At 59.4% G+C, this 128,994-nt stretch overlaps 3 protein-coding genes across 9 annotated transcripts; all 3 read left to right on the forward strand.

The window, feature by feature from the left end:
• The first annotated feature begins 12,278 nt into the window (after positions 1 to 12,278).
• Positions 12,279 to 16,811, forward strand: CIRBP (cold inducible RNA binding protein). 5 transcript variants are annotated; one of them, XM_013956168.2, is made up of 7 exons: positions 12,279 to 12,376; positions 13,264 to 13,372; positions 13,457 to 13,563; positions 13,919 to 14,057; positions 14,142 to 14,226; positions 14,358 to 14,425; positions 16,775 to 16,811. In XM_013956168.2, exons 2-7 carry the CDS (start codon positions 13,270 to 13,272, stop codon positions 16,777 to 16,779), a joined length of 507 nt encoding a protein of 168 aa, XP_013811622.1. In that variant the 5' UTR covers positions 12,279 to 12,376; positions 13,264 to 13,269; the 3' UTR covers positions 16,780 to 16,811. The 5 variants fall into 5 exon arrangements, with proteins under 5 accessions (XP_013811622.1, XP_067168697.1, XP_013811619.1 ...); XM_067312596.1 differs by having other exon boundaries at positions 14,361 to 14,425; XM_013956165.2 differs by lacking the exon at positions 16,775 to 16,811 and adding an exon at positions 14,848 to 15,592.
• Positions 16,812 to 22,133: 5,322 nt separating this feature from the next.
• On the forward strand, positions 22,134 to 27,758 carry FAM174C (family with sequence similarity 174 member C). 3 transcript variants are annotated; one of them, XM_067312876.1, is made up of 3 exons: positions 22,134 to 22,452; positions 22,812 to 22,973; positions 23,575 to 27,758. In XM_067312876.1, the coding sequence occupies exons 1-3, from the start codon at positions 22,169 to 22,171 to the stop codon at positions 23,576 to 23,578; spliced, it is 450 nt and encodes a 149-aa protein (XP_067168977.1). In that variant the 5' UTR covers positions 22,134 to 22,168; the 3' UTR covers positions 23,579 to 27,758. The 3 variants fall into 3 exon arrangements, with proteins under 3 accessions (XP_067168977.1, XP_067168978.1, XP_067168979.1); XM_067312877.1 differs by having other exon boundaries at positions 22,818 to 22,973; XM_067312878.1 differs by having other exon boundaries at positions 22,857 to 22,973.
• Positions 27,759 to 54,371: 26,613 nt separating this feature from the next.
• EFNA2 (ephrin A2) lies at positions 54,372 to 106,772 on the forward strand. The gene is made up of 4 exons (XM_067312678.1): positions 54,372 to 54,602; positions 99,551 to 99,843; positions 102,899 to 102,964; positions 104,358 to 106,772. The coding sequence occupies exons 1-4, from the start codon at positions 54,481 to 54,483 to the stop codon at positions 104,477 to 104,479; spliced, it is 603 nt and encodes a 200-aa protein (XP_067168779.1). The 5' UTR covers positions 54,372 to 54,480; the 3' UTR covers positions 104,480 to 106,772.
• The last annotated feature ends 22,222 nt before the right edge of the window (positions 106,773 to 128,994 follow it).

Raw genomic sequence — 128,994 nt, forward strand, 5'->3', positions numbered from 1 at the left:
GACGCGCGCGCGAGGCCTCCCGCGTGGTCCGACATGTGCGCCCCGAGCGCGGCGCCCAGCAGCCCTGGAGCCGTGGCAGGGGACGCCGGGGCGCCCCGTTTGCTCCCGGCCGGGGGGGGGGTGGGGGCTGTGCCCGATGCACCGCAGCGTGCAGCGCTGTCGTTGCAGCTCCCGTCGCAGGCTGCGAGCGCGCAGGGCAGCGTCGGGCTGCAGCGCTGCGCTGAGCCCGGCCTCGCTCCTCCCGCGGGGCTGCGAGGGCTCCGGGAGCCCGGCCCCGGGGCGCAGCGGGCAGACACGGCCCCGGGGCTCTCTGGCTTCTCTGCTGCGCTGTGCAACAGTGCCTGGGGCCACCAGCCCCAGTGGGGAAACTGAGGCACGGAGAAGGCGTGTGATTCATCCTGGAGCAGACAGTCACCTGGGGACAGGGACGAGAGCTTGCACTGCCGGTGCCGCTGCCTGGCTGCGCATCCTGCCGGCAGCACTGCGAGCGCGTGGCTCTGTGTGCGCTTGCACATGTGTGTGCGCTTGCACACGCGGGTGCATGCTGGAGGCTGGGGGAGGGGGGCTCCCCTGGGGTTGCACCGCGTGCGCCTGCGCGTGCGTTTCCGCGCGGGTCCCCGTCGGCCTCGCTGCAGTCCCGATGCTCCGCTGCGTGTGCGCCTGCGCGTGTGCACAGGCACATGTGCGATCCCGTGCACGTGTGTGCATGTGTGTTCACATGTGCGGGTGGCCCTGTGCGTGTGCATGCTCACATGTGCGTGTCACACGCACCCCCAGCTCCCCGCGCGGGTGACGCCAGTCCCTCCAGCCTGCCCCCGCGGGTGCTGGGCTCCGGGGTGCTCCAGAGGGGCCAGGCGCCGCTTCCCGGGCCGGCGGCTGCCACCAGCTCCCAAAGCCCCGAGCCGTCCTGCCGGAGGGGTGCTGGGTTCCCAGGCAGGATCAGCCCCAGCCGGGAGCCGGCAGCTCGGGACAAGCCCCCCCGGCTGCAGGGCAGGACCTCGCCGGGCGCCGGCACAGCCCTGGGGGCCCGAGGCCGGGTGATGGGCACGGCGCGGGGCACACGCGTGGGCGCCGGCTGGCAGGATCCGTGCCGTGCGTGAAGCATGGCTGCCCTCTGCTGCCACCGCCACGGCAGTGCTCAGCACCCTCCGGCGCCGCCGGACACCCGCGGGCGCACGGCCCTGCGTGGCCGCTGGACGGACAGACGGACGCCCGGCCGGCGGAGGGAGGGGGGCAGGACAGGGCGGCTGGTGACGGTGACAGTCGGGAGCAGCAAGGAGACACGGCGGGGGGGGACACGGGAGGCTGGCGTGTGCCCCCACGCAGGAGCAGCGGTGTCCCCACGTGCCCCCACGCGGGGGGCGGCCGGCGGCAGGGGCCCCCACGCAGCGGGTCCCCGGGGAGCGGCGCGGGGGCCAGGCCGTGGAGAGGCCCTGGCCGCCCGGCGCGGGGGGGGGCGGCGTGCCGGCGCCGTGGGCGTTGGAACAGGAACCGCGGCCCCCGCTTCCCGGAGCTCGCTTTTTTTTTTGTTTTTTCCAAAACATGAACTATGCAGGAGGGGAAGGAGGGGGCGGCGGGAGGGCGGCGCAGGGCCCCGGCCCCCTCCAGCCCCCTCCGGCCCCCGGGCGCCCGTGCGGGGGGCGGCGGGGCCGAGCAGCCGTTTGTCCTGCAGCCGCTCGTCCCGCGTCTGAGCAGACCGTCCCCGCGCCGGGCGCCTTCCCGCACGCCCCGTGCCGCGATGCTGCTGGGCTTCCCGCAGTGCCCCAAGGGTCCCAAGGGCCTGGCGCGAGGGACGGACGGCGGGACGGGTGCGGGGGCCACCAGGGGACGAGCAGCCCACCCGGACGTGCCGGCCCCGGTGCCCCGGCCGAGTCTGCCGCCTCCTCGGGGTCGCCCTGGGGAGGCCGTTGCAGACCTGCGGGGGGACCCGTGGGTGGCCCAGGGAAGGGGGGGCTCCCCGAAGCCCCCCGGGGTGCACGCGCCAGCCGAGGGCCTGTGCCCGGCTCCCAGCTCGGCCCTGCGGTGCCCGAGGCCCGGCGCCACTCATCACACGAGTGCTATTTACCGTCCTCTCCTGCCTGACCTATATTTCCCAGGCTGCTCCGAGCTCTCTGCTCGTGCCCGCAGCCGCTCGCGTCTGCATCAACCAGCTCGGCCCCGGCCTTTCCTGATGCCTCTCCCAGCCCTAAATCCCTCCGTGCCTGGCCCTGCCGGCGCAGCCCCGGCTCTCCCGCCCTGCTCGGACCTTTCGGTGCTCCGCCGTGCCGTGCCGTGCCATGCCGTGCACGCGGGGCTGGCGCTGCCGTGCCGGCACGGATGTGGCCGAGGGAGGAGAGCGCCTGCCTCTCCCGGGGCTCCGTGCGACTCCGGCACAAGGGCAGGCGCCTTCCTGGCTGCGCCACGCACCGAAATGGGGCCCTGGGATGGGGAAGCGCCTGGGCCGGGGGGGGCTGGGGGGGCAGCGAGGGAGAGGCCAGAGCCAGATACCCATTTACCCAGCCGTACCCCCTATTCCCAGCTGTATCCCCTATTCCCAGCCGTACCCCCTATTCCCAGCCATACACCCTATTCCCAGCCGTAGCCCCATATTCCCAGGCATGTACCTCCCTTATTCCCAGCTATACCCCCTATTCCCAGCCATACACCCTATTCCCAGCCGTAGCCCCGAATTCCCAGGCATGTACCTCCCTTATTCCCAGCTATGTTCTCCTTTTCACAGCCATGTACCCCTATTCCCAGCCGTAGCCCCATATTCCCAGGCATGTACCTCCCTTATTCCCAGCTATGTTCTCCTTTTCACAGCCATGTACCCCTATTCCTAGCCGTAGCCCCATATTCCCAGGCATGTACCTCCCTTATTCCCAGCTATGTTCTCCTTTTCACAGCCATGTACCCCTATTCCCAGCCGTAGCACCATATTCCCAGGCATGCCCAGCCATAGCCCTGAATTCCCAGGCATGTACCTCCCTTATTCCCAGCTACATTCTCCTTTTCACAGCCATGTACCCCTATTCCCAGCCATGTATCCCTATTCCCAGCTGAACCCCCCTATTCCCAGCTGCACGTGCCCCGCGCGCAGTCCCGCAGCATTTCTCGGAGACGGATGGGTTGGGATCTGCCCCGTCCTGCCGGGGGGGGGGGTTGCATTCGGTGGGGCGCCCGGTGCCCCCCCGTGTGCCGGCAGATGTGCGCTCCTCCCTGCGGCCCCTTCCCCTCGTTCCCATTCCCCTCACGCTCCCGCGCGCCTCCCGGGGCGACAGAGCCCCTCTTTGTCTGCGGAGCCGAACAATAGCGGCCCCTTGGCTGCCGCCCCGGCCCGCGCGGCCGCCGGGGATGTGGAGCGCGGCAGGCCGCCCGCGCCAGCCCCTGCTCCGGCTCCGGCTCCGCGCCGCGGCCCGCCTGCCCGCTCCCAGCCTTATACGGGCAACTGCGCCCCGCGAGCCGCCGCGGGGCTGCGGGGGGGGGGGGGGGGGAGAGCAAGCGACAGGGCTGCAAAAATGCTTTCAGAAAAATGAAATGCATGCGGGCACCCTGCCCCCCGCCCGCTCCCGCTTGCAGCTGGAAGCAGATTACCAGCAGCTGGAAAGGGATTCAGCAGCATCACTTGGGCTCGTCTGCGCGGCTTTAAAAGCAGCCTGGGGGGGGGGGGGGGGGCTGGTCTCCCTGCTCTGCCAGCCCGGCCCCAGGCTCCGGATGGCCAGTCCTGGTCCCGGTCCTGGGGCCGCTGGGGTCCGGGGGTCATTCCCATCCTCCCCACGGCGCTGCGGTCGCGGGCGATCGGGAAGCAGGTCACGTCCAGCTCCGAGCGCAGCCCCTGCACAGCAGCGATGCTGGGGGCAGCTCGGGTCTCCGGGACAGCGCCAGCCGCTGCAACGAGCCGCCCGGCCGCGGCTTTCCAGCGCTTTGGGGGGCTCTGGCGCCAGGGGCTCGGCTTGGGCGGGCGAGGGGCTGCCCTGCAGCTCGCTGAAGCCTGTTTTTGGGGCCCTCAGACCCGGCGGCACAAGCTTGGGGCGAAGCAGCATCGGGCTTTGAGCGCACAGACCGGGGATGCTGGGGTTCGCCCCGCACGCCGCCGCCTCGAGCGGGGAGCACCGGGGTCCCCGGGGGCTCGCGCCCACCCCGGCGCCAGCGCTTGCCCCGCTCTGCCACGGGTTTACGCCAGCCTGTGCCGTGCCAGAATCCGGCCTTTCCCTGCAAACCCGCAGCTCCCCGGCAGGCACGAAGCTGCCGGAGGCAGAGACATCGTCTCTACCTGCCTTCCTCCATATAGCTCGTGGGGGCGAGGGGGAACTTTCCTAACTCGTTTCCCTGCCTTAAGGGGGGGGGGGGGGGCAAAAAAAAGGAGTCGCATAACTGAAAGCTGCAGGCAGGGCCAAGAGGCAGCGCGGGGAGAAAGGGACCCAGACAGCCGGGAATCTGATCCGCTGCCGTTTCCAATTCCTCCCCTGCAGCAAGGCGAGCGTGGAGGGCCGGCTGCGAGGTCGGGTTACAGCCTGGCTCCTATTGCCGGCGAAGCTGGGAGGCTCGGGAAGGGGGCCGGCGCGGGATGAGCTCCCGCCGCAGCGCGGGAACGTTCTGGGCGCTCGGAAACGTCGATGCTGCAGTTCGGGGTTTGCTGCAGTCGTGGCGGCTCCTGCAGAGCCCCGGCTAGGCTCGCCGCGCTGCGCCGCTCCTTGTGCCATAGCAGCGAGCCCTCCCGGGGGAGGCTGCGCCGAGCTCGGGGTGATTTACGCTCTCCTTCCCCTCCGCATGCAGGGAAATGCAAGCGCCTGGTGGCCCCCAGCAGCGAACGGGGCGGCCGCAGCGCGAGGCCACCACGCACCAGCCTGGGAGGACGAGAGACGGCCGGTCCCACCGCCCAGCGTCGCGCAAAACTGCCCTGGCCGGAGCAGCCGCGCAGTGCCGGGGCTTGGAAAAACCGTTTTCCCCCTGCGTCCGGACTGGCCCACCGCAGCGCGTAGTTCAGCTCCCTGGTGTTTCCAGGTAGAGAAACTGTTCCTGGCAGTTTTTTCCCCTACAGAGCAGAGATTAAAATCTTGCTCCGTCCCCACCCCTCTGCCCTGCAAGGTCACGCGGTGTTTTCACAGTGGAAGTTTGTTTCTGGTGTCCTTGGGCAGCATCTCCTGACCTTAAGAACTACTGTGCTGCAAATATGCTTAGATGATGATTAATGAGAGCTTATATAAGTGAGATGAGTGTTTAATGCAGCTGGTAGGTTGACAGGAGCGAAGGTGGGGGAGAGAAATGCACGTCTCAGCCAGCCTGCTGCTCTTTCCACGCCGCAAGCAGCTGCATTTTGCGCTGGTGACCCCGACGCCCCCCCTTAAGAAGCGGCTCGGGGAGGGGGGAGATGGGGCTGCAGGGAGGGGGCCGGGGGCGAGACCCCCCTGCAGCTGGAGGCGAGCAGCGGCTGCAGCATCGGCAGCCGAGGGCTGCAGCTTGGTGAGGCCAAAAGGAGGCGGCACGGCTCCCGCGCGCGCCGGACCGTGAGCCATGCCATGCCGCGCCATGCCGTGCCGCGCCGCGGGGCTCTCGCCAGGGCTGCTGCGTGCCGTGGAGCGCCCGGGCTCCGGCGCGGCGGGCGGCCTGGCGAGGAAGGCAGGGTGCGGCGCGCTCGCCGCAACGCAGAGAGCACCTGACGCTGCAGAAAGCCTGGAGCCTTGCAGATGTTCCCGAGGCTCCTAAAGGGGATTTGGAAACTGCAGTCGCTGCACAAACGAATGACAAAGCCGGTGCACTTCGGCCTCTGGAAGCCTGGGGACACAGCTACGAGGGGCTGAGCTGCGCTTTCTGCAAGGCCCCGGGGCGGTGGCTGGTCCGGGGCTGTTCCTGCTGCTGCGTGCAGCACGTAAAGGAGTGAGGTTTGCTCTGGGCTAGGATGGGGGAGGAAAACTGCTCCGACCTCCGTGCAAATCCCTGCCGCGGCGGTGGTCGTCAGACCCAGTGCCGGTGTGCTTTGCAGCCTGGAAATGTCCCAAATGTGCATCTTGGGAGAACGGGAAGGCTGGGGGCGAGTGGGGATGGTCTGGACTATGTTGGGCAGCGCGCTGTGGGCCACAGGGCACGGCCAGCTTCCCCTCGCCACGCTGCACCCCAAAAGGGGTCTGGAAACGCTGCAGGTGCGACACAGCACCTTTGCTCAGCCGCTTCTGGATTTCTGCTCTGTCTGGGCAGATCTTGGTGGTGTGACAGTAAGGGATTTAATTTTCCATAATTTGGCTGAGAAGCGCAGCATCTGTTCCTAATAAAAACCGCTTCCCGGAGCCAAGCACGTTGCCTTGGTTACCACGCGCTATTTTTGCCGTCGCCCCAGCCTCGGTCTGGGTGCAGGGGCACCCTAGCCCCGAATCCCGCCGCTGGCGGCTCGGGGTGCTGCGCGGCGGCTGCGTCCCAGCCCCGGCTGATCCGCGGTGCGCTCCGGCTGCGCCCCGGCCTCTGCGCTGCCAGTCTCGCCGTCCTCGCGAGAGGGGGGCGAGAAGACGGGAAAATGCACAGGGCAGGGAGAAGCCAGAAGCGGCACAAGCTGCGGTATCTCCAGGGTGCATCGCGACATGCACGCGTTTCCTGATACTCAGGTTTGGGCATCCCCTACGCTGCCGTTAAAAAAACCCTCCCTTCTTGCCTTATGGCAATATGTGCCAGCCCGGATTCCTCGCAGCTTTTCGCAAGCCTTGCTGTGGATCCGATCCCTCCATTCGCTGTTGCTTTGTCCTACGACTCAGTAAACCCCAGTCACGGTAAATCACAGAGGAAAATGCAGCAGCAACGTTTCTTGCCATGGCAACAGTACGATTGCGTCAGGGTTTTTCAAACTGCAAAGCTGGATAAGCAACTCCCTTAGGGAAAGCAGTAAGAGCAAAGGGAATGTTTTGCCTGCGGGCGTAGGGATGGCTGGTTCCAGGATCCAGAACCGGCTCGATATGTCACTGGGGGGGGGGGGGGCCTGGATCCTGGGTCCAGGGCTGGCGATGGGATCGTGGGTGGCCGTGCAGGGGGGGCAGGTCGGGGGAGAGATCCTCCGTGCAGCGGAGGGCTCTGCGGGCTTTCCCTGCCGAAATCCCAGCTGCGAGCCAGCCTTCAGCAAGCGAAGGTCAGGAAGGACTTTTCCCCAGTATGCAAAAGATTATTCTGCCAGCGGCTTTGGTGAGGGATGGGACGAAGGCCCAGGGGGACCCCGGGTTCAATGCAGCCTCGCGTTCCCTCCTTCCCCACAATCCCAGGGAAAAACAAAGAGAGCAGGAGGCTCCTCGGCGGCGGCCGGGCGCGTAGCAGCCGTGCGCGCCACCTCCGCCCCTCCAGCTGCGCCCCTGCAGCCAGGGTGGTCCCCGGCGCCGCGGGAGGAGCGCCGTGCCGGAGCGCAGCGCGGACCCGGCACCGGGGATGGTTTTGTTCCCTCTCCAGTCCTGCAGGCACAGGGCTTGTGCGAGAGCCCAGCCTGTTTTGGTGCCCCTGGTCCTTCCCGCATCCTTCCCGGGAGCCCCTTTCCCTGCCCTCGCCCGGGGCTGGGGCCGGCAGCCCCCGCAGGAGCTCGGGTCTGCTCGCTCCGGTTTGGAAACCTGATCGCGGCGGTGCCGGGGGCAGATGCTTCTCCCGCTCTGCCCTCGGCTCTGCGCGGGCGACGGGGCTGCCGAGCAAGTTCCTGCTCGGTTGCTGTGTGGCTCTGGGCAAGTGCCAAACTGCTCTATCCCGTGGAAAATGGCTCTGATTACAGGGTGAGGCCAACCTTAAAGGACTGGAGAAAGGCCCCTGCGAAGCCGAGCAATAAACGTTGCCCGGTGGGGATCCCTCCGAGACGTCGGCAGAGCTGCAAGAAGCGCTGCGTGCACGCGTCCTGCAAAGGTCCCTCGGAGGCAGCGGGGGCTTAGCACTAGATTTGGAAACCGTGACCGAGACGAGGATGTTGCAGTGGGCTTTTTAGCACTCCTTTACCAGTGCTCCCTGTATATACCTCAATATGGCACTAAAAGCTGCTGGAAGGAGACTTTTTTTAGGAAGTAAGTATTATCATTTTGTACGCTACAATAACCTCTGTCAGTGAAGGTTTTAAAGAAATGGGCGAGACAAACATCTGGCAGGAATGGGGTTGCCTGAGCCAGCAGACAAGATGGTCCCTGAGCTCCCTCCAGCTTCTTGTGATTTATGATTTAACAGTTATCCCCCACTGAAGTCCAGAGTCCAGAGGAGCACAGCACTCCGCCAAGAGCCACGCGAGCACAAGGAGAGATGGCCTCTGCTTTGGAGAGCATATCGCTCCAGACAGGTATTCGGAGTCGCTGAAGATGCAACAGTGCTTCCACTGCATTAGGTCAGTGTAGCTACAGTCCCTTCTCACCAGGGGACTAAAAGTGGTTTGAAAATGTGCCTCAGCTGGATGAAATAAATGAACGCATGCTCTGTCCTAAAATCTGTGCAGGGGCTACTGGAGCATCTAAGCCACAGGCAGAAACAGTGCCAAAGCTGATGCTGCACGCTATTTTCTCAGTTTACCTTGCTGAGCGTTTTGGGCTCCTCAGATCAGGAGCTGTGCAAATGCCAGCCATTGCCGCAGAAAGGTTTGCTCTGGTGGCATGTATCACCCACGTTGTGCTTCGTTGCCTAATTACTGCCATAACAGCGTGTGAAATCAGCCAGGATGGTTATCGACTGGTATTTGCTGGCAGCACTGGTTTCAGCTGTGGTTTTGTGGTGTGTTTCTGGTATGTCAAGAGATTTTCCTGTGCCGAATGCCTCCGGAGCCCATCGTGCAGGACACAAGCTCATGACAGTGCCCAGCAGGTGAAAGCTTGGGCCACGTGGCTGCTGCAGCCCACTTGTTTACCAGCTAAAGTGACACATGCTGCTTCTAATGCCCTGGATCAGACAGGGAGGAATAAGCAGATCTGGAGCACATGAAACCTCCCAAGAGCGCCAGAACTGGGACAAGGGAGTGGAGGCAGTACAGGAGATCTTGATTTGATCTGGTTCTCACCTTGTTTAATCGTGTAACTTCACTGGTTTCAAAGGAAAAGCATGAATGCACCCAAGTGAGACCGGAACTGGGTCTTCGGCTTTTGGGGACCAATCCAGCTTTTGCAGAAGAGAGCTGGGATCTCCCCATTTACTATCAGAGGAGCTAAATCAGGCCCTGAGGGCCAATGCTCAGCTGCGAACGGAGCTACGCTGCTCTGCACAAGCCTTTGGTCCTGGTAGGACTAAAATTCCATTGAACTGCACATAAAAGATTAACAGTACTATTTTAAAAACAACGTGCACTGACTTTGCACGAGGAGTAAAAAGTACGATTAAAAATAACCGTGTTTGTCCCTTGACGTTTGCAGTATTGACGGCCTTAGGCATATGCAAGCAGCTACAGCGCTGCCTCCTCCCCTTCAGCATCCCCAGGGTAGCGGTGTCGCTCCGCGTCTCCCCTTGTAAAATGGCTCCATGCGTCAAGGTCACTTTCCCCGCCCTCATCATGAACCAGGAATGCTTATGTTAATACGTTTCCACTTTAATCAAAATGCCATCCTGGGGATTCAAGCTCAGGGCTGAACCGTCTTTTTCCCTCTTGAAGGGCAAAAATTGATCTGCAATCCCAGATGGCACCCAAGTCCTCCCTCCTTGCCTCTCCCGGCCTCTGACACGACCGGTGCACTGATGGACCACAGTGTGATGCAATATTAGGTAGAATTAAAAAATAAACCAGGCTTATTCAACAATTTAAACCCAGAGTTTAAAATTAAAATACTTACTTCAAATCAGGAAACAAATTATTTATTTGTACAAAATATTGCAATATCTTATCCTATTATTCACAGCTTCATCCTGTTTTTAATGACTGCACTCGTATTTTGAGTGCTGAACCTTTTCTTTTCCTTTTACTGCAGAGCATCTCAGATACACATAAGTACCAACAGATTATATAAAAATGTATTATATAATAATAATTATTATTTTTATTATTAGTGCTGTGAATTTGTTCTCCGTACTGGAAAATTAACTCATTTCTTCATAGTTTTACCAGTAAGAAGGTCAAACTACTAATAGATTGGTGTCTCATCGATATATATATATTTTTAACGTGCTTACGAGTACTTTCGCTGCAGCCAGTAATGCATGGTTGTGCAGTGTGCTATTGTACCCTGCTGGTGCTGTATGTTTGGCAAAACGACCGATGCCTTAGTACCGTAACGTAAAATCCGCAGACAATGTTCCATTATGAAAGCTGTGCTGAGGAGTAATGAAACAGCTATTTTTGTGTGTACAGCAGTACAGATTAGGGCAGAGTGCAATACTGAGATTCTTCTGTATTTCATAATTACTATACCTGCTTGTGTACAAAACAAACAGTCTTTTCCCTGTAGATCCCAAAATGCATAATATCAAATCAGGGAGGAAAAGTCCAATTTCCTTGCTCGGAGCGGCAGAGCACTCCCTGCTTTTACATAACAATAGCAGGCAGAAGACTTCTTTGCATTTCACTATGGCTCTTTTTACTCTTCCTGTTTTGGGTGATTTTCAGTTAGGAAATCAATCACATTATTTGGGAAAAACCAGCCCTGGTTTAAACACCGCTGGTGTTTCTCTGTACTCGGCGGTTCTGAGCAAGGCTGCTTTGGACTTTGGGAACAGGGAGGCGATGGGAGGGAAGCGGGGAGGCAGGGGGTGCGTGTGCACGCACCCTCTTCTCCTGGTGCAAACCGCAGGCGAAATTACTCTTTCTTTCGCAGTGCAATCCCCACCTCATTTCACGGACAGAGTTTACGTCGAGCTGATCCTGCCTCCGAGCAGAAGGGTAGATGAGGCGACCTCCGGAGACCTGTCCTAGCCCTGTCTTCTTCCAGCTCTTGTCCCTACGCCGCTGTTTTTCCTCCTCTCTTCTTCTCAGCGGTTTTAAATACTGTCCTACATCACGGCATAGTTGAGCCAAGACCACAGCTTTTGCAGGAAAAGCTGGATAATTCAGCTGTGCTTTTCAGTGCATTTTAAACCAATGTAGTCCCTTGCAGAAATGTGTATCTGTGCCAGAGAGCTTCCTGTTTGAATAGGGAAGTTTTTAATGCTAAAGATAGGCTTACCTTAGAAAAATTCCAGGGTGGGCTTTTAGACATTTCAATGGAAAATGGGCTGAGCAGAATCTTTTTTTTTTTTTTTTTCTCCTTCACAAAACCATTTATGCTTGGGAACCGGTGATGGGGTGGCTTTTTAAATTAATTGCGCCATGCTGTCACAAGCAGGTGTGGGGGTGTCGAGCACCACGCTTCAAAGGAGGAGGCTGCTTTGCCGGAGCGGTTATTCACCGCCGCAAGAGCTGGACGGGGCAGGCAGCGTTGCTGCGTGACGCTGGGGCAGGGAGCGCTGGTGGCGGGCGCCCGGGGGCGACCAGGACGCGGCCCGGGGCTGCGTTACCCGCCGGCCCCTTCCTCAGCCGCGCGGCAGAGCGGGCGGCCTCTGCAGCTCAGGGCATCCGAGCGTTGGCCTGGTCGCTCTGCCGCGACGGGCCCTGCTGCCCCGCCGCAGAGCCATGCTCCTGCGGCTGGTGCGGGGCCCGCAGCGCCAACGGGCCGAGGCTCTGCGGGCGCTGCGGCCATGCCGCTGCAAGGGAAGCAGGCTGGGGGGGGGGGGGGCAGGCTGTCGGCTAAGCCCTCCCTCAGGGAAGGGGAGAGGGAACACCGGAGGGCCCTGAGGCGGGGGCACACAGGCACGGCCAGGCTGCCCGCGGAGGGCACGCAGCGGTGCAGGCGGCACACGGCAAGCGGGCCCCGGAAGGGGGAGGAGAGGACGGCGCGCGGCGCGGGGCCGAGCCCCGCCGGGAGGCAGCGCCGGCAGCAGCGCTCGCTATCCAAGATGGCGGCCGCCCCCTCAAGCGGCCCCTTTGTCTGCAGCAGCGGCGGCCGCCGCATTGCTGAGAAGGGCGCGAAACTGGGGCAGCGCGGCCACGCCCCCTCCCCGTGCGGGCCGCGAGGGGGTGTGGCGGGGGAATGCGGCGGGGGCGGCCTCCAGCCAATCAGCTGCCTCCACTTCGTTTCTTCTCACAGGGGCTCTCCTGTACAACGTTCTCCGAGCTCCCAACCAATCAGAGACGCCCTCCACGCCCCACCCCCACGTGGGAGTAAGGGAAGGGGGGGAATGCAGCGTTTTTGTTTTCTCTCCCTCCTCCCCCTCTCCCCCTCTCGGGTCTCATGAATATTAATAAGCTCCAGCCCAATCAGGTGGCGGAGCGGCGGCAGCGCTTTGGTCCCGTCACTTGTCCCGCCTTGCGGCGGGGCTCATTTGAATATTCATAAGAGGGGCGTGGCTCAGCGCAGGGGTTTATAAGCCGCTGCCCCGCCAGCCTCAGCGTACATCGCGCTGAGACTTTGAAGTGCTGTGTGGACCCTACAGCTTCAGACTACTGGTAAGGAGTCCGCTGGGGTGGTCGTGTTGCAGCCGGACCGGGCTTGGGAGGCTTGGAGCGCCTCAGCCAAGGGGAATGCGTCCTAGAAACAGCGGGTTTGCTATCTGGGAGGGGCCTGGAGCGGGGCGCCCGTCCCGCGGCCCCGTTGTCTTTCGAGGTTGCGTTGTGAGCCTAGCAGAGGCGTTTTGGTTGACTGCTCTGTGTGTGTGGTGTGTGGGGGAGCCAGGGGGAGGGGTGAAATGCGCTCTCGGAAACAAAATGGCGACTCGCCTCGACGGTGCAAAATGGCGGCAGGTAGGAGGAGGGGCGTCGTAGCGCGCTTGCGCCAAGTGGGCGGTGCGCGGGGGGAGGAGCGGCGTCTCCGGGGGCGGGGGGCTGCGCCTGAGCCCGGCGGGGGGCGCGGGCCTCCAGGACGCGCATGCGCGCTGCGCCCGGCGGGGCGGGCGGCTACCGCCGTCGCCACTCGCAGCCCGAGCGGGGCCGGTGCCGCCAGCCCGGGGGAGCCCGCGCCGCGGAGCCGGCCGTGCTGGGAGTCCCCACCGGCCTGCTAGGCGGGCGAGGGGAGCAGGGCGGTTCCTCTGCGCGCCTCCGGGGACGTGGCTTTGGCCCTGGGTGAGGGTGGTGGCGGGCGGGTGTGAGGCTGCGGGTAGCTGTGCTGTCGCAGCTCACGGCTCCCGTCACTATCTGCCTGTGGCTCGGCTTTCCAAGAGAAAACACTTCAAGTGGAGCCATCCGTCTGGGTGCTCCTCTGTATTTTAAAGCAGTGGCTCACTGTGAGTGTGCATTGCTTAGGAGTGCTAGACTGCTGATGGTAATGCAACAAATTCAATGTCTTAGACCTTGTGGAAATATTTTTTGGTTTAATGGTGGGTGTGTTGACTTTACAGGACAAAATGGCATCCGATGAGGGAAAGCTCTTCGTTGGCGGTCTGAGTTTTGACACTAATGAGCAGTCATTGGAACAGGTCTTCTCTAAATACGGACAGATCTCTGAAGGTAAGATCATAATAACTAGCCATGATGATTTCCATAAATTTTGTAGATTTCATAGGTGCTGATGTAATTTTTTCTTCTTTATAGTCGTTGTGGTGAAAGACAGAGAGACTCAAAGATCCAGAGGTTTTGGCTTTGTTACTTTTGAAAACATAGACGATGCTAAAGATGCAATGATGGCTATGAATGGAAAGGTAAGGAGGCTTTGGAATGGCTTTCCTGATCCCTCAAGGAATAAGAGAAGTCAGCAAAATGTGTTCCTGTTCAGTGAAATAACGGGGAAAAGAATTTTTTTTAAGTTGCTGAAGTTCCATGAAGTCATTATAAAAACAGCGAAACTCAGAGGAAGCACATATATACTGTTTGAAAACTAATTTACTTGTGTAGTAAGCTATACCTTAGTTGTGACATTGAATAAAAGCCTTGTTTGTTCAAACTAGTAAATTTTGGTACTGCCTAGCTGAGAATGAAAGTGTATAATTCCTTGTTTGTTTGCTTTACTGTTGAACATTGAAATACCAAGTTGGCTTATTTTTCTTCCGACTTTAGTCTGTAGATGGACGTCAGATCAGAGTTGATCAGGCTGGAAAATCATCAGAGAACAGATCTCGTGGATACAGAGGGGGGTCTTCTGGGGGCAGAGGCTTTTTCCGTGGAGGCAGAGGTCGGGGCCGTGGCTTCTCTAGAGGTGAGCGTATATAAAAGATTGGTACTTATTGATAGGATAATGGTAGTTCTCAACATGCTAAAAGAAACTTCTTGTCTGTTGGAGGAGGTGGAGACAGAGGCTATGGCGGAAGCAGATTTGATTCCAGAAGTGGAGGATATAATGGCTCCAGAGACTACTATAATAGCAGGTAAAGTCATTGCAAAGAGTCAGGTGTTTTTTTGCAAAGCACTTGGAAGTCCGTTGCCTGTTTGACACAAATGTCAATGGGCTCCAAGAGCAGATGAACAAATATAATGCATATGAATGTGTTCTTAACAGCAGGAGTCAAGGTGGTTACGGTGACAGGTCTTCAGGAGGATCCTACAGAGACAGCTATGACAGTTACGGTAAGTCTTAGTTCAAATGGGAATGACGAGTACGTTGCTGTAGGAACTCTCTAAACCTTCTGACCCTATCCTGAAGTCTGGAAATACTGTAAGGCTCAGTTGAACTGTACCACTATTTTTGTTCTTGCCCGTAAGAACCAATCTATCAAGCCTCGGACGTGGTTGTGCCATTTAAATTTCTAATTTGTAATGCATGTGTAGGAGTTGCTTGGATCTAAGGTAAAGCAAGTTTTTAACTACATTCCTCAAGCTTGAGACTAAGACAAAACTCAGATGCCCTAACAAACTTTAATCAAGGGTGGGGGAGTTCTCTTAAGCCATAGCGAACTAGCATTAGCTTCTGAAATAATGCAAGGGAGTAAAATGCTGGAACTTGTCTATGCTTCAGTGCCTTTACAATTGTGCCTGCTTCTTGTCCTCAGCTACACACAACGAGTAAAAATCCTTCCTGACTCAAGATCGTCCTTCCAATGGCTGTATTTATAAAGATTTTTGGAGCTTCGCTGAAATCGTTATTGTGTAGTACATCTACTTGTATTTTCACTTTTGTAGTATTATCAGTTCTAATCTTGTCAAACACAGCCTGACAGCTTCTGATATAAGATGGTCTAATTAGACTTTTCTTTAAGAAAGCTCTGCTTTCAAGTGTTTTTAATCTTTTTTGAAAGCACTTCAGATTTTATTTTATCTTTCATGATGAGCCAAGGTGTTTTTTTAAAGTTGTGAAGTTGGGGCCCCAATTCAGTTTCTTTTGAGATAGAAAGGACCTTTAATTCAATGTTCACTGGAAGCTGAACAAGCTGTGGACTTTTTTTTTTTTTAAGTGCATTACCTTCGTCTTTTGTAACATTCCTTTAGTGTAGCAAGGTAGGAATGCAGCCTGGGTACAAATTGGAAGGCAAACCACCTTGATATATCTAAAGAGAAACTTGCTTGTATGTTCAACTTGCATAACGGTATTTTTACTGTTGTAATGATGTAAATTACCCAGAAATAGACTTGCAAACTTACCATAAAAGAGGTTCTTGAAAATGTTTATTTATATTGTCCTTTTTTACTGGAAGAAATATGCATATTCCATTGATATTGTATTTGAAGTGGTAAAGGATTCTTGTATACAGTTTTCTTTGGCTTTACGAAGCCTATTAAAAGACCGTCTGAAATGAACTCTGCTCCTGACATTTACATTTCATTGCACAACACAATCCTTGAAGATGAAGAACAGACTAAGTAATAGAGGATGCCAGAGGAGAAGATTAGTGATAGTATTAGAGCAAACCAGATTTATTGACCAGTTGCTAGAATTTAATCTTAACCGGTCTTGAAATGTGAATACCTTCAGCATACTTTCACATAAGAATAGTCAAACTTGTCTAGAGGCAGACTATTGAAAGTATATACCTTAGGGTATTCTAATATTCAAAGCCTAAGTCAGCAAAGGTCAAGGGAATGCTAGCTGGCCAGTTAGGATAATCAATGTTTCCTTAAAATAAAGCAGACATTGAAAAGCTGTAGTAAAGAATCAGTCCTTTGGTAACTGGACTAGTTACTAGCTTGACACGGTGTTCAATGGTAGGTAAATTGCCGTAATTAGCTAGCTTTGTCATTGCCTTACAAGTTCTAAGAATTCTTTGCTAGCATATGGAAACTGCAGTGTCCTTGGAGAAAAGAAGTGTTGTGCCTCCAACAGAAACCTCTGAGACGAAAGCTGCTCTCTTGGCTAGTTCATATGTGGAAATAGTCCTGTAATTCGAGGTAACTCCTTTTGCTCATGTCCGCATCCTTCCTCTTGTTGAGAGCTCATTTGAAAGTCTAATGTACCTGTGAAATATTCCTTTGACAATTTTGGTCAACTGATGGAAAAATTTTAACCCATGCCTTATGCAATCTTTGGCTTGTGGCACAACTTCAGTTCCACAGATCAGAGTTGGGCATGCAGTCATGTCTTGCTAGTAGGTATGGAAGCAAGATGGGAAACAGAATTCCCTGACTTGATATGTGTTCATCTATTGAGAATCTTCCTAGACTTCATTAAGTTGCTCACTTAATTGTAGCTTTCTTTGCCATCCTACTTGTTGCCATTAACTTTTTCCCATAGCCCACACTTCCTAAGCAGCCATGTCAAAGTGGTTAACTCTCTGCTTAGGGATCAAATGATACATTGGCTGGCATATCAAAGGCATCAGCCAGCCCTGGAACAGTTTTCCCAGACTGTGCTTCTGTGATGTGATGGGTTCAGCGAATGGCTTGTGAAACCCTCGTATATGATGTGACTTGTGTTGGGGGGAGGTGGGTGGCAATGTAAATTCTCTGCTTGATATTATTATTAATGCATATTTGCTTTGGCAGGCTGAAGAGATGTTCATTCAACACTGAAGCTGAACGGGAATTCTGAGAAAGGAGTGCATTCATTCTGAGAAAGCTGAATCAAGACTTGAGTTCACCAAGCAGGTAACATCTTTGTTCAGTCTGTCCCTCACCCCAGTAATTTTTCCTGAACCATAAGGTTTGGCTATCTACTGCTGTTGTAACAGTACTACTTTGCAAGTGTCTTCAGTATTTCCTAGATGAGAATTTTGCAAATTCTTTCTCTAAATTCACTGTCTTAATTTTATTTCAGCAGTGAATTGCATCGGAGAAGACCAAGAAGGACAGCTACTGATTGGAGTGGAGAAGAAGAATTTTGAGCAATGTTGTTACTGATTTTTTTTTTATATATAGATCAATTGAACAAACAAGTAAAGATAGAATAAAATACTGGAATATGGAAAAAAAATCTGAATCTTTGTAGTACTTTTGTGGGAAAACACAAGAATAGTAGATTGTGGCCAAGGTTTACAATAGAAATCTAGTTATTTGGTGTGTTGCCTAGGTTTAAAAAAAAAATTAAATGCTGCTCTGGTTGGGGAGGTGGCTAGAAAGGGTAACCTGTCTTTATGAGCAAGTTTTGAGGAAGAATTTACATCCTTGTAACCTTGAATTAAGTGGCCTAGTTGCATTGGTTTTTGCATCTGCAAAACTAGTCAAGTACATCTGTAAAGAACTGTTAGATGAGCAATTACCTAAACATGGAATCAGTATTGTTTGTTCAGAAGTAAGCTGCTTTTGCCAGTTGAAATAGTAACAAAACTTAAAAGTTTAATTTGCATTTGAATGCCCAAGCTGTTTTGAACTTGGATAATGAATTTCTTTTCATACACATTAGTATAATTAAAATTAATGTGTTTTGCTGATGAAAATGAAATGTGATGTTCCTGCAACTCATTACAGTGGTTATATATTCCCAAACACCATTATACATTTCAGTTCTCAGGTGGCACATAGGATTGGTCTGTCCTGCAGTGAGTATTTTCTGCATATTTAAGCACTTGCCTCAATATAAAGTTGGCCTAAGGGTCCAATTATATTAAGTTGTTACTTGTAACTCAACAGCAAACTTCACGCTTCTAGGATAACTTATGTTAAAAATAAGTTTCACTGACTCCAGTTTGAAAAGTAACAATCTGGTATTAGCAAATCCAATTCTGGTCTTTTCCATGGTCTGGAATTCTCTAGTGGGATAACTTAATCAGGTGAAAACTAATAGGTGTTGAGAGATGAGAAGTGAAGCAAGCCAGGTGTTGAAGCAGTACTGAGCCACGCAGCTCTTGAGTACTGCAATTGGATGTTTCAGATGGATGACTGAAGCATTCAGACAACAAAAGCTGAGTAGAAATCCTGCCGCTGCAGAGACAGTCAGTGATTGCCTTAGGCATTGTTATGAGGAAAACAGTGTCAGTTGAGTATGGAATAGTACAAAATTATTTGGTTTGACTCTTAATGAAAAGGTACATAATAAATCACCTTTTGGAAATGGGGAAAACTAGCAAATAAGTTCTTGCAAGTTTTGGGGGTGCACTAGTGGTTGCACAGTCTTGCCAGAAGTGGGGTTGGGTGTTTGTAGGTAACAAGATAGTAGTTTCACTCATTTCAGGAAGATGCCTTGTGTAGAGTGGAGTGGGGGAAGTACAAAGCTGCCTGAAGGAGAGTTAGGAATAGAGCAGCCCAGATCCTAGCAGTTGGCAAGTTTTAAAACCTCAGCATATTTGTGTGTGTAGCTAATACACTCAAGATGTTTGCCTGTGACTGTAAAGAAGAGCTGTGTAGTTGGAACAAATCTTCCTAGTAATGTAAATACAAAATTTGATCTCAGATTGAATGTGCATAAGCCACCATTTGGAAAAATTTGAATTTTGTACTTGCTCCATTTGATTTTATGGAATAGAATGGCTAATAAAAGACTTCTTGTCATCTTTCCTAACTAGGAGATATTGCCTTTTTTTCTCCACAATGTCTGTTGTATTCCTTGGAGACTAGTTTTGCAGGAGCAAAAGCACTTTGGCTGTGTGTGTTTAAGGTTCCTTATCAGTACTATTGTTCTGTTAACTTGCAATTTTGGTTACTCTAGCCTGGATTCAAACCAATTCTTACTTTGTGGCTCTTATCCTACCTGACTGTGGCTCACAGTTCATGCATTGTGCTGCTGGAGAGGAAAAATGGTGGTCTTTCCCTTGCCCTGTAGAGGGGCAGGTAAGGGACAGAGCAAGGGAATTCAAATTTCCTTGCAGGAAGTTTGCACTCTGGTGTTGATGAAATATTTAACTTTTTTCTGGTCTATTAATCTTTAGTAAACTGAAAAGTTAAATGGTGTATGCCATATTTAACATTTGTATTTAAAGATCAAACTTTCTAACCAATGTTCTGTTGAACTGTTTTTTTTTTCCTGCCTAATTTTAAGTTCTGTCTTCAAAATGAACCATCAAAAAGGTAAACTGGCAAGACAGATTGCCCTTTTCTTCCTCTTCTGTATGTGAAGAATATTTGTTCTTAATTTTTTATCCACTTGCCACCAAATCCCTGTATTGCTGACTGTAATGAAGTCAGATGAGAGCTGGTTGCCACTGAATTCCTCCAGTTGGTCCTCGACTCCATCTCTTGCTGGCCTCACATTACAAGAACTCTTCCCTACATTAGGGTGCATGTTTTCCAGTACATCATGCTGTAATTCAAACTGTCCTTAAAAGTCTTTGCCCTTGAGGCTGTCATCTTTGATATGCTATACCTGTGTCTTGTCATGCTATACCGAAGAGTGGAAGCTGCTTAAATTACTTTCATTTCCACTACCTGGTCTGACTGATCACTAGCATCTGTGCTCCAAAATGAATGCTCCATTCCCGAGACCCTTACTGCCATTGTAACCGCACTCACTAGTCTCAAATTGATTTGATGCAGGCATCTGAGGCTCATGAAAAATGAGGTCTCATTTCTCCTTGGTTAAATCCTCAAAATGTGCCAGCTCAACAAGAAGGATTTATACGGATGTGGGGGCTGGCATTTGTGAAGTATATTTCTGGTAGCTTTGAGGAAAATGGGGCAGGATTTTGTGTGCAACAAGAGAAAGTGGTAAGAGGTGGGTTCTGATGGTCTTTGCTACTGTCCTGCCTGCACTCTTCATGTTGAAAGAAGAACACATTTGATTGCTTTATCCTGTTTATTTTGTGTGCTAACCTTGCCCAGTTATGCATGGCTGTTGTTACATTAAATCCCACTTGAAGCACAGCGTTTTAAGAACAGCGTATTACATGAAAAAGTCTGCTCACGTAGCATAAATGTCTTTGAAGAGATTACATAATTGTGGGTATTGTGCCTGGTAACAATTACTGTTGCAGTGTTTGAAGGGCAGAATTGATTGCGTATTCTCTAGTCCACAATGGAAAGCCTGGTTATTAAGGAAAGTTGTGGTGGCTTATCAACACATGGACCTACTGAGGCAGAGCTACTGCTCTTTGCATTCATATTCTGTTGTCACTTGAATTATTTTTCCAGAGCAAACAGGTGTGATGGAGACCATACACTTAGCTGGTGTCAATGACCTAAATTAATGAGTTAATGCTAGCTTTAAAGAGTGCTCTTAGGAAGAAATGTCTTCTCTTGCTGAGGAGTCCCAGGTACAAAAGAATTCAGTAATCTAGCAAGCAGGACATCTGCTCTTGGGCTCCTGAGGGTTTGCTGCCCAGCTATGGACAAGTCTCATCACAACTCTTCCTTGCAGTGATAAGAAAGCCTACGAGAACCCTGGGGGCACCTCTGTGCATGCAGAATAGGAAAGATTATGAAGCCTACCTTTTCCTTAAACCTTTGTCAAATTATCCAGGAGTGCTGAAAATTTAAAAAAAAAAAAAAAACTGTCTTTTTTTGCTGTATTTAGCAATTCACCAGTGAGGCTTTTGAATGTTAATGAAGGATGACATAAAACATAGGGCTAGACCTTTACTGATAAAATGTAGTCAGGTGAAGTTTAAACCAATTCAAACAGTAAATACTTACAAAGCACTATTTGAAAGAACTTACCTTCCTAAATGGGGTGCCTCGATGCTTAAATGCAGGCAGAAATAATTACAGGGTCAAAAATAGAGGCCTAGTTCGAGGTGCTGTTATTTTGGCATTGCTAATTACAGCACTGGATTAATGGTTTGTTGCTGGGATAGGCTTAGCCTGAGCCGGGGAATAGCTAGCTGCAGGGGCTGAGTGCGAAGGAGTCACCAAGCTCAGGAGGTGCTGTGGCAGTGTGGGACCGATGTGACACCTAGTGGCGTGAGCTGGCGGGGGCGACGACCCATTTCCAGGCTGAAATGCTGCTTTCTCGAAGTCTGATCTGTGTGGACGCCTGGTCTGTAATGCCCTTCCCCAGGAGGAGATGGTACAAGGGGGACACAGAGCAGCACTGCAGATTTAGAAACCACCTGGAGCACCAGCCTGGTTTAGCTGGGGTACCTGTCTCAGCCTTGGGCTCCTGTGGAGAAACATGGTAGGCGTTTTGAGTGCTCACCGTTGCGAGTCTGCCTGTGGGGTTTTGGAAGAAAGCTGCCTCTGGGGCACTCGCTGTCCAGGCCAAGTGCAGCCGCCGCGACCGGGGCTCCCACCGAGGCCAAGGGGCTGGTCAGCAGCGTCCTCGGGTTGAGGCGAAGGATGAGGGTGGCCTCGCATCTCCTGCATGCACTGGGGAGCGATGGGTCTCGTCGCGGCGAGGGGCAGGGGGGGCCACAGCCTCTTTGAGGGGAAAGATGTGTCGTGAGGGGGGAATGGGGGCCCTGAGGGGGGAAGTTGTGTTGTGAAGGGGAAATCACTGCTATGAGGGGGGAAATGGCAGCCCTGAGGGGAGAAGGTGTGTGTGAGGGGGGGAAATGGCGGCCCTGAGGGGAGAAGGGTGTGTGTGTGTGGGGGGGGAATGGCGGCCCTGAGGGGAGAAGGTGTGTGTGTGGGGGGGAAATGGCGGCCCTGAGGGGAGAAGGGTGTGTGTGTGTGAGGGGGGGAAATGGCGGCCCTGAGGGGAGAAGGTGTGTGTGAGGGGGGGGAAATGGCGGCCCTGAGGGGAGAAGGGTGTGTGTGAGCGGGGGGGGGGAAATGGTGGCCCTGACGGAGGCGTCATGCTGCGAAGGGGAGACCGCTGCCCTGGGTGGGGGGGGGCCGTGAGGGGCCGGGGGGCTCGCGGCCCCCGCCGCAGCAGCAGCAGCAGCCCGAGGCCGGGCTGCCCCTCGCCTTCCCCGCCGGGCAGGGGGGGGCGGGCCCGGAACGCCGCTGCCCCGGAACGCCGCGCGCGGGCTCCGGCGGGCCCGGGCGGGCCTTGCGCCGCGCGGCACCGGCCCGCAGCCTTCCTGCGCCGCCGCCTCCGAGGCGCCGCTTGCCGCTGCGCCCGGCCCGGCCATGCTCCGACTGGAGCCCCTCTGCCGCCTCCTCCTCCTCCTCTTCCTCCTTCTCCTCCTCCTGCGCGGCGGCTGGGCCGAGTCCCCCGCTCCTCCGACCGCCCCGAGCCCGCTCAACGGCACGGGGCCGCCGCGGGCCGCCGCGGGTAACGGGACGCGGCCGGGGCCGCCGCGGGGCCCGGGGCTGCCGCAGGGCCCGGTGCTGCCGGTGCTGAAGCGGGCCGTGTACGTGCTCAGCGCCCTCTCCGCGCTGGCCGCGGTCTACTTCCTCCTGCGGGCGCTGCGGTGAGTGCGGGGGGCCCCGGCCCGGCGCCTGCTCCCCCCGGATCCCCCCCCTGCCCCGGCCCGGGGGCTGGTTCCCCCCGGCCCGGATCCCCCCCCTGCCCCAGCCTGAGGGCTGGTCCCTGGCCCAGATCCCCCCCTTGGCCCTGTAGCTGTTTTCCCTATTTGGCCCGGGTGGCTTCTGCTGGCGGAGAACCGCCACTGTAAATTGACGCCGTTATCGATTGCCCTAAATACTCCCGTGACAAAAGTCCCCTGGTTCCGTGCGTTTTGCCCTTTGACTAAGGAAGGCCGTGTCTCCTTGCAAACCGGTCGTGTTGCGTGTGAAAGAGCGCTTACCCTGCCGTCTTTGTGTACCTAAGTTCTAGATCAGAGCGACCCAGAAACGAACTCAAAACTAATTTCAGGTTGAAGAAACCTCAGCGGAAGAAATATGGTCTTCTTTCAAACTACGATGAAAACATAGAGATGGCTTCCTTTGACAGTGATGAGGACACAGTGTTTGAGACAAGAAATCTGAAGCGGTAAGTGGATATTTTGCAATTTTTTTCCTCAAAGTGGCTAAGGGTCTCCTTTTCTAAAGATGTGTAAGCTTTGGGACAGATCCCATAATCAGATCTGCATGAATTAAACTTTTCTGTGTGTTGTCTTTCTGTATTAGCACACAGATTTATCTCACTTCTTTTCGGTTTCTGACCAACCACATTGAAAGGGACCTACCCAGCGTTACAGACCGTTGGTGCTTGAAGCACCACTCTCATGCTTAACAAGCCAGTAGGAGGGACAGGCATCCTACGTGTCCCAGGCTAAGGCTGCCTGCATTAGGGAGGAAAACAAAAACTTCTCTGTTTCTCCAGTGGAGGAATAACTCACAAGTCAAATCGCAGCTAGAACCCATGGTCCCTTTGGGGCATATATTGATGCTGTCATGGTGATGTGCTATTGGTTTGTGGATCATGCAAGTCTGATTTCTTTGGAGGGTCTTTTTTTTAAGGCCGAGGAGAAATGTATACCTAGGCATAGCTCACTTGCTGGCCTCTCAGCTCCCTCAGCTGTTTTGAGGTTGGTAGTGGTCTGTCAAGTTGTACATGCTCATTCTGGTGCTGGGTGTCTTCTGTTTTCCAGATGATTTGGGGTCGACCAGTGGCTTCAGCTGCATAGACTGACCAAGAGGTGCAAGTCCACCGGTGGAATCACCTTACCAATCCTCGGGTTTTATTTGTTCTAATTGCTTATAATGAGTACTAATTAACAGCACAAAAACTTCTGTAGCTGGGGCAGGGGGAAGGGGACCAAACCTATTTCCTTCACACATTTTGTTGGGAAAGGTGGAGTTGCAAACTAAATGATGCTGCACTGAGTGTTGTTAACTGCACAGGGAGATGCTTGCTAATGAAAATGTGACTCCTGGATGAGTACTCAGCATTTGAAAACTTCTGGCTCTGGACTCAAGTATTGCAACTATGTCTGCTGGCCTATGACTCTTATCAGTATTTTATATGTACTCATATCTCTCCACTGACTGCCGCAGTCAGCTTAAAGTATCAGGCAAGTGGATTCCTTTTGGAGGCGGATCTTGTTTCCTTCATGCCGTATCGGGTTACTTCTTTAGTAAATGTCTCTGTAATCAACTCAGCATCTGATGAGTTGGGAGAGCTCTTGTTATCTGTTATGAGCGGTGGATGTGGATAGTGTTGCCTTAGTTCAGGCAGACAGAATAGCTTGGGGAAGGAGCAGTGAGTTAAATGCATCAAAGTTCTTGTAGTTACAGGGTTAGTAGTTACACATGATGATAATACAGGTCACTAGTTGGGCTTAGAAAGCACAGATGTGTTTACAAGTGAAAGGTGCCAGTGGGCCCAAAGGAACGGGAGTATCAGTTTGTTTAGACTGGGGTTGCGAGTGTTCAGACTGTTCTTCCCAGTTGCAAGCCAGAGTGCCTGCAATGGCACATTCACTAGAGAAATATGTGCCGTCTACCAGGCTTCTGGATTTTGAACTGCTGGCTCTGTCTGAGATCACCTGAGATCGCCAGACTGCTGTGGCGGTCTGAGTTGGCAAATCTTGCTTCTGGTGTGATGAATGACTTTTCTTTGAACGACTGTCAACTGGAAAAGGAGGACCAGAGAAAGCATTGATGCCAGACCCTTATGGACTGTGATTCTAAAACTGAGACATCCCTGGCTCAGAAATAATCTCTTCATGAAGGGGCCTGGAGTTTCACTCTATTTTCTGGTGCTCGAATTATGTCTCATTGTCAGCCCAGCAAACTGGGAGGTTCCTTAGCTGGATGTTTGGGTTGATATTCGGGTTCCTACAGTGTAGAACCAAATGTGAATGGGTGCAGAAAATCTCTTTCCTAATGTCATTGTTAGGTATGGACCTACTGCTAAGATGGTAGAAACTGCTTGCAAAGTGCTCCTGTTTACAGCACATTTCAGCCATGAAAGGAGGGCCGTTCCTTGAAAGCTACAGGCACTGCAAACCTGTATCCTTAAGTCCCACTTCACCCCAAATTGGTAGTGCCTTTGTTGTGAGAACCCAAGGGAAGTTACCCTGCAGGCCAGGAAGTTCCCTGTTGAAGAGGTGCAGCTTTAAGGCTATGGACCTTTTCTTTAAAATTAAGGTTGGGAATATCTTTAGAGTAATGGTTCTTTTCTTTTGGTTAACATCCTCTCTAGATAAGGGGCAAAACTGGCACTTAACAAAAAGAGCGTTGCGGGGGTGAAAGGGATATTCCTGTCAAGTAGCAATGACAAATGGATTTGCAGCCGGTCACCTGTGAGCTCAGGGTCTAGCTGCTGCTCTGAAATCCCCCGTGAGGCAGGAAACGGAGTGCTGTGTTCCTGGTGCTCACCCGTGCAAGGGGCAGCATTTCTCAATGCAGAGTTGGTGAGGTTTCCTGGCGAGATGTCACCCCAGATGCTGTGAGCTCTTTGGCTTGCTCATGTGCAGAAGATTTTTTTAAAAAATATATATTTTTAGTAATGTTGTCATGTGAACACATCACTTGAATGTGCCCTAATTTCATATCATTTTTGTCCTTTCATGCCTACTTTAGATACTTTCTGCTCGTTTAGCTGATGCAGAGATGAAAAGATTTGCTGCATTCCTCTGTGAGGATAGCAGTAATGGCTAAATCTGGCTGTTGCTGCCCTTTGGGCGATGAGAGAGCTGATTTGTTTGATTCAGTGGTGTCTAGCCTCCTTGCAGGTGCAGGTCATGTGCACATGCTGATACTTTTCTTAGCTCTTCAACTCCCTTTGCAAAATTGATTCTCTAAAGGATTGTACACAAGCCAGGTAAATCTGACTGTATTTCAGTCCACTTATATGCTCTGGCTCAGCGTTTCGACTGACACATTCATTGGCTTTTCTTTAGTTGAGGTGATTTACTTTATTATTCTTCAGGCATTTCTCTTCGTTGGACGGATGGGTTTTGCAGTCTTTAAGTTTCTTCACCTTGCAGGAATGAATGGTTCCAAAAACATTTTTAATATTAACAGTTGAATGATTTTGATCAAAGAGGGGACATCAAGCTGTAGGTCTTGTCACAAAAATAATTTAGACGGAACCTGATTTTGCTATAGTAGGTGCTTAGAATTTGAGAAGGGAAAAACGTGGATATAGCTAGAACCTGTAACAAGGCCCCTATTCTGGTACTAAGTAGGGAAAAGCTAATTAATTTGAAGGCCTCAGATTACCCCAGAGTGTGCCAGCCCAATATCTATGCACCACATACATGTTTTTAGAGGTCTTTGTGCTGGCCCTCTTTAAAGGAGTGAATTTCATCCTATGGAGAATAAATTGATGATACTGAGGCTGTAATGTAGTATTGCTGTCACTTTTAATCTGATTCTGTTTTGTCTAGAGACAGGTTTGAGCTGTAGTCAATGACCCCTTTTTCCCCTGAACCATCCTGCGTATTGGAAGGAATCTGTAGTCTGCATTAGCTCTTTGTAGATCAAGACTTGACATTCCTGCTCTTTTGGACTTCTGGTTATTCTAAATCATTGTTAATGCATTTTGTGAGAGGAGAAAACAAAAATGCTAGTAACAGAGATCTGAGACTCCTTCAAGTACAAATCTATTGCTCAGTACACCTTTTACCGATCTCATTTCTCCTGGAAGAAGAATGTAAATTGAAACTATAGCAGCAGCCTGTCCTCAAAGAGGTGGAGCATTGTACCCGTGGGCAATCAGCATGAGGCCAGTATTGGCTTTTGTGGGAGAATCTTGCTAATAATAGCGGCTTTTAAAGCCTTGCATTGTATTTTCCTAATAAGAGAGCAGTTCAGTAGGCTATTTCAGTTACAGTTTTTGTTACTTCAAGTGTATTTGGTTTCCATGTTGATAGCCTAGTAGGTCTCTTCTCAACAGTTAGAACTTTTAGTAGTTTTTTAGAATATTCATAGATGCACATGAGCCCTGAGCCAGCGCCTATGAGACAGCTCTGGTCTGGAAGCTGCACAGCTGCACTGATGCAGTGCTGCGCTTGTATGAATACGTGCTGCTCGGAGGAACATGTGTCTGCATCTGCACGGGCTTACGCCTCACGAGCTACTGCTGCACTTTCTTTTTCTGGAATGAATCAGGGTGTTAGGAGGAGGCACTGTGGACTCTGGCTGCTGCCTTGTACTGCTCGCAGTGCTTCTGCCAGTCCTTGCCAAAAGCCTGACTTGGCCAAAGGCTGGCAGAGCTGCTGAGAGCAAGGGGTGCTGAGGACCAAGACTGGAGTACGCAGTTCTCTATGATGCTGCACAGTCACCAACCTGTGTGCGTCACAAGTGACTGCTACAGAATCTGCTTGAAACAATCATTATTGTTTAAGCCAAAGCCTAACTTTAAAAGTTTACATAATTGCCTCTCTGATCTTGGAGGGCTGTATCGAATCCTCCACTGTTGATATTGAACTACTAGGCAAATCGACTGGACCGTGTGCTGAGGTTAATGAGACTGACGGAGAGCGATATGAGCATCGGCTCTCTATTGTTAATAACGTACTTCTGTTTTGTTTCATTTGTACATGTGACTTGAATGGGAGCTGCAGCATTAAAGTGCTGGGAGATGGACTTGTGGTCTGAACAGATTGCCAAGAAGTCAATAAAACAGCACTTGAGTGCACTGTGTTATTGTCTGTGCTTTCCGAAATGGAGGAGCTAGTCTTTCGCCCTCCTGCTTGAATTGTTGATTTATTTTTAAATAGCAACCAGTCTTGTATTGATTGATTGTTTTACTTTCCTTTTGTTTACAGCATCCACCTCCATTGTATCTTCAAACAAATAAAATAAAACATTCCATTTCACCAGACTCCTCTATTGTAATGAACCTGGCAGCCGGCGTTTGGGATTATTCTGTGGAGTTGCCTCACATGCTGATCTGGTCTGGATGGTGCCTTCTTGGAGCCTTTCTTTGCTCAGCTGCGCTAACAGAGCATTCTCTTGCTTTCTGCTTGGCAATAACTTATGCCATCAGCCCTTTTCATTTATTGGATCCTCCACACTTTTCTCCTTACACGTTTGCCTAGTGCTCCCCTTCATTGATCATCTCCCTGTTTGTTCCAAGTTTCTAAAGTCTCCCCTTCCTTGTTCCCTCTTCTTACCTTAACCCCTTTCCCATATTAGCATAGGAACACAGGTCTGCGAGGGACCTTGTGGGTCACCGGTTTGTCTCCGTCAGACAGCCACGTCATACTTTTCTTTCTGAATGTATTGAGCACAAAAGTAGCTACAGAGAGACAACCTTACTGCTAGGGAAGGTTGCTCCAGAGCCACGCGCTTTTCGTGGCCAGGAGCTGGCTTCCGACTTCCAGCGTTGCTTCCTCTTCCCTCCTGGGCTTTTGTGCATCCCGGTGCCCTTTGTCTCTGCCCTCTTACAACCTTTCGTGGACGTGAGGTTTCCCCGATCTTCATCTCCCCCAAGAGTAAGGCAGCTAAATTCTCTGACAGCCTTTATTTTGGAGGTGGGTTACAGCTTGTTCCTGATCATTCCTTGTTACAGAAGACTAAGTAAAATCCCAGGAGGGCTGATTCCTGCCTCTCCAGAACAAATAACTTGAGTTCTGTGTTGCTTATTGCTTGGGGAGATAGCAGGAAGGGACTGTCCCATGGAAGGGGATGTTTAACAGTGATGCCCTAGCTCTCAGTGCAAAGAATTAAAACTGCAGTAAAATTAAGGGAGTTCCCTGGTATTAACATCTTTTCATCCATCTAACAAAGGAGGGTGGTTGTACAGATTTCGGTCGTGTAGATTAGTGGCACTGAAGAAAAGAGAAGCCAAGTTCTCAGTGTCCTGCTCTGCTGCCCTGTGCTGTTGGTCGTGTCCCCTGCTGTGCTGCAAGCAGGTGGCCGTGCTGGAGCCCTGGTGCATGGTGCAGCTGAGGTGGGAAGGGGCTTGCTTTTGCTCCATGCTTTAACCTCGCTCGTTATTCGTTGCTAGGACCTTCCGAGCTGCCTGCAGCATGTGGTAAGGGCGGTTGGTGTGAAGCCTGAGAGCGCGGCTCCTGAGCGGGGTAACCCTGTAGATGGCACTAACAGACCAGACATGCCTGCTGATGGGGCCCTGGCAGGAGCCTGCTGCGTGCTGGTGAAGCTGAAAATAAATCCCGGTGCCTTAAAAAAGCAAGCCTTCCTTCAAACAGCTTTCTGGATCTCCGATGGGAGCGCTCTCTCGGGGGGGCGTCCCTCGGCTTTGCGGGGGGAGAGCGCTCGGTTTCAGGCCCCGTTTTGCGAGCTGTGAGCCGGCAGAAAGCAGCTTCTGCCAGCTGTGGGTGGTGCTCTAGCCCCGGGCTCGATCTCAGCTGGATTTCATGGAGCTGTGTTAGTACTTGTTTGCGAGGGCTTTTTATGATTCTGGGACAGACAAACTTTTAAGATGCCCTAATTTGCTTGAATTAAGCTGTAGGCTCCTTGCTTGCACGGGAGCTTACTACCGCAAGGGAAAGGCTTGTCTGTGCAGGACGCGGAGTTGTCTTGGGCTGGTCCAAGGCTTGGCATAAACCCCAGCAGGACTAAAGCCCATCCCCGAATTTGCTCCCTTCCACTCCAGGTTACGTTTCCCAGTTAGCGTGCCTCCAGTAAGAGCAGCGCAGCGTAGCGCAGGCACGTAAAACCCAGCGGAGCCCTTGGCGCGCACGTGGCTTTCCCCGAGGAGCATGCTGTGCTGAAATTAGCTGCGGTGCTTAATGAGCTAATGGAGAGCGTTTACTGTGGCAGTGTATGGGCATCGTGCTTTTAAACCCTGCCCTACGCTGGCTGCTGGGGAATGATGACCTAGAATGGGATGGAATCCCAATGCTCGTTCTTTTTTCAGGCTCGGGGGCCAGGAACCCCACTCAGCGCCAATGGCTACGGCCTGCGTGCTCCGGACGAGCTGCAGGTGTGTTGTCTTCCATGCCGTGTTCTGGCCCTGATCTGCGCCTGCTGCTGTGCTGCAAGCCTGAGCTATCGCCTTGGCTGAGGAGAGGCTCTCGTTGCGCTCCCTGTCTGGGGAGAAGTTTGGGTTGACTGTGGCTAGGATTCCAGTCACAAACACAAGTTGGCGGCATGTATCTGCTCTGAATTTATTTTAAACTCAAGTTAAAACGCTCTTGATGCTTTGGATGCAAATTTCTTTCCTTGAAATGGGAACTGCAGGCCATTTGCTGAATGGTGGTAAGCTCTTTTGATTTCGCTAGTCTGTTTGCTGCTGAAATGTAACTTACAGCCGTGCTACGTGGAGTGCAAAATAACCTTTGCAGCAGCATTCTGTGGAAGGAACTGCTCAGCTTTCTGTTGGCATAGAAAAGCACTTTTCTTGCTATTTGGAACTCAGACCTGTTTTTTTTTTTTTTTTTTCCCCCCCCCCGATGGTTCACTTGTAAGGTCGGGTTTGCCAAGGTGAAAGTATGGACAGTAGTTTGTGCATGAGTTTTTTCCATCCGCTGTATAGAAGAACAAATGTTGTATGTTCCTCCAGTCACCTGGGGAGGAAAAAAGAGACATAATATTTGACTGTGTACACAGGATGTTTCTATCATGGATTTCAGAGCCCTTCATCAAGGCGGTAAATACATCTAGTATCATGAAGAAACTTAATTGTAATAGGTGAAATGATCTGTGTTGGCAGATCTCTGTTTTCTAGGCTATGAACCTTCCAGTGCACTGTCTGTTAGAGCCTTACCCTGAACATACTGGGCTCTTGGTCCCTTTTTGTGAAGGGAAACAATATGGATTTAATGTTGTATTCTGCTACTTAATGCTCAAGTGGCTTTAGATAGATTGCTTATGCTTTAGATTTCACATTTGTAAAATAAATAGAAAATGAGGATTCTTCTTCAAGGCTGATTTGCAAAGTGTTTGAAATATTGAACTGAAAGTGCTGAGGGATTAGCAGGATTCAGTGTTAAGCAACAAGAGGCAGCCCTTAAAAATGAACAGGAAATGAGTGTATTCGTGTTAAGATGTTACAAGCATTTTGTTCAATTTATTGCTGATACGCTTGCTTTATGCTGAATAGCTCTAGTAACTCTTAAGATGACCAATGCTTCCTGGAAGTGGAACTTTCACACTAAAAAATGTTAACTGCAGTCACAATTTTGCTTCTGTAGGTTTTTCAAGCAGCTATTAGCATCCCCCTAGCAGGCTTCGGAGGCGTTTTGCAGGGACCATTTGGGGTAGTTTTACCCACCGAATGCTACAAACAACATGGTAGACTTCTCTTGCAATGTACTGTGGGTGCTGAAGCTACTCTGAAATTGTGTCTCTGTGTTTATCTTATCACCCCGACTGCACATTGTGAAGATATATCTGCTGGAAGTATTTGAAAACCTGCTGTAGATTCTCCTCTGATGTCTCTTCTGTTCCACTCAGCAAAGCTCTTCTATGCAACTAGCAAGATTCTTCCGTATAAAAAAATTAGCTTTACTTAGTTGGCTTTTTGTCTAAATCCTCCTTCTGATCTTTATTTTTTCCCTTACATGATGGAAAGGTGAATGGAAGTGGCACTTCATCCACAAAAGACTTTCCTTTAGAAATGTTGGTTGTTTTTGTTTTAAAAATTTTTTTTAAAGGGGGCTTTGCAGGGGAGAGTGGAGAAGTGTTTTCTTTTAAGTTGCACTGGGGAATAAAAGTATAAAGGAAAGAAATCATAACTGTACTGGCAACTGAACTATATATATATATATATATTTTTTTTTTTTTTTTGAGTACCAGAGCTAATTGAAGAAGGAATTCACACAACAATTTTTGCAATCTAAGGATGAGTAAACATTAAAGGGGATACTGTACTTCTGATGCATGCTAATACGTGTGCACACATAGTAGGGAGAAAATGTCCCTAAAATTAAATTTGAGATGAATGTCTCAGATGTTACACTTCAGTATTTTCTTCCTTACATTGCCAGATCAAAGACAGTAGCTAAAGCCCACGTCCAAGAATACCTGTTGAGAGGATAAAACTTCAATGCACCTACTAGGTGAAATCACTACGAAACGGGGATGTGGGCTCCGGTTTGGTGGAAGTACTTCCATGGGCTTCGGGATGCCTGGGGGTCTGCATGGCTCTCGCTTGCTTCATCAGGGTTTCTTACGGGTTCCGGGAGCCCTCTGCCCACACCGAGGCTCTTGCAGAGGATTACCAGTAGTTTTGATTAGTATCGTTTTCCAAGGGTTTGGGCACGGAAACAAATTAGGAGGGTGACACGCGGGAGCACCTCACCTGATTCCCAGTAAGCGCGTGTTCACCCTCCGGCTCCTGCGGGTGAGGTAGTTTCTGTCGTCACTTCCAGCGCCAGCAAACTGAACCCGAACGGCGTCAAACTTGCATGTGAACAGCGATCGCACATCAGCTGAGGTCTCCTAGCTCACTCGCCTGCCTGAACCTTCTGCTGGTTTCATTACATTTCCGTGCTGGACATGCTTCATAAGCCAGCCGCAAACCAAAGTGACTATTGTTGTTGGCACTTAAGCATTCTTTTGCTCTCTTTGCAATCAGAATAACCCAGCCGTCTGCCGGTTAATAACAGCCAGGAAATGGAAGTGTCTAGATTTGCAGGTTTTGCGGCTAGAAGAGACCATTTATGTTCATCTTGTTCAACCTCCCACCGAGCACCGGCTGGTGTGTCTTTTTTCTGTGGTGAAACTAGAACGTTGTTGCTTTTTTTTTTTTTAGAAAGACTGCCAGCCTTCGCTTAAAACAATTAAGGGATGGAGCGTTTACTGCATTCCTGATATGTCCCTAATATGTTCTGGTGGTTAATTACTCTCACTGTTTTAAAGAAAATAACCTCCGTAGTTAAAATGAGCCTAAATGTTTCATTGCTCAAACTGAGCTGAGTGCACACTACCCCCTCTCTTTAGCAAAACGTGGTGTAAATACCACTTTTTACTGTGAATAACCTGATGAGCATTAATGCCACGACTGAGCAGTTGGAATTGCTGAGCCTTTGTGGAAGGGCCATGGTGATGCTTTACCTCCAAAATCCCAGGCAGGACTGCGAAGTGATTTTTAGCTTGGCGGTATCTGACAGTAGCGACTCCTCCAAGGACATCCAAGCTGTGCTTGACTTTTCCAGCAGACGCAGTTTTCAGCGTTCCCTGCCTGGTGTTTGCTCAGCCCAGCGGAATCATGCTCGCTTCCAGCAGGTGGCTTTATTGGGAGGGGGCAAAAGCAGCCTCTGGAAACGAGCGCTGACCATCGGCGATACGGGGCATTTCCCAAAGCGGTTACCGCAGGCCCTTGTGCCTCTGCAGCCAGTGAAGGGCAACACTGCACGGTGGTCTTCATTTCTGCGTTCAGCTTCTGCGTGGGTCAAATTTAAAGCTTTTGCCTTCGTTCCTTGCCGTGTGCGAGTCCCCTTGCCAGAATGCATCGTGGAGGGGCAGCGTGAGCGGCAGGCCCACCTCCTCATGGACTCCATGCAGTCTCCAGCTCTTGCAGCAGAGGAATTCCCTGGGGAGGAAGTTCCAGCAGGATGGAGGGTTCTGGGGGGTTTCCCGTGGTGCCCAGCAAAACGAGCCTTCGGGATCCTCATAATGTAATAGGAATGCTCAAAAAAAAAAAAAAAAAGCCTGAAATATAGCAAGAGGCAGAAGCCATTGCATTTGTTTGAAGGCACAGTAGGAATCGGGAATCTGCTGGTTCAAATTCCTGGTACCAGGGTATATTGTGATGTCTTTCTTGCCAGTGTTATTTTAATCTGCTTTTCTCTCACATCAAACTCCCTCTTTCTAAAGAATGCAGAGAGGTATTAGGTTTGTGCCCTTTGTGATACGTAGCAAAGGTTTGAGATGTTCCTTTTTTTCTTCTAAAAGCAGAGGTTTTTATCCACATTGTAACTTCAGCTTGTCCGCAGTCATCACCTTGGCTTCTCAGCTGGCTTGGATAAGTGCACTGGAAATGTTTTCTGCGTTTATTAGAGGAAGGGAGGACTGTGCGTTCTGAATCAAGGTACCCCTTCCCTCCACCCATGCCCGTGCGGGTGTTGACTGGTCGTCCAGGCCGTGTTAGTGAAAGCGCTGTTCTTCCTCCATCCGAAGCTGGCAGGAACGTCTCCATTGCCTTATCGGACTTCAGATCAAGGTGCTTGTTATGCACCAGTCCCATTTCGGGTTGTCATGTTTTTAGTGGCACTTGGAGCCCCCAAGAGAAGCCTGTTTGGGCTGGGGGCCGTGCAGGCACACGCTGAGACAAGCCTTTCCCTCCAAACGTATGTTTGCTACATAGAAAATCGTGCAAGGGGGGAACTTTTTTCTTTTTTTAAATGAGGGAGGGATTAGGGCACAGTGAGAAGAATTGATTTGCCAGTGGGCATCCGGGGAAATGGTGGCAGATCGGAGAAGTGCAACTAGATCCTTGACTCTCCGCCAGGGCCTGGCTCACCACCATGCTTCTTCTTGGCTCTTTGGTTGCCCACAGTGTCTTATGGGACAACCAGGGCTTGAATTCCTATCCTCATCTGAGAGGCAGTTTGAGGAGGTTTCTGGGCAGCGAGACTCTGAGCATGCTCGTCATCCACCTCTCCTTCCCCTCCGTTTTTTCAGGTCACCTTTCACACAGCTGAAAACATTTTTCACCCCCTTTCTCCATCCACGCGCACTCTTTTTAAAGGCACTTTGCTCTCCTCGCTTTCCCACAGCTCAGAGCCATTCTCCTGGCTTCAAAAGGTTTACTAATTACCCTAATGAGGTCAGGAGAGACCAAATGCTTCTGTCACTTAAAACAGGGGTAGGAGGGATTTGGAAGGGAGGAAATATCTTTACTTTGTGCCTATACTGATATGCCTGTAGGAAGACAGTGTCTCGCTATCTCCACTCCTTCTCCCCCACCTTCCAATCTCTAGCAGAAAAAAGAAAATGTGGACAGAAGGTCTCAAATGTATCAAACAGCTTTTAAAAAGAAATTCCTTTTGCCTGTCAAAAGAACAAACAGATACACCAAAAACTGTCAGAATTAGTGTTGGAGTAATTGCAGAAGCTCTCCAAGGTTAATGCTCCATTAGCGAACAGCTCTCACACAGCTAAAAGCCAGGACGAGACAGGTTGTCAAAGGCTTGCTGGAGATTAAAGAGCTGCGTTCCTAGTCTAAACTCTCTTGTGTATGTTGTTTTTTTTTGGGGGGGGGGTATTTGTAGGATGAAGATAACGCCAGCTTTGGTTTGTGCTGCGGTGGCATCGGCGGTAAGGTATGAGACCGCGAGCTGGAGGAAGGGATTTCAGACCGCTGGTAAGGTCCCTGCTCTCTGGGTCATAGGATTTCAGAAGCTTTGTTTTCATTAAAATGTTCCAAAAAGATCTTTGGCCCACGTGGATGCAAGGTTTAAAAGCATATCCTTAGGGCAGTGTGAGTCCTGAGTCTGCAGACAGCCTGAAATGGTAGCTCGGAGAAGGGCGAGCTCTCCTGGTTTATTTTAATTTAGAGATGTTCTGACTCCCCAGAGGGGAGCAGGGCTAGAGAGGGAGCAGGGTGCTGGGGGCCTTGCAATTCATGAATTAATTCTGCCTGAGTATCAGTTAGCATAGTGGGATTTTTATTGAGCAGGGCATCAGTTTTAAATTGGATTGGGGCCTGATTCATCTCCCAGGCCAGTGTAAGGCTCATTTAAATAGAATTGACCTTGATTTTCTTTTGTGTAAGAGAGGAATATTGTTCCTCACTTCCAATAACACAGCACCCTCTGCGCCACAAATATTGTTCCGGGGTGTTGATTTAATAGGCGCTCGGAAGACACAATAGCAGCTACTGCATTACCCTTTTGTGTAGACCTGGGTTTTCACCATCTTCCAACAAGGTAATGACCTTTCTTAATGCGCGTTGGTCTGAGCTTAGACTTTTAGTTGTATGAAACAGAGCTTTGTCTGGGAGCATTTTACCCACGGAGCAGATGCATTTAGGTTGTCGAAAGAGGCAGTTAAACTCGCGCAGCCTTGGAAGTGCGATGCCGAAGACCAGCCCTAGCCATTTTCCTTGCAACTTCCCTGGGTGTAAACAAATACACACTCGAAAGAAGCCAGCAGGGTCTCGCCGCTGCTCTTGATCTGAACGTGGACAAGCTTGGGGTGACTGTGTTCTTTGTCAGCGCTGTCGCTGCCTTAAAGCTATTATGATTGTGTTATGATAGTGCCTGAGATCCCCGCCAGGATCAGGGCTTTGTTGTGCCGGATGCTCCGCGCCCGGATGCTGCGAGCCGGTCGCCGTGCCTCCACGCGGCAGCCTCTGCTGAAAAGGCAGGCGAGGCAATGGGAAGGGGGAAATCGTGAGCGGGGACGGACTCGCCCGAGCAGCTAGCGGGAGACCGGGCTGCTCCCGCGGCTCCCCGGTGCCAGGCCTGGCCTGGGCGATGGCTATCTCCTGCTGCTGCCTTGGCTTCGGAGAGGACGGGAGAGCCGTCTGGGCAGCACGTGAGCGCGACGTCCCCTCCTACCTGCAGGAGCAGCTGGGTCCCTTGCGGCGGGAGAGCGGCGTCCGGAGGCTGGGAACGGGCTCCCCGGCACGGGAGTACCCGTGGGACGGGCAGGGTTCGGGTAGCGGATGTCTGGAAGTTAACTTGAGGAAAGCGAGTTTTGAACTACTTTCAGAGGGCCAGCGTGAGAAGCCTCTTTAAAAGAACAGACACAAGCAGGGGAAATGAGCAATGTCATAATTAGAAAATTAAACCTTTCCTGTTCTTTTCTTTTTCTATCTTGATATAATTTGTAATGATTAGACCTAGGGTGCAGCAGAGCCAGACAATGCAAGTCTTCCATACGAGAGCAAAACAAGACTCCTGCACAGACCCTGTCTCTTTATTAAGTTGATTTGCATTCATAATCTTCATTTGCCGTTATTATTTTTCCCCCTTGTGCTTAGTGAGTGATATTAGCATAAAGTCCCTTTTTTCTTGTTTTCTATTCACGCTCAAGGTCAGAGACTTAGTGAGACACTAACGAAAACAATCTCTTCCTCACCCTCTTTTAATTCTTTGCAGAAACATGTCCTGGGGATTTTAACATAACAATTGTTGGAAAAGAGGAGGGGGGGAAGACCTGAACAGAGAGCCCTTTCTGTGCTGGAAATAGGAGCTGCCCAAAAGAGAGATGCAAATCCGCAAGAAGAAGGGAGAGGAGAAATAGATCTCAGAGCAACAACAGTCCTGTCTTATTCCTCGCAAATGGGTGAGCTAATCCAGCAGTGATGAAGGCAGGTCTCCCAGGGCCGCGTTTGGCCCAGACCGCGCTGGGAGGAGGCGGGCAGGTTTCTCCGCAGGCGACTCCGACGCACCTCGGAGCCGAGCTGGATCCCTCTCGCTGCCCTGGACCTGGGCTCCCTGGTGACGGCTCTGCCCAGTGCCCCTCGAAGCCGAGCTGCAGGCACGTCGCCGCTCCCTGCGCGCTTCCACCCCTGCTCCGTGCGTGAGAACGCGGTGCTCCCGGTTGCCTTCGCAGGGGAACGATGCTTTGCCGTGGTTAGTTCTCCAGCTTATCCTTTTTCACGTTCCCAAACTCTGCGATTGGGGGCATCTCCCGCGTGAGAGACACTACAGGGTGTCCCAGGTCATTGCCGGGTCCTCAGCCTTTATAGCAATATCAGGAGCGGTTAGCGCCCAGCCGGGGCTCCTGTGGCCTGTTTCCGACCTTGGGAAGGGACAGGGGTCTACCAGCGAAGGCCACGGATCCTCACGTTCCTATCAAGCCTGTGTCAGTTTGCTCTGAGAAGCCAACCCGCCTTCTCGGCTTCTGTGGTTTGTGTTCCTCATCAGTCAGATTAGGAGAAAACTTACATCGCTGGGGTCACAGGTGTCAGCCCGGAGCCGGGAGCTGTTGGGACAAGGAACAGAACAGCTGAGCTGGAGAGAGTCAGATTTCACCGCGGTTCTCAAGATTAGAGAAGAGACGGGGGGGGGGGGGGGGAGGAAAAAAAGGACAGAGATTTCCAAGCCCAGCCAGTGAATGAGGGACTTGCATGGGGCAAACTTCTCCCGTGCAGTCCCCGGGTAGCAGGACACGTGCTGGCTCTCGTGGGATCTGCGCGTCACGCTGACGCCCTTTCCCTCCCTGGCGCGGAGCGGAGCGTTCTGGCACCGGCTGCTTCTCAGGCTGATTTCCAGCTCTGACACTGCAGCTGCTTCGGGGGCTGACAACAGGTTTAATGTTGTGTTCAGAGCATGGCATATGCATATTTAAAGGGATAAAAAGGGCACGCACTTTCTGCCCTCTGCAAGCCGTATTTCTTGTGAATTCTTAGTCAGACTGTGTAGGATCAATGAAATAGGGCACAGAGGGAAAGTTTTATTTTTTTATTTTTTTTAGGGCCCAAGGTATTTGCGGTTTACTGTCACTTCTAGCAGGGAAGGAGGGTAAGATATTGATTCCTCTTTGTGCGCTTAATCTGTGATGACTTTAACAAGTACAATACTATTCGAATCTCCGGTCTTGGGCATGAACTCTTCTAGGCAGGCAATTTTCTCTGGAATCTGACGTGGGGGTTGGATCTTGGCAGATGGCAGTTGCTTCCGCTAATGGCCCAAATGCTCCTGAGCGACCTGTCCATGGGAGCGTTGAGGGATTGACTTCAGGAACCATTAAACGTCTGATGGCTGGACGGGAAGCGGGGATGGAAATGTTGGCAATATCTGGGATATCGGGTGTTGTCGGTGCCGCAAACAGGTTTGCTGCGTATAGAATTATGTTTTGCAGAGTTGAACGATGGCTTTTTTTTTTAAGGATGCTTCAGGGCTTTTGGTGCTCAGATGCAGTGTGTTTTCATGCCTCTTTAATGCTTCGCTAAGCAGTCTGAGATGCTGCCTCTTAATGCCCCAGTAAAGCACAGAATGCTCCAGAGCGGAAAGAGCACGCAAGGGGAAGGACGGCGATGGAGAAAGGATGAGAGAAGAAAAGGGACTGCGAGGAAAGGCAAAACCAAGGAGAAATCATCTTTCCCCTTTCTCCCTCTGCAAATAACCAGTCCGCTCTGTTGTGGCGGCAGCTGGATGCTGAGGGTCGCTTCCTGGCTTCTGCCCCTCCGTCAGGGAAGAGCTGTGCTTGGTTCAGCGTCTCTCAGCCCCTTCCGTGCCGGGTCCTACGACAGATGGACACGTCGTACAGGATGGTGCCGAGCCCCGGGAGCCAGTCCCTGGCCGTAGGAGCAGGGCACAGGCTCCCGGCTCCGTTTCGGGCTCTGGGAGGGGTCGGATGCCCGGCTTCCCCACGCCGAGCTCTGTCCCGGTCTGATGGCACAGCAGGGCTGGCTTCCCCGGCTAATGCAGTCGGATAAGCACTTGCACGGACGGCGCTGTGGATCCTGGCTATCGGGCCCGAGAGCCCTCTCTCCTTGGCGTGACTCCTGGCGCGTGCGTGCTTTCTGAACAGGCGCTAGAACGAGTCAGGGGAAAAACGTGATGCAAAGTTTTAACCTAACATGGCAAAGTTTGTGTCTCTCCCCGACCAGCGCCGAGGGGAGTCGCCAGCTCTTGTGTTGTTAATTCAAGTCATTAAATTTCCTGCACTCTGTGTATTTCTCCCCAGCACCGCTTGCCCTGGCTGTTTGATCTGTAAGTACCAAAAGTACCGCCTAGGGCTGCAACATCGGCATCCTCGCGGTCGCCATAGGAACGGGAGTCTCCGGCTCCCCTGCGCTCCCGTCTCTCGTGGCCCAGCTCCTGGGGCTGCGCTGTAATGAGCGTGTGAAGTTTAGCTTATAAAGGCCTGGCTACAAGGCCCCCAAGGCCTGCGTGCTCCGCAGTAGGCTGCTGCTAACCTGAAAGATAGAGTTTTTGTCTGAGCTGAGAAGCACAAAGGCAAAGGTTATTAGTGTCAAAGAACTTGCAGATTGAGAGGCTAAACTGCTATTACATTTTTCTTAGCAGAGGGGAGTTCAAAACCAGGAGCAGAGAGGGTGAGAGCTTGGCGGGGAAGGCAGAGGCTTGGAGCGAGAGCCAATTACTGCAGGGCTGGGCAGGGTGGGAGGAAGAGGATGGAGATGGAGCTATCTGTAATAGGAAGGGCAGGTGGGGAAGGTGGCGGGCTGAGGCTCCGGGCTCGATTCGTGGCTCCGCTGCTGGTGCGTCGTACGATCCCGGCTGCTGCTCCTGCTTTCCCACCTGTGAAATGGGGCAGTAGTCGCTGCGTTCCTCCTAAACCCTTCCGCCAGCCCTATCCGTTTCAGATGTGAACCCTCTGGGGGGAATGCATCCGTGTGTCTCTGTACACTTACCTTACTGCTGGTTTTCCCGAAGATACGTAGGGAAGGTAAGCGCCCGTCTCCATGAGAGTTTGCGTCCGACTCCCTTTAAATGTCCTCGCAAGCTTCGGCTGGTTGGTTTTGGAGGAGCTTTCGGGGGATCCAGCGAAATCGGGGTTCCCCATCGCGGGTTTCGTGGAGCCGCAGCTGCCTGGGCCGGGTGCGGATGGCGTCGCCGCCGCGTGCGGGAGGCGATCACCCCGCACCTGGAGCAGCAACCCGCCCCGCTTCCAGGAGAGCGCGGTGGGGAGCGCTCGCCTGGGCGGACGAGGCGGTCCCGGCGAGGGACGGGGACGAGCGGTGGCACAGCCAGGTCCCGAGCAAGGGCGCTCGTAACACGGCTTTGGGGCGCGCAGCCTTTGCCCGCGCCGCCGCCAGCCCGCGAGCAGCACTATTAGCGGCGGGGAAGAGCGCGCCCCTCCTGCGATACGAGCGGCTCCGGGCAGCTTTAAACCCCGTGACTGCCAGCGGGGCCCCGGGCAAGGCGCAGCCCCGAGGCAGCTCTGCGCCCTCCCCGGGGCTGGCGGCGGGGCCGGGTCGCTCGCCGCCGCGCTCCGCCTGATTGACGCGCCGGAGCCAGCCTGGCTTCCCTCCGCGAACACCTACACTTTCTAATTGCTGACAGTTATTTACTGTAAAGACAGGAGCGCACGCACCACCAACTTTGACAACTCATGTCAAAACCCCGCAAGAAACTATATATCTTTATACGTCTTTATTTATTTCCCCTCTTTTTCTAAACAGGTCTATTTTCTCTCCCGTCTCCCTGCTGCTTTCCCGCTGGCAGGTGAGTGGTGCCTCTGAGCTGCCCGTGCCCAGCCCCATCCCGGGGAAGGCGGAAGGGGAGAGGGGGCATGCTGCCTCCGCGCTCCCCCCCCCCGTTTTCCCCGGTCCATGCCTGGCTAGTCGCTGACGGACGGGTGCAAACCTACGTACAGTGGATTCCGCTGCACGCCTGCTTGTTTATTTGCTGTCTCTCAGCCCCTCCGCGTTCGAACATAATTGGTTCTGCTCGGAGCAGTAAACACTGATGTGCAATGCACCAGTGAGCCCTAAAGAGCACCTACATGCAATTAAAATAATTGGGCACATACCTAAGTCTGAATCCCCCCCTGCTTCCACGCTGCTTTTCGCTCTCCATCTCCTTTTTCTCGGGCTTTCGTTGCGCCTTGGCAGCACATCACGCGAAGGCACACCTACCCCGCCGTGTTCCCCTCTCGCCCTCCGGAGCGGGCGCAAGCACCGGTGGGTGCGCAAGGAGCTGCCCCGCAGACCGCGGCGCGCTGGGGGTGGTGGTCGGAGGTTATTCGGCTTGGCCTTGACACAAGTGCAAAATGAGTTCTCGAGCGCGTGAGTGAGAGATGATATTCCAGCCCAGGCCCATGAAATATAATGAAGGCCCAAGGGACTGTACCAGCTCCTTGGTTAAAAATGATGCTGTTATATTTAGACAAGGTAACTAGAGGCCCCTCTGGACAGAGAGGAGTACAATTTTTTGTTTAATGATTCCATAATCTGATATAATATCGGGCCTGTAAGACATAATGAAGACCTGGGGGAGTTTACATCTTTGCAGCATTAAAGGGCCTGTGCTCGGGGACAGAGACAGGTGGAGGTTTGAACTTTGATGCAGTCAAACATGTTTTTCTCTGGATTTGTTTGACATGATTGAGAGGGAATCCAGCAGCCGTAGGGAGAGGAGAAAATGGTTGCAGACACAGCAATGCTTAAAACGAACCCAGGCAGCTGGCTTGCTGTCACATCCTGGCGCGGAGGGCGGGTGCCCGGAGCGCTCCGGACCCCATCCTGCCTGCCGGCTGGGATCTGCACGGGCTGGAGATCCGAGTACGGTGCAGTGGGCTGGGGCCGCGTGGACGCGGGCAAGGGACCTTGCGAGAGGGGCGGCTGTCACCCTTTTCCGACTGCGCCCAGCAGCGCAGGGAGATGAAAGGTGCAGCGTTGTTTGGAGAGAAAGGATGTTCCTACCTCGAGTAAACGCATGTTTTCACAAACATCTGACGTGGAGTTTTAAGTGGTTTAAGCAGGGAATTGCCACACCTGGTAACAGTTTATGGTAGTTTGTTCTTGCTCGCATAGAAACAGCTGCCCGGTTCCCGGAGATACCACGTCTTGGCAGAGCTGCAGGAACGTCCTAAGGTCTTGCAACCCCAGCGCGACAGTTTGTCTGGCTGCACCACGCTCCCAAACGCACCGGCGAGCCCAGGTGACCCCGGCCGTCCCCTAGCCCGGCTCCTGTGCGTGGTGATCACTCGAACCGCGTGGGAGCGCAGTGTCCAGGTGCTTCGCCGACGGGAACCGAGCCGCGCGGCCCGGGCTTGCAGCAAAGCCTGCGCCGTGCTTTTCTGAGCTGGGTGATAACAGGCCAAGGCTTTTTAGAGGGACGCGGCTAGGGATGCTGGGCAGCAGAGAGGATGTTTGTCTGAGCTGCAGGGGGAAACTGAAGCGTGTCCGGGACCAGCATCCTCAGTAAATATCTCTTCCGAGTTCACTTTGAAGCTGATAATCATGTGGAGGACCTGCCCCTGTGCAAGGCAAAGCTTCCTTGGGTTTTAACGCACCCTGGTTAGGAAGAAATTCCTCCCTCCCAGGCTGTGCCCAGCTCCGCTGCTTCTGGTGAGAATCTCCATGGATGCAGGAGCTGGATGCGCTAGGACCTTTCCAGGTTTGCGCGCGTCTCGGGTTTCAGTGCCTAGAAGATAACCTAATCCCATTTAGGCTAGGAGAGAGCTTGCCGATTCCTCCCCTGGGAATAAGCCGGGCGGTGGGGGGTGGTCTGTAATGAATTCCTATCATTCCAGCACAAAGGTAGCTTACAGGAGTGCTTTCTGCAGAAAATATTAGGGTCGCTGCCCTATCATCCCTCGGAGACATCAGTCGTACATCAGTGATTCCCGCCTTCTGACAGGCAGGCGGCCCTGAGAGGGCAGAGCTGGCCTTATTCGCCGGCTCTTTTGCCTTCCTGGAAAGCGCGTTTTCTCCCAAACGAAGGTTTTTAGCTCTGGTCAGTGCTGCGTTCGCCTCCGTGCCTGCGGTACCTGCGGTACCTGCTCTGTTGCGGTCCGCGCTGCCGTTTATCCGTGTGCCAGCCGCTCCGCGGGGGTCCCCCCGCTCTCAGCGGGGCGAGGGGGTAAAGAGCCGCCGCCGATTCCTGCGGGATGTTGGGAGCTGGCGAAAAGCTGGGCCTCGTGGGGCAGCCCAAACCGCGGGAGCAGAGCTTCAAGAAAACGCTCTCGTCGTCTTGGGGTCAGTTCTAACGGTTACGGGCAAACTTGCCCGCTCCCTTCTGGGGGGGCTGAGCGGAGGGGAATCGCCCGAACCTTGGGGTCGGTCTGCGAGGATTTGGGAAGGGAGCAGGCGTGCTTCCCCCAGCCCCGTGCCCGTTGCCAAGCACGATCCCTTTGGCTGGCCAAGCTGCAAGGGACGGAGCTCGGCCTCCGGGAGACGTGCCCCCCGCCGGGGTTAGTTCCAGCTCTCTGCTCTTCCTCCCCGCTCGCCTTTATTTATTTAATTTCTCTTCCTATGTGGAAAATGAAATAATGAAACCTGCACCCCCTCCGCCCCGCCAAAGATGCACTTTAATATGGCTCCGTGTCTCGGGCCTGGATGTTTCACCTCGGGAGCTGCCAATCCATCTCCGTCAAGCTGTCAGCCGCAACGTGCCTGCGTGTTGGCTGCCGCCACGTTGCAATTCAAAGCGGATTAACTCTTTGGGCTGCTCTTCCCTCCCCTTCCCATTCCACTCGGGTGGGTTCTGCCCAGACGGAGCGCGGTTTTTTCCCCTGCCCTTTCCATATTCAGGAGCTCTCGGAGCACGGTCGGCCGCCTGCGGGGCCGGCTCCGCTCTCGCCGGCGGAAGCGGGGGCGATGGGCGACGCGGCGGCCTCGGCATCCCGCCGCGTCCCCCCTCGGCCCCTTGTCACCTCCCCGCGCGGCGGCCCCGACGGCTTAGGGTGAAGCGGGGAGACTGTCCGAGCTTAAAAAACAGTGTTGCCCCTCCTGGTAGCGCCCGGCGGGGATGCCGAGCGAGCTCCCGATAGCCGGCGGGGTCTCGGAGCTTGTCCGGTTTGCAGCGTTGCTCCTGCCGGCGGAGGTCAACGACAGCCCTGCGGAAGGGACCCGGGAGCGCCGGCTCCTTCCCTGCGGCCGTGCCGTCAGCGCAGCGCTCCGGCAACAGGCTGCTGTGGCAACACGCCTTGTCGCTAAATCCGTGCGTGATATCCGTGTAATGCCAGTTAATTGAGCGCTGCTGGGAAAGGCTTGCGCTGGCCTGGGCGCGCTTCCCTGCGAGCGCGGACCTGCCTCGGCAATCTCCTATCGATCCGCGGCGGGGAGGAGGGCGAAGGGCCGCGCGCCTCAACCTGCCGCTGGAAGAGGAAAACTTCCCCCGGGCCGTTTAGCGCAGCTATCGCCGCTCGTTCGGACCAAGCTGCGAAGCAGACAGCTGACTCGCGGGGTTTTTTTTTTTTTTTTTCCCATTATAAATTTTTCTCCCTAAACTCTCCGTCTCGGTTTCCATAGCAAACAAACAAAATGCGGGCGCGCTCACGCTCCGCGCTCCGTGGGCGGTTTGCTGCGGACGCGCTCGGCGAGGGGGCCGAGCCCTGCGCCCCGAAGCGCGGCGGGGCGGTGGGCGCCCGTGGCCGGGGGGCGCCGGGGGGCGCCGGGGCCGGCGGCCGCCGTGGGGCACCGGCACTAGGGGGAAGTGTCGGCTAAGCTATGAGGCAGCGCGCCGCTTCCGCCGCGGCCGAGCCGGCAGGCGCGCTCGGGGTTTAGCCGGAGCTCCGGGTTAGACCCGCAAAACGCTTCGGCCATGCGGGTCGGGGGGTTTCTCCCTGGGGAGCGTTTGGACGCTGGAGCAGCTCGGCGCACATGGTTCGGCCGTGCCTGCCTCTCCCGAGGGAGACGGTCGTGCGGGTGCCCACCCCACGGCATGCCGGCCCCGCGGCGCTCTGTAAAACGTGCAATGCTTAAATTTGTTCCCAGCCTCTGCCTGGTAAAATATGGAGGCTTTATAATCCCTTTTTATAGAACTTCCTATGAAAAACCTGACTTTCAAACCCTCCACGCAACTTTTGCTCTACAGAAATGCACTGTTGCACGGAGCAGAGTTTTGCATCTAATAAAACACCTTTACCGTCCACCCTACTCATAATATGTTGTTTTATCTCCTGTGAAAATCAAGCTCAGATTGCTCACGGCATCCGCTGGCAGGAAACCTTTGGATTCGGAGCTGGCGTGGGCTGGGAGGAGACTCGCGCGCCATCGGGCCGGAGCTGAGCGCACGTCGGCGGGAATAGCCATAACGCAGCCCGCACTGGCTTTGCTTGTGCGGCGGTAGCGTTTCCAGAGAGGCGGGTTTTGTTCCCGGTGGGAAAGCTGGGCCTAGGGATAGTCAATGGGATGTTTTTCCACAAAGAGCCATTATTTCCCTTTCCATAATCAGCCAGAATTATGGCACTTTGGGTGCCTTGGAAACCTTGTCTTGGCTCCTCTGGAAACTTGAGGCAGACCAGCCTTGGTGTTTGGAAAGACCGTGCGTCCCACGGCTCTTCTTCCCCGTGGCCCCGATTTCCCCGGCGTGGGTGACATTTATCCTACCGCGGTGCAGCCGGACGGCCAGGAGCAGGAATGCAGGGCGGCCGGGGCAGCGCTCCCGGGAAGCGGGGGGGGAGGACCTTGTCCCAGGCCTGGCGCGGGCGAGCGCGTCGGCGCTTGAGCGATGCGGAGCTGTGAGTCAGGGCGCCCGGGCTCTGCCCCCTCCCGCCGCGCAACCCTGAGACGTGCCGCTGCGTGCCTCCGTTTCCCCTTCTGCAGCGGGGGCGATTAGTCGCTGAGCCGGTTTTAGAGGTGTCGGCCGCCTCGGCATCCGGGTAACGTTTCTGCAGTAATTTCCCACCCCCCTTGGTGAAGGGGCTGTGGTTTAATTAATGTTTGCAAATTGCTTTGAGGACTGCCGCTGTGCGAGGACGCGAGCTGTGCCGGCGTCGCTGCCAGGCGAAGCGCTCGGCTCTCGCGGGGGGCCGCGGCCGGCGCAAATCGGCACCGCGCCCCCGCGGGCGTCAGTGGCCGGGGGACGGTGTTCTTTGCAGCCGCGTTCCGGGGCTGGCGCTTTAGCGAGCGTCGGGTGAGGCTGCAAAACGTTCCTGGTGCTGCGCGGGGGGAAGGTGCGTCCCCGGGAGAGGCCATGCCGAGGCCCGGGGCTGCGTTCCCACGTGCTTTGGGGGTGTCCCGCGCTCGCTAAAGCCAGCGGCACCCCCGCCGCCGGGCTTTGCAGCCAGGCTGCTCGAAGCCAGAAGGACGCGATATTCCCCCGTGCGGGGCAGCCTCCCCTGCGATTCAGCCGTGAGGCTTTTCCTCGTCATCCCTCGTATCGAGCCCGGGAGCTTGGCCGAGGCCGGCCCGTCTCCCAGCAAGGCTTCTTAGTTCCTTGCTCCGGAGACGCGGGAGCCGCCGCTCGCCTTGGCAGCTCGCCGCAGCGGCTAATTGCCCTCGCTGTCGAGCTGCGTGCCTGGTTGCCGCTCGCCGGGCGGAGGCGAGGAGAGTGGCCCGGTGCCAGCGCGTCCCCGCCGGCCGGGCAGAGCGGCCGTCGCCTCGCGTGCGGCCCCGCGCGGAGCCAGGGCTGCCGGGTTCAGGAGCTTTGCCGTCGGTGCCTGGCGCGGCTCAGGGGAGTGGAGCGGCCCGAGCTGACAGCGGACGCTAATGAGCCGGCAGTAATGCGCTCGCGGCTGTTCATTACTTTGGGGTTTCTGACATTTGGGTCAGTTAATGGATTTGTCTCTCTCTCCCTCTCCGCGGCCTCCCCCTCCCCTGTCAGTGGCAGCCCAGGACTGGTTGTAAATTAGCCCTTAATTTCTCACATGTGTCTCCACTAAAATAGCAAACTTGCTAAATGGCAAGCTCCTCCGTGCCCTCGCGCCCCGGCCTCTCCGACGCGTTCGGGGAGCTTTGCCTTCGCAGCAGCGGTTGCCTGATAGCGCTGTCCCTGTGCCAGGTCCGGCGCGGGCGGATGCCGGGGCTCTTCCTCCTCTTCCTCCACCCCGAGCCTTCCTCCGTCGCGCCACCGGCGGCTCAGCCCCGGCCCAGCCGATGAGCCTCCTCCGGGCGCGATGGATCCGCACCGAGCGGCAAACGGGACTCGGCTTCCTCCTCCTCTCCGCTCCTCGGTCCCGGCTTGCGCGGGGCGAAGCCGCTGGCGGTGCCTCAAACCTGCAGCCGCTTCACGGTGCGGACGGCCCCTCCGCCGGCTGGCCGGCCGGGATCCCCGCGCTCAGGCTTGCTGCCTCTGCGGAAGGACCTGAGTTCAGGTTTGGAAAGCTCCTGGTGGCTCCTCTGGGCCCCTTTTCCTGTAGAAACTAAATCGTAACCATCCATCCTAATAAGGAGGCAGAGCTGCTTCTGCACCACCTTTGCTGGCGTTTGAATTGTGAATCCTCCTCAAGGATTTTTGCTGTAACTCTTTACCTTTTAAGCAGGAAATTTTTCTTTCAGTAGTAAATATTTTCTGTAATTTCCAGTCGGATACAACTAAAGCTCTAGAAATTGGGTGTAAATTATACCTCCCTGCAACCAGCCTGCCCCCCTAGAGTAGCAGAGGGCTGGAAACATGTGAATCTGCAATGATTAAGGCAAATAGTTGTTTGTGTTTGTTAAGAAAAACAAGCCGGTGCTGTTAGAAAGAAGGCAAGGAAAACTATACAAAATGTTTTCTTTCCATTTAGCGAGAACTGGGGAAGAAAAAGTCATGACAGGAGAAGTTGGTGCCGGGCTTTGGGCCTGGCAGGGACGTGTAGAAACTAAACCAGAACCTCACTGCAAAGTAAACACATGTCTCCGTCGGGGGAGACTGCTAACAGGGAGCGGGAACGGGAGCGAAGATTAACGGGGCTATTTGCTTGTGTTCTTGGTGCTTTTCCCCTTACCAGCCGTTTTCCAGTAAATTTGATCCGTGACTTCCCCGCACCCCTGGCAGAGCGGGAGCCCCTCCTGTGCCGAGCGTGAACCGCCGGCTTCCCAGGCTCGCGTCGCCCGAGGGTCGGAGAAGAGCATCGGAAGAGAGCGCTGGGGCGGGTTTGGGGACGCGGGAAGGTGTCGACGGACAGGGGAACGGCGGCCAGGAGCTGGGACGCGGCGCTGGGAGGACCAGGGGATTGGGAAGGGATCACATGAACGTGGTCGCCTCGAGACAGCGCGGAGCAAGCGGGCGAAGCAGCGGGACTCCCCGGTGCTGCCCCAAACCCTCCGTGGTCTCTCCACGTGGCTCTGGGCACCTCGTGTTCTCCTGCGTTGTGAAAAACGGCCGTGGACTTTGAACGCCCTGGTGCCAGGGTGTTGAGCGGCACCCAAAAATGGGGCCAACCAAAACCAGTAGCCTCTGCTGAAGGCAGTAGGATCTTCGTCTTAACGTCTCGGTTCCTCAATCCTCAAAATAACTGTGGAATTGATTAGTCTCGAGGGATGCGGTGAAGCTTGATTAATTTAGTAATTATTATTTCAAGGTTTTTCCCTCTACGAGGGCCGATCCAAAGCCCTTTGGAAGTCCTTGTAGGGCCTCCGAGCGGCTCTGAGCCCTTCGCTGTTAATGCCTCTCCAGCGGCGGTGGGCGGCGCGGCGGCACGGGCTCATTTGGGGGACCAGGGCTCCTGGGTTCTGGCCCTGGCTCTGCCATAAACCTCCGGTGAATCCATCTGCCTCTCTGTCCCCTTTTTTCCCATGTGCAAAAAGGGGGTTAAGGCCACCCACCTTCTGGAGATGCTCTGAGCGTCTTCAGCGTGGATTCGTTGCTCTGAGCGTGTGCGAATGCCGTGCAAGTGCTGAGTATTATTATATTATATTTGATGCCTGGGAATTGCCCATCGAGCAGGAAGCACGAGCTGCTCTGCTGGGATTTTGCAGAGCCCGGTTATTCTCCGGAGGCCAAAGCTGGGAGCGTTCGCTCGGGCTGGGCTGGAGCGTGCTGCTGTCGACCGCGGGCCAGCGGCGCTTGCAGCACATTAGTGCCGGCCTGGGAGAGGAGGCCCTGGACGGCGCGAGGAGCACCGGGACGGAGGCAGCGCCAGGGGCGTGCGTGTCCGCTGGTCTTGCCCCTGCGCCTCCACCGCCCGTCCGCCCCGCGACGGGATGCGCGATGTGCCGAGAGGGCGAGATAAACTCGTACTCCAGGGAAAACGATTCCCCAAGCTCCAGCACTGTTGCCCGCTCTTTTGCCTGGGAAGGGCAGATAAACTGAGCTCAGCGCAATTTCCCGGCGCGGAGACCTGAAAAACATTTCATGTGCTCAAAAGCTTGTCTGTTTTCTCCAGCTGTATTAGTTGGTCTAATAAAAGGCATTACCTCTTCCTGCAAACCTGGCCTCAGATGCTATCGGCGGGGCTGGGACCGGAGCCTGCTATTAAGAGTACTTGGTGTTTTAAGGTGCTCATAACGTTGCTATTTGGGCAGTATTTTTCAGTGTAAGCTTCTTTTTAATTTCAGCCAAATTCATTTAGCCATTTCCAAGAGTGAGGCTTGGGGAAAAAGACACTATTTTTAATTCCGTTAAAATATTCTAGTGACCTTTTCTTTGGAAGGCTTGAATGCCTGCTGCCTCGCAGAAGGTAGGTGAAATTCGGCGAGGAGGGGCCGCGTAGCAGCTATGTGCCGTCTGCCATCCTTTGGTCCAGCTAGAAGCCAAAACCAAACAAAAGTCTTTGCGGTTGGTGCAGGCGCGGCAGCGGCTTCGTGCAGGGTAGCACAGTGCCCTGGAGACTGCGTTCATGTCGCCTGGCCTCATCCGGAGATGAGCAGCCCTGTGCCCAGGATCGCCGGAGGAGGAGAGACCATCCGGAGCAGCCTGGGACGAGACAAGGGCTTATTTTGACAGTGGCTTTGGGCTGAATATCCCAACGACTGGGAAGGCTGCGAGAACCCAGCCCTGGGGCTTTTCTTGCGCTTCTGCAGGAGAAAAACATCAGCTTGTCCCCTAATCCAGAGCTCGGAGCTATCCGACCTGGCAGTGTTGGAAATCCAGCTCGGCACCTCAATGCCGTGGCCTGAGCCGGCGTCCGCAGCCCGCTGCGGGTGTGGGAAGGGGAAAGGTGTTGCAGAAATGAACGCTATCATTAACGATGATGATTAAATTCCTGGGTGTCTCAGACGCATGAAGAGCAGCTGGTAAATCTAAAGCTGCCAGAGCCTGGAATTTCTCTTCTCACGCTGACAAAAGGTTCCCGCCTGACCCCGGCTCGGCGCTGCCTCGCAAGGGCGAGAGGACATGGGAGGAGGCCCAGACCTCAAGCGGAGGAGAAACGTCCTTCAGCAGAAGCTCCGAGGCAGCAGTTTGGCCTGCTTTGCCGTGCTCCCGGCTCTCTCCCCTGAAGCTGCTTCGGTTCCGTCTTCGGCACCCCTGAGCCAGGAAGGACGCGGCCGAGCCGGAGCGGCCGTGAGAGCCGCTGGGTGCCGCGGAGGGATCCCAGCTCCTCCCAAGCCCTCGCTGGGCAGCAGGACCCTCCTAGGCTCAGGAGCGTGTGTCACTTCATGATATTGTGCTTATTTTTCAAAAAAGCCTGGCGAGGAGGGGGTACCGCGGCTGGGAAGCGGACGCGTATTTAGGGCTATCGCATCATTCCTGGCTCTTGCGTGGCGGAGAAATGCATCCTTTCTGCTGTTCAGCTTGCTCAATTACGTTTGAAGTTTAAACTTTTTGATCTTAATTGGCATTTGTGAGTCTCCTGCTGGCAGCTACCATCCTGCCGAGCAGTAAGACGGCTGGGCAGCTTAGTGTCGGAGTGGGAACCAGTTCCCGAGCGGCTTTCACACTGGTTTGGCAGTGGGAGGAAGCATGTTTTCCTGTTGGCGGTCCTGCTCACGCTCCCAGGAGGGCATTTCCCTACTGCTCGGATGCCTCTGATTTCAGACATCCGTAGGCCACCTCCTTGTGCTGCTGCCAACAGCCTGAGATAGCTGCTCCTCGGTGCCCCGGCATCCCCAAGACGAAGGCTCCACGGCCTACCGGAGGGAGCTCGGGTATCAAAGAGCATCTCCGGCAGCATAGTTTCTCTGCTTGCTGCCTGTTATTAGGAAGTTTATCCTGGGTTATTCCTTTAGGGATGTTTTGCCTTCGGTGTTGAGGGCAGCTGGAGTCACTGGACGGGTTTGGGTGAAATCTCATCTCCCTTCCCCGTTATCGAGCCAGATGCAATCGCAAGTCGCAGGAAGCCCGTTGTGGATGGTCTAGGTCAAAGCCAACCTCTTCCAGGCGCATCAGCTCCGGGGAAGCTTCTTGCAAAAACCTTCCCCCAGGGCGAGGTACTGGAAGTGGCCACAGCAGTGTCCTGGTGGCCCAAGTTCAGGTGCTCTGAAGTCCTGAAAAATCCCCGTCCTGGGCCGGGTGGTGACAGCTCTGGTGTTCACCAAGCTCCCGCTTCCCGCAGGGTCCCTGGAGCTCGCGCCGGGGTGGTGCTGTTGGGACAGGGCTCGTTCGGGCACTGTCTCACCTCTGCCCCCGCGACGCTCCCCGGCTGCGGCGCAAGACCCGGCCGGCTCGTGCCACGCGCTGTCCCCCGAGCCCAGCGTCCGGGCTCCGGCGGGGGGCCGCCGCCTGGCCCTGTCAGCGCGGGGGAAAAGGCTTTTAGTGCCTTGGCTTGATAAATGAAAACAAATAAAGTTGATAGACAAGTGGACAGCTTTATGATAGCTTCACACTGACAGCAAGAAAGATTGGTTGTCGGTGGCTTGATAGAGAAATATCTCGATGGGAGTCAGATAAAGAGATGTATAACCTTGATGACAGAGCATGAGGAGGTGGCTGCGCAGGAGGATGCTCTGGCAGTGTTATTCAAAATAATCCTGCTTTTATTTGTTTTACTTTTTCGGGGGGGGGGGGGGGAGGGATGCAAAACACCCCAGCTCATTGAGTTTTCCAAAATAGGTTTGCTAAATAAATAATGACAATGATCCATATTTTATTTATATCCCACCTATCTACATGGAGCATTCAAGGTGTTTTACAGTGGACCGCTTTCTCCCTCTTAAAGCTAACAAACCCAAAACTAAGAGCACATTAGACTGAGACAGATTTACAGGGATATTTAGATGCTGAAGCATAAAGACAGCATAAAGACGGAAGTGCCGCGGCCACTAACTCTCATTGATTTTAATGGGTACCTTGTTGCTATTGTGAATCCAACTGGATGTGGATTTGCATCTCGAGGCATCCGAGGCGCTTTGGGAAGCCGCTCCCGCACCGCAGTAGACGGCTTCGGAGGACGGCGCCGCGGCCTCGGTGCCGGCTACGGACCAGCCAGAATCCCTCGAGGGGCAGGTTCAAAGCCCACCAGCGCCTGCTCCTCCGTTTGCAGCAGCAGCGCTCCACGCTCAGAGTTTTCCGAACTTGCAGGGCATCTGGGGAGCCGAGCACCTCCCGCCCTCGGCCAGCGCCAGCCTTTCCCCGGGGACCTGCCGAGATCGGCCTCCTCCCCGGGGTGACATGGCCCCGCTGGCCGGCACACCTGGAACGTGAAATCCCGAGCGGTTTGCGTGGGTTTTCTGGCGCTCTGCGGCCCCCCGAGCCGGCACAGCACGGCACGGCACGGCACAGCACAGCACGGCGCGGCGCGGGGGGCCGGAGCGGCGGCGCGCGCTGGGCCTGGCCTGCGAGCGCGCAAGGACAAAGGGGCTGGCGTGGCCGTCAGCGAGGGCACGTTCTGGTCGAGGGGGCTGCGGAGGCGCCGCGTTAGTAACATCAGCGTTTTCCGCCAGCTCCGCAAAGGAAAGGGATACGTTAATGCAAATTATTGTTTAATTTTATCCCTGGATCGGAGGTGAAAAAAATGTATATGCATGCTCGATAGGAGCGTTTCTGCTCTTGCATTCATGTCTGTTCGTCTCTCCCACCCGTCCGTCCTCGGGAGGAGGTGTCTGTCTGTCTCTGTCCCTGCCCTTGCAGTGTGCTGTCGCTCTCAGCAGCTTGCAGGAATATATCCATTTCTACCCCTGCTTTTGTAGAGTGTAACCCCCCCCCCCCCGCAGCGTGACCCCCCCACCTTCCCTTTTGCAAAGCAGGGCTCTCGCACGGCGAAACCCCAAGCCTCCGCCTTTGTGCTGCCAACCCTGCGCCCCTCTGCAGAGCAACCCCCAACCTCCCCACCGCACTGGGAGTCTGCCCCCATCGCAAAGCGCCCCCCAAAGCTCCCCCATCACAAAGTGCCCCCCAAAGCTCCCCCATCGCAAAGTGCCCCCCAAAGCTCCCCCATCGCAAAGCGCCCCCCAAAGCTCCCCCTTTGCAAAGCGCCCCCCAAAGCTCCCCTGTAAACCTGCCCCCCAATTGCAAAGCCCCCCAAACCTCCCCCATTGCAAAGCAGCCCCCCCGAACCTCCTCCTTTGCAAAGCCCCCCCCCAACCTCCCCCGTTGCACTGCGAACCTCCTGCAATTGCGAACCAACCCCCCCCCCCGAGCCTCCCCTTTAGCGAAGCCCCCCCGAACCTCCCCCGTTGCACAGCGAACCTCCCCCCAGTTGCAAACCAACCCCCCCAACCCTCCCCCGTTGCAAAGCCCCCCGCAAACCTCCCCCTTCGCAGCCCCCCCCCCGCCGCACCGCAAGCAAATCGCCCCCCGCAGTGACCCCGACCCCCCCCCCGGGGCCGCCCCGGCGGCGCTCCCTCCCTCCCTCCCCCCCCCCGCAGAGGTGGGGCCAGGCGGCGGCGGCGGCGGCGGCGGCGGCGGCGGCGGGGGGAGGCGGCGGCGGGGGGAGGCGGCGCGCGGGGCCCCGCCCCGGGACCGGGCCGGGCGCGCGCCGCGGCCGCCGCTGGCAACAATGTGTCAGAGGCGGTAGCGGCGGCGGCGGCGGGCGCGGGGCGCCGCGCGGGGCGGAGCGGGGAGCGGAGCGGAGCGGGGAGCGGAGCGGCGGGGCGCAGCATGGCGCGGCGGCGCTGAGCGGCCTCGCGGCCTTTGTCTCCCCGGTGCCCCGGAGCCAGCGCGGCGGCGGAGAAGAGGGGGCCGCGCCCGCGCCCCGCCGGCCCCGCTCCCGCAGGTGCGGGCAGCGGAGCAACTTGCCGAAGTTTGTTTTTTTTTTTAATTTATTTATTATTATTTTTTTTTCTCCGTGCTACCGGCGGCGGGGGGGGGGGAGCGGAGCCGGCGGCGCGGCGCGGCATGCGGCTGCCCCGGGGCCGCCGCGCAGCGGCCCCCCGCGCCCGCCCGGCGATGCTGAGCGCCGCCGCCGCCGCCCGGCCTCGCGGCTCCGGAGCCGGCGGCCGCCGCCGCGCCGCCCGCTGAAGCTGCCGCCGCCTCCCGCCCGCCCCTGGCCGCGGAGCCCCGCGGAGGCAGCGCACACGCGGTACCATGCTGCATTGGGAGGTGGCCGCGCTCCTCGCCGCCCTCGTCGGCGTCTGCGTCTGGACCGACGAGACCGGGAAAGTTATCTCGGACCGCTACGCCGTGTACTGGAACCGCAGCAACCCCAGGTGAGCGCCGCCCGCGCGTCTGCCTCCTCACCGCCTATTTCTTGCTATCCTTTATTATTTTTTAACAAGAAAACGGCTGCCGCCGCCAGCCCGACCCGGAGTCCGGATGGAAAAATAGCAGCGGCGGCCGCTATCGTTTGTTTTATTCGTTGCGGCGAGTTTTCGGGGCTTTCCGGGAGTTTTACTTTTTAAATCCGCGTCGAAGATGCAAACCCGAGAGGTGCAGATCCGTATCTTGATGTATACAGGATATACCTTTTTTTTTTTTTTTTTAATGACTCCTATTTTCGGCTTCTGGCACCCAGCCCGCGTTCGCCCGGGAGCCCCCCCGGGCCGAGGGGAACCGCGCCGCCCCCGCGCGCCCCGGCCCCGGCCCGGGGGAGCCGCTCCGCCGCCCCCCGGTGGCTCCGGTGGCTCCCAGCCGGGCGCGTTTTTCGCCATCCCCCCTCCCCCCGGGGACAGCAGCCCCCGAGGCCCCGGCCTGGCCCTGCAGACCCTTTCGCGGTGTCCGTCCCGCACCGCGGGTCGCTCCTCGGTTCGGTAAATCCCCGCTGCAGGATGCTCAAAGTTCCTCCCCGCTGAGCGGCCCTGCTCGGCGATGAACTTCGGCAAAGTTCAAGTTTTTCTTCTCCGTGCGGAGTCCTCAGCTGGCAGCGGCCGGGGCTGCCTGCGGGCAGAGCAGGGCTTCCCCGCTTGTCCCTAAAGGAGACCCAAACTGCGGGAAATGCGGGCGAGGGAGGCACGAAAGCGGCTGCAAGAACCCCAAACCTAACAAAAGGCAGCTTGTGCTGCCGGGTATCACCACGGGATTATTTAAAGCGTGCTGCCGTGGTGGTTTCGGTGGAGAAAGGAGAAAAGGGGCCGTCTGCGCTCAGAGGCTCCGAACGGCTTTTGGGAAACGCCGCTCGGGCTCCGTGTCCGACGGGCAGGCCGCGAAGCCGGGGCTGCATGTGGGGCTCAAACCTTGGGGCAGCGCGGCAGCGTTTCCCCGTTGCTGCAGACGGGGGAAAAGTAAGTTGCTTATATTCTCCTCTCGGAAAAAATTGCTGTTCAATCGTTTTAGTTTCCCAGGTCTGCATTTGCGTTTAATTCTTGTCTTTCGAGCATTGTTTTTAAAAATAAGTGTTTTGTTTCTGCTGTATTTCTTTAAGTTTGCAATCGTGAGAAAACAAAAATTGTCAAAGAGTTTGAAATGAAGATGAATTTTGCCTTCTGTTCCTTGCTTAGGTGACTGAGACCACAAGGATTTCTCTCCCCCTCGCACCTTGTTCCACACAGATTCAAACAAAATTGTTTTAAATGGGACAATTTGTGGATGTTTTTGTTAAAAACAAAAAAAAACAAAAAAAAACAAAAAAAAACAAAAAAAAACAGAAAGAACCTCCCACTAATCCCACTACTTTTTTTTTTTTTTTTTTTTTAATTGATAAAAGTTAATCCAGCCACGGAAATCTTCCTTTTGCTGAACTAAGTGGAGTGATCACCGGACTGGTAGGAATAGTAGCAACGCTGGTGTTATTCGTTAGGTGGTTATAGCCGTGTCTGTTGCCTTTAGATCTTGGCTTTTCCGTTCTTTGGGTAAAATAGATATTTCTTTGTCTATCTGCTGTACCTGCAGAGAGAGAAACCCGTGCAGGTATGCGAATGTGACCCTTATCTCCTCCTTACGGAAGGACCTGTGCCCCTGGGTAGCAGGCGGCGAGCAGACGAACGGGCAGCAAAATAGGCACGAAACGTTGCTGCTGACACGGGGAGTCCTTTCCCCGCTATTTTCCCCCCTCTTGCTGCGGGAAAGCTCGGAGGGGAACCTTTAATAGAGAACAACTTATTTTCCAGCCCGCTTCCTGGCAGCACCAATGGGCTCCTCGGTCCGGAGCACATCTCCGTGAATTTCTGACATTTTATTAAGGTTCCCAACGGCGTTTCGGCGAGTACGGCGGGAGCGCGGCGCGGTGCACGGTGCGCTGGGCCGCTCGTGCACGCGTCTGCGGCGCCGGGCGGCTCCTCTCACCCAGGTCTCCCGCCTGGGGCCACCTACGGACCGCTGGGCGGCTGAGGGGACGTTAAAACCCTTCCTGCCGGCTGTATTTATCCAGGCGTCGCATCCGCTCTCGGCGGAGCCAGCGGGGTTTGAGACGGCCGGGCTCGCTGGGGGCTGCGTGCGTGCCGCTCGCCCCGGTTCGGCAGTCCCGTCCCTTTGTGCCTGCGTCGCCGCGCTGCCTGCTCCGCGGCTCGGCTGCGTCGCATATGGATTTTATTATCTCCCTCGCATTTTTGTGGGGGGTTGTAAGAGGGAGGGCTTTTTTTCTTTTTTTTTTTTTTTTTTTCCCCATTGCTAAGTTTTTGGTTACAGTTTCTGTTCCTTCCCAGCTTCCACAGTTTGGGCTCTTTTCTTTTGTTCTCTTAAATGCCAAACATGTGCATGGGCCCTCGCCTGGGCGGAAAGGACGAGGCTTTAACCGACGGTCTGCAGCTGAGCAAACTCCAGCGTCGAGGCTGCTGGAGATGGGGACGGTACCGTGGGGCGTCTGGGGCCAGCGCGTGTCGTTTGGCGCCCAAGGATTCCTGCAGCCGTGCCGAGAGCCAAAAACGCTCCCTGGTGCTTCAGTGCCGTGTAAGAGGAATCCCTGGAATAGCGCTCGCTGCCGGCCGCGGACTCGTGTCCCGGCTCCCGGCCTCGGACAGCCCCGCTCTCTGCCGTGGGGTCTGGGTGCAGCGCTGGGGTGGACAGCGCTGCGGAGGGAACGGAGAATTTATCCTCTAAAATAGGTGGGATTCCCCCCCGCCATCTGACATTGACAAGGGAAATATTTTTGAGGGAAAAAAACAGGGCAAAGGGAGTAAAAAATGATGCAAGGAAAGAGCAGACACTAGTGAGTGGGTTTTAGCAGGCCCCTCAGCAGCATTTGGGTCTGGGATATGACCCACATTTTTCCTGGTGTGGTCGCATCCCGCGTCGTGATCCGCTCCGTGTGCGCGTTCAGGTCTCGGAATTCAAGGCGATTTACTGGACGTTACAAAGGCAGAAATTGCCCTTGAGTTTCCTGCTATTTTTCCTTTTAAACCTGTCAGTATTCTTATTTATTTACCTCTGGAGTTGCTAGAAGACTGTTTCATTCTTAAAAAAGAACAACCGCCTATGTATGCCTTTCCTGGTCCCTTGTTTTCCTTCGTAATTTTTTTCCCCATCACCTCATTTAAAAAAATGGTCTATGCTTGTTTAAACCTGCGTACCTGATCTGGCGAGAAATATTTCTTCAGTTTTATATTGCAGTGTATATTCTATAAAAGACAGTAATAAATCTCATGGTGAATATGATTTGTCCAGATTAGAATAATTCTGTTCCTGATAACCGAGTCCAAATTAGAAATAAGTGGTGCACTGGGACGCTGAGCTTGGCCTGGTCTGTGGAGAGATATAGCTGCTCACTAGAGCTTTAGAGAATTTTTTTAATGGTTTCGTAAACACGCGTTTGGAAAAGGTTACGTGGGTTTTGTTCAGTGCAACTCGCGGAGTCGCCTAGAAATAGCTGAAGCAGAGAGAACATGCATTTATATAATGCTCTGCCTCGATATCTATGTATAACCGTGCAGATATCTGATATACATGCACGCGCTCTAATAGCCTTCCTGTGCCTGCGCGCGGGGGACGCTGGCTGCAGCCGGATGCCGGAGCCGGGCCGCGTCCTGGGGTGCTGGCGGGGCCGCGGCGGCAGGGCCGGGCCGGGCGCTTTCCCGTCCCCGGCGGTCGGGTTTCCTCGCGCAGCGCCCGCAATGGCGCCGCGTGCGTTTTGCAAAACGTTTCGCTACCTAGCGTGGGAACCGCTCGCTGGCGGCTTCCTCGGGCCGGTTTACGGCTGCGGAAGGAAAGGTGCGGCGAGCGGAGCAGCGGGCCGAGCCGGACCCCCGCGGGCGGACCCCCACGGCCGCCTGGCCCTGGCTCCCTCCCGCCCCCCGCGAGCGTTAGGGTTTGCCACGAACATCTCGGCGGCATCGCCGTGCGTCGCGCGATGAGAAACCGGGGAGCAGGAAACCCCGCGAGAGGGGAGAAGGGGGTCGGTGGGAGGAGAGCTGCCGCCGGCCCCAAGCCCCTCCGCGCCGCGCTCGAGCACCCCGAAAACCTCGCGACGGCGAAGGAAGAATGGGGGGGTTCGGCTTGTTTTCATTCCCCCTCTACCTGCAGCTATGTAGTAGGCGGGTTAGAGTAATTCCGGAATGACAGTTTTCCTGCAGCCAAATGCGATTCCTCCATATGCAGCTGTGTATTCAGATGTCAATATGGAGAGAAATGTGCAAAGTGCTAGGTACTTTCCTCTCTCTATTTACAGTACAGATACAAATGCTGTAAATGGTCTAGATTTTACCCGTGGCCTATATTTAACTGTGAAGTCATTTCTGTGCCTTGGAAGGCTTATTTTCTGATTATTTTTTTTCTTTCTTTCTGGTTTTGTGAGCACATCTGGGATTTCTGTTCTGCTCCTCTGCACTCCCCGATTCGGGGATGGGGAAGCCAGAGAAATAGCCTCTAGCGGGGGGTTTGCCGAGGCGGCTCTGCTGGCCGGGAGCAGGGAGCCTCGGAGCAGCCGGTCGAGGCGCGGGCGACGCTGCGGGACGGCGGAGCCCAACTTTCGGGGGGTCGTTCTGCGCCTCCGTCCCTGCCGTGCGGGAACGGGCTGGCGAGACCGGGGTGCCGGGGGCCGCGATCCCGTTGCGGGGTCCAAACCGCGCCGCGTCTCAGTGGGGGTTTTGCGCATGGTTTCTCCCGCGTCTCTGCCTGCCGACGCAGGAGCCCGCAGCCGGAGGCGCCTCGGAAAAGCGCGGCTCTGCGCGGCGGCGGCTGGCCGGGGCGGCCAGCACTTCATCCACGAGCGCGGCGCGGTGGCCGGCGTGGAGATCCTCGGCCGAACCCGACCGACGGGCGATTTGGGGTGTCCGGGCTGGGGACGCGCGGTGCTTTAACCTCCGGAGCCTCCGCAAGCTCGGCCGCGGCGGAGTTGCAGCAGGGAGGATCCCGCGCCAGCTCCCCTTGGCGGGGGCGAAGGGAAGACGGAGCTGTTTCTCCAGGGGGACTTTGGTGCCGGAGAGGGAAGACGGAGCGGGAGGGTGAAACGCGCGTTACGTGCGCCCACCCCCGTGTCCCCCGCGGGGCGGCTTCGAGGCCACCTCCCAGCCGCCTCTCCCTAGCCGCGTCCGTCGCGGCCCGCCGCTGGGAACGGGCCTTTCGGATCGCGTCTCCAGATCCTTCCTGCTCTCTCCCTCCCGCAGCTTTCGGTTAAGCCTCGCGCTGGGGTTTTGCACCAGCTGCTCCAAGAAACGCCCCCGGTTCGACGCACGGAGCCGTGTTAACGTGGACCTTGGCGCTGGCAGAGCCGCGTTACCCGCTTCCCGGGGCGCCCGACCCGACCCGCGCCGTGCCGCGCCGGCCCCCTCTGCTCAGTTAGTTCCCTTTAGTTTCCGTTGGCGTTATTTCCCCTTTGCGCCGAGGTGCTTTGCAGCCCTCCCCACCCCTCTTCTGCAGAGCGCGAGGCCGCTCGTCACTCGCCACGGTCTGCAGCCAGCGCGGTTAATGAACACCAGATACGGCCGGGTCCGGGGGCTCCGGCAGCGCTTCCTTCCTCTCCCTGCCTCTCCTCGCTCCCTCTTTCCTTCTGGGGCCTGCAGTTACCGCCCCCCCCGCCCCCCCCCGGGCCGCGCGTTGGGTATCCGAATGCCGGCGGTGCCGGGGCTCCTGCCGCGCGGAGGGGGCTGCGGGATGCAGCCCGGCTGCTCGCCTCCCTGCCCCGACGGCCCCGCAAGCGGAGGGCTGCAAAGGGGCCGGGGAGCGAGCCGCCTCCGGTTGCCGCCGGCAAGCCGTGGAAGCGCTCTCCTTTCTGCAAGTCGTACACGCGCGCATAAATACACACACATGCACAAACACTCCTGCTCCCACCCACGCGGAGGGTCTCCGTGCGTGGGAAGAGCACATGGCTGCAGCCATCTGCGTGTTGCGCACACACGTAGTAACCTACCTGTAGACTGCGGGATATAAATAGATTTGCTTGTGCGTATCTATAGACACGGATCTCGATATCCAGGTACAGTCGTGCACATCCCTCTGTGCGTCTCCGTCAATACACATATACATGTAAAATACCCGGGCGCTGGGAGCTATGGCTATTTGTGTCAATACGTGCATAAATTTGACACAGTTCATCTGCCGTGTTGTCTACAAAATTGCAGCAATTGTTCTTTAAATAGCTCTTCATTTCTCATAGCGAGAATTTCAGTTCTTTCTGTTAGATATTAATCATGATTTTCAGGGGCTTTATTTTTATCCTAGATGCTTTTCCCCACTTGGGGCAGAGATCTTGCCCTGCTCCATTGGATTTAATGGGATTTGCGAAGGCAATCGGATCTTAGCGTTGTTACCTTCAGCCCCTAATAGGAGTGTAGGTTTTTTTTCCCTTTGCCACGAGCCATCCAAGACCGATACTTTCTCAACCCAAAGTCCTGATGTTTCCGTGCGCTTAGAGCGTAGTTATAAAAACAAGACAAAACCCTAAGCCGAATAACCTGACCATTTTTGCTTCTGTTGGTGAAAGGTGCTTCCAAAAACGCAAACCCTTGGGGTCATCGTTGCGTCTCGCCATGCCGTCGGGTGCTGCAGCTTGGGATGAAGGTGTCTTAAAAATGGAAAGCGCGAGTGTGAGCAGCCCGCTCCTGCGGCCACGGACACGTGGGTGTTTGCCAGATGAATTCAGGTGTCTCCGAAACCAGTGACGGTCTCGAAATCGGGCTTGTGTTTGGCGCGGCGGGCAGGTGCGTGTGTTTGCGTGCGTGGATGCAAACTCTGCCGGCGCCTTTCTCGGCAGCGCGGCGTGGAAAGCTGGTGTCCGGCCGGTGCGGTGCACGCAACAGAGCTTGGCGCTCCCTGAAACCGGCAAGGAAAAGCTCGGCACGGAGGAGCAGCGGCACGGGGCCGTGCCGTTGCCGGTGCAGGGCTCCCAGCCCGCTCCACTCCTGGGCGGTCGCCGCCGCCGTGTCATTTATTTATTTATTTCCGCTCTCCTGCTCTCCCCCCTTTGCTTGTTGATGCTGCTGTGGCTGGGCTGCTAAATAGCTTCCCATTGTTCGAGAGCTAATTACCTCTTAATGAGGCTCCTTACTCAAAAGCCAAGCAGCAGTGGAGATGTGCGCTGGGGATTTTTTCCTTTTTTTTTTTTCAGGCCCACGAGGGCAAACTGCCTGCAAAAGCGCCGGTGGGGGAAGGCGCCCGGGGAGAGGAGGCGGCCGGCCGGGCGCGGGGTCAGCGGACCCTCGCCATCCCCTGCGGCACGCGGGGACGCCGAGCTCACGACGACGCGTTTTGGCTTCTTTGCTGAGTTGCAGCGACAAATCTGCGGCGGCGGCGCCTGCCCTGGGTTTGCAACTGCCCGGAGGCTGCGGAGCTCAGTCCCAAGGGGCGGCCGGGCTTTGCGGAAAGCCCTGTCGAGCCCCGATAAGTGGAGCCAAGTGGAACAAGGCGGCGCGGGCTCCACGCGGGCATTCGGCACGGAGCCAAAGAGCGCGTTTTCACGGCCCCTTCCAGGATGGAGAAACCCCACAAAACCCTGTCTGCAACAAGGGGAAAACTCTTAGACCGTCTTTCCCTTTCGGTAGTAGTTACTTGTGAGTCAAAACAAAGTTCCTCTAACTTCATCCATCGTGCGCGCGCCCTTGGCAGGGCTCACGTTTGGGGCAAATCCCGCTCTGCTCCGCCTGCCTGAATCGGCCCGTTTGGACCGTGTCCCGCCCGGGGTTTCCGAGGCGCCCGAGCGGGCGGCGCTGCTCCGCCGGTGCAAAAGCAAAACGGGAATCGCTGGGCGTCCCGGGGTGCCGGCGGGCTGGGGATGGGTCCCCATCGTCCCCGCGGAGCAGCCTGCACGGAGGGACGGGTGGCCGGGAAGGGTCAGCATGGCCAGCAAGGCGTCTCGCTGCTTTTCCAGCCCAAATCACGGAGCAGCCTGGCCGTGTCGTGGGCCGGGCAGTGCCGCAGCCCCTGCCGCTGCGGGGCAGAGCGGGACCTTGGGGAGCGACTGCAGCGCCGCAGAGCGAGGCTGCCGGCATCCCGCCGCCAAGGCAATCGGCACCGGAGCCGGCAAGACCCGAGCTCTCGCTTCCCAGCTCCGCTCAGATCCGTTTGGCGTTTTCCTCCGGGTCATTAATGGAGGGAAGAGGGATGCACAGAGAGAGATGGAGATTAGGACTTCTTTTCTTTCCCTTTTTGAATTTTTCCTCCTCCTGCGTTTGCTTTCCGAGACCCCGCTGTGAGGGCAGAGGAGGCAGAAAGCGGCGGCGCCGTCGGGCGAGGGGCCGGCTCCGAAGCCGAGCGCGTCCCGGCCGCCCGCGGGAGGTGCCGGGGGCGGATGGGGCAGCCTCGGTCGTGGGACACCCTCCTCTCCCGAGGCTCCTTCAGCATGTTAGACCTTCCTTAGATACCGGTTTTCTTCCTTTCTTGGTATTTTTTTTTCCCTGGCCTTGTTTTGCATCTTTTTTTTTTTTTTTGCATTTTTTTCTTTTTTTGCATTTTTGGTTTTTGCATTTTGCGCTGGTGTCAGCGCACTTCTGCGTGTGTAAGGGATCGCCTGCACGACTCAAGTCCTGCTGAACGTCCAGACTTGTGTTCGGACCAGACTCCGCTCATCTTTGGTACGAAATAGAGAGCGCAAGGTGGCTGCGGGAACCTGTGTGAAAATATACTATAGCTATTTCCACCGAACGCTGCAAAAGCCTTACCAGCATCCCTAGAATTTAGAACCATTACTCAATACTTTCTATGTGAACACAAGAATCTGCCTTTCTTTAAGCTTCCTCCCCACGCAACCCTGAAATCCCCCCAAGAATTAAAGTTTTTTATTTCAGATCTTTTGTACAAAACAAATCTCTTCTGGTTTTATCTTCCAGGCAGACTGGTGTTAGCTGCCTCCTGTTATTGCAGGATTTGGCAAAAGGGCAAATAAATTGCAAGGGAGGTTTGTAACAACTGGGGATGGAAAAGACCTATTAGATCACCTGGTCTGTTCCTCCTCCTGATGCCTCCGAATTGTCTCCTCCATATATTTTATTAGCGTGCCATTCAGCCTAATTTCAGCGGAAATATTTGCTGTTTCCCCTGATATATCTGAAACCAAATTTTGTAGGATATTTTTCTGCAGAAGAGGAGAAATTATTTGTATCGGTTTATTTTCTCTTTAGCATTACACGGAGAGTAAAACTCTCCCATGTGCTAGGAAACAGATAAAGTGTTTAGACAGCAAATACAAATATTTCTGAGCACTCAGCCCAGCTAGAGATATTCCTCCCTGTTCTCCAGCAGGATTTCTTACTGTGTCTTCTAGTGGGTTTTTATTTAGGCTGGTTCGAATTTTTTCTTCTTTTAAAAAGCCCTATTTATATTTGCAATAAAATAAAATCGGCCAAGCCTGACCCTGTAGAGAACTCGAAAAATCCCAATTCTTCCTTTTTTTCCAATCCCGTTTCCACTGAGAAAAAGCTCCTGGCCCTCGCGCCCCGCACCAAATCCAACCGCGACGGGATTATTCCGGCGGCTGAGCCGCGGGAAGCCCAGGCGGCCACGGGGGCGTTTGCCGGAGGAGCGGGAACGGCGGCGGTGGCGGCGGCAGTGCCGTGACGTGGAGGGTGCGGGTTGGCGGCGGGAAGGGCCCGGGCGCCGGCTCTGCCGCCGGACGCGTGCCAGGCCCGCGGCGCCCGCCGGGGCGGAACGGAGCGGGGGGCAGAGCGGGAGCTTCTCCCGGGGCATTTCCCAGCACGTGGCCTCCGTGCAGGAGAGTCTCCAGGCCGGGGACCGGCTGCAGCCTGGCTGCCATCCCCGCTCCGCTTCCCACGCCTGTGTCCGCATGAATCTTTTGCATTAGGCATCCAAAAGGTGGTTTTTTTTTGTTTTTCCCCCCGAACTAGTGCTGCCCAGGGTTCGGCAATGACCCTCGCTGTGCACCGGTGTCTCCGTTCCCATGGTCCCGGGGGTGTTCCTGCCTCCCAGCGCTGGGCGCGCTCCTGGGGGAGCACGGGGCTGCAATGGCCGGGAGTCCCTCGGGAAGAGCTCGGTTCCTCAGGAAGAGCTGGGTCCTGCAGGAAGAGCTGGGTCCCGCGGGAAGAGCTGGGTCCGGTGCCAGCCACAGGCACTGGACAGGCATCCCGGGCCACCCCGTGGCTGGGGCTGCCGGGAGAGGCCGGAGTGACGGAGCTAAGCCGGCTGCCAAACCGCCAAGCGATATCAGGGGCTGGGGAAGCTGTTTCCCAGCCAGCTCGATAATCCCAATTATTATCTGGTTTCTAGATCAGGATTCTTATTAAACTTGGCACCGCTGGATTTGCCGTTCCGGCCGCCTGCCTCGGCAAAGGGCTTGGAACGGATTTATCTCCCACGGATTCAGGAAGGAAATTGAGTGGAAAAAGCCGGGGCAGAGCCCCACAGGAATGCCTGGTATTCGGGAATAAGCAGCAGAAACCTGCCGGGGGCTTGGGGAGAGGGGGAAGCGGAGGGGGGCACGAGGGAGAGGGATGGGGATATCCGAACGGGGGCTGGGGGCGCCCGTCCTTTGAAGCGACAGCTGATGTTGATCCAGTGATAAAGCGGGAGGAAAAGGGCTTTAAAACGCCTGGACGTGAGCGATGCCCCGCTGGGCGCCGGCAGCTCCATGCCCGAGTCCCGCCGGCTGAAAAGGGGTGGAATTGGGCTGCGGAGAGCCAGGTCCCTGGCGCACGCGGCTCTGCCCCCGTGGCCATGTCCGTCTGTCCGTCCGAGCGCCTGGTCCGTGTGTCCGCCGCTGGTCTGTCTGCGCCAAGCCGTGGGCGTCTGTGCGGGGCTTCGCGCTGCGTGTCTGGGCGCTGCACCCGGGGCAGGTACCGCAGGAACTCGGCAGGGGCAGTTTGTTCCAAAATGACTTTAAAACGGTGAACTGAAATACATGCATTTTTGCTGAAAAGTTGTTATTTTTCCCTTGCTCTAAGATTCAAGCGAGCCGTTACCAGCTTGCTTTTCCCTTCCACACAAAGAACATCAGCGTTTTTTCCCCTGCTTCCCATCGCAAACATTCTTCCTTGTTTCTGCTAACTGATGTTTCATCTTGTGTTTCCCCCCCCTCCATATATTGATTTATTTTTTTCAAAATAACTTGCCAGGCTCCCTGTAGCTCACGGCAGCGGAGCCGGCGGCGCGGCCCCCCGCGAAGGCGTTTGGCCAGGCATTGCCGGCCTGCGGCCGGGGACCAGGGATGCTCGGGAAAACGCGCTCTCCCAGGCTTTTCCTCCCCGTGTTTGCTGCCTGCTGCTAACCCGTGTTTCCCTCCCGGGCTCCAGCGGACGGTGTCGTCACGCCGGCTAAAATCTGGCTCTGCCACGTCCCGGGCAGGCGCCTGGGTGGAATAGCTGGGATTGGGTTTTTTTTTTCCCCTTCTGCACTAGAAATCCCGGCACCAGGGAGGCTGGTGAGAGCAGAGAGAGGCTCTGTGCTTTGGGGAGGGCCTGGGCTCTCCTGCTCGGAGCCCGGCTGGAATTTTGTTCCCGGTTTTCTGCACCCTCCGGTCCCTCAAACCGCAGGTGCGGTTTCTCCACCCCCCACGTGGCCTGGAGCCAGTCCTGGGGAGGAACCATGGGAATTTCTCCTCTTCCCACCTTCTCACTTCCCCGCGATTTCTTTCCTTTTTTTTTTTTTTTTTCCCCCTAGCTCCTCGCTATCCGATGCGCGCTTCCACCATTTTCCTTCATTTAAAAAAGGCCACAGACCCCGTCATGCTGCGTCGTCTTCTCCCCACGGCATGTTTTCCCTGCCCTTCTGCTGCTCCCCTGGTCCCCGTTTTGGGGCGGCCCCGGTCCCTGCCCGTACGGGTAGGGAGAGCGTTTTGGGGCGCGAACGGGCGCTCTCGCCCCTCGGCGGGGGGAGCTGAACGAGGGGAGCAGGGGGCTCTTCGGGAGGCTCCGTAATCCTTTATTACGGGAAATTATAGTTATCCTGAGCCTGGAGAGGCTGCATTGCCTCCAGGGCAGCCGCCCGCTTTGGGGTGCCGTGTCTGTCTCGAAAAGCCCCCAAACTCTCCCCTTCCTGGGTTTCCTAGCCCCGAGGGAGCACGTGCCGCCGTCTAAGTAACGCTTTATCCGCCGTGTCCGAGAGTGGTTGCCGGTCCCCAGGAACCGGGATCAAACCCAAGTCCAAAATGAGGTTTGCTTTTGGCTCCCATCCCCATCCAGCAGCCCCTTCCTTGGATCGCGGTGGGGTTCGGGGTGGCTGGAGCCGAGCAGACGAGCGGTTCTGCGAAAGACCCGTGTGCCCCGCGCCGAAGCCCCGGCGTGGGGTCGGGCGAGCGGTCCGCCCGGCTCCTCCTCGCTGGTGCCGCCAGCGAACCCCTCCGCCGGGTCCCAGCGGTCCCCGAAGCGAGCGACGGCAGCGGGAACGGGCCCTGTCCGCACGCAGCGGCGGGTGCGGCAGAGGCAGCGCCGAGCCTACCTGCTGCACGCGGCTTTTAAAATTCCCATTTCCACCTGTAAAATCCTTAACCCCCCCCCCGTCACCCGCGGCCTGCCCTGCACTCGACTTCCAGCGTTTTCCCTCTTTGCCGTTTCCTCCCTGCGCTGGATTCTCGGCGTCTGTGGCCCTGAAGCCTGGTCGCCCGAACGCCTTATCTCTGCTCGGATTAGAAGACAGGGCACGTCCGTGTCTAGAGTCTTTATTTGTTAATTTTTTGCCTCGGCTCGTTTGCAGGCTTTTCCCTAGCATCAGAATGTAAAGCAAGCGCAGCGCGGGTCTGCAGCCGGCAGCGACCGGTGGAGGCTCGGTGGCCCGGCGCAGGCTTACGTCAGCAGAAGCCTGGACTCCAGAAAATATTTTAGAGCTGATTAATAAAAGGAAATATTATGATTTATTATTAACTAAAATAGAAAGCTTTTGGATAAGTTGGAGGGACGCTCGTGCGATCGAGACACCGAGCTGGGGGTTGAACTCTGGTCCCGTTTCCAGCTCGCTGCACAGAGGCAAATCGCTTCCCCTCTCCCGGCCTCAGTTTCTCCGCTGTCAAGGTGAGGATCGTTGCCAGAGGCTAAATTAAGCAATTAATATTTGTGGAGCATGCGGAGGGGCCGAGGGGGATGTCGCTCTCCGAGCGCTGCCCTCGCGGGCGGGATTCGGACCCTCCCTGGCGCACGGCTCCGAGTCGGGACACCCCCATCCCGGCCCTGGGGCCGCTCGGAGGCGCGGGGAGATGCCGTGCGGATCGCGGGGCCGAGCGCTCCGCTTCCTCACGGCCGCCCCGGGCTCGGCAGCGCCCGGCTTCGCGGGCTGGACGGGGCCGTGGGGGATCCCCCGGGGAGGGAGAAGCGCTAGCGCTCCGATTAGCGGGCGAAAACCTCGCGCGGTCGCCGGGAAATGCCTGTGCGTCACGCGCGGTTCCTGCGGTCCCGTCGCAAGCGGGAGGGCGGGTGGGAAGCGAAAGCGAGTCCATCTGATTTTTTTTTTTTAAACATTTTAATATTTGTTTCACCTTGTAAATCATCCCAACCGAGCTGGCTCGTAAAGGGAGGATTTATGGGCCCAGGTGTAGCTGCAATGAGATGAACCCTGTTCCCGGTGACCGAACTGTTTTAATGTTTTTATAATGATGGCATTGCAGAAGCGATTCTGTTTAAGCGAGAGGTCTGTCCCGGCTGTAAATCCTTCCCCGGCTGGGCACGGAGGCCCCGGCTGCCCAGGGAGGATGTGGAAGGAATAGGAATCAGGTCTGCGGGGAGCGACGGGCCCTGCCGAGACGGAGCAAGATCCAGCCGGCCGGTTTCCCACTCGTGCACACGGGGCTCTTCTCTGCCGCCGGGGTTTGCCGGCGCTCGGATTTGCAAGGCCAAAGGCAGAGGGAAAATCCCATCCGTAGCCGGTGCAAACCGAGTCACCGAACTCTGGTTTAAATGGCTCGAGTGTCTTGCTTTACCGCTAGGACAACGTCAGCGTTGCGCCCGGGACGTCGGACACCGGCCCGTCGAAGGGGCTGACGACGCGCAGGGCTTGGCATTCGGAGCCGTCGCGCGGGGTGAGGACGGGCGGGTGGTGGATGCAGCTGCAGCCCGCGGAGCGGCCGGCGGCGTTCCCGAGGGCAGGCTCCCGTCCAAGGGGGGTTTCCCTGCGCTGGTGCCGCCTGCAGCAGCACAAACGAACCAAGTAATTGGCAACATGGAAATATTTTGTGCTCATTAAGCAGTCGGAAGTGGCGGAGGAGAAAGCGGGCGTTTTCCGAAGCGAGCGGAGGCTGCCCAAGGTCCCCCCAGACGTTGCTGGGGACGAGAAACCCGTGACCCTCCGGCGGGGAAGGCAGAGCCAGAGATTCCCCATCGCCGGCCGGGAGCCGGGGCGCGAACCGGGGCGCCCCCGGGGCGATAGACACCTGCGCCTGGGAGAGGAGGAGCGCGGCGGTTGCGGCGCTGCCTTTGCTGCAGGAGGCTGATTCCTGGGGGGCGCGTTTAAACAAATAAAAGGTGTATATTGAAAAAGACAAAAATCAGTCCCCCGCGAGGCTGCGAGAGGCGGCCGGCCCCAGCGTCGGGTACCGCCGGTTTCGGGGTGGCGGGAGCTCGCGGCAGCGTCCCACCGCCGGCAGCAGGAGCATAGGATAAAGCGTTTGGGGGGGGGGGGATATAGCGGGCGGATTTCAGAGTCGGTATATGCAGGGCTGGGGCTGTCACTGCGCCTTTTCTCCTAACTACCGTAAATCCGACGGATTAAAACTTGAAACGGTGATTCTCGGCAGCCGGCTTTGAACTGCCCCCCTCGCCCGGGCGCCTTTCGCTGCTGCTTTCCGGGGGGGGGGGGGGGCGTCGAGGGGAGCCCGGCCCCCTCTGCTTCCCAGCTTCGGGAATAAAAGCCGGGCGGAGGAGCGGGGCCCTGCTGCGCCACCGGGGCCAAGCACGTGCCGGATGCGCCTCGCGCCCGGCAGCGCCGCAGCGAGGGGAAGCTTTATGGCTGTAGTTAAGGCGACTTTATGATATTGTATCTGAACAATTGCCTGCTATTATCCGGATCGATGCGGCGTGATTGAGGCGGCGGCTGATAATCCAGCCAGGCCCCTAATCGCTTTTAAACCACACAGGCTCGTTTTTGCTTTCGATTAAAAAAAAAAAAAAAACAACCAAACAACAAAATGCAGAAGCCCTCAGCGTTTTCTATTTTAATTCCTCGTCCCCGTGCAGCCCCGCGTGGGCAGCGCGTGCGGGTCCCGGCGCCCCCGTGGGACCGCTGCGCTCCAGCCCCGGCGTGCTGGGCTCCCTGTTTGCCCCAGGAGGGGATCGGGCTCCTTCCCGGCGTCGGGGCTGCGGCCCACGGGACATGTGCCGGCTGGGGACGGCTCCAGTGCTGCTCCCACGCTGCTGGAAACGGGCTGATTTGGAGGGTCGGGAGCATGGGAATCGGCATTCCCAGCCCTGCGCCGCCGTGCCTCGGTTCCTTGGATCGGCTGCGGAGCCGCCGGCTCGCCGGACGCCCGGGCTGCCTTGCTGTCTCCGTCGTCGGCACGTGGCGCTGGGACACGCGGCACCCGCTGCCCCAGGGCGTTATTTGTCCTTCGCGCTGCTCATTTCTGCCGTCCGCTTCGGTTTTCATTCTTTTTCGCAGGCGTTGAAAGTTGGAGAGGGGAGCGGGGGCCGCCCGGGCTCCTGGGTCCTGTCCCCCTCTCTGCAGGGAGCGTGGCGGGGCAGAGTGGGATCCCAGGATCCCGCTCCCGACTTCGCCCGCCTCCCGGTGACCTTGGGCACGTCGCGCGACCTCTGCGCGCTTCATTTTCTGCGGCTGTAAAACGAGGACAATGATACCTTTCCCACCTCGCAGAGGGGCTGGGAAGCTTAATTAGTTAATGTTCGTAAAGTGCTTTGAGGATTAATTAATATTGCGACTCTAATTTTTTCCGATGGTAAAACGCCGGTTAAACATCTCCTCGCCGGTGCTGTTCTTTGTGACCCTATAAAGCAAATCCGCCGCGGGGCGAAGCCCGTCACTGCAGGAGCCAGCGGCTCCGTCCCCGGCACCCGGCGTCCCCCAGCGCGGGACCGGGAGGCTGCTGGTGGCGGTGCCTGGGACGGGGGCCAGGGAGGGATGGGGGCGCATCCGGATGTGTCCCGTCACTGTGCTGTTAGGGAGGAGCGAGCCGGGGCGCGGAGTGCGTCGTCGGTGCCGTGCAGGCACGGACCCGTCCTTCCCCGGGACAACAGGTCGCTGCAAACGCACCCGCCCGGGCAGGGGAGGGCGTTCGCTGCTCTCGGTTCCCGCGCGCTGTTAGTCACATCGCTGGCGGGCGAGTTGTTCCCTCCCAGATGATTGCTCAGCGGCATCTCTGCCCCGTGGGATGCGCTCGCCGGCCTCCCGCTCCGCGCCGTGGGTGCTCCCGCGAAGGAGGGTGGCAGCGTCCCCGGGGAAGGTCAGCGGCCGCGGGGCTCGGGAGAGCTCAGCGTTAGGAGCCGCGTTTCGCGCTGGAGGCTGCGGAGGTGGCGTCGGGCAATGCACGAGCACCCGCTAATAAACCACTGCCGAAGGGGCTGCGGGTTTCGGACCCCGTCTCGGGGCTCGGTTGCTCGCTGCTTTCCGAGCCTCGTCCCTCCAAAGAGCTCGGAGCCGCTGCGGAGCGCGCGGTGAGCCAAGGATCTCCGCTCATGGGGTTTCGCTATCATCAGCCCTGTCTTTTTTGGCAGGGAGGAACCAAGGCGCAGTTGTGAGAGCGGCGAAGCCCTGGCCACGTGCCACGGGCACCGGCGCTGCGCTGGGCTCTCCCGGCCACTGCTGGGGACTGGCGGCTCTGCTGGCCGCTTGTCTGCGCGACGCTGACTTTTTTTGGCAAAGCACATGGTGCTCGCGGCCAGGAGCATCCGTCGGACGTGCAGGGTCACCGTTGCAGAGCGTGCAGCTCCCCGAGGCAGGGAAATCCCAGGAGCCGAACGTCTCCAGTGAAGCTCAGCCCTTTGCCTGCATCTCGGAGGTTTCCCACGTGCAGCCGAAGGATCTCGAGCCTCTGCGAGCTGGACGCACTCTCGGCTCACGCGGGTCTGGCGCGAGCACGTGCTCCCGGGGGGGCTGGGCCAAAGCAGGGCGTTTTTACCGCTTAGGAAAGGGGTGATTTCGGAGGGGTCCTGGCGGGGAGGAGGTTTGCACGGAGGACGGAGCAGTCTCGGGTGGGACGCGTGCCTGGAGCATGGTGCCGAGGGACTGCGCGCCCGCGGAAGCGCTCAGCCTCGAGCGCTGGAGACGCCTGGGCCGCGCCATGGAGCGAGGAGGAGGAGGAGTGAGGCCGAGGGCAAAGGCAGCGTCCCGGCTGCGGGAGGAGGCTCCGGCGCGGGCGGATGCGCTCCTGGTGCTGGCTGTCACCCAGGCGCTGCTCCCCGTGCAGCGCGGAGCAGGCACGAGCGCCGGCGTGCGTCGAGCGTGCTGGGTCTCGAGCCCCGTTCTGCCGCGGGAGTCCGCGGGGCTTTGCGGCGGGACGGCGTTTGACAGCGGCGTCCCCGCTGCCCCTGCCCCGTTCTGCGCGGTTAATAACATCCCGACAATTAAACTGGAACTAATGCAACGATAAAAATAACACGCTGTCCTTCTGCAGCACGCTGCATCCCACAAGCTCAGAGGTGTTTAAAAACCCACTTAAACCCCGATCCTGCCGTCAGATCCGCGCGGGGTGAGGGGAGGGGCCGGGACTGGTGTCTCCGTGTGGCCGCGGAACTGGGATCTTGTTTCTCATTCCTGTTCGTTTCTGTGCCTTCCTCAAAGTACGAGTGGCCCTGGTCTCCCCCAGTCAAGAGACTGGTAGCATAAAATGCAGCAGTTCTTTTATTTTCCTTCTTTCTAGAGTTGTTTAATCTCCAAGGGTTTCTTTTCAAGCTTTCCTCTATAATGCAAAGAGTAGAAGTGCGTTTTTTTAAGGGTATTTGAGATTTCCACATCACCGCAGGGCTTGGAAGCCGAGGTGGCCTTTCAACAGCGTGAGAGGGGGAAAATCCCGGTTCTCCAGGCTGCTTCCGAGGAGTTTGCTCTCGTGGTCCCTGCTCTGCTCGGAGGCCGGGGGCGCCGGGAGGGCCGCGACACGCTGCCCTTGGCCTGGTTTCGCCGTTTTTCTCCCGCGAAAGAGGATGCGTCCGATGCAGGGAGGAGAGGCTCCGCGGGGCCCCTGCCGCATCCGGCGGCAGCTCGGACCTCCCGGCTGTTCGCCGGCGCTTTTCCAACCCGCTCGTGCCCCGGCGCTGCGGTTGGCTCCCCTGAGCCCGAGGGTCTTCCCGGGGTGCTGGGGACGGCTGGGGCGCGAGCGGGGCCGGGGTGCGTGCAGCGGAGCGGGGCGACGGGAGCAGGCTGGGGGCAGGGGAGGTTCGCCGGCGAGCAGGCGGGGTGGGAGCACCTCCGCGCCGCGCCGCCGTGCCGGGATGCTCTCGTTGTCAGGCCGCGCGCGTTCAGCCGGAGCCGCAAGCGAGCCGTGCCGGGAATGATGGAGAACAGCCCTTTGCTCGGCTTAGCAAACGTATAAAATAACCCTCGAAACCTCTCGTGGGTGGGGGTGAAGCTGTGTTTGCAGAGGAGGAAACGCCAGGCAGGGACGTGGCTCACTGCGAGCGCGGTGGAGCTCGGGAGCAGAACCGAGAACAGAAACCAGCCACTTTCCCTTAAAATCAGGCAGGAAGCACAGGAGTCCCGGCTGCCCGTCCCCCGTTCCCCGTTAGACAGCCTCTGTCTCTCCGTGGCCTTGCAGGATCAGGGGCGATCCTCCATCCCGGCAGCGGGCCGCTTGTTTTCCCCGCGTGCCGCGACAGCTCCCTGCCTTCAAACTGCCCGAGATTGGGGTTTTCTGGAAACGGCGAATGCAGTGGAGCAGCCGGCTGGGCGCAGGGGCCCGGGCTGCCGGGAGGCGGATCAAAACGCACATTGCCAAGCGCCTGGGGGTCATCGGAGGGGAAAATCAGAGAGGCAGGAACGGCGAGCGAGGGAAAGTGATGGGGAAAGGCAATGGGTCCGGCGCTCCCGGCCTCCGGCTGCGGCCACCAGGACAGGGCTGAGTGGCCGTTCCCGGCTCCTTGCAGGCAGCAAAGTGTCACGTTTTGGGGAGAAAGATGCTCCTGGGGCTACTGCGAGGGAAAGGGCGCCAGGATGGGAGCAGGGTCGAGCTCCATCGGGATGGGAGCTCCCCGGAGAGCCGTGTCCCCAGGGCCTGGCACCACCGCCGGCTGCGAGAGGACAGGGCATCGTGCCGGAGCAGCCGGGGCCACACGGCCCGGCTGGGAGTGGCGGTGCCGAGTGCACCCAGTGTCCGGAGCTGTTGCTGGCGTGTAGCCGCGCTTTTCCCCTCCCTGACATCTGCTCTCCCGCTGTGACGGCCCGGCTGCTCGGCCAGCACCGCACGTGGCCGGTGGAGAGCGGAAAGAGCAGCAGGCGCCGGCGCCCGGGGGCCGGAGCTGAGAAAGGGGGAGTGGTGGGAGCAGCCGGGAACCGGGAGCCTGCGTCTGGGTCGTGCACATGCTGAAGGTGGAAAAACCCGTCTCCTTAACCCAAGTCGGGCTGGCTGTGAGCCGCGATGGGGGGAACGGGAGAGCCGCAGGGTGCTGGCTGCCAGGCTGGGGCGAGGGATGGAGCGGGCTGCGCAAGCGGCGTAGTCACGGCCGCTTTGTAGGCTCCGGCGCTGGGAACGCCGTCCCTCTGCCCGGCCCGCCGTGCTGCACCGCACCGGGGGGTCGATCCCTGCCCCGGCCCCACGGGGTGGCCAGATCCCCCGGGATCGCCCCGTGCTGCCCGCTTCCCGGCAGGGTTGGGCGAGGGGCTGCAGGGAGGGACGGAGGCGGAGAGGGCGCCCGGGGGAAGCGCTTTCCGGTGCGGAGGGGGGAACATACGGACCCGATTGCTGCTCCGCGCGCAGGGGAGCACCCGGCGGGGAGGGACGGGCACCCGCCGTGTCCCTGGCAGGCACGCGGGGCTCTCCGGGCGGCCGGCGCCGTTTGGCAGCCTCCGCGGTAGCAGTGACCTTGAAGCACGCTGGAAGCGCCCCGCGGCTAATCGCGCTCGGAGGGGCCGGCCGCGACACCGCGGGGCTCCCTGAGCGGCATCGGCAAGGGGAGCGTCGGGATCGCCTCGCCAGCTCCCCAGCCGTGCGCCAGGACGGCAGCTCCCGGGGGGGCCGGGGAGGCGGCCGGGGGGGGTTTAGCTCGGCGTTTTACAGGGGATGCTTGGGGACCCGCCATCCTCCCTCGGGGCAGGGACGGGGACGGATGCGGCTGTGCAGCCGGCGCGCAGGGCTGCGGGTGCCCTCGGCCGGGACCCCGGATCGGCGAGGAGCGGGTTTGCCCGGTGCGTTTGACGCCTCCTGTGCGCCCTCCCCGGGCGACCCCTGCTCGTCCAGCCCCTGAAACGCATCCTCCACCCGCTCCCTTCGGAAACCTTCGGCCCGGTTCCTCCGGAGCACGCTCATGCCGAACACCTCCCTCTGCCGCCACGCGCCCGGGACCGGCCCTCCCTGCTGCCAGCCGCCGTCCTGCCCTCGCCCCGGGTGCCGGGTGCATCCCCAGGGCACCGCCACCTCTCCCGCCGCTTCCCCTTTTCCAGCCCCGTTCCCTTTCTCCTTCCACCCCCCTACCTCTTCTTTTTTTTTTTTTTCTCCCCCTCTTAGAAAAGTGCGCAGGGAAGGGGAGAGATTTTAACCTTCTGCCTGGAACCAATTAAAAAGGTCTTTCCGCAGAGACGAAAGTGCTCGTGCACCTTTGTGTGCTGCTAACGGGTGGAAGAAAGCAGAGGCGGCCTTTGAAGGGGGAGATGGAGGTCTCTCCGCTGGGACCCCTCCGGGCTTTCAAAGCCCGTGTTATTTCTTTATTTTTAAATAGCCAAATTAAAGCGACTCCTGCTTCCTTTCCTCCCTCTTAGCAAATTGTGCCGCGAGCACGTGGTCGCAGCGAGCGGTGGGGGAGAGCCGGGGCCGCGGGCAGCGCTGGGAAGGGGCCGGGAGCGTGGCCAGGAGCGTGGCCGGGACAGGCGGACGCCAGCCCCCCGCCGGCTCCCGCGCCCTGAGCGGGGACGGTGCCCGGGGGCGTTTTGGGGGAGAACAACGAAATCCGGCCGCTCCTGGCCCCCGAGACCCAGGGGGCTTTGCCGGGCGCCGCTCTCCCCGTGGCCGTGATGCTCCGGGGGGCGGCGGGCGCCTCCGCGAGCCGGGACCGCGCGCGGCCGGGGCAGCAGCACGCCGGCACCCCGCCGGGCCGGTGGCTTTGACTGAAGCCTTTTCCTTCTCCTCGGCTCGCCCCAGCACGCCGCCTCCTTGAACTCAAGCAGCCGAATGGATGAGTGGGTTTCTTCAAAGGGACCCCCCTAAAGACCCCTCTCCCCCCGGCACCGCCACGGCCCTCTCCCCACCTCCTTAAGACTTCGGTGAAAAGGCGACCGGAACAAAGCACAGGAAGGATTTAAGGTGGTTTCCGCACGGACCTGAATGTGGAATTGTTCAATGGAAGAGAAGGTTCTCGCACGCGGGACGCTTTCATCCTTGCGCGGGAGTTTGGCCGATGGGCGGAGGGGGACGATCTGCCTCCCCGGCGCCCCCCAGCCCCCGTGCTCTTTTTTCTTTCTCTCTTTTTTTATATAGTCTCAGATTTATTTTTCCACAGTATAATTCTGAAAGACAGCAGAGTATGAATTATTCATTGACCCCTAACTGCCTTTGCATACAATCCTGGCCGGGGGAGAGTGCCCGTGTCGAATGCATTTGTGCGTGGAGCCGGGCCCAAAACGATTTGCAATCGATTTTTGAAGTTTGGTGGGCGCGTTTTGTAATTTTGGGGCTCAGGCAAGGCGGGGGGCTGGAGCATTTGGGGAGAGGAGCAGGACAAGGCCTGAGAAGTTTCAGAGGGGGGGAATTATTGCCCAGGAATCGCCCTTCTCCCTCAGCCTGTTTTTGTGCCCCAGTGTTATTCCCTTTGCAGAGATGCCCGGGGGCGGGAATGGGTTGCACCGAAGGCCTTTGGCGCAACAGGGAGCGAGGGGCTCGCGGGAGGACGGGGCGCGCGTGACGCTGGGTCCGGGGGGGCTGGGACCCGTCCGTGCGGGACAGCCGGCGAGGGGTCAGGGCCGCGGCCATGGCGGCTCTGCCTCCAAAACGTCCGTCTCATCCCGCTCCGAGGAGTTTGGTCAAGGGCAACTGCTGGGGAACGAGCGCTTCTGCCTGGTGCAAATTCCTCTTGGGTGGGAAAAGAAAAAAATCCTTTTTACTAAATTTCTTCTGTTCTTAGATGATCCTTTAGCCTGACTTGAAATGTGAAACATTGCCGAAAAGGGGGAGGGATTCCCCAAAGAGTGCTGGAGCCGGCTCCGCTCGCTCCCTCCCTCCTTCCCTCCCTTTCTCCCTGTCGCTCCGTTCTCCCTCTCCCCTTCCCCTCCCTGCTGCCCTTTCTCCCGGCCTGGGGGGCCGCTGACCCCCGGCATCCCTGGATCCGGCCCGGGCATCGCCCCGTGGGGTGCTCGGCCCCGGGGCGGCGCGAGGGTCCCCCTCGAAGCTGGCGGCCAAAACCTGCCGAGGGAGAGGCCGGGGGGAACGGGGCGAGAGGCAGAGGGAGCACCTTTGGAAGGGCTTTAATCTGATTAGGCTCTGAGTGAATGGACAAAGCGAAAAGGCTTAAACCCCGGAGAAAGGAGCAGGGAGGGGGGCTCGGGCGCCTTTGTGCCCGGTGAAGTGGAGACCCCGATAGATCACGCCAAATTAGGTCAAATTTGGCTGGGGGAAGGAATGAAGGGAAGGAGGAGGGAAAAAAAAAAAAAAAAAGCCAGGCAAGGAAATAAGTGTGTTTCTGTTGGCCCCGTGACCTCCCTCCCTGCCTCCCTCTGCGCGCGGCCGGGGCCGGCTCGAGGCCGCGGCGTGCAAGCCCCGGGAGGGGAGCCCGGCACGGGGGCCTCCCCGGGGCGCCGTCCCCCTCCGCGCCCCGCGTTTGCCGCGCTCCTTCGTTAATTGGATGCAGGCGAGCGGCTGCCCCGTGCTCCATGCCGCCCCCCTTGCTCGCCGCAGCCCCGAGCCGGGCCGCTGCCAAGGGCAAAAAGCCAGCGCGGCTTTTGCAGTAAGCGAGCTGATAGCCCTGGCCGCGGCGTGCGGGAGGATGCTCGCCGGAGCTGGAGCCGGAGCTGTGGCTTTGGCTGGTGTGCGGGAGGGTGCTCGCTGCTCCGAAGGGAGTTAGCGAAACGAGCCGCGTCCCTGGGCGCCGCTTAGCCATTGCTCCTGCTCTTGGAGGCGCCTTGGAGCGGCGCTGCCCGGACGCGCGTGTGCAACGGTCACGAGCATCCCTGGGTCTCGGAAGAGCCTGGAGACCTTGGCCGAGTCCTGCCGGCGCTGCTCCGGGCCCTGCCGGGGAGCGGCACGGCGCTGCGGAGCGGGGCCCGACCCACTGCCGACGCGCGTGGGAATTGCTGCCGCCCGGCGCCTCCGCGGGTCGTCGATCGCCTCGCGGTAGAGATGCGCGGTGGTCGCGCCTGGGTTTTGGGGCAGAAGCCGGAGCCGCAAAGGGTGGGCGAGCGCAGCAGGACGCGTTGCAGGGCCGGCGAGCGTGGCCAGCGCTGGCCGTGCCCCCTCCACACGCCCGGCGGTGCCACGAGCACGTGCCTGTGCAGCCAGGGCCCGGCAGCTCCCGGGTGCCGGCAGGAGGCTCGGGAAGGAGGCGAGACCTGCTCTCCCGGGCAGCCGGGCCGTCGCCCTGCCCCGCGCGCGGCGGCTGCTGCATTCGCTGGTGACGCCTCGGGCGCTGAACCGAAGAGCTGAGCCAGGGGCTGCGCAGGGGGCTGCTGCCCCTCTCCTTCCTCCACCCTCGGCTCTCGTCTCCCGCTGCTCCCTCCCGCAGGACTTCCCTCCCGCCGTTCATTATTTTCTATCGTATTGATCCTTTCCCTGATCAATGAGCGCTTCCATTTGGGCTGAGGAGGGGGGCGGCAGGCTGGGGAAGGAGTGAGAAATGGCTTTTCGAAAAGCCTTGAACGGGCGCCAGCATCGATCGCCCGGAGAGGAGCAGAGGCTCGTTGGGGATCAATTAGGCCGGTCATTAGCCGTGCCCAAAAGAGCCGCGAGTCTTGTTTGCGTGCTGAGGGGAGAGCAAAAAGGGGAGTTTGAGCGTGGGTCGGCTGGGGCTGGATGGTGACGTTGGGGGAATCCAGCCGGGAAGGCGGAGGCGGCGGGGGTGGAGGATATTCCCATTGCACAGCCCGGCGGGACGGCACGCGACGCAGGGATGGCCGGGAGCGCCGCGCTCCGGGGTGCGTGCCATCCTGCCGCGATGCAGGGATGGCCGGGAGCACTGCGCTCCGGGGCACGTGCCTTCCCACCACGGTTGCCGGCAGTCCCGGAGTGGAGGGTCGGCCCTGCTGCCCCGGGGACGGCTGCGTGGCAGCGTTAATCCACCCGGTCGATAGTGTTTATAAAGCACTTTGAAAGTCATTTGGGCGGACGGATCCATATCAGCGAGCGGAAAGTACCCTGCGTGCGGCGGCGGGATGGGGAGGGAGCCGGCCGGGGGGCTCCGCGGCAGCCGACGGCACCGCGCCGCGTCCGCAGCACGTGTTCATCCCGGCTTAGCGGAGCAGCCCCTGGGAGGCCCCGCGGGGATCGGGGCCGGAGAGGCGCGGAGGAGCAGGACGCTGGTGGAGAGCCGGCCTGGGCGCCGGCCTCGGGCTGCGAGAATAGGTGAAAACAGGGAAAACGAAACCCCGGGTCTTTGTGGCGGGGAGCGGGACCACGCCGCCTCTAAGGGCTCCGTTTTTTCAGCCCGTGGGGAACCTGCGGGTGTTGGCGTTTGGGCAAGGACGCCTGCGCCCGTGCAGGAGCGCTTGCGCCGGCGGGCAGCCGCGATCGCCCCGCTAGCGCGCAGCAAACAGCGTTGCAAGGTAACAGCGCTCTCCTTGGCCCCTTCCTCCCCTCTCTGGCGGGTTCGGCGGCCGCACCGCGGGCTCGCGGGCGCTGGCGGAGGGCCGGAGCTCGCAGGGAGCTGGGTTTGCAACCCGCCTTTGAGGCCACGGCCCTGCGACTCCGCGGTCTCGGCCGGAGAGCAAAGCCAAACGAAACGAGCCCCCGGGTTAGGAGAGGAATAACCCCGAGCAGGTACCGTCTGCCGCAGCTTCTAAGAAACAGAAAATAAGGAGGGTTTCAAAAAAACCCACCGTTCCCCGATTACATCTGGTGAAGTGACAAATCTGCCAGGCAGGTGATTATTCTGTGTACGGACGTGCCGAACACAGATGCCGATAGGATTAAAGGGGAAGGGGGGGGAACTCGCCCTGTTAAACCAACACCTGATAAAAGAGTAAACCAGCCGGAGGAATAAATTGCCTGTGCTGCCAAGGTCGCGCGCTCCGGGTCCCCGTGCCGCCGCGCGCGGGCAGGGGGCCCTTTCCCACCTCCTCGCCTCCGCTCCCTCGCTGGCCGGCCGGCAAAAAGCCGCCGGTCAGTCCACCCGTCCGTCCATCCGTCGGTCCGTGTGCTCGCTGGCGGCTCCGGCCTCCCCCGGCGCCCCTCCATACCCGGCATGCCCTCGGCTCGCTGCTGCCTTTCCAGGCACGTCCCGGGCATCCCCTTGGGATGGCGCAGAAAATTAACAGCAGTTCAGATCTGAGGAACTTTATGACACGTGTATGATAGGACTGAACCAGGGCGTAATTGAATGACGGATGAGCTTCCAAGAGCCACATTTCCAGGGAGTAATGAAAAATAGAACTGATATTGACTGAAGGAGCTTTAAGCGGCTGCTCTGCGCGGCGCGGGATGAGCAGGCTGCCGGCAGGGGGAATGCATCAATACAGCAAGTAATAGCTCAGTTATTATAACTCCGAAAATGTCATTCAGGCCTAACCAGAGAACACTAGCTATTAACTAGCCTTAAACAGGAGGCGCGAGGGGGGAGGCCGAGGTGGGAGCTCCCGATAATTATTTTACTTTTGTTCGAGGCTCCTCAGCTTTTTCCTTTGCCAGGGACCGACCCCGTCGCGCCGCCCTCGCCGGCGGCGGGTCCATCGCCTCCCCGACGGGGATCCCGTGCTGCCGGTGCCCGCGGCCGTGCGCGTCCCCAGCCGGCTGCGATGCCGCCGGGGCACACGGGGAAGATGCAGGCTCACGCGCGCGAGCCCCTGCCGGGCTTTCCCGTGTCCCCAAGGCACGGCGAATCCAGTCTGGAGCCGGAGCCGGTGCTTCCTGTCGAGCGCCCGTGTCCGTTACCACCCTAAGAGCAGAAAAGCCTGGATTTGGGGTCAAAACTTGGGGCGCGCGAGCTCCTCTACTCCGTGAATTCCGGCCCTCGGCCTGTTTGCAGTTTCCTCTGGGAATGGCAGGGTCTCCCCGCTCGCGCTGCCGCCTCGCCGAACGCTCCGCTACGAACCCCGGCGCGACGTCGATGCCGCTTTGGCCTCCCGCGGCCACAAACTCGGGGCTAAAATGCTGCCCAAGCCCCAGCGCGCCGGTTCCCCTCCCCTCTGGAGCCACTGCCGCAAGGCAGATGAGCAGCAGCGATCGGATCTGGGATCGCAGCTTGCCCGTGCCAGGGCACGGTGCGCCGCAGACCCCCGAGGTGTAATGAAAGCCTGCGGGGAGAGTATCGAGTGAACCTAAATGGATTTTCTCCATTAACGCGGACCTATCATCCAGTTATCAGCTCCTCGACACGGAGCGCGCCGGCTCTGCGGTCTGCGCGCCCGGCACTTAAAGCGAACATCTGCCGCCGCCGCCGCCACTGCGGGGCCCCCTCGGAGGCTCCCGGGGCCGCGCGTGCACTTGGCTTGCCCTGGCCGGGCCACGGCGGTGCCTCCGGCGGCGTGCCGGAGTTTCGCCTGCCCTTGGGGCACCGCGTTGCGCTCGCGGGAAGGCGGTGGATCCCGCCGGAGGCTCCAGGATGGGGGCGATGCCGGGGAGCCGGCGCGTGCCAGCCCTGGCATCGGGGCTCAGCTCCTGCCTCCGTTCCCCGGTGCCCAGCCGGTGCCGGGGCAGTGTTGCAGCGTTGCAGCATTGCATACGTCGGCATCGCAAAATCCAGCCGCCAGCCGCGGACGCCGCAGCCTCCCCGGCTCGCTCGAAGGCGAGGATGCCCCGCTCGCGGCGGCTCCGCTTCCCGCACGTGCCAGGGCGGGAGAGGGGGGAGCGGAGGAAGGCGGCCTCGTTCCTCCGCACGCCACTACCTGCTTTGCAAGTCGGAGTTCATCATTAGCCAGGAAATAATTAATTGTTGGGCAGGCAAAAGGCCCCGCTCGGCCCCCCCGGGGGCCCCGTCAAAGGGAGCTGTCAGGGCCCGGCGTGATAAATTGCAGCTCCTTTGGCCGCGCGGCCTGTTGGCGTCAGGGCTGGGAAGAGAAGTCGCGCGTCGTCCTCTCGATCGGGGCTCGCCGCAGGCCGGGATCGCTCCCGCCGGCGTGGCCCCGACGCCTTTGTGCGGGGCGGCTGCTCCATGCGCCCCGGCGCTCCGGGCACCGCTGCGGGGCTCCGCGCCACGGCCGGCGCTCTCCCTCTCTCTCGCGCGCCGTTTCCTGCCGGTCAAATTACCGTGGGCGCGCTTGTCGGCAAACACCTTTAGAAATCGCTCCCACCGCTCGCGTGAAATTTCCTCCGAATTAGAGCGTTGCAAGGTTAAAAAGTCGCCCGCGAAACGCGCTGCCCCCCTCGCTCTCCCCGGCGGCCGCCTGCGACAGAAACGCCTCCTGCAAACAAAGCGGCCGGCGAACGCAATCGTCAGAAATGAAAAGCGGCGTGAGGCAGGCGAGAGCAATTGCCGGGCGTCCCTAACAGCTCCTCTCGGGAATGGGAGCACCTTATCCGTGTCGCATCCGCTAATGGGGACTGAGTCGGAAAACGGGCGGCTTGCTGCAGGAGAGAGCCCCCGGCCGGACTTGCAGCCCCCCAGCGGGATAGGTGCGAGGAAGGTGGTGGTCGAGCCCCGGGAAGCCACGTGCCTCCCTCCCTTTCCACGTGTGCGTGTTAAACAAGGCGGGGTGCAGAGGCCTCTCCATGGGTGTTATCCATGGGGCCGGACCGCGGGGCGCTCCGGGCCGCCGCGACGGGGGAAACCAAGGCAGGGAGCGAGCAGCTGCTGTGCCAAGGCGGCAGCCCCGGTCCTGCTCCCAGGTGCTGCGGCCGGCGGCTCCCGCTGCTGCCGGCAGACGGGGGCCCGGGGGGGTTTCTTACTCCGGGGCGACGACTCGGGAGAGCCGAGCGTCGCCTTCGCCTTCCCCGCGGCCTCAGCGGGGGCGGTGGGGGAGCCGGGGCCGCCGCCGCCCCCCTTCGCCGCATCCCACTTCAGGCTGCAATCCACGAGCCACTTAGCGCGGGCGCAGGCGCCGCAGCCCGGCTCGGGTGTGCACTGAACGCTAAGTGCAAGCTGAAGCGTTTTGCAAATTAGGGCCGCTGCTGCCTGCTACGGAAAGCCGAGACGACGGCGCTTTGCAGCGGGGCCTGGCTGCGTGTCGGTCACCCGGCGTCCCCGCAGCGGGGACCGGGGTGGGGGGGCTGGTTTACCTGGTCCCCGCTTTGGGCAGCCCCGAACGGGCTCCGTTATGTCCCGTCCCGGAGGGGCTCCCGGATGGGCTCCCCGCCTGCCCCGGGAGACGAGCTCCCGCGGCTGCCGCCCCGTCTGCGGCTGCGTTAATTCGGGCGCGTGGCCGAGCGCGCGGGGCCACGTGCAGGCGTTCGCAGGTGGCCGCGGGAGGGCTGGTGGCCCGGCGGCGAGCCGGGGTGCGGGCAGGGGCCAGGCGCCCCGTCGGCCCCGCTCCCCTCCTCACCTCCGCTGTCAGCTGCCGCCGTAAACACCTTCTGCCGCCTGCTCCCTGCCCTTTCCTGAGCCATCTGGCCGCCCGCTCTCGCAGCGCTGTTCCCCCTCCCCTGGCCCTTTCCGTGCTCCCTCCCTCCCACCGCCGCCCTCTGCTCCTTCCTTCGCCCCTTTTCCCCCTCCCGCGGGGTTTTGGGGCTCTCGCGGTGTCGGCCGCGGCGCCGGGACGCGGTGCGGCTCTGCCCGGGCCCTGGCCCGTCTCACCGCGCGCTCGCATCTCTCTAGGAACAGCACCGGGAGACGAGGAAACACAATTGACGGCACTAACACAATTATCATTACACTTTCCAGCCGCCGTCTCTCCGACAATGAATTTCTGATCTGATTAAATTTGCACAGACCCCGACTGCACATACAAATGTCTGACGCCATCCTCGGAGCCAGACGGACGCGGACTCTCCCCGGAGCGGGGAGGATCCGGGCGGCCTCAGGTGCCGCGGGAGGGCGAGGGGCAGCCGGCGCGGCGTTTGGAAACCCTCCCGACGCCCGCTGCCCTTGGGAGGGCAGGGCAGTGCTCCACGCCGGGAGGGAGGCGCAGCGATAGGAGATGCCCTTGCGTTTGCAGTTGAAGCTGCAAGCGGCTCCTCGCGTGTCCTTAGGCGGGAGCTGCTCCAGCGGCGTGGCCAGCTGCATGGGGAGTGCTGCCCCGGAGCGTCTCCCAGCCGGAGCAGCCGGACAGGCCGTGCAGGGCAGCAGAGGGAGGCAACGGCAGAGCTCTGCTGTCGGTGCAGCGTTGCGGTCAAACACGCCGATCCCGAGCGTGTCCGCGCAGGGGGCGAGGGGCGGAGGCGGCGTGCAACCGCCTGGCCCCGAAATGGAGCAATTGCAATGATTTGGATGGTCTTGGGGGGCAGAGCCAGGGGGGCTGCGGGGGCTAAGGAAGGTGCAAAGCAGCATCGGGGCTGGGGGGGACGTGCAGGGGCCAGCGGCAAAGCCCATCCGGGCTGGGAAACGCCGGCGGGGCTGGGATGGGGTCGGCAGCAGCGCGGTGCCGGAGCCGGGTGTCCGGCCATGCTCCGGCTCACTGCGTGGCCCGAGCCCTGGGATGGCAGGACGCGGCCGTTGGGGAGAGGGAAGAGCCCTTTCGGCCCGGTGCTGCCCCGGCGTCGCCTCCTCGCAGCTCGTGCCGGGGCTCGCGTGCCGCTGCAGGCGGGATGCGCCGGGGATGGGCTGCGGCTGCGGGAGGAGGGGGCAGCTCTGTGCCGCCTCGCATTATTATTGAGTTTAACCTACAGTCTTCCTTACATGCCACAGTGCCCGTAACTAGTGCAGAGGCTGCTTTTATGTGCAAATGAGCCTTTTTTTTTTTTAATCTTTGACAGCGAATGTGCTGTGTTTACATAACAGAGGGCCCTGGTACTCTGGAGAGGCCACTGACAGCGCTGGCAGGAGATGTTAGGAAAGATCTAACATTTCTGATCTCTGTTTAGCCAGAGGCAGCGAGAGGAAGCCGGGGAGCGGCAGGGGACGGTGGCGGCGGGGCTGGGGGCAAACAGCCCTTTCCTATCGCCCAGGGTCCCCCCCGGGGCGGCAAAGCCGGGGTGCAGGCGCCGGGTGCCGGGTTTCAGGCCGGGGCATGTGCGGTGACGGGGTGGCAGGCGCTGCCGGAGCCCGTGCCGGGCGGGAAGGCGTGGAGCCACGTCCCGGGATCCCGGCCCCTGCCCTCTCTCTGATTTTGGCCTTCCAGGGCCAGGCGATGCCCCGTGGTGCAGGAGCGTCTTGCAATCAAAGACGGACCGAAAGCTGGCGATGAAAAGCCGCCTTTAGCGGCGGCCCCCGGAGAGGAGGGCTCGTCTGAGCTCCGCTTGAAACGACACCGGCCTCCAAACTTTCCGTGCGGGCTCCCGGGATCCCCGTCCAGCCGTTCTGCACCGCGGCCGCAGCCCCCAGGCGGCATTTCGGGCGGGCGGGTTGGGTTTGGAGGGGTAGGAAGAAGCGGGAAGGGTGCGGAGGGGGCAGCGTTATGTGGCCCCCTGAAGCACCGTCCCCGTGCGCCGTCCGCGGGTCGGGGACACGGGGCTCCGCGCCCCGGCTGCCGAGGCGCTGCACGGAGACCCTTCGCGTCCTAAAAGCTCCCGGTCTCCAAAGACCGGCTGCGCCGGAGGCGGCTGCGGAGCAAGGGACGGAGGGGAGCCGAAGCGTTCGCCTCTCCTGGCTCTGCCCCTTTCCCGGGAAAGGGCTCCCATGTCCACTTCTCCCGCGTTTTCTCCAGCTCTCGGATTTTACCGAAAGCGTTTGGACACATTTCAGTTGGAGCCAAGCAGGCTGCTCACATCCAGAGCGACCCGGCGGCCTCCGTTTGGGCTTAGAAAGCGTGAAAAGGCGGCAGCGGCGCCGGGAACGAGCCGGGTGCCGGGAGCGAGCCGGCCTCGGGGCGCAGGGGCGAGACGCCTTGTGCCGGCTCGAGCAGGGAAGCGACCAAGATCCTCAGGCCCGCCAGGTTAAAACGCATTAATTCAGGATAGTTCGTTAATGGCAGTATTGATTAGTCTCAGCGCTTGGCTAACGAGCTTCTATGCTAATGAGGGGTGAGTGGTGTGAATTGCAGCAGCTGGTGCAATTGCGGGGAGCCGTGATGAGGGGGCTAACGAGAGCTCGCCCGGAGAGGCGCCGGGCTGCCCCGGAGCGCTCGCCCCGGCACGGGCTGCGGCTTCGGGTGAGTTTCTGGCACGGGGAAATTGGAGTATTTTTGTGCCAAAAGTATGCGTTTCTGATTGAGAGCTGCGCTTTTTTTTTCTCCCTGTTTTGGAAAGTGCGTAACCTTGTGAGACGGAGGAAAATGTGTCTCATCTGTGTCTGTCTCAGTCAATCAGCAGTGTATTTATACATATATACATATATATATATATATACACACATGCGCACCGCCCTGTGCATCCGGCGTGCCGTTTGGTGCTGCACTTTGCCATCGCGGCGGCACCCAGCTGCAATCCGATCGGGGCTCGTGTGAAAAGGTCTGCGTTGTCCGGTCAGGTCTGGTCCCAAACACGGGCTGTGTTCGAAGCTGCGGCCTCTGCTCTAATGAAACGTTCCGTGGGAGAAAAGGGCTTTTTCCGAGGGAGAACACGAAACCCCAAAGGGGTTCCCGTTTCCACGGAAAGTGTGCGACTGCAACGCAGCCTGGGACTCGCTCTTGCAGGGGGTGAAGCGGCGCGGCGGCTCTTTCCTGAAAAGCTTTTCATGTTTTGAACTTGTTGGCTTTCTCCTTTTTTTTTTTTTTTTTTGAAAACATATGAAAGACGAAATTTCTTCTTTTCCCCCTTCCTTTAGCAGCTGCTCCTCTGCTCTCCCCCCTCGGGCCCTGTTAGTCCTCATTTCCTGTGCAGTGCAGGAGGAGGAATGATACCCAAGCCTGGCTTTTCCCATCGGGTTTTCCATTTCTTTGTGTAACTTTGCAAATCCCCCCCCTGCTTTGGGAAGAAGGAAGAACCGGACTCCGGGTGTGACCAAGCAGGGGCTTTTCGGGGGCGTGCGGGGGGCAGGACACGCCGGCAGGGCTGCGGGAGCTGAGAGCGAGGCTCAGCGTTAGGGGTTTCCAGATTTCTTCTCCCGCTTTGCTCCCCGGACACCTTCCACCCGAGATCCTCGCTGCTCCTTGAGGAATTAGTGAAAATTCACGCAGCTGGGTTAATTTTGGGGGTGTGCAAAGACGTGGCGCGACGGCTGCACAGCGAGAGCCTGGCAATCCGCCCCCCTTCCCAGGTGCCGGAGCTGGAGCTCGCGGCCCCGGGGGCGTCTGGGACGGGATCGGGGGGTCCACGTTCCCCTGCCCCAAACCGGCCGTGTTTGACCCCGTTCCCCCCGGATGCGGGAGCGGGGTCGAGCCAGCGCCGTGCTCAGTCTTGCAAAACCCCGTGTGCAGCGTGGCTTGGGGGGATGCGGGGCCCCGAGTCCCAGCTCCGTCCTCCGGAGCCGACCGGCGCTCCCGGCGCGGGGAGGAGGCTGCAGCCCTCCCGGTGCCAAGTTTCTCGCCCGCCTTCCCTTCCTCCTCCTCCTCCTCCTCCTCCCTGTGGCCTCAAATGAGTCAGCAGAGGGAGAAGAGTGGCTCGGCCCCGGGTGCCTGCGAGCGCGGGCCAGGTTGGCGGTGCGGCTCCCAGCCTGGCTGCTCCCCGCGCCGCTGCCGGAGCGCCCCGGAGCAGCCGTGGCCACCCGAAAGCCCATTAGAAGAGTTTTTCCATCCAAGCCACTTTGTAGCTTGTCTCGTACATCCAGAGCTGGTCTGCGTGATTCTGGCTCCAAATTAATATGTATGGTTGAGGGCACATCTTATAAGATAAGTGTGTCGTCTTGAGAGCATTTGAGATGTGAGAACGGCTGAGTGCTTCTCCGGGTGAACGAGACCGAACGGAGATGGGATGCGCCGGGAACCGATTGGATTCTGCCTTATTATCGATCGCTACAGATGGCCTCGGGGTTATTTCGGCGTGAAGAGCCCCGCGGGGCGGGTGGCGTGCTCCTCGCCCCCGGGGAGGCGAGCGCCGGAGCCGGCTGCGGCGGGTCCTGCGGAGCCGCGCTGCCCTCCGCTCCGCTCGGAGCTCGCCCGTGGTCCCGGGCTGCGCCGCGACGGGAAGCTGCGCGGACGCGCTGTGCGTCCAGGCGCTTTTCCGCCGAGTGCCGCAGGTTCTGCAGACTTAGGTTTGCATTTAAACAAATTTTGTTTTCTTCTCTGTTATAAAGTCTACCCTGAGCCCGGGGGAGCGTGGATTGCTGCTCTTTTCTAGATCTGCGAACAGGCTGAAATAATAGCTCCGGGTGTTCCCATTTATCTATATGTCTATCTATTCACGCATCCCATCTCATCTTGCTCTGTCACCCAGTCCTGTAATATCTCAGCATCTCCCTAAAGCGAAAGATGACAATAAAGTGTAAATGGGGAGTGTTGGCTCTGGAGCATAATGATGGCAATTTAGATGCCAGCCATAATTTTTCCCCCGTTGCCCCAGGTAACAGGAGCAGTTGTCTCCTGTGGGAGCACGGGCGAAGCCCATACGAGGTTACCTCCGCTCTCCTGTACCTGAGCAGCGCCGTGCATTTCTCTGACTCGTTTACATTAAGAAGGAAAAGGGAGGGCAGCGTCCTTAAATCAAGATGAGCGAGCCTCAAGGGGGCGAGATTGAACCAGCCTGGGAGCCTCCCGCTGCCCCGGAGATGGAGCCGGGCGCACGGGGTTCTCGCCGGACCCCTTGCCGGTCCCAGCCGGATGCCTCACGGGAACCGGGACTGAGCCGGGCCGGGATGTGGCCGGCTGTGCCGCTTCCTGCGAGCCCCTCTGCGGCCAGCGCGCTGGCCTCCGGGTGGGATGGGACGGGATGGGACGGGACGGGGGAGCCGGCGGCAGCCCGGCCGCCCCGGTACTTAATGCCCCTTGCGCGGCTCGTTCCTCCCCCCGTTGCCTGGGCGGCGATTTGGTGCCGCTTTCCCTGCGCGTTTCGCACGGCAGCCTGGAAGCGATTACCTTCGGCTCGGGAAAGTAATCAGCAGCAGCCGGGCGGTTCTGCATGCTGATTTGCATATCATTACCCACAATGCTCTGCCCCTCCGGCCTGCTCCCAAAGCCCGCGCCCGTGCCCGCCGCCCTCCCTCCCTCCCTCCCCCCCCTTGCACCCGCTCGCCCTAACCTCCTCGTGCTGGCGCGGGGCAGCTGACGGCGTTTGCATCCCCAACACAAAAATGGGGGGGGAAAAATTATTATTATTATTATTTTTTTAAAAAAAGTGGATTTTGGGTTCGCAGCAGAGCCGGCCGGGCCCCGCGGGAAGCTGCCCAGCTCGGCACCGCGCGGAGCCTGCCCGAGCGCCGGCCTCGGCGCGGCAGACCAGCTCCGCGGCGCATCTCGGCCTGGAGCTGCCAGGGTGTTTAAGGATGAAAAGAATAATGCGAAAATCGGGTCCCGGCCCTCCCTGTCCTCGAGGCCGCAGGGAAGCTCCCGGCCGCCTCCGCCGCCTCTCCGGCCCCTCTCGGGGCGACGGCCGCGGGTTGTGCCGCCGGAGCCGCGGGATGCAGCAGGGCCGTCAAGCAGCGTTAAGCCCAAACCAACCTCCCGTCTATCGGAGCCGTCACCGTCGTCCCGGATGACTGTAATCGAGCTGCCGAATATGCAGCTGGGGTCGGAGTTTCGTAGTTGGGATGAATACGGGTATTCAAGCCGTCAGGGCTGGCGAAGCGGCGCTCGACGCGGGCTCTGCCAGCCTCCCCTCGCCTGCCCCGGCTGCCCCGGGGCGTCTCTGCCCGGCTCCGGCCCCGGGAGCCTCCGCTTCCAGAAAGCAGAGGCGTTCCCGGGCGAGCGGCGGCGGCTCCGAGCTGGATGCACCCGGCAGGCACCGGCACCGGGGAGCAAACGCGGGGCAGTTGCGTGCTGGTGTTCGGAGAGCGATCCCGACAGCCGGGAAGGGGAGGGTTTTGCTGGCCGGCCGGGTTCGAAGCGGGCGTCTGGGCTCAGCGCTGGCGAGTGCCGCAGCAGCAGCAGTGCAGCTCCGCAGATGGGCACGGGGCTTAAACATTTGGAAAATCAGAGGTAAATATAATCCCTCCTCCGTTATCCCTGTTTTACAGCTCGTTTCTCCCAAATATCACTTAACGCTGCCTTTCCCCCTCTCCTGGCGTTTGCTGTTCCTCGCTAGGCACGTTCGCTTCGCTGACTCGTTGGGGAAAAAAAGCTCTAAAAATGTAAATGCAAATTCCGCCATCCCTTCAGAAGGGAAAGGCGAGAAACGCAGCGGCTTTTCCCGCCCGCCTTCCCCTCCCTGCCCCGGCGCTGGGCGCCCGGCCGCGGCTCTCCCGGGACCGGCGCCCGCCGGCTCCGCGCCCCCTCGCCCCGCGCCGGCACCCGCCCGGCCTCCCCTCTGCCTCCCTCCCGCTCGCTCTTTATTTTTTTAATTAGCTGATTCGCTATCTCGCGCCGAACCGCGTTTCCAACCACTACGCTCAGGAAACCTCATTAACACAGATCAAAAGGAGCTTTTAATGATTTATAAAGGTGCAGCAGTTTGGAGAAATTAAATAATTTACGTGGTGTGTGTACGGCGAGTCCCCCAAGGCCACATTACGGGCGCACGGCGAGAGGCAGCCCGAGACGCGCAGCCCCCCCGCCGGCGCGGGACCGGGCACCGCCGCGGCTCCGGCGGAGGTTTCGGGGGGCTCGTGCGGGGCCGCCCCGGAGGTGGCTGCGTCCTTCCCCGTGGGGACGGCGCCCGCCGCCCTGCCGCTCCGCGCGGGGCTGCCGGAGGAGGCGTGGGAATGTTGGTGGCACCGCGCCGCCGCGGAGCAGCGTTTCGGCAGGGGACTCGAAGGCGCTTACGGGAGCTGCGGTGAAGTTAGAGAAAGCGTCGCAGGTAGGAGGAACGATAGCACCTCTCCAGCCGCTCCGAGCACTTTGCCAGTGTGGCTAAAATACACCTCGTGCCCCGCTCCCGCTGGGCAGGCCGTTCCCGGCTCTGGGGCCCAGGCGTCCGGGCGCAGCGGCTCCTGCTCCGGCACCTGTTGCCTCCTGCCCAGAAAGCGGCTTTTGAGGCTTCGTCCTGAGCACGAGCCCAGCCGCACCTCCCGCGTCGTGCAAAGCAGCACCAGCTATGGAGCGAGGAAAATTAATCTGCATCCAGGGTGTTTTAATAAACAGGCAGCTGCAATGACCCCCCCGACCCGGAGCCCTGGCGGGGCCCGTCCGGCTCCTGCTGCCGGTGCTGACGTGCTCGCGGGCGCCGCGTTAGCGTCGCGCAGGACAGCGCTGCGATCCGAGGTGTTTTAATGCAGGCTGTCCAAGGAGAAAAAGAAACAGATGGGAAAACTAGCTTAAACGTTCCCGGCATGAAGTCCGCTGCTAGCTACGGACATGCCAGGAACCAACAGCGCAGCAGGATTAATGGAGAAAAGAGCTGTGACATTGCTGAAAGAAATCAACCCGCTCGCGCCTCCTCCCGCGGGAGTAATTCCCCGCGCGGCCCCGGCGGAAAGGCGGCGCGGGATCGTGCAGCGGGGGAGCGGCCGGGGCACAGGGCTGCCGTTGCCGTTCCGCATCTGAATTTGCATCAGGTTATGTTTTAAAAGACAGCCCGAGAGCCGTGGGTGAGGGTGGGGGTAGCTTTCGGGGGGGGGGGTCGCTCTATTTTATTTTGCTCCGTAAGAGGCTTATTACTCCCGATCACGCTGTGACTATTTGAATGAAGGAGATTTCGAGAGATGAAAGTGTACGTGAGGTTTTTAAGTGTCTCGGAGATGGACCCCAGGAGCGCGGGACCTGGCCCCCCCCCCCGAGCCGCCGGACCCCCGCGAGACCGGCCCCACGGCGCGAGCGAAGCCCGCGCTGGTCTCCTGCCCCTCCGCCGCGCTGCCGTTCCAGACCCCTGCTCCTCTGATGGGTAGAAACCTCCTAATTTCCAGCCTCAATTTATTCATGGCCAGTTTATACCCATTTGTTTATGTGCCAACACTGTTCTTCAGCTTAAATAGCTCTTTTCCTTCCATAATATCTTCCCCCCCCATGTATTTTAGCGAGAGCAATCATATCTCTTTTCAAGCTGCTCAGAAAGGAAAAAATCTGAATCGTTTAACCCTTGGGACACTGGCTGGTCCTGCAGGGCGCAGCCGCACGAGGAGGCAAATACGCTTTGTTCCCGCGCCGTGGGCCGACGTCCCCGCTCCGGAGAGGGGAAACCGAGGCACGGAGCGCGGCGGAGCCGGGCTGCGCCGGGCGCCCGTGTGCCGCAGCCCCGTCCCCATGAGCAGAGCCCACCACGGCGGGACTGGCCTCCGCTTCCGTTTGGATTTATCCCTGTTGCAATTGGGATGAAGCTGGGTGTCGTGAGACCGGCTTCTCCCGCTGCCTGACCCCTTGCTCGTGCAGGCGCGCGGTCGAGGGCCGGGGCGGCCTGCTTGCGGCTCGTTTCGGGGATGGGGGGGGAGCGCCCCTCGCACCCGGGCGCCTCGTTGCAGCTCTCCTGGGTGCGTCGGTCGAGGGGGCACTTTTGCTCTCCTCGGAGGGTCACTTCGGGATCCAAATTTAGCTTAGAAAAGGAAAAAAATCAGCGAGGCAGGGAGAGCATGCCTTGCTTCAGCAAGCAGGAGCCGGAATGATTAAACCTTTCTCTTGGCGGAAATCTCTCGCAGCCGGGGCGCCGAGAGCCTGGGAAGGATCAGGCTGGTCGTGCTAATAACCCTGCTCTCGTGGCGGGCTGCTTTTCATTCGGCGCATTCACAAAAGTGGAGCAAATATCCTTCTCCGTGTCATTGTGTCGCGCGTTCGGGAAGCGTGAGCCAGGTGCTCCGCTAGTCAGGAGCCTATTGAAAAATCCTGGGATTCTGAGCAGCGCCGCGATGGCTGAGCAGCTCCTTTCATCTGCTCTGTGACTTTGAGCACTTCGAGGTCACGTTTGCAACCGTCTCTCTGCAGCCGCAAAGCCTAAAAACTCATTTTGCAATAAAATCCTCGCGGATTCCTGTGAGTGCGGACGGCTGAGCCCAGCAAAAGCCGCCACGTGCCCGGCGCCGCACGGGGGGAGGCTGCCCCGGTGCCGGTGCCGTGAGACACCCCGCCATGCGTGGAAACGGGAATTGTGATCTTTCCAGTTAGAGCTGTCGGGTGCGAAGCGCCCCGGGCTCCTGCCGGGCGTCCCCTCCACCTGCGGCATCGGGCCGGGGCGCAGGCGCCCTGCCGGAGACACCATCACAGCCATCACGTCGGAGCAAAGCTCCGTCATGACGGAGGAAAAGTCGGATGCTGTCAGGCGTCTGGCAGAATTAACGCGAGCCACCGCTGCGAACGGAGAGCTCTTCCACATGATATTTCAAACAGATTGGAAATAGATGGGATATTTATTTTCTTGGGGTATTAAAAAAAAGCTGGGGGGAAAAAAACGCGGAGAAAGGCTTTGCCTGAGCCGGGCGATGGGAATCTTGGAGGCCTCTTTTTGCCTTCTCCGCGGTGGACGCCGAGCGTCCCAAAGTCCATCCCGGCAGAGGTGGTGGCACGGGTCCGGCGCGCCGCGCGGGGCGCAGGGAGGAGGGCAGCGCCGCCGAAGCCGCTTCATTAGCTCTAATGTTTTATTCCAGGCAATTTCACTCCAATAGGTTCCCGCTCTTGTCATGCAAAAGCGGGGCCGGCGCGTGACGGCGCAGGGAAAGTTATCAATTAAGGGCCGAGCAAAATGGTGGCGGGAGCGAGGGCAGAGCTGGACGGTGCAAGCGGAGCCCCGGAGGCTGGACGTGCTCCGCGACGCTCCGGCGATGCCCACGGAGCCGTCGCGAGGACCGGAGCGCTGGAGCGTGCACGCGGTCCGGGGTATCTCCGTGCCAGCTGCCGGCAGAGCGGCTCTGGCCGGCCAGCACCGAAAATAAGCTGGAAAACCCCTGCGACGGGAGCCCCGGCCCGGCACTGTCGGTCCTGGCACCGGGGAGGACGGCGGTGCCGGCCGGGACGCGGTGGAGGCAGCTTCCCGCTTCCCTCCCATCCCGTCCCCAGCGTCCCTGGGCTCATCGAGCCGGAGGCGGCGTCCGCGCCCGGCGCTGGCACCTTGCTGCTCCCTGCCCCGGGCTCCCCCAGCGTTCGCGTTTATTTTGAGCGTTGCAAGAGGACTTTCTCCCCCCTGCAGGTCTTTATCCGCTCTAAACTCCCTGGTTCTTGGGGGTCGCCCTGCACCTTGCCGTGCTGGCGGATTCGCGTGCCGGGCGCCCGTCCCGCTGCTGTCAGCCAGCGCTAACGGTAACGAATGCCCCTAATGAAGCACCCAATTAGCCCGGCTCCCAGCCCTAATGGTAGCTGACAGAGCTGAAAGCTGCGAGTAGTCAGTTGTCAAGCGCCGCATCCCATCGGAGGGGCCGCGCCATCCGTCTCTGTCAGGCGGAGACGCAGCCGTCCCGTTAACCCCTTGGGCGGCCGCGGCGGGGACGGGACCGTGGGAGCCTCCCGGCGCTTCCCGCGGGCGGCGGCGGCTCCGGATCTGCCCGAGACGGCTGCAAGAGCGGCAGCCTGCCCTGCCCTGCCCCGAGGAGGAGGCGTTCGCGCGCCTCGGAGCAGTCGCCCGTCTGCCCGCGTGGGGGTTTGCCGCGGATTCGCTCCCGGCCTCCCTCCGAGCGATCCGCGGAGCGCTGAGCAGCCCCGCGCCTGCCCCGTCCTCGCTCCCGGCGCAGGGTCCGGGGGCCGAGACGCGCGTGCGCAGCGTCCGTGGGCGCGCGGGGGCCGCACGAGCGGCGATGCCCTAACCGCGTTGTGCCGGCGCTGCACAAAATTATGCAGCAGTAATTAAACAGCAGCCGGTTCGGGGCTGGCCGGGCGCCGGCACGAGCATCTCCCAGCCGAGGAGCCCGGAGCATCCCGGAGCAGGGCCGCCTGGGCGGGAGCAGACGCTTTCCTCCCCCGGAGCGAGCGGAGCCACACGCCTGCGGGAATCAGCGGAGGGAAACAAATGAAGAATGAAGGAGAAATTGGGAGGCGGAGAAGGAGGGAGGAAAAGTTTGGAGCCGTCGCGTCGGGGAAGCTCCTGCCCGGCGGCTCCTCTCCACCCGCCCGCTGCGACGGCGGTAAATGGTGCGAGGTTTGGGAAGCCGGGACGGGGGCTCTCCGAGGGCAGGCGGTGGCCGTCACCGCACCCAGCACCGTGTCCTCAGCCGCTGCAATGCTGCCGCTCCCGCGAACGCGCCGGCCAGGCCTTTTTTTTAATTATTATTATTATTTTGAAACAGATGAATTAGCGATGTGCCTCATTTAGACAGTTCGAATCCCACTCATTTTAATTAGCGCGGCCTGGCAGCCCTGCTGCGGGTATTACACGGGGCGACAGCGCGCTTTCCAGGTGGCGGGTTTTTAAAATGCTGTTGACATTTTGCGAACTGAATGACTTAAACGATAACAAATTAACAGACGGCTCCGTGCGTGTGTGTGAATCAGCGTCTGTCTCGGCGTGCGAGCGGGGCTGTCTGCCGGCGCGTGCACCCTGCCTCGCGCCGCCCTGCCTGCCGCCTGCCGCCGCCGCTGCCTGCACGTGGGCGCAAGCGCTGCTGCGCCCGCCGCCGCGTCCCTCCCGCGCACTGATCCGCCCGTTCCCGCGCGCCCTGCCGCGTCCTGCCGGCGCCTCCGGCCGCGAGAGGCTTCGGTGGCGCTGGATCCCTCCCTGCCGCTCCGGCGCTCGGGTCCCTGTGTCACCGCGGAGCTCGGTCCTCTAACGAGCCCCGACAGCTCCTGCCAAATTGCTGCCGTTTCAATCAAAAGTGCAGTGAGGTTATTTCATAGGCGCAGATAATCTGGGCCGTAAACTGGGAGGCTTCCAGGAGCAGAGAGGAATAACGGCGTGCTCCCATCCCACAGGGTCCGAGAGCCGCGCGAGGCCCCATCCCCATCCCCATCCCCATCCCCATCCCCATCCCCATCCCCATCCCCATCCCCATCCCCATCCCCATCCCCATCCCCATCCCCATCCCCATCCCCATCCCCTGGAGCCGGCTGCAGGGAATCGGGGAGTCGGTGCCCTGCGGCCCCGGCTGCCTCGGGGCCGTGTTCCCGTGCCCGGCGGGCAGCCGGAGGGCAAAGCAGCCCACCGTCCCCACGTCCCCTCCCGCTGCTCCCGCCCGGCTCGGCTTGCCGGCGGCTCTCCGTCGCGGGAGCCTCCCGGCCTCTCCGTGCCTCCCCGCTCCGTGGGGGCAGCGGGGACATCTGTATTCCGCGGCACGCTTGGCCGCCTCGGCGCGACCCCGCCGGCGCACGGGACGTTTGCTCCCGCCCCGGGCGCGGGGTGAGCAGCGGTGCCGGGGGCCGAGGCGCCGCCGCGGGCACTCGCGCCGGGAGAGGCCGCTTTAAAAACCAATTGGGCCTCGGCAATGTGCTTATTGCAGCGTTCAGCAAAGCCGTCGGGAGGGAATATTTGATCAGGCAGAAATGTAATATTTATAGGAGGGGGTGAATCAGCAGGGGGAAACAGAGACATAAATAAAGATTCGCCGGCAGAGAGCAGCCAGGACGGATCCGAGACATGTTGAGACAAAGTCACCCCCGAGCCGGGGGGACGCACGGAGCCCCGGGGACGCGGCCGGCCCCTGCCCGCTCCGGGGAGCCCGTCCTCGGCCCCTTCGGCTCCTCCGCTGGCAAAACGCCTCCGGTCGGAGGCTGGGGCCGGACCCACGCCGGTCACCCGCGGAGGCGGCAGCCGTCCCGCACCAGGAGCGTTGCAGGGGGCCGGAGCCGGGATCGCAGAGGGGCGCTTGGCCGGGAGGCTCGGTCACGTCCTCCCCGCCGCGCTTCATCGCGGCGTCCCGCGGGGCCAATTAATGCCTCTCGCCGTCCCGAAACGATACCCGTCAGTTCAAAGCCACCTGGACGCCATCTGCCGCTCCGCGCGCGCCTCCCGGCAGGTTGGTGCCTCCTGCCGGGCCCTGGCACCGGGGGCTCCGGCCGGCGGATCGGATCGGCTCGGCAGCCTTCCCGGGACGCCCGGCCGCGGAGAGCCCTGCAAACGCCCTGCTCAGCCCGGCCCGCCGCAGCACTGGGACACGGCGCAGTGTCCCGTGGGCAGTCGCCCTCGCGGGAGCAAAGCTTTTTTTCTTGCATGCAAACGGCATTTCCAATATTCCAGGTTTCCTTGTCACCTCGTGGCCTCGGATGCGCCAGGGACGGGGTCGGCGGAGGCGGCTGCTGCCCAGGGGCACCGGGATGCGCAGATGCAGCCGGGTCCCTGCAAGGCGTAAACCAGCCCTTCCTCTTCCCCGAATCGAGCGGCGCGATGCTCGTCAGCGCCTGCCGGCGGGGACGGCGCTGGGCAGAGGAGAGGGCTGCTGCGGGACGGCGGAGCCCCCGAGGGGCTTTCGGGAGGGAGAACCGGGGCGGCGGGTGCAGCGGCCCCGTGGGGCACAGCCGGGCTGCGAAAAGGGGCTGCAAAAACGGGCTGCAAAAACAGGCCACTTCCTCGGCTCGGATGCAAATTCAGCCCTAAGCTTCGCGTGCCCAGAAGCAAAATTCAGCCCTGCTTTGCTGCCCTCTTATTTCCCAGCATATTCATCTTTTTCCGGGGGCCTCACCACGGTCTCGGGTATAAATCTTGCGCCAAATCCGGCGGCCTTGGCCAGGCTCCCCGTGGTCCCGGCGCCGCTGCCGGCCCGGGGGCTCCGGCGCGGCAGTTTTCTCGCCTCTGCCCCGCCAGCGCCGGCTCAACCTTCCCCTCCCTCCCCGCGGCCCCCGCGAACGCGCTCCTCCGTCTGTGCCATTTATCACCGCTAATCAGCTTTAATTCAGCAATTTGTCAGTCCAGCAAAGGCCCTTGGAGTTAGTTGATTTTTTTTCAAAAAATATAATTATTATTATTATTCCCCTGATAAGCACAGGCCCTTTTGTTGCAATCGTCTTTGCTTGGGCTTTAATAACAATCATTAAAATAAATAATTTTTTCAAATAAAAGGCAGAGAGAGAAGAGGGGGCTTAAATTTTTTTTATTGTTTTGTATGCGTTTGAAAATTGTTTCCCAGTAAATTGCGGCCCTTTGTATTAATTTTACATTTTAAAATGTTACCTTGCCAGGGGCAGGGTTGGCACAAGTGACTCGGAGAAGGAGCGAGAAAGAGAGGGAGAGAAAAACCCTGCTCCTTAATTAGCGCCGTTCCCTGTGTGATCGGAGTGCTTATGAAGCACGTAATGAGCTGGATGGCGGCGTGGAGGCTCCGCTCGGGCTGCTCCGGCGCGGCGGCGCCTCCCCCTCGCCCCCGCCGCTTCCCAGGCCTCCTTCCCGCTGGGGAGCCTCCACGGATTTCGGACCCGCGCTCGGCCGTCATGGGGTCCGGGGCCGTTTCGGCAGCCCGGTTTGGGGGTGTTTTGGCAGCAGGCGAGCGGCCCTGCGCACGGGGCGGGCGAGAGGACCGTGCTCTGGTTTTCCTGTGTGATGAGTTTGGCGCCGTTCTCAGCCCCGTTCTCAGCTGCCGGGGTGTCCGGGGGCTCGTGTCCCGTCCTCTCCGTGCTGTGCACCCCGGCCCCGGTTAACCACGTGCCTGAGCACGGACTGGCCGGTGGTTCGCAAAGAACCAGCTCCCGCGGGCGCCGGAGCCCTGACTTCGCCGTGGGGCTTCATCCGTTCCGCGCTGGCGGGCCGGGGGGTCCCTCCAGCAAACTCGGGGCTCGGGGCCTGAAATCACCTTTTTTCAGGGCGCTGCAGAGAATCTCCCTAAAACGGGAACGGTGGGAGAAGCACAGGGCTCCCCCCCGCGCTGTTTCCTGCGGCCCCCCCGGCCGCTTCCCGCGCTCCCGGCATCCCGCACCGCTGCGGACACGGACCTTCTGTTTGAGGGAGAGCAGCGCAGCGGGAACCTCAAATTAATTAGCAAAGAAAACTCAACTCAACCTGGGGGAGGGAGAAAAAAAAAAAAGGCAGGTTCGCTCCTGGGGGAGCTTGAGGATTTGACTGGTTTTGTGAGCTGCAGCAGCCAATAATATCTGCAGCGCAGGGTGTCCAAAACTTCCCCCTCGCCTGGCTGCGGCCTGGGAGAGGCACGGAGGGAGCGGGAAGCGGAGCCCACGGCTCCGAGGAGCGCGTGGAATATTGCTGCCGAGGACGGGAATTGCCTCCGTACTGCGGAGTCCTTTTCCAGCTCTGCTAATCCCTTAATCTCCCAGATAATCAGTACCAAAAATGTAAATTACAATAGGATTGCAGCGCCCATCTGCACTAATACCAAAAGGGTCGATGGTATCGCAAGGAATAATGATTTTTTCGCTACTTATCGCCAACTATTGCCAGTTTATTCATCTTAAAGCAATGAGGGACTGAGTGTGATCCCGTAAGGTTAATGGGGGGGGCCGGGCACTGCACGCCGGGACGCCAGGATTTGCTCCCTGCCCGGGCAGGGGAGCCCAGCTGTGGCCCCGGGGTGGGATTTGGGGAAGGGAGCCGGGAGCTGGGGCTCGGCCCAGAGCAGAGGGCTGCAAACCCTGTTGTGTGCCAGTGCCGGCGCTGCCGAATCCGCACGGTGCCTCAGTTTCCCCAGCCGAGGCGGTCGCTGGCAGCAGTATTGCGCTGGGCTTGGGGCTCGTTTTAAAAGCAAGGCTCACGCTTAACGTGCCTGATGCCTCCCGCCGTCCATTCCCAGCCTGGCAGCCGGATGCCGGCTCCTCGGCCGGGCGGCGGAGCGGGCATCCGGCGCCGTCCCCGCTCCGGGCGCGCGGCCGGCTCACGCTGCGCTCCGCTCCGCAGGTTCCACCGCGGGGACTACACGGTGGAGGTGAGCATCAACGACTACCTGGACATCTACTGCCCGCACTACGAGGAGCCGGTGCCCGCCGAGCGCATGGAGCGCTACGTCCTCTACATGGTCAACTACGAGGGGCACACGTCCTGCGACCACCGCCAGAAGGGCTTCAAGCGCTGGGAGTGCAACCGGCCCGACGCCCCCAGCGGCCCCCTGAAGTTCTCGGAGAAGTTCCAGCTCTTCACCCCCTTCTCGCTGGGCTTCGAGTTCAGGCCGGGCCACGAGTACTACTACATCTGTGAGTGGGGCCGGGCGCGGGGCGGCGCGGGAGCAGGGCCCCCCGGGGACCAGCGCCTCGGGCTCCTCCTTGATTTCCTCCGGAGCGGCTGGACGCGGAGGTCAGGAGCAAAACGGAGGAGAAAAGCTCTGTTGACTCCATCCAAAGCCTGTTGGAGCCGTGAAAAAAAAAAAACCACCAAGCTGATGGGGCTGGGGTCAGGCGCTGGGAGTTTTGCAATCAGTATAGGGCAAAAAAATGAAAATGAGTTAGAAAGCGTGACCCCCGAGCACTCGGCGGTGTCGCACGGAGGCAGGGATGCCTCTCTTCTGGCTCAGGAGCAAACCGGCACGGTTATCTTTCTTATTATTTCTCCCCCTTTTTCCTAAAGCATCTGTTTTCAGCCCACTTAATTTGTTCCTTTTATCTATATTAAATTACCATTTTTCCCCCCCCTCTCTCTCTCCCTGTAAAATGTCACTCGTGAAATAGCTGCATCTACAACTCTCTCTTATTTCCCCCCCCATTTTATTTTATTTTTTTTATTTTTAATGTCGTTAGGGAGAGATTACACAGAAGTAAATGGTGAAGCTGATCATTGCTAAACCAGTTAGAATTCATGTCATGCGGAACATTAGAAATTATGCCTCTTTGAGGAACCGTATTTAGCAGACATGAAAGAAAAGAAATTACCTCCTTCCAGAGCTCGCAAATTGGAATTCCATTAACCTCGCAGGCACCGAGACGGGGCTCGCGCTCCCGGCGCCGGGTCAAGGTTAAGAGCCAGCGCTGGGACGGGCGCGCGGCAGCACCCGCTCGCGGGTCCCCGGTGCGTCGCCCGCTCGCCGCCGGCGCCCGGACGCGGTCGCTTGACCTTCCCCGGATTTCGGCGGCTGCTTTTCCCGATTTGGGGTGTAAAACAAGGGAGGGAAAAAAAGGAAAGGAGGCAAAAAAAAAAAAAAAAAGGGAGAGCGAGGCAATCTGCAGCTCCCGCCGCCTCTCCCCAAAATCATCGCGCGGGGAAGGAGGGCCGGAGCCGCGAGCGGGGCTCGGATGCGCCAGGACCGCCGCCCCCCCCCCAGCTTCAATTTAGCATAACTGTTATTACGTTTAAAACAGAGATTCGCGGTTGAGGCGGCTGTCGGGAGGCTCGGTGCCGCCGGCGAGGGGCCCGGGCGCTCGTGGCGAGGGTCCCTGCCGCCAGCTCGTGTGCGCACGCTGCCCCAGTCCCCGCTCCTTCTGCCTTAAATTGGACTTTATTGCAAATAATACTCCCTCCCCGTCTGCAATTCCAAAAAAAGAGAAAAGAAAATGAAGTTCCTTTAAAATCATATATATAAATATTGCATTTTCTCCTATTGAGAGGGGACTTTCACCAAGATAATTATTGCAATTACTCCCTTTATCTCTCCCAACGAGCATGATTTTTATTCTGCGCTTTCATCTCCCTTTTGCCTGCTACGGGAGAGGCGCAGAGGCGCGCGGTCGCTCGCGCGGTCCGGAGCAGCGCAGGCACCAGGGCAAAGCTGCCAGGACCCAGCGTTTCGGCGGCGTGTGCGGCACGTGCGGTATGCACCGTGTGCCTGGTGTGCACCGTGTGCGCGGCGTGCACCGTGTGCCTGGTGTGCACCGTGTGCAGGTCGTGCAAACCCCTCCCCAGCCGGTCCGCCCTCGCGGGCTGCAAAGGGATTTTCGAAGTCAGGTCAAACTTCCAGCCGGAGCCTCGCCTGGGCCCCTCACGCCTTCCCTGTCGGACCACAGAACCGCTTTCCCCCAGGATTTAAGCTCGTGCGTTAGCTGCGGGGCCCCGGGAAGCTGCGCGGGAGCAGCCCGACTCCCGTGCCGCGGGAGAGGCCGAGCCCGGCGCCCCGCACCGCTGGGACCCTCGGGGGGCCGGGACCCCCCTTTTGTGGGGCGCGGGGCTCGCAGGGGCGCCGGGGCTCCCGGCTGCGGGATCGCTCCCTCCCTGGGACATCAGCTTCCCTGGGCTGGTCCCCGTGGCCTCCCTCCTGCTCTTCCTCCCTATCTTCCTCCTCCTCCCCGCCGTCCGCGGGATGCTCCCCCTGCCCGGCTCTCTTCCTGGGGGCCCAGGCTGCCCCGCTCCGGGGTTTTCCCCCGGCAGCGAGCGGAGCGGAGGGTCCCCGCGGCCGCGGGAAGCCCCCGGGAGCAGGGAGGGAGCCTCCTCCCCGGCCCCACCACGGCGGCGGCAGCGGCGGCGGAGCAGACCGGCAAGGGATGTTTCCTGCTGCTTTAACATTTATTTGCGGTGACCCCGGAAAGGGGGAAAGCGCCGGGCTTTTCTCGTGGCGGGATGTTCCCTGCGCGGCGCGAGCTCGGGGCTGTCAGGCCTCCGTCGGCCGCCCGTCGCCCCCCTCGCCCCGGCTGTCGCGTCGCCTCCCGTCGCCTCCTCGCTTCGCGCTATTTTAATTGCAACGCGTTCCCCTTCGGTGGCCGCCCGAACAAACCCCCGCGACCCTCCGAGGTGCCCCCGGTATTCAGCGCCGCTGTAATGCTCTCGCAGCAGAAGTTTCGCACACAAACAACGTCCCGTTTCCCCCCCCCCTCCGGCCGGCGGGAGCCTTTAACAAGCGTGAAATCTGCCTGGGACGGCATTTTTTTGCAGCTGGAACATGTATCCAGGGACGATTCGGCAGAAACGCGCGGCCCGGGGTCGGGCAACTCCTGACACCGGTTAAGCGTTGATCAAAGACGCGGTTTTAGCGGCAGGAGCCGCTGCAATCCGGCAATCGATGCCTTCGAGCGTTTCGGCTCCTGCAAGGGGGCGGCGGCGGGGTCCCGACCCCCCTCGCAAGGCGCCGATAGCGAGCGGAGGGGCAGAGCGGGCGCAGGGCTCCCGGCGAGCACACGGAGCCGAGGGGCGAGAAGCCGCCGGGGCAGCGCCGGCTCGGGCTGCTGGGGCAGCTCAGCCCCTCGTCGCGGGGTGAAAACGCGGCTTTTCGGTTGCCGCGGCCTCGCTGGCCGCGTCCCCCCGCCGGGCGCCCGCAGTCTCCGGCGGCGGTGGCGATGCTCCCTGGCTAACATCGCTGTTTTCCTCCCTCTCTCTGTTCCTCTGCAGCCGCTTCTCCCCCTAACATGGTTGACAGGCCCTGCCTGAAGCTGAAGGTTTATGTTCGGCCAACGAGTAAGTGGGGGCGCGCGCGGGAGCCTGGGGGGCACGTCGGGACCCCGGCGCGGCGGCTGCGCCCCGTCCGGCGCCGGGCGCGATGGGGACGCGGGGCGCCGGCTGCCGAACCGCCGTGGGCAGCGGCGGCTTCGCCGGAGCTGCGGCCGCCCACGGCCTTCGCTCGCCGCTTCCCCCCTGAGGTGCACCGACAGCGCCAGGCCTCTGCTCGCCCTCGGCGGCCGCGGGAGAACATCCCGGCAGGAGAAGGGGAGGGCGGCAGGGAGTGCGGAGGAGCCCGCGGGTGCTTCCGCTGCACCGAGGGGCAGGAGCCCCGAAGCCCTTTTGGGTCCCTTTCCGTGGGCTTCGGGGCCGGTCTCCTCTGCCGGGGTTTTTGGGAAGGCGGCTGCCCCCCGTCCTGGCTGAGCAGTGCCTCCGCGGGGGACGTTCCCATTCCCCATTCCCAGGGACCGGCGCTCTCCGGAGTCGGGGCAGGAACATCACCCGTGCAGTGGACGTTTGCCACTGAGTTCAGATAGGAAAAAAATATATATTAATCTCTGCGCAGTGGCTACTTTTCAGAACCAAATAACTCAGCCATTTAAAAAAAAACAAATTAATAATTTTCTTCTCCTGTTAACGTGTAATTAGCAAATGGCAGCGGCTCCCCCTGGGGAAGGGCTGAGTGCCTGTGAAATGTCACCATTTAAAAGGATGTCTTTCTTTTTTTTTTATTTGCAGGGCTTTAAAGTAAAACCCAATATGATGAAACCATCTGTAAAAAATCATTCTGCTTGGTTCAGGACTAGGACATAATGGGGGGGGGAGGAAAAAAAATCTCCCCTGATATTATTTTTTTAGTATTTTCATAATATCAGGGTTTTATTGTGCCGGTGCCTAGCAGAGACGCTGTTACGCGGGAGACGGTGGCGATGCTGCTCGGGGAGGAAGGGTTCGTCCGGGGGCCCCGGCGTCCGGCAGGACCCCCAGGGCAGGGGCCGCCCCGCGGGGGGGCAGAGACGCCGGGCAGAGCCCCGGGTCCTGGCGGGGAAGGGAGCGATCTAATCCGCCTCTCCCGATGCCACCCGCGTTTGGCCTGGTCGGCTGCCCGGGAGAGGCTCAGGAGGGGCCGGGGACGGAACGCTGCCCAATCCCGTTTGGAGGCAGCAACCCACTCGCTCCCCTTCCCCGCGGCCGGGGCGCTCCGGAGCCTCTCCCGGCCCCCGGCTCAGACGCTGAGCATTGCCGCTCCAGTCCCGGGGGTTTTACCGAGGTTTTTCCCGGGAAAGGTGGCCAGGACTGCGGGATGCGGCTTGCAAAAGCCGAGTGTGAACCGGAGCCCCGGGGGGGGGGGGCGGGAAGGCATCCCGCCGGCGCCCGCTCACGCCGCCCTCTCGCCCTCCCTCTTCCGTAGACGACTCCCTCTACGAGTCCCCGGAGCCTATTTTCACCAGCAACAACTCGTGCTGCAGCCTCAGGGTCCCGCACGCTGTGCTCGCCGTGGTGCCCGTCTTCTGGACTCTGCTGGGCTCGTAGCCCCCAAGCCGAAGGAGCAGGGGAGCCGCTCGGAGCAGCCGCTCAGAGCAGCGGCCCGGCCCGCCGGAGATGCGGCCCTCGCCGCCGCGTGGAGCCGAACGTCACCGCCCGGCCTTCGCTTCGGTCCGTTTTTCCCCCCGAGTTTCCCGAATAACCTTCGAACTGGCCCAGCGCAGCCTCCGGCTTCTCCGGCGTGGAGGGTTTGTGCCCGGAGGAACCCGGCCAGCTCCCGCTGCTGCGCGAGCCACCGGCACCGGCACCAGCCAGGGAGAGCGATCGCAAGCCGATCACGGCGCCTGGGACGGATCCGGGCTGCGCGCGGCCAGAAAGCGCCTTCCTCGCTGCGGCGGCTCAGCTGGCGCCCGCCCTCCCCGTAGGATGTTGCTTTTTACACTTCTAGACCAAATATAGAGTCCTTTTTAAAAGATTTTTTTATTTTTGTTTTATTTTTGTTGGTTTTGTTCCAGTCCGTGCTTTCCCGTGTTAGAGACTGAACCGCCGGGCGGGGGCCCCTCTCCGAGCCCCGGCGCCGGGGATGGCGGCGGTGCCGGGGGGCTGACGGCGGCGCGCGGCCCTCGCTGGCCCCCGGACGCGGCCGGAGCGAGAGCCGGGCCAGGAGCCGCAGACAGCGCCGGGACGCCGGAGCCGGCCGGACACAGACGCCAACGATGGTGCCGAGGGCTCTGCCACCGCTGGCCCGGATGCCGGCTCCCGCGCTCCCGGCGGGACCGTGCCGTGGCAGCCCTGTGGCACGCGCGCCGCCAGCCCTGCGGAGACGGGGGGCCCGGACAGATGGATGGACAGACATGGGGCGGCCCGGATGGACAGATGGACATGGGGTGCCGTGCATGCCGCGGTCACCGCCTCCATTCCCGCCGGAGCCGCCACGGTGCTCGCCGGGGGCAGCGCCGGCCCCGCCGGCGGGGCGATGCTCCCCCGGAGCTTCCCGGAGCCGGCCGGGAGCAGGGACCTGGCTCGGGGCGCTCGGCCCCGGCTCGCGGCTCCCTCCTCTCCCGTCCCAGCCCAAACGCCCGTTTTTTCCCCCAGGGGTTCGATTCCCTGCAGCTGTTGGAGGCGGCAGGTCGGTGCTGAGCCTCCGCCACGCGCCTCCTCCGGGGCCGGCGCGGGAGCTGCCCGGCTGCCGACGGGCTGCTTTTCCCTTTTCCTCCTTTGCATTAAAAAGAAAAAGAAAAATTCAAATTTGAGATTGGCCCAAAACCGCGGAGGGGGTGAACGACGAACCAGCGAGGGGTCCCGTGGGAGCGACCTCTCCTCGCCTTAAATCTCCGTGGGGCCGGCTGTGGCTGCGGCTCCCGTGGGCTCTCCGGCGGCGCGGCAGCCGGCCGCGGAAACCACCCCGGGCGCGGGAGGACGTCGGGGACGAAGGAGGACGGTGCAAAAGCAAACGAAACCTTTCTACGGACGTCTTTTTCAAGCGCACACCAGCCCCTTCCCTTTCTATCTGGGAGCCCGCGACGGACTCGGGGTCGCTCCGTTCCTGTAAATACAGCCGGCAGGCGCTATACTGTGACCTTTTTTTTTATGTATTGTTGAGAATGAATTTTATGGAAGGGTTTATTTTATTTCTATTTTATTTTTATTTTTTAGACTAGGAAGCTGAAATCTCGCAATAAGTTCATCTCGACCATCCAAAAAATACAAAAACGGTAAAAAAATCGCATTCCCTGCCATCCCCCCCCGTCCTGTCCCGTCCCCCCGCCGTGTGTCTAGACCAGGTCGTGGTTCTTGAAGGCAAGCGAAAGCATCGTGTTTACCCTGCCCCGGACGGGTGCCTGCGCCCCGATCCGGCCCCGGCCGGGGCTCCCGCGGGAGCTGGCGGCGCCCGGAGCATCCGCCGCCCTCGGCCGCCGCCGCCTCCCTCCGCAGCCCTGGCCCGCGGCTCCCCGCTGCCGGTGGCGACGGCAAAGCCTGGCCTTCGGTCTGTGTTTTATATATATATAGATTATATATATAAATATCTATATTGTGTACAGCGACTGTGAGAGAATTAGGAAAAAGCAAATGAGGAAGCAACGCTTAAGCGCCGCTCTGAGCAAGCGCCGAGGGTGCGGGTGGGGGGGTTGGGGCTGGTTTTGGGGCTGCTTTGGGCTGGTTCTGCGTTCGGGAGCAGCCCCCGCGGGGGAGCCGGCTTTGCTTGTTGGTCTCCGTTCAGCCTAGCTTCGTCCTTAGACACGCCGCTTTCGTTCTCGACGTCGTGCTGATGGTAACCGCGTCACCACCTGATTTGGATTCTGTATTTTTTTATAATAAAATAAAAATAAGTGTCACGTGAGTCCCTTGCTTTGGAGACCTGCCTGTTGGCTGCCGGCGTCCCGGGGGTCCCGCGCGCCCTTCCCTGCTCCCCGGCACGGCCCTTCCCGCCGGCGCGGGGGCTGCGGAGCCAGGCCGCTCTGCTGGGCGGCGCGGTAATTATGGGAAGGAATTAATTACTGCGTTAATGAATAATAATGGATATTAAATTAATTAATATGCAATTGTTGATAGCACTTAATTATTGGCGGCAATGCGGCCTGGGCCTCGGGGCTCCGGCGTCCCGGCGCTGCCGCAGCCGCCTGCGGGACCTCGGGCCCGGCCGCTGCCTCAGTTTCCCTCTGCGGCGCAAGGAAAGCAGGAAAACGCTTCTGTCGGTCCCTGCCGCAGCCTGGCCCGTGCTGGGAAACCCGGCCGAGTCCTCCGGGAGCCGGGGGAGCGGAAGAGCCCGGTGTCCCAGCGCCGGCCAGCGCCAGGACGCGAGTTCGGCTGCTTCCCCCAGAAAAACAAAACTCGTGCGCGAGGCGCCCGCCTGCTCTTTCTTTTAAGCACTAAATAATTTTTTTTTGCAGCCCCTGTTAATTTCCGGCGTTTAATGCATATTTCAGCATAATTAGCCGAATAGGAACAATCCGCTGTTAATTAATTCAGGCTCGTACAGCTGATCCGAGGATCTGAAGTTTGCCACAAGAGGGTGAAAGCCTAATTTTGCTTTTTAATAAGGGCCATCTGTGTGCCAGGAGCAGGGCAAAACAACAACCCTGACACGGGGAGAGGCTTTGCGTGGCGGGAACGCGGAGCAGGGAGCCGGGCAGTGCTGGAGAAAGAGCCCGGCACGGACTTAAGGAAAAAAAAAAAGACTTTCAGGCTAATTCTGTTGGTTTTTTGCAGCCTGACTCATGATTATTTCAACATTTGGGGTTGGAAATGCGGAGATAAAAATAGCAAGCTGGCAGGCGCAGGGCTGAGACAGATCTTCATTAGTAATTAATTAATAGAGTCAGGGATTTTTAAGGCCTGAAAGGGCTCGTTTGGCTCCTCCAGGCGACGGAGCCGTGTGATTGAAGGGCTCCGGGCGGTGCCGGGAAGCCCAGGGCCGCAGCTGCTGTCCCGGCATCCGTGGTGCCCGCGGGGCCGGCGCTGACCCCACGGAGCCCCGGGGCCGGTCGCTTCCCGAGTGCCTGGTCTGGATCCCCCATGGCGGTGGCGCGGGAAAAGCGCTGGCTGCGTCTCACCGGCTGCGCCGGCGCCAGGTGGGGACGAGCAGCCGGAGCAGATGGGCTCGCGCGCAGCAGCGCCTGCTTCCGTGTCTCTCTCCTGCCTCCTTCCAAGTGTCTGGCACTGTTGGAAAACAAGGAATTCCTCCGCAGGCTGACCCGCAGAAACGAAACACGTCTTAAACGTCTTCAAGGTGCCGGGGCGTGCGCGAAGGGACGGGGTGAGAGCGGGGCCCCCGGCCGGCGCGGGAAGCACCCAGGGGGGTTTCCTGGAGCCCGGGAGCGAGCCAGTGCCGGGGGGGGTTCCCAACCCGCCGCGGCTCCCCCCGGCACCCGCCGCTGAGCTCGAGCCACAGCCTCGTCCCCCAGGGAAAGGGGGAAATTACAGCTGTTTTAAAGGGGGGGAAAGAAATCCCTAACGCGCTTTAAGCAGAGCAGCAGCCGGGCTGGGTTAGCAGGGCGCGAGCTGCCCCCGGCTGCCGGCAGCTTTGCTGCAGCCCCTGCGCGGGGTCAACCGCAGCCTGCAGCCGCCCGGCGCCTCCTGCCCCCAAAACCGTCCGCCCCGGGGGCAACCTGCGCTGCCCGGGGCCGGCGGAGAGCTGGGAGAGGCCAGGAGGAGGCGCAGGGGGATGGGGATGGGATGGGGATGGGGAGCAGCATCCCCTGCCCCGGCGTCACACCGACGCGCCGCGCGCGGGAACATCGCAGCGAGCGGGGAACGGCGCCGGCCGCACCGGAGCGGCTCGGCCCAGCGGGGCGCGAGATTGTCCGGCGGCCGCAGCGACCTGCCGCCCGCGAGGGCTCCGGAGCGCGTCACGAGTGGCTGCCGGTGTCTGAAATGGGTTTTTACGGGCCTGAGCCTCCTCCAGCACTGACTTTGTGTCGTTGCCGCTCGCGCGGTGCCGGGGGCAGCGGCTGCCGCGCGTCTCCGCCAGCGCACGGCTCCTTGCTAAATTTCAGCATCTCAGCCTTGATATATATATTTTTTTCTTTTAATCCCATAAAGGCACTAAGCATGTCATGCGGCACATCCCGGTGGCGTATCCTGGCTGGCATGGAAGCGAGGCGTGATCCGAGTTACGGCTGCAGATGGCACTGGAGCTTGAGCTGTGGCTCGCTCCGGAGGGCAAGCGATCCCAATCCCAATCCTGGGCAGATCAGCTGGATTCACCCGGGGGGCTTAGGGTCCAGGCAGGCTCCCGGCCCCTTCTCCCTTGGCTCCGGCTCGCAGCGCCCCCGGCACCTGCCTCCTTGTTTTCCGTAACCCACTTGCCACCTCTGCACTCCCGTCCCTGCCTTCCCCTCGCTGCTTCCCTCCCGGCTTCGTCTCCGGGCAGGTCCGAGCGGCGCCACCGCTGCATCCGTGTGACGAGCGGCTGCCTGCCGAGCGCCCGCCCGACGGCGAGGACGAGGACGAAGCCGAGCCCGGGAAGGTGCCGGAGCGGAGCGCGGCACGCGCGTGCCGGCCCCGGCCCCTCCGCTCCCGGCGGCTCCGCGCGGCACATTGATTTCCATGAGCCGAGGCAGCCGGGTGCGCGACCGCGGGCGGCTCCCGCAGCCCCTCCGGCAGGGCCGCGCAGGCGCCACAGGAGACTTTCCAGGCCGCTAGACATCGCGGCTGCTGCTGGAGCTGTTAATTCCCCCCGCGCCACGGGGCGATGCCGGCGGGGAAGGGGCTGCGGCGATGCCCGGTGCTGCGCGTGGGACGGCTGGGTCGCAGCCCGCCGCCAGTGGCCTCTCCATCCCCATCCCCGGCGGCCGCGTTCCGGCCCGGAGAGCCGCGGGAGGGGAGCGAGCCCTACGGAGCAGCGTCCGCTCCCGCTCCGCAGGCGCCTCTCCCGCAGGTAACCGGCATTACGCGCGTCCCGGTGGCTCCAGCAGGAGCCTCGCGCGCGGCATGTGCCCGGCGGCTCGTGTAAAATGCCTGCCCCGAGCGAGCCCCTTAATAGGAACGTCGCCGGGATGGGGGGAAGCTCTCCGGCGCCGCAGAGCCCAGAAATGATTGCAAAGTTGGGGCTCTCCGCAGGAAACTCCCTGCCGGGGGGAAGAATGTGTTTTCATTTCCCTGCCAGGTAACAGATGGAAAGAATTGCAATGAATGCTAATGGCCCGGGAAGCGCAGCGCTCCAGAGGCTGCGCCGGGGCCGGTGATGGGGCTGCATTCCCGGGACAGGGAGCCTCTGGGGGCGGCTGGGACCCCCCACTCGGGGTCTTTGCAGGGCCGAGGGCTGCTGGTGGCTGCCCCGGGGTGGGGGGACCCCCGGGACCCCCAGCCTGGGCCGAGCTCCCCGGGGCGCTGCCTTTTCCCCCCGGGATTCAGGGAGTCACCCGGCTCCTCGCGGGCAGCGGCGCAGGGCTGCGCCCAGCGGAGCTGTTTGTAAGCGCCGCCGGTCTGGTAAGCGGGAGGGTAAACACGGATGAATAGCCTTCATCCACCCCGGTAAATATTTTATATTGCACACCAAGAAAAGACACTCCTATTTAAATGATTTATAAAGGAAGATCATGTAGAGGTTCCTATAAAATATGTAGGGCTCCTAATCCCGACATCATCAAGCAAAGAGGGCTGAAATCATATATTACCTTTTCAACAGCCTTGCAGGCTGCGGGGATGCAGCTGACAAATAAAAGTGTGTTTACAGCTTTCGGGCTCCTCCGGGGAGAAGTAAATCAGAGCCGGGCTGGGGAAGGGCGAAGGAGGCCGGAAGGCGAGCGCGGGCGGGTGCGAACCCGCGCGGGGCTGGCGACGGGGCTCGGCGCCGCCGGGACGCGGCCCCGCGCTCTGCTCCGCGTTCCTGCACCTTGCGCCGTTGGTTTAGGGGTTTTTTTTTTGCTGTTTTTTTTCTGGCTGATTTTATTTTTTCGCTCTTGCTGTTTCCTCGCGGCGGGGGCGGCGAGGCTCCCGGCGGCGGGGTGCGGCGGGGGCGCCGGCTCGGCCCCGCGGCCGCGGTTCGGCAGCAGCCGCGGGAGCCCCGCGCCGCGGCGGTATTAAGGGATTAGCGAGTTGTCTTGGCTCGCAATTGCAGATAAGTGCCGCATTTTGTATTATCTTTTCACACTGCACCGCGAAGGATGACAAAGAGACAACATGGGTGTCATGGCCTTCAGCATATCATTAAGGGTAATTTGTCTTGCGGGGGGGGGGAGGAGGCGGAGAAGGGAGAGAAGGAAGAAGAGAGAGTGCGGAGGAGAGGAAAACCCAGCTGGGAGGAGAGAGGGGATTAAAGCCTAAGAGGAGGCGATTAGGAGCGAAACGGGAACGGTGTGCGGAGCCGGCGGGAAGGCAGCGGCGCAGGAGGCGGCTGTGGGGGCCCCGGCGTCCGAGGCCCCGTTAGTGGGGAAAAAAAACCCCAAAAGCGCCGGGGCGGGGAGAGAAATGAGGCGGCAGGTTGGGCCGGCAGCAGCGTTTGGACCCCTCCGGCCCCTTTTTCTCTTGCCCGAAAGAGCCCCGAATCCTCTGCAGCCTCGTCCGTGCGCGCTGGTCCGGGATAACAGGCGGCTGCTCAGCCCCGGGCGCAGGCGGCACTGCAGGGTCCCGGGGGGGGGAAAAGGGTCCCGGGAGGCCCCAGCCCTGCCGCCGCCCCGCAAGAGGACAGGGAAGAAGGAAGAAGAACAGCAAAAACGAGCAGAACTACAGCAAAGTGCCCTGTCGCCGCTGCAAGGAGGCGCCGACCCCGATCTGGGGGCGGAAACCCTGTTTCGACCGTTTCGGCCTGCCCCCGCGGCCGGGCGTCCCCCCGCCCTCCCCTTCCGATAATCCTATTTTTGAAGCGGGGGATTAGGATCGATACTTCACTCCTAATGCTGCGGTAATACAGTGTTACACCGCGAGCGCCAGCTCCCTGCTGAAACACTTAAGGTAGTTTAAGCCCCTCCGGGCGCGGGAGTGCGCTGAATGCGCAACGAGGGCTTTGCAGGGCCGGGCAGAGCCGCCGCAGCCGCCGCAGCGCGGTGGTGGGTGCCGTCACCGCCGCGGCCCTTCCCGGCTCCTGGACGAATCCAGCCCTCCGGGGCCGCGGCCGGGAGCATCGTGGCCCCGACGGAGCCGTGTCTCGCTGGCGCCTGGGCTGCGGCTGCATCCTCGGCAGCCGGATGTGTGGATGCTGCGAGGGACGAGCCGGGGCCACCTCCCGCCTGTGGCGTTTCTTCCGGCGTCCCCGTTGGCCTGGCCTGCGAGAGCGCTGTGCAATCGAGCCCTCGTGCAAATGCCCCTCGTGCAAACGATCCCTCGTGCAAACAACCCTCATGCAAGCAACCCTCGTGCAAGCAGTTGTGGCCTCGCTGCAGGACGCTGCCGGAGCGTGCGAACCCGGGCGTCCTCGCCCACCACCCACTCGACGCCTTTGCACCTCCCCAGCCGCCCCAGCCCGTCCTCCCCGGTGCGACGGGCACTGGGTCCGGCCGCCCCCGGCTCTGCCCTGCGCGGCTCCGAGCGCCTCCACCACGGCGGGACAGCCCCAGTGCGGGGCTGGCGAGAGCAGAGGGGAAACCCGGGGATATTGCTCCAAACCGGCTGAGGGGCTTCGAGGAAAACTCCCAGGGAATAGAAACACAAATATTTCCATCCAGTGCTATAATTATGAATTAGAGCAAAGCTCTGTCTTTATTAGGTGCTAATAGAGATAAAGGGGGTTTGAAATGCAAGGCACAGCTATATAAATGCTAATTCACCCAGAGACCTTCCTCTCTCCCCAGACTGCAGAGGATGGAGGTTTCAAGGCAACTTCTCTCCAAAAAAAACAGAAGAGCAAACTCCAGGAAACCATCGCAGCAACTTGATTAACTTGGTTTAAGGATGTGGCGTTTCCCCTCCACTCGGCTGCCCGTGGCTCAGCCGCGGTGCGTCCTGCGCATCTCGGTGCAGCCTGGTGCATCCCAATGCATCCCGTGCAGCTCAGTGCATCCCAATGCATCCTGTGCATCCCGGTGCATCCCATACCTGGAAGGGGAAACCGCTGAGGACTTTGCAGGCCACATCAGCTCACCCGGTGGCCCTGAGATCCCGGAGCGTGTTGGCCCACGTGGCAGAGCCAGGATGCTCTGGGTGCTCCTAGGTGCTCTCGATGCACCAGCAAAGCCCGTTTGCAGGGCTCAGAGCCCGGGGGAAACGCGACAGCCCAGGCCAGCGCTGATCTAATCAGGAGCTGCCGGGGACGAGCAGCAGACCCTTCAGCAAACGGCCGAGCCTTCGGCAGGGCTCTAAGTGCTTAAAAGCTTTCAAGGTGGGTTATTAGGGAAAGGAGCGGCATGGATCCTAACGAAGGGAAAGGGAGGCTCGATAGCACTCATCCTGCCCTTTGCAATCAGCCGATCAATCCGGGCTCCCGTTTCGCGTCTGGCTCCCTCTTTTCTGGGGGGCTCCCACCGCCGTGCGGCAGTGACGGTGCCAGGTGCTCGCTGCTTCGCCGGCTGCAGCCAGCCCCAGCCCGGCCCAGTGCCCCCCGCCCCGCTCCCTCGCACCCCAAATATGTATTTTTCAATTTTCTTCCATATTGATTTTCAATCTGACACAGAGAAACAAGACAACCCAGGCCCAGCCAGCCGCCGCTCGGCAGAAAAGCAATCGCTGCGATTCACGGCGATGCTCGCGGGCCGCTGCCTCCGGCCAGGCCGCAGCAGGGGGATGCAGGTGCCGGCGGAGGGGTTTTGCTCCCCTCGGTGCCGAGGTTCCTTCGTGGTTGCGCCGAGCGGCCCGGGAGCGTCCACGCAAGGCGGGAAACTCCAGCGGCGTTTTGCCGCTGCTGGGGGAGATGCCGAGCGGCTTTTGCCACGCTGGTCCCGCTGCGGACTGCAGCTTTCCTGCCCTTGCTTGCTCCGTGGCACCGGTCGGGCGAGGGATGAATGCGGATAGTGGGAGCGCAGCGAGCCGGATCCGGCCCCGTGGGAACCCTCCAAGCGGTGCCAGCCATGCCGGGCTGTGCCAGTGAGGATCTGGCCCATTGCACCAGGAGTAGTTTTCAATTAAAACAAAAATATCCTATAATAACCCTCAGAGGGCTTTTTATTTCCTTTCCTTTTTTTTTTTTAAATAAATCTATTATGAGGAGCTTAGAAATGTATGTAAAACCGGCCAGGCACAATTTGAGGATTAGGGATCGGAACTGTCCTAGTGTGACAAGCAAAGAAAAGGAAATCTTGCCGGGGGGATGTCGCGTCTGGCGAGGGCGCGGAGCGGGTGGCGGAGGTGGCCGGGGGACGCGAGGGGACGCGGGACGGGACGGCTTGCTCCCACGGCCGCTCCGGCGCCGGGGGCCGCCCAGACGGAGCCGCGCGGCCTCGAAACCTGCTGGCCACCTGCAAGCAGGCGGCAGCGCCGTTTAGCATAAAAGTCATTTTCGCTCGGGCCCCCCGTCTGCTGCTCCCTTATTGACAGGCAGCTCATAACGTCCCCGACCGTCGGGCGAGAGCCACCGGCTCGGTGCAGATAGCTGCGCCGGGCGAGGAGCGCTTAACCCCCTCCGTCAAGGATAATTGGCTTGTTTACCATTTTCTTGACCCTAAAAAAAACAATAAAACTGTGCACAAAACCAATAGATTTTAGCCACATGCCTGCGGAGAGAGAGGAGGCGTGAACGAAATGCGGCTCAGGCTCGGTGGAGCGGGAGGACGAGTCCCTGGCGGGAGCGATGCTGGTGCTGGTGCCGGTGCCGGGGCTGCCTGGGGCGCGCGTGAGCCGGCCGGCCGTTTTGGGGCTGCTCCTTGGTTTCTTGGGGAGCAGGTCTGCAAATCCGAGCCTGCCTCGCGGCGCTGCTCTGGCTGAAAAGCAGCACGTGCCGGGCGCCGGGTCGCACCGCGGCCGTCGGCCCCGGGGTAAAACCGCGGCGTTTGGAGGGGCGCGAGCAAGCGAATCGCCTCCACTTCCATTTCCCCTAATCCCTGCCGAGGAAAGCGGTGCCGATAGCGTCGCCAGGAGCCGCTGCCGCCGCACTGACCACGGGCCCCTTCGATGGCCGCGAGCTCACCACTGAGGCCCCTCGGGAACCCGATCCCGGCAGGCGGTGGGCGATCCGATCCCGGGTGCCGGTGCCCGGCAGCGCCCCGGCCCTTCCTCCCGCCTTAACGCACCACCTCTATTTATTCTGCTCCTGTAACTGTAAAATTGATTTTCGTGCAACAAGACGCTTGTCTTTCACTACTGAACGCGCCCAAATGCTCCGACATAAGACGCCGGCGGTTTTTAATTAGTTGCCTTTATCCCTCTCGCCTCGCAGGGCAGGCGTGTGGAACCGCTCCGGGGAGAGCGGCGCGGCAGCAGGACCCGGGGACGACAAAAGCGCTTTTTATCCTTGGTAGGACTATTGATAAAACGCGCACTTTACCTAACGAGGCGGCGAGGAGCGCGGGAGGGCAGGGGAAGCGCCACGCTCGCCGGGAAGGGATTGCCGGGTCTTTCAGCTCGAGGGCTGGAGAAGCGCCGTGAGCCGCCAGCGCAGCCCTTAACTGCTGTCTCTGACCGGCTCCTTCCCTCCTCATTTCCTCTCCCTCCCCGCGGACGCGGAGTTGCACCCAAATCCCCTGAGGCCGCCCGGCTCCAGCCACCGCTTCCCACCGCCGTCAGTCCCGGCACCCGCGGGGGACCCGGCCGGCCTCGCTCCCAGCACCGTGCCCTGCTCCCGGCACCGCGGCGTTTCCCGGCCGTGGGCAGGGGAAGGTGCTGGAGCCCCGGACGGCGAGCGGCAGATGCTCGCAGCTGGTGGCAGTTGCAAAGGCCTGACGAGGGCAGCAGCACCTCGAGCGTGTCCCAACCTCTGTGCTGCATGCTGTGCCGTGCTGCACCGCACCGTGCCATGCTTTGCTTCGCTTCGCTTTGCTTCGCTTTGCTTTGCTTCACTTCGTTTCGCTTTGCTTTGCTTTGCTTTGCTTCGCTTCGCTTTGCTTTGCTTCGTTTCGCTTTGCTTTGCTTTGCTTCGCTTCGCTTTGCTTTGCTTCACTTCGTTTCGCTTTGCTTTGCTTCGCTTTGCTTCGCTTCGCTTTGCTTTGCTTTGCTTCGTGGCTCAGGTGCGGTGCAGCCCTGGCTCCCCACGGCTGCCCCGTCCTGCCAGGGCGCTAACGTGCACCGAGAAGCCTTTGCCGAAGCTCCTGAGCAGGCACCAGGCGGGTGCCGGGAAGCCTCCTCTAACGTGCCGGGTATCAGGAAAACAGGCGAGTGTCCCGCGTGCCCGCCTGTGCTAAAGCCATCCGTGCCATCCGTGCACCTCGCCTGTCGCAGCCCCTGGAGGCTCCGCAGCGGCTCCCGGAGCCCTGCAGGCTGGGGCCTGAACTGGGGAGCCGCTCGCTGGGAGCTGCTGGGAGCTGCTGGGAGCTGCTAGGAGCTACTGGGAGCTGCTGGGAGCAGCCCCCGCTCCGGCCCCGACCCACGCCTACACGTCGCTGGGCGCATCGTTATTTCAGCTGATCCTTTCCCCAAAGCAGCCCCCCCCCCCCAATCCCGGTCCTCGGGGCTCCGCCGGGGCCCAGCCCCTTCCCGCAGCCGCAGGGGCGCGCGTGCAGCCCCGGCTCCTTCCGAAAGCGCTGGCAGCTGCAGGCCGTTCCCCCACCATCGGGACCCGACAGCGGAACCAGCCCCGGCGGCGTTTTTGCCGGAGGGGCTGGAGGGGGAGGTGGGTTTTTAGGGATGCAAAAAGACAGAAAAGCTCCAATAGTTTGGGAGCTGGGGAAAACACGCGCAAACGCCCCTGCGCGCGCAGGCAGGCGTGCACGGCCGGGCAGGCGCCAAGAAAAGTTACCGGAGCAGGGGGGGGGGCGGAAAGAAGGGAAAAAAAGAAAAAAAAAAAGCAAAGGAAAGTCCTGCAGTCTTTTGCCTTGTCAGTTCTCCGTCTGCTGTCACTCAGCCGCCGAATTCTCCTTCAAGTTGTCATAGCGAGGCGGGAGGGGATTACGCCGCGGCTCTGTCCAGAATCGATTCATGTGGAACGCGTGCTTGACTAGCGGAACCGCCGCGGCGCGCGGGAGCCGCTGAGACCCCCGGTTTTCCCACCTTCCTCACACAATCCGGTATTGTTCGGCCACAGCCTCAGCGCTCCCTGCGCCGGGGCTGTGAGTGACACAGCTTTGAGGCTCCGCGGCGCGCTCTGCATTTCTAAGCCCTCTCGGGAAGTCCCCGGGGAGCCTCCTGCCATTGTCTCGCCGCTCCTCGCGCCTCTTTCCCTTCTTCCTCCCCGCGCAGCCCTCCCTCCCCCTTGTTTTCTTTTTTCCCCCTTCCTCCCCCTAATTCCAGCCCCTAAAATCCCTAACACGAGAGTTTTTTTTTTTTTTTTTCCCCTCTCCCCGTGTTTACGCTCCGACTCTCTCCGGAGCTGCTCAGCCACTTCGCAAACATGATCTCAAAAAAAAAAAAAAATCAAAACTGAATAAAGCTCTAAAAGTTCCCAGATCCTCGACCCGCCGCGGAGAGGAAGAGCTTTGCTTGTTTGGTTTTAATCAGCCGGCACAAACCCAGGACGTGTCGGAAAACGATGATAGAAACGAATCTTGCACCTAGTCTATCATCACGTGCGGAGCATCCGTCCCCATCGGGGCCGGCTCTCCGCCACCCGCCGCCGCCCGCACCCCTCCAGGATTTGCCGAAGGAATATCCGTCCCTGTAGATCGTTTCCACCGGGAACAGCGAAACGGGGGCAGAGCCCTGGGAGCGCTCGCTCCCTGCACAGGACAGGACAGGACGGGATGGGACAGCACTGTCCCCACACCAGGTTTTGGGGGCTGCTGCACCGATTTGGGTCTTTTGCTCCGCGGGCAGGAGGAAGGGAGGCACCGGAAGGGACCCAGGCGTCCTGGGGCAGCCACGGCCGAGGGCGCCGGAGGGGCCCCCGGGACACATCCCTGGCGCCCCCGGCCTCTCCTCCGCCTCGGCGCTGCGTAACCGTTTCCCATTTCCAGTCCTAATCTTATAAGAATGAATTGAGAATGACCAGCGTAAATACACAGGTGCCGCTGGGAGCGGAAAGCGCTCTTTAATCTCCGATATGAAAACAATTCCCTGCACTGCTCGCTAGCAATCAGCAAGCGCTATCGGTGCGGCGCGCTCCCCGGGAACGGCAGAGCTTATAAATATGAATTAGCGCAGAGAAAATCTACTCTCTTACCTAAAGCTAAATGTTATCTGGGTCCCTTTCCAGCAGTGGCTGACATTTCCAGAGTGCTTTTAGTCACATCTGCGGGAAGACAACTCATTTCTTGTTAAAAAAAAAAAAAGAGGGAGAGAGAGAGAGGAGGGAGCAAGTCGGAGGCTGGGGAGGAGGCGGAGGTGAAGGCAGCTGCTTCCTCTGCGTAGGAAGGCCGATGCCAGCGGCCCCGGGCGTCTCCAGGAAGATGCAGGAGGGGAAAAGGGGGAGAAGCCGAGGTGAGGCACCCGGCTCCCGGGAAGGGCCAGAGCGGCCGGGAAAGGTGCCGTGGGCTGCTCCGAGCACCGCTGCCGTGAGGGCTCCCTGCCAGCTCCCGGGACCGGGAAGCAGGAGCTCCTGCAAGCACTGCTGTACAGCGCCGAGCGCAGCCGGAGCGGGCGGCGTGGGAAAGGGAAGCCCGGCTGGGAGGCTGGGAGGCTGGGGAAACTGAGGCATGGTGTGGGGAAATGCTCCGGCCGCGGGAATCCCAGCCCTCTCCCTCTTTTCCCGCGGGCGCCGGCCTCGAGCCGCACTGATGTGTCCGCAGCGGCAGGAACTCCGGCCCGCTGGCATCGCTAGCGGGATGCTCAAGCCGTCTTTCAGGTTTGCAGGGAGCGGCGGTGAGCGGGAACCGTCGGGATGAATTTCCATTTTATGTTCCAAAACACTGAGCATTGCTTGGCAGTGGGAGGAGGCTCCGGCCCCCTCGTGCGCTTTCCAGCCAGCCTGGTCTGACGCTGCCATCCCGGCCCGGTGCCCCCTCGTCCCAGTGTTGGTGCTGGGGTCCCCCCTGGCACGGGAAAGCCCCTTGGCAACATTAATTCCCCTCCAGAAACATCGAGGGTCCCGAAATTAAATACAAATGATGGAGAAAAGGGTGAGAGAGAGGGAGAGAAATGTTTCCCGAGATGTTTTAAAAAAAAAAAGTTATTTTGGGCACTTACATTTATGCTGTTCTAAAATGGATTTTATTCCGGTGTAATGAGAGGACAAGATAGAGAATTCCTGCCCTGGAGACCCAAGGCTGGAGGCTTCCCTGCCACCTCCGCAGGGAGGATGGGTTGGGTCCCGGCCGGCATGCCCCGAGCCAGCCTGGCACACTCACCCGGCACCGGGAGCATCCCAGCCCTCCGCCGGAGCCGGATCCAGTGCGGTGCCGCAGAAGAGAGAGGGGAGAGGACGCACCGCCGGCGGGACCCGAGCGCCTCGGCGAGGGCTGCGTTGCGCGTTCGGACAGCGAGCGGGCTGCCGCTCTTGGCACGGGCGGCCCCCGCTCCATCCAGGGCTGCGGAGCGACGGGGGGTTGCGCTTGCTCGAGATGGAGCGATAAATATTAATTATGCAGAGGGAGCTCTCGCGGTCCGGCCTTATCGCTGCGACATGCCGGCGCGCAGGCAGGACGGGGATAAATGGAGGCAGAGTCAATTTATTCACTTAGCAGGTCACTCCCTGCAAGAATATCCCTTTCAAACGGGAGGCCAAGCCAGGCGAGATCAAGCAGGGCTGAGTTTGCCTCCCTCAGATGTGGTAAAATATTCTATTAAATACTTAGGAAGCCCCTTGCAACGTGAGCGTGCCGTGCCGGCGAGGCCTTCGCCGCAGCTCCTTTCCCGCGGGGTCTTCGCTGCCGGCAGCCGAGCGCCCGGCTCGTCCCGTCCTTCTGCAAAGGCCCCGGTGTCACTGCCCCGCGCGGAGCGTCCCCGTTTCCCCATTTTTAATAGCAAAATCTGAAACGTCCTCCTGGCTTTGCAGCTTTGCAGAGAAAGGCTTAAAAAGATGCTGCCCCCCCCCCTCTTGCACCGGCCCCCGTGCCACGGCTGGGGCAGGATGTGACCCGCCGGCGCAGTGCCGCTCGCAGCCGCCGGGCTAACAAGGAGCGAGAAGCGGAGCGTGTTGTCGAAATCCCCCCGCACGCGTCTTGCATATGCGATATGAGAGCTGATATGAGCGGGGCCGGCACGTGGCGCGACCCGCCGCCGCCGCGCGCAGCCCGGGATTAATTCCTTTCCCTTGTACGTACAAGAGGAGCCGCCCGCCGGGGTCCCCGCGCTGCGGGAAGGCGAAGCCCTTCGCCGCCTGCCGCGAGCCTGGGGACACCGGTGTGTCATGCCTGGACCTGGGGGCGGCCGTGGTGGCACCGGGTTCATTTTCCAGGTCTTTACCGGGGACTTTATCCGGGTGAGGGGGGGGGGGGGGGTTCTGCGCTGCCGCAGAGCCCCCGCTTGACGCCCCGTCTCCGTCCCTGCTGCCAGGCCCCATTCCCCCACCCCATTCCCACCCCCTTCCCAGTCCCAGTACCAGCCCTTTTCCCACCCCCCTCCCAATCCCATTCCCTTCCCATCCCACCCCATTCCCAATCCCACCCCATTCCCATCCCTATCCCAGCCCCATCCCAGCCCCAATCCCATCCTACCTCTGTTTCCAGCCCCATTCCCCGTGCCAGCAGACACCACCCTCTTCCCTCCCCATCCCCACCCCACCCCTGGTCCCCTCCCATCCCATCCCATCCCCAATCCCACCCCCAGTCCCACCCCAATCTGATCCCCATCCTCCTCCCATGCCCCCATTCCCATCCCTAATCCCACTCCACCCCATCCCATCCCCATCCCCATCCCCTCCCCAATCCCATCCCTCCTCCCCACCCCTCTCCCACCCCCATCTCCCCCTTGATCCCACTCCAATCTCACCCCACTCCCACCCCGATCCCACCCCCCATCTCACCCCAATCCTGCCCCGGTCCCACCCCCCGTGTCGCCCCAGTCCCGCCCCAATCGCGCTCCACGCCCACTTCCCCCCCAATCCCACCCTAATCCCACCCTAATCCCACCCCACTCTCCCCCTATCCCACCCCGCGCGGCGCATCCGGCGGGCGACGGCGCCACCGTGCGGCCGCGCCGGGAGCCGCCGCGCCGCAGCCGGGCGACCGACACCGGCACCGGCACCGGGACCCGCCGCGGCGGCCCGAGGGGCCCTGGCGGCGCCGCGAACCGCCCTGCCCGGCCCGGCCCGACCCGGCCCGGCCCGGCTCGCTCGGGGCAGCGCGCAGCGGCCGTGCGGAGCGGGAGCGCTGCGGGCCCCGGCCCCGGCCCCCGTCCCGGTGCCGGTCTCGGTGCCGGTGCCGGTGCCTGCCCGGGGCTGGCGGGTGCAGTGACGGCGACGTGCCGTGTGGGGGCACGGCCGAGCCAGCCGGGAAAGTGGCGCCAGGCAGTGATGCTGCCTGGGAGGGTCCCCGTGCTCTGCATCCCCGGTCCCGCATCCCTGGTCCCTGCAGCCTCCTCTCCCTGCATCCCTGCATCCCCCTGCATCCCTCTGTTCCTGCATCCTCCTCTCCCTGCATCCCCCTGCGTCTCCGCACCCTGGGGCTGCACAGTGCTGCGCTGACGAGCAAAGCGTTAAAATCCTTCCGGATTCGCCCCGGCTGGGAGCTGTGCCGGGGCCCAGGCTGCCTTCCCCAGGGCTGGAGCTGGGCAGCGGTGCCGGCGCGGAGGCGCACGGGGCTGAGGCTGCTCATCTCCTTCTCCTGGCTCTTCCCGTGCGGAGTGGCTCCCACCACCCACACCAGCTCTCCGCAGAGCTGCCCCGCACCTGGGATGAGGCGGCTCCGAAGGAAACACGGCTCTGCTGCACCGCGATGCCGCTGCTAACGGTATGTTTTTGCTCCCCAAATCTAACCCAAGTATTACTGGAGTTGCAAGGACTGAGCGAGTGCCTGTGGCGGGGAGCATGCTGCCGAGCCCGACAGACGCCTGCTCCGTGGCATTTTTGGAGGTGACCGCAGGAATCGGGGTGCAAACACCCCGCAGTGCCAGTCCGCGGGGCAGAGTCCGGGCTCTGCCTGCAGCGTCCGGCCCGCCCAGGCTCTGCCGAGCCAAGGCAGCCCCAGAAAGACGTAACGGGGTGGAAAAGAGGGAATGTGGGGGGTCTGGTGAGAAAAGCAGAGGGAGGGAGGGAAGGCGGGGGGGGATTTTCTGAAAAAAGGCACCGTACGTGCCTGATGGGAAGGAGATTTGCGGCTATGGCTGTGTCCCGCTCAATGATCCCCAGGACGGCTTTTTGGCCGGGCCATCTGCACGCTCATGGGGCCGGCGCACATGGAGGGAGCAGCCACCTTCAAGTCGCCTCTGCAGCAGTGAGGACGGGATCGACGGCTCCTGCCACGAGGCAGCCCGGGAAGATCCCTACGTCGTGGGCCCGGAGCTGGGCAGGTACCAGAGGCGCTTCGGGGAGGGGAGCCGGCTCATGCCAGTGGCTCGGAGAGGCGCCCAGGCCCCGCTCCGGCAGCAGCGCCAGGCTCCGGCACCCCAAGTGGGATGCACGCATGGGCTGGGTGGCTGGTTTGGCTCCCAGCCCGGAGGGATAGCCCCAAACCTGGGCTGTGCGGGGGTCTCCGGCCAGGGGGATGTGTGAGCGGTCGTGGGGGGCCCCAGCCAACGCACGGCACCTGCTCTCCGTCTCGTGCGCGTTATCGGCTCCCGCGACTTCGTCGGGGATCAGGCAGCGTCGGCCCCGAGCCGGGCAGCTGTGGCTGCGATTCCAGCATCCAGAATTAAATCAAATTAATTTTGGTCTCCTACAGAAAGCCGTCCTCTCGCTGCCGTCCGCTCCAGCCCGGTGCATGGGGTGCACGGTGTGAGCCAGGGCAGCAGGCACCTGCTCACCGCCTGCATTTTTCACTTAGCGCCTCGCTGCTGCCAGTGTTTCAGAGCCGACCGAGCAGAGCGCCGGCTGCCCGCTGATGTGCAGCCGAGAGCCTCTTCTAATCAGGCATTGAATCACTGTGCTCAATTTAAGGGAGGGGGGTGTGCAAAGAAAATCCATAAAGCAGGGTATCGAGGCCATTATCAGACAAATGAGCGGAGACAAGCGGTATTTATCGGGTGCGGGAAGGAGGGCCTGGCAATACTGCAGAAATCAGTTCCAAAGACAGATGGGATTGAACAAGAAAACGAGCAGCGGGGGGGACTGCTCCCCGCAGAGCGGCGGGCAGGTGCAGGAGGGCATCGGCGGCAGGAGCCCGGGCCGGGGCAGGTCCCACTCGCCTCCGGCGCGGGGGCAGAGCCGGCAGCGCTGGCACCGCCACGGCCAGGAGCGAGCGGCTGCAGCTGCGTTTGCAGAGCGGCAGCACGGGGATGGAGCTGCCCCGCGGCAGCGCTGGGAAGCCGCTGGCCACCCCGCAGCCACCGAGGTGCCACTCGCCCCGGTGCCGCTCGGAGCAGCCTCGGGGCTGCTCTCGGCCGCCGGCCCCGGGCTGCAGCGCCGGTGCCCCCGGTGCACATAGTTCGCGCCTCCCTCCCCGCCGCGCCGGCCCAATACGCGATGTTTTACACTCGCGCTAGGAGCGGGGCCAGGCTTCCTCGGCAAACGCCATTGTTTGACATTTTCCAGCTCATCTGTAAAGCAAATGCAATTATCTGCTGTCGCGGTCAGGGCTGATTGCGGGTGTTTACTCGGGGCTGTAGGCAGCAGCGCGCGATGGCTGTTTGTGACACCGGGGCCGGGGTGCAGCTAATGCCGGCGCCGATCCGGCTGCTCCCGTAATCGGGGCTGCGCGAAGGCGGCGAGCTCCGGCGCCGCGGTCGCACAGCCCGTGTTGCACCGGAGGAGCGGAGCCGAGCACCTCTTGCCCGCCGAGCTGATGGGGTTTAAATGATCCCGTGAGCAGGAGGAACCGGGCTGCAAATCGCCCGTGCAGGAAAACCGCGCGGAGCCGCAGGAGGGCGAGAGGGGCAGGGACAACGTGTTGTCATTGCAATAGCGGCAGCAGTGATGCCGTTCGGGGTTTAAATTGGGGCGCTCTGCCCGTTTTCCTGAGCAGCGGAAGCGGGGGGTGACGGCTGCCTCTCCCCTCCCCCCCCCCATGCCGAACTCAAGCTGTCACTTTTTGCAAAATACAATTTCATAGAAAATGTTGAGCAGAAGGGAAAAATCTTCCGAAAGTGTCCGGGCCCGGCTTTGCCTGGTTTTGGCCGCCCTGCGGGATGCTGAGCGCCGCGCGGTACCTGGCTCCCGCGTTGCCATGGGAACCCCGGTCCCAAGTTTAGCTGGACGAGCGGCAAAATCCGCTCTCGGTTTCCTCTGCCGCAGGCGCTCGTTTCCGGAGCGGCTCTCCGGTCTCCTGCCCGCAGTGCCGGCTCCTCCGGGAAAGGCCGCGCGGGGCCGCGCCGGGGGGCTCTGCCAGCCCGCAGGGAGATTTTGGTGCCAAACGCAGCCTTCGGGCCCCCGTGGTGACCCCGAGGCGGTCGGGTGGCCTCGGTGGCGCCTCGCTGCTCCCCGGCGGGGCTGCAGCCGGAGGGGCCGGGGGCACCGGCACGGCCTGGACTTGGCCCCGGCAGACAGGGAAGCCGAAGAGCAGCAAAACGCGGCTCCGTGCTGCCTCGCAAGCTGCTGGAGGGCGCAAGCTGGGGGCGTGCGGTCGCCAGTTCGGGGCGCCTGGACGAGCCACGAAGCGCCGGTGAGGGGCGTCGAGCTCCCGGCTCCGCCGCCGAGGCCAGGGCCCCCCTCGCCGCCCGGCCCGCGATTCCCCCTCGGGAAGCAGTTTCCGTCGAGGAGATGGCCTGAGCACCGCGGCGAATCGCCCCTTTGCGAGGAATCCTGCACGGGACGATGAAAGGCGAGCGGCGGCCGCGGGTGCCGGCGGCTCTGCTCCCCGGCGCGCCCGGGCTCCGGCTCGGCGCTCGGCGCGTGCCGGCGGCTCAGTTTGCAGCAGATCTAATTACCGACGGTGTCGGCAGAGATGGGGCAGCGGCAGCGGCGGCGGCCCGTGTGCGATCGCAGGGCTGCGATCATGCCAGCTCCCCTCTTCCCACCCGCTGCCGGGAAGGCTTATTCCCTGCCGTTAGTTCCGCCGGAAAATTGCAAACGCATCTCGGAGACCACCAGAGTTTTTTTTTTTTAAAACACACAAAAAGCCGCCTGGCAGCTCTCTGCCTCGGTGTCGCCGCGCACCGGCTCTGCAGGGCTGCGATTCCCACGCGGAGGGAGCCCGCGCGGATTGATTTCACGGCCCAGGCAATGCCGGGAAATCGGCATTTATCGCTGCCTGGTGCCGGAGCTGTTAATTTTTTTGCAGTCTATAGCTGAAAACTCTCAGCACGGCTCCTTCTGATCCTGGCCCGGGGGGAAGATCTCGGAGCAACAAACCTTCGCTCTCCCCGTCGTGCGGAGAAGACCCGAAGTGGAAGTGCTGCCTGCCGTCATCCACATCCCCAGGGAATTTGTTGCGGAGGAAAAGGCAATGGAAGCTGAAGATGCCCTGGAAGTGGGAGGACGTGGGGAAATCCCTGTCCCGAAGCCCCGGGGCTGTTCGTGGGTACTTCGGCCCTGGAAACTTCCCAGCACCTGCCAGGACATTCGGGCGGAAAAGACCCTCCTGGGCCAGGCCGGTTGCTCTGATTTTTTGCACAGACTCAGCAACCGGCAGGGACAAGGATCGCAGACTCGGAGCAACGGCGAGACCCTCCCTGACGCGTTACCAGAAATGCAATTGAAAATTCAGTCCCCCCCGCCCTGCACCCTTTATTCTTCAGGCAAAGGCAGAGCTATGGGCGAGACCGAGGCAGAACTGCCTGGGCAGTTTTAATATTTAAATCACTAAATTTTTTTGTAGGGTTCTGCTCACTCCCAAGTTCAAGTGCTTAAAAAAAAAAGAAAAAAAGAAAGCTATTCCATTTCATTATTTACATTGGTGCCTTCTATACATTTGCTATCATTCAGCGCCAACCTCAACAGCAGATGATAATAGGATTGTAAACTTTTGAAGTTAATAGGAAAATTATAGTGCTTCCATGTATTATTATAATGCAATAAGCTGCCACATAGTGTCTCTCACCCTGCAGGGTATCACGGCTTGTCACCCAGCCTAGGAAGGCAATGATTAAAGCCCCATGAAATTCGCAGTGTCACAAAAGTCTTAAGAACCATGAAATTCTCTGTTTTCCATTTAAAAAAAAAAAAAAAAGCATTTTGACGTATTTTTAAGAGAGACCTGTTAATTCTAGATTCACTGCATCGGCACAAAGGGCTCACGCAGACAAGCTCGCTCTGCGCAGTATCTTAAAAAACAAAAAAAAAATCGTGAGAAATGCTGTTTCTTTACCGCGACGCAGTGTCTAAGGGACGTTTCCGAAAGCATCCGCGCGGCCTGGGATCCCGCGCGGCTCCCGGCCCCAGCAGTTGCTGGGGCCGGGAGCCATGCGGGATCCCGGCCGGCCAAGAGGAGCCGCAGGGCTGCGTATCCCTGGATGTCTGTGGCCACGGTGGCTTCGCCGCGCCGGCACAGCTGACGAAGCTGCTAAATTAAAAAGCTTTGGCAGCCTACGGCAAACTCCTCTTGCAGTTAACAAGCCTGAAGACACGAAGGGGCTGAGCGCGGTGCGTGCCCATCGCATCCCGCATCCCGCATCCCGGCGGCACCAGAAGGAGACCCCCGAGCCCAGCCAGGGCTCGAGCCCCTGCCGGCGCCCAGCGTCGGGGCTGGGTTGGCTCCTTCCCGGGGGCTCGTGCGGCGGCAGGGTGCAAGCAAGGTGTGGAGCAGCTGTGCAGGGGGTGGGAAGCGCTGGGAGCACCCCAGGATGCGCCGGGGCCCGTCCGAGCGGAGACGCGGGAGCACCGGCCCCGGCGAGCCCCGGCATGTCCCCTCCCACTCGTGCAACCATCCCGGGGAGAAAAAGCCCCAAGCGGCTGCAGGGAGCTGCATCCTCCAAAACGCCCTCGGCCGGAGGCACGCGGAGCCTCGCGTCCCGGGGACGCTGAACCGCCGGGCGCGCTCGCCCCGAGCCCCCGCGACGCGACGCGGAGGAGGCGCCGTGAAAGAGCGGCGGCAGCAGCACCCAGGGCTCCTCTCGGGAAGGTCACTGCCGCGCGCCCACTAAAGGTCGGCCGCAAACGGGGTTTCTATGGCAACGGCGGGTTTAAAAATGGAAACGCGTAAAGAGAAGATTTCCTTCATCTGCCCCCGCGGAAGCTGCGCGGAGTCCTGGTGGCGGGAAAAAGCGGCAATTTCGGCAAGACGGCGGAGTCCGCAAACGTTCTGGTGCTTTTAAAGACATAGTTGGGATCTGCGGGCGGCGGGCGTGGGAGGACTTGCAGCCTGGCTGGTGCGGGATTCCCTCTCCCTCTCTCTTTCCCTCTCCCTCTCCCCATTCCCTCCTTCTCTCCTTCTCGCCCTAGTATTTGCACGAGAACGGGGTGGTGCAGCATGACCCAAAGCCGGAGAACCTGCTCTACGCAGACCTTCCCCCGACGCACCCCTCCGAATCGGTAGGTTTGCCGGGCCGGAGGGGCTTCGAGGACCAGCGTCCACGGAGCGGGATCGGGATCGGGGCGGTGGGAACCCTGGGGAGCCGCGGCAGGCGCAGGGAGATGCCTGGCCCCGGGGCACCGGCTCTGATGCAGAGCAGCATCTTGGGCTGAGCTTCCCCAGAGTGCATGGAAAATCAGCACCCAAACTGCACCAAATCCCCCCTCCTTGGGCCAGTGCCGGCATGCCTTTCCCAGACGCATGTCCCTCCCAGGTGACTTTGGGCTCTCCAAGACAGCGGATGAAGACGGCACTGTGAAAACCATCTGCGGGATGCCAGGATACTGCGGTGAGCGGCCAGAGCCGGGCGAGCTCGCGGCAGCGCAAGGAGCTTCCCTGGGGCTTTGCAGCCCGGGTGGCTTCGGGCCGGGAGCGGCGCAGGCGACCCGGTGCCGATCGGCCGCTTGATCCCCCCTCGGCGCCGTCGCTGCGAGCCGCACGGCTCTGCCTCGCTCCCTAATCGGTTTTAGCTGGTTTCATCTTCGTCCGTGTAGCAGCGCACTGCCGCGTTGTCAGCAAATCGTATTTTCTTTATTAGCCCTTATTTAATTTGCGGAAGGTGATTTTCTCCGCATCAGGGTTGTTCGAGCTCTGCGGCGCGAGGCTGCTCCCGCCCGAGGCCGTGGGAGCTCGGTGCAGGGATGGCCGGCAGCGCGGGGCGGAGGGGGACCGGCTCCGGCTGTCGTTCCGGGTGTCCCCCCCGCACCTGCGATCCCGGCGGCTCCCACCGCATTCCTGCAGCCGGGAACGCGATCCCCGGGGTGCCAGGGGGTGCGTGGCCCCCCGGGCACTCACCTGGCCCCCACCCCGGGGAGCGGGGGGCATTTTAACCGCCAGCTGTGCTTTCAGCCCCTGAGATCCTCCGCAGGGGCCTGCGGTGGGACGCGGTTTCCCTCAGCGCCGACGACCTGGTGAGTTGGCTGGCGCCGGGCGTCCCGGTGCCGACAAGCCCCAAGTTTCTCCACCCGCAGAGCATGAAGTGGGAAAGTCGCGCGCTCCTGCAACGCTCCTCTTACCAGTCGCTCCAGCCTGAGCGGCCGCCGCGTGCACGGGGCTTTCCTTCCACGTTGCAGAAGCAGCAGCATTTGCAAAAATGAATGGTTATGAATGAAACGTTCAGCGTGTCCTTCAGCGCTGTACGGCAAAAACTGTAGTAAAAAAAAGGGATAATTTACAAGAAAAAATAGCTGAGCTTCAGAAAATAATTGCAAAGCGACAGCAACCACTGAGGCACTCCTGCGGCGAAATACAAATCATTCAGATCAACTCTTTATTGTCTGTACAGATAGCAAACCCAAACAGAACAACCTGCCTAATATTTTTCTCACTCTGGACACGGTTCAGAAAAGCTCCTCATCCCAGACGCCCCTCGATGACGAGGAGGCCTGTTGAACCGCCTGCAACGGTCAGCGCTGAATCCCACGGAGAAAACGGGAAAGATGCAGGCGTGTTTGTTCAAAACACCACGCTGCCAGGGGGGATTAAGGCAAACACCCAGGCGCTGGGGGAAGGGGGCAGGTAGGGGTACACGACAGGCAAAACCTTTTGGCTTGAAACCGGGTGCGGGTTAGACCAGCACCCGGAGCGCCCGCCTGGCCGTGCCCGAGGTTTCCCTTGACGGCGCCG

Source organism: Apteryx mantelli, chromosome 30 (genome assembly GCF_036417845.1).
Source record: "Apteryx mantelli isolate bAptMan1 chromosome 30, bAptMan1.hap1, whole genome shotgun sequence".
In the NCBI taxonomy this organism is placed as follows: domain Eukaryota; kingdom Metazoa; phylum Chordata; class Aves; order Apterygiformes; family Apterygidae; genus Apteryx; species Apteryx mantelli.

Coding starts and splice junctions, on each gene's coding strand:
- CIRBP (XM_013956165.2), top strand. CDS start 13,270: ATGGCATCCGATGAGGGAAAGCTCTTCGTTGGCGGTCTGAGTTTTGAC. Junction 13,373..13,456: donor ATACGGACAGATCTCTGAAG/GTAAGATCATAA, acceptor TCTTCTTTATAG/TCGTTGTGGTGAAAGACAGA. Junction 13,564..13,918: donor TGATGGCTATGAATGGAAAG/GTAAGGAGGCTT, acceptor TTCCGACTTTAG/TCTGTAGATGGACGTCAGAT.
- FAM174C (XM_067312876.1), top strand. CDS start 22,169: ATGCTCCGACTGGAGCCCCTCTGCCGCCTCCTCCTCCTCCTCTTCCTC. Junction 22,453..22,811: donor TTCCTCCTGCGGGCGCTGCG/GTGAGTGCGGGG, acceptor TGTGTACCTAAG/TTCTAGATCAGAGCGACCCA.
- EFNA2 (XM_067312678.1), top strand. CDS start 54,481: ATGCTGCATTGGGAGGTGGCCGCGCTCCTCGCCGCCCTCGTCGGCGTC. Junction 54,603..99,550: donor TGGAACCGCAGCAACCCCAG/GTGAGCGCCGCC, acceptor TCCGCTCCGCAG/GTTCCACCGCGGGGACTACA. Junction 99,844..102,898: donor CCACGAGTACTACTACATCT/GTGAGTGGGGCC, acceptor GTTCCTCTGCAG/CCGCTTCTCCCCCTAACATG.